Genomic DNA, 143,797 nt, shown 5'->3' on the forward strand with positions numbered 1-143,797 from the left:
TTTAACTTCTCAGTATTTCAGAATCTGGAACCCAACACAGTAAGCATTAACTGAAAACCAGCAGAAACTGAGAATGGGAAACAGGAAACAGGAATGTCTTACTTACTTTTTAATTGCTTAATAGATGTGGTTAATTAGATAGGGAATGACGTATCCCATTCAGAGAATTTTACCGTTGAGAAGGCTACTCGAAGGACAACTTGGTAAAAATGGTTAAGCCCTCAAGCGATTAATACAAGTGCACACAGTGTGCACAGTATATTCACTTAAGCACATTACATAGGTTGCTTTAGGGCTTAATGTTGACATGGCTGTCCTGTGCAATACCAAACATGTTTTTCAAAGTCGTTAACACCCAATACATCATATCTGTTTGTAAAGCTTTGAAATTCCAGCATCATTCATTAAGAGAAGCAGAATTAGTTGATTGGAGCCATTGAATACATGGGAACTCAAATCACCTGGTCCAGGTGCCAGCCAGCTTTTGCTTGGAAGGCCTTATCTAGTTCTTTGTTGGTTGTTTTCCAGTTGTTCTCGCCGAGTCGCTTGTCAAGAACGCAAAAAAAAAGGTGAAGAGCGCCCTTGTGTCGGTGGTGTCGGAGGAAGGTCGTCGCAGGTTCGAATCCAACCGGCAGTGGCACGGGGCTAGGGGGGGGAACTGGCTCCCCCCCCGAAGTTTCGGAGAGGCGGAAGCAGGGGGTTATGAAGCGGGCCCCGGCGTCTGGCTGGGGGTTTTGCTGGCTGCCACGGTGGTGGCACCACCCATAACAACAATTTCTCATATAAAAGGGAAATGTTGTCATGCTAATACAACACTCCACCTCACTTCATGCCAATAAACAAATATCTCCTAATTATTTGCTCAGGATCATATATTCAGGCATTAAGTATTAAACTTATGGTCTGTGTCCAGGTCCTGTTTATAAGAGGAAACTAACTGCCCTGAGCTGAGTTTATTCTTCCTTTGTATACTAAAGGTTATGTAATCAGCTGATGGTTACAAGCTCTGAAATGGTTCTGAACACAATAAAGTCCTTCATATAAACTGTCAATGTCTGTGCAATTACATGAGGAAACATAATTTAGAAGTATGGAAAATATAACCTGCAGGGTGCTTGATTGTAGAGGTCCCATCAAGATGTGGCCAGCAGAGGGCTCCAGAGACTCTTCAGAGCACAGTAATTTATATTATACACCACCATGCAATTTCTGTGCTTAGACACAATTATTTCCATTCTGACAAAAATAATTATGTTAAAGGGTAATGTCACTGAACAAGTTTATCCTATGGTTTAGTGTTTACTAATGTACAAAACAGGGAGTTGTTTCATAGCAGGGTAATCTCCATTTACTTCCTCAAGTATTGCATGCTCTTACATCAGCATGTGACAACCCCCTTACCAGTCCAGGAAAGATGAAAGGGCATTTGATTTATGACTCCCTTAAACAAGTTGTTTTTTATTTTCTTCATGTCATCCTTCAAAACATGCAGATGTAGGTAACCTGAATTATTTAAGCCTTTTTTAACTGTTGATGATTCTTGGTGCAGAGGGCTAAAGTACTTGTGCTGAATTTAGGTGCTTTTGGATTCAAGCCCCTGCTGTTTTCTCCTTTTTTGTTTGAGTGAAGTCTCTCCTTAAGTTGGCAGAAAGCTAAGTATGAAGGTGTCTGTGGCATTAGAGGATGATCCATGATTTTCAGGGATAGAAGGGAAGGGTTATGGAACCATTTTGCTACATGTATCAGTAGCGTACAAGGAAACATCAGGAATTAACTAGTGAAAAAAAAACTTCATTATCATCCTCCTTCTCCCACCCACCTCCTGTTACATCCTCAGCACTCTACTGCCCTCTACTGCATGTTTTGAAACCTGCCTTGCTCTACAAAAGTCGCTAAAGGATCCTGGGTGGACTTGAACATAGTACTTGTTGCTCTACAGTCCAGCATTCTACCTCTGTGTCATCTGAGAGTCACAGCTGCTGTTCCTCTCGTCTCCTCCTTCTACCTCAGCATCTACATTGTCAAGACGAAGTGTGGCACTTGAACTGGGAACATCCTAATTACAGCACATTGCATGTACCTCTGTGCCACTTGAACGTGGGAAGGCTAGAGGGCCCATTTTTGGTGTTTAATGGTCTTGTTTTTTGTGAGACTTGCAGTCTTAGGGGAGACAAAAGCACAGATGTTTTATGTAATAACCACTCACAAAGCTAGAGCCAACCATAATGAATCTGCCACCATTTCCCGGACTTGTGAACATTGCTTCATGGTGGTCGGATAACTCTTCGGTGAACGTCAATCACATTATTAGCATGAGATAAAGTTCAGTGAAGTTCATTCACGTTACTTGCTTGAGATTAGGATTTCAGGAACTTTAGCCACTTCTACAGTATGGATTGAACCTTCATTTAATGGAAACATGCCTCTTGAGTGGGTGAAAATGCTTTGGGGTTCATCAGAAGGTTTCTCTCTGGATTGATGGAGCTTGTACATGAAGACAGCAGTAAGTTCAGTCTGCATGTTGCTGTGTGCTTGAGAGCTGCTCACAGCTGTCATTGATGTAAGTGAGCCTCATAAGCTGTCGGTCTCTGCTATTAGTAGACCAGGGAGAGCATTATGCACCAGGAGACGGACAGACAGTCACAGACAGACAAAGCACTAGATCCAGTTCCTTATCCTGCTACCAGGACAGCTCTCTGTAGGTGGAGAGTCTGGATCTGACCGTAAATTCAAACAACCATCTTCATTGTCACTTTAGCTGTGATGTAACACTTAAATCTTTCCTTTTAATCAGTTACTTCAGCTCATTTGTCACAGGTTTCCCTTAACATATTCCACATTTCAATGGATGCCTGTATGCAAATAAATACCCAAGAGCATTATGGGTATTTTATCACTAAAACATCACCCATGATAATGATCCAGGTAACAGTTTCAGAGCGAGTTTTTTTAAATTATTATTTTAAAACAGAATTTTAACTCATAAAACAATTAGCATCATGACTATGATGCAAAGAAATTTTCTAACCATGACTAAAATGAAATTTAATTAAAAGATTATGTTAATTCATATAGAGTACATGTTTTAGAAGACATTATTTAGATAAATGTCAAAAATGGAAAGGGAATTAATTTCTTGAAATAAAAATAACTTCATTGATTTTTTACAGAAGATGCCATTGTTCTGGCTAATGATGTAGTACAGGAACAGCACACCTCAATGGTTCTTGGTTCAAATCTTCCTTTTACTTTTTCATATTCTGCTATGTTGTGAGGTCTCTGACCATTAAGTAGCAGAAGAATCAAGGTCCTGGTCTGCTCATGTTTGAGTGGCACAGTGATAAGGAGGTCGTGGACAGTAGAGAGCTGAGGAAACAGCAGGAGATAGAGGGCAGTAGATAGTTACTTTACCTTAAACATACTAGATGTAGACATGTATAAGAAGGCTAGCAGAACACTGCACTCCATGTGTCTCTCAGGTGGTGCAGAGACAGAATGCCAGACTGCAAAACAACAGGTCCTGGGTTCAAGCCCCGTAAGAGCCTTCTCGTTACTTTTGATAGCCAAAGGAGGCTCCCAAACAGGCAGCAGAGGGCAGCAGAGGGCTCAGGTTGTAACAGGAGCTAGAGGCCAATAGAGAGCAGTAGAGTGCTGAGGTTGTAAGAGGGGGTAGAGGGCAGTAGAGAGCTGAAGCCACAGCAGGAGGTAGAGCGCAGTAAAGCGCTGAGGCTGTAACAGGGGGCAGAGGGCAGCAGAGAGCTGAGGCCAGCGCAGGACTTAGAAGGTGGCAGAGAGTTGAGGGTGTAGCAAGACCACGTAAGAGGAAGCAGATGGATGGGATGACAGATGGGATGAAGACAGGGAAGGGTCTGACCCGGCCCAGTGAGGTGTCCAGAACGGGAGGCAGAGCAGAAGCGGTGTGGCATGGAGCAGGGTGAGGGTGAGGAAGGAGGAGATGGGGAGGGGGGAAGAGGCGAGGGTGAGGATGAGGAAGGAGAGAAATGACGAAGATGCAAAAAGCCACGCCCACTTTTTCGCTAGTTAGTTCCTCGTATTCAACTGTCTTAATAAGTTCCTCGTGCGTCGCAACGCGACGCTGCTGCAGCGCGCAGCAAAATTTCAGCCGGCTCTTGCGCCCGGCTGCATAACCCCCAGTTTCCATCGTCCGAAACCTCGGGGGGGTATGAGTTCCCCCCCTTTCCTCTCGCCCCGGGCCGCTGGTCGGATTCGAACCCACCACCTCACTAGTGCGAGGAGCAGATCTTCCTCCGACGCCACAGACACCTTGGCACTTATCTCCTTTTTTTTTTGCGCGCTTGACAAGCGACTTGGTGAGCGCACAGGGAAAACGGAGAACAACGGGGGCTTGAACCGCAAACCTTCTGCACTGCCCCCTGCTGCCCTTCTGGAGACCTCCTTTGGCCTTTAAAAGGTCAAAGACGGTCGGTTTTGAACCTGGCACCTCTCGCTTCATAGTCCAGAGTTATACCTCTGCGCCGCCAGAGACTAACGCTGCCTGCTCCCCAGGCCGATTCTTTCTACCGCAGCACCTACCATGACCGACAGAAAAGAAGCGCATAGCCTGGTGTCGGGATTAAACTGGGAATCTCCAGGTTACAAGGGAGTTGATTTACCACCACACCACCCAAACATGAATGGGTTGTGAGTGAGATTCTTCTGCTACTTTATTTAATTGCTTAGGGTTTTCCATGGTTAGAAAATGCATTTGCAGCGATCATCATACAAATTGTTTCATAAATTAATTGTTTCATTTAATAAAAAAATAAAAAAATAAATAAAAAATTTGCCGTGAAACTGTTACCTGGATCACTATGACGGTTTGATGTGCTGTGATAAATTACCCACAGTCCTCTCTGGGCCTGCGCATAATAATAAGTTCACCACCTCGTACTCTCCAGGTACTCTCCATGCACTTGGACACTGGATGCTGTTTAATACACCTCCCACCCCCCCCCCCCCCCCCCCTGCACTCCCTATCTGATTCTCAGATAGTGAATCAGAGACAGAGTGCAGGGGGTGCAGGGGGTGCAGGGGGTGGGGGGGGGTGGGGGGGGGTGCAGGAGGTGCGGGGGGGGTATTAAACAATATCAATATCCTCAGCAACAAAGATGGATATTATTCACTAGGTCACTGAATGATGTTTAATACAAACCCCCCCCCCCACCCCCAACCCCCCACACTCCCACACCCCCACACTCTGTATGATTCTCAGATAGTGAATCAGAGTGCAGGGGGTGGGGTGGGGGGGGCGGGTGCAGGGGGTGCGGGGGGGGGGGGGGGGGTGGGAGGAGGTGTATTAAACAGCATCCAGTGACCAAGTGCATGGAGAGTACCTGGAGAGTACGAGGTGGTGAACTTATTATTATGCGCAGGCCCAGAGAGGACTGTGGGTAATTTATCACAGCACATCAAACCGTCATAGTGATCCAGGTAACAGTTTCACGGCAAATTTTTTATTTATTTTTTTATTTTTTTATTAAATGAAACAATTAATTTATGAAACAATTTGTATGATGATCGCTGCAAATGCATTTTCTAACCATGGAAAACCCTAAGCAATTAAATGAAGTAGCAGAAGAATCTCACTCACAACCCATTCATGTTTGGGTGGTGTGGTGGTAAATCAACTCCCTTGTAACCTGGAGATTCCCAGTTTAATCCTGACACCAGGCTCCATGTTGCTTTTGTCTTGGTTGTGGTAGATGCTGAGTTAGAAGGAGGAGAAAAGATAAAGGGCACCCATGCGTCTCTCAGGTGGTGCAGAGACAGAATGCCAGACTGCAAAACAACAGGTCCTGGGTTCAAGCCCCGTAAGAGCCTTCTCGTTACTTTTGATAGCCAAAGGAGGCTCCCAAACAGGCAGCAGAGGGCAGCAGAGGGCTCAGGTTGTAACAGGAGCTAGAGGCCAATAGAGAGCAGTAGAGTGCTGAGGTTGTAAGAGGGGGTAGAGGGCAGTAGAGAGCTGAAGCCACAGCAGGAGGTCGAGCGCAGTAAAGCGCTGAGGCTGTAACAGGGGGCAGAGGGCAGCAGAGAGCTGAGGCCAGCGCAGGACTTAGAAGGTGGCAGAGAGTTGAGGGTGTAGCAAGACCATGTAAGAGGAAGCAGATGGATGGGATGACAGATGGGATGAAGACAGGGAAGGGTCTGACCCGGCCCAGTGAGGTGTCCAGAACGGGAGGCAGAGCAGAAGCGGTGTGGCATGGAGCAGGGTGAGGGTGAGGAAGGAGGAGATGGGGAGGGGGGAAGAGGCGAGGGTGAGGATGAGGAAGGAGAGAAATGACGAAGATGCAAAAAGCCACGCCCACTTTTTCGCTAGTTAGTTCCTCGTATTCAACTGTCTTAATAAGTTCCTCGTGCGTCGCAACGCGACGCTGCTGCAGCGCGCAGCAAAATTTCAGCCGGCTCTTGCGCCCGGCTGCATAACCCCCAGTTTCCATCGTCCGAAACCTCGGGGGGGTATGAGTTCCCCCCCTTTCCTCTCGCCCCGGGCCGCTGGTCGGATTCGAACCCACAACCTCACTAGTGCGAGGAGCAGATCTTCCTCCGACGCCACAGACACCTTGGCACTTTTCTCCTTTTTTTTTTGCGCACTTGACAAGCGACTTGGTGAGCGCACAGGGAAAACGGACAACAACGGGGGCTTGAACCGCAAACCTTCTGCACTGCCCCCTGCTGCCCTTCTGGAGACCTCCTTTGGCCTTTAAAAGGTCAAAGACGGTCGGTTTTGAACCTGGGCCCTCTCGCTTCATAGTCCAGAGTTATACCTCTGCGCCGCCAGAGACTAACGCTGCCTGCTCCCCAGGCCGATTCTTTCTACCGCAGCACCTACCATGACCGACAGAAAAGAAGCGCATAGCCTGGTGTCGGGATTAAACTGGGAATCTCCAGGTTACAAGGGAGTTGATTTACCACCACACCACCCAAACATGAATGGGTTGTGAGTGAGATTCTTCTGCTACTTTATTTAATTGCTTAGGGTTTTCCATGGTTAGAAAATGCATTTGCAGCGATCATCATACAAATTGTTTCATAAATTAATTGTTTCATTTAATAAAAAAATAAAAAAATAAATAAAAAATTTGCCGTGAAACTGTTACCTGGATCACTATGACGGTTTGATGTGCTGTGATAAATTACCCACAGTCCTCTCTGGGCCTGCGCATAATAATAAGTTCACCACCTCGTACTCTCCAGGTACTCTCCATGCACTTGGACACTGGATGCTGTTTAATACACCTCCCACCCCCCCCCCCCCCCCTGCACTCCCTATCTGATTCTCAGATAGTGAATCAGAGACAGAGTGCAGGGGGTGCAGGGGGTGCAGGGGGTGGGGGGGGTGGGGGGGGTGGGGGGGGGTGCAGGAGGTGCGGGGGGGGTATTAAACAATATCAATATCCTCAGCAACAAAGATGGATATTATTCACTAGGTCACTGAATGATGTTTAATACAAACCCCCCCCCCCCCCCAACCCCCCACACTCCCACACCCCCACACTCTGTATGATTCTCAGATAGTGAATCAGAGACAGAGTGCAGGGGGTGCAAGGGGTGCAGGGGGTGCAGGGGGTGCGGGGGGGGGTATTAAACAATATCAATATCCTCAGCAACAAAGATGGATATTATTCACTAGCTCACTGAATGATGTTTAATACAAACCCCCCCCCCCCCCCCAACCCCCCACACTCCCACACCCCCACACTCTGTATGATTCTCAGATAGTGAATCAGAGTGCAGGGGGTGCGGGGGGGGGGGGGCGGGTGCAGGGGGTGCGGGGGGGGGGGGGGGGGGGGGGGTGGGAGGAGGTGTATTAAACAGCATCCAGTGTCCAAGTGCATGGAGAGTACCTGGAGAGTACGAGGTGGTGAACTTATTATTATGCGCAGGCCCAGAGAGGACTGTGGGTAATTTATCACAGCACATCAAACCGTCATAGTGATCCAGGTAACAGTTTCACGGCAAATTTTTTATTTATTTTTTTATTTTTTTATTAAATGAAACAATTAATTTATGAAACAATTTGTATGATGATCGCTGCAAATGCATTTTCTAACCATGGAAAACCCTAAGCAATTAAATAAAGTAGCAGAAGAATCTCACTCACAACCCATTCATGTTTGGGTGGTGTGGTGGTAAATCAACTCCCTTGTAACCTGGAGATTCCCAGTTTAATCCCGACACCAGGCTATGCGCTTCTTTTCTGTCGGTCATGGTAGGTGCTGCGGTAGAAAGAATCGGCCTGGGGAGCAGGCAGCGTTAGTCTCTGGCGGCGCAGAGGTATAACTCTGGACTATGAAGCGAGAGGGCCCAGGTTCAAAACCGACCGTCTTTGACCTTTTAAAGGCCAAAGGAGGTCTCCAGAAGGGCAGCAGGGGGCAGTGCAGAAGGTTTGCGGTTCAAGCCCCCGTTGTTGTCCGTTTTCCCTGTGCGCTCACCAAGTCGCTTGTCAAGTGCGCAAAAAAAAAAGGAGAAAAGTGCCAAGGTGTCTGTGGCGTCGGAGGAAGATCTGCTCCTCGCACTAGTGAGGTTGTGGGTTCGAATCCGACCAGCGGCCCGGGGCGAGAGGAAAGGGGGGGAACTCATACCCCCCCGAGGTTTCGGACGATGGAAACTGGGGGTTATGCAGCCGGGCGCAAGAGCCGGCTGAAATTTTGCTGCGCGCTGCAGCAGCGTCGCGTTGCGACGCACGAGGAACTTATTAAGACAGTTGAATACGAGGAACTAACTAGCGAAAAAGTGGGCGTGGCTTTTTGCATCTTCGTCATTTCTCTCCTTCCTCATCCTCACCCTCGCCTCTTCCCCCCTCCCCATCTCCTCCTTCCTCACCCTCACCCTGCTCCATGCCACACCGCTTCTGCTCTGCCTCCCGTTCTGGACACCTCACTGGGCCGGGTCAGACCCTTCCCTGTCTTCATCCCATCTGTCATCCCATCCATCTGCTTCCTCTTACATGGTCTTGCTACACCCTCAACTCTCTGCCACCTTCTAAGTCCTGCGCTGGCCTCAGCTCTCTGCTGCCCTCTGCCCCCTGTTACAGCCTCAGCGCTTTACTGCGCTCGACCTCCTGCTGTGGCTTCAGCTCTCTACTGCCCTCTACCCCCTCTTACAACCTCAGCACTCTACTGCTCTCTATTGGCCTCTAGCTCCTGTTACAACCTGAGCCCTCTGCTGCCCTCTGCTGCCCTCTGCTGCCTGTTTGGGAGCCTCCTTTGGCTATCAAAAGTAACGAGAAGGCTCTTACGGGGCTTGAACCCAGGACCTGTTGTTTTGCAGTCTGGCATTCTGTCTCTGCACCACCTGAGAGACGCATGGGTGCCCTTTATCTTTTCTCCTCCTTCTAACTCAGCATCTACCACAACCAAGACAAAAGCAACATGGTGCCTGGTGTCAGGATTAAACTGGGAATCTCCAGGTTACAAGGGAGTTGATTTACCACCACACCACCCAAACATGAATGGGTTGTGAGTGAGATTCTTCTGCTACTTTATTTAATTGCTTAGGGTTTTCCATGGTTAGAAAATGCATTTGCAGCGATCATCATACAAATTGTTTCATAAGTTAATTGTTTCATTTAAAAAAAAAAATAATAAAATAATAAAAAAATTTGCCGTGAAACTGTTACCTGGATCACTATGACGGTTTGATGTGCTGTGATAAATTACCCACAGTCCTCTATGGGCCTGCGCATAATAATAAGTTCACCATCTCGTACTCTCCAGGTACTCTCCATGCACTTGGTCACTGGATGCTGTTTAATACACCTCCTCCCACCCCCCCCCCCCCCCCCCCCCGCACCCCCTGCACTCTGATTCACTATCTGAGAATCATACAGAGTGTGGGGGTGTGGGAGTGTGGGGGGTGGGGGGGGGGGGGGGTTTGTATTAAACATCATTCAGTGACCTAGTGAATAATATCCATCTTTGTTGCTGAGGATACTGATATTGTTTAATACCCCCCCCCCGCACCCCCTGCACCCCCTGCACCCCTTGCACCCCCTGCACTCTGTCTCTGATTCACTATCTGAGAATCATACAGAGTGTGGGGGTGTGGGAGTGTGGGGGGTTGGGGGTGGGGGGGGGGGGTTTGTATTAAACATCATTCAGTGACCTAGTGAATAATATCCATCTTTGTTGCTGAGGATATTGATATTGTTTAATACCCCCCCCCCCCCCCCCCCCGCACCCCCTGCACCCCCCCCCCACCCCCTGCACCCCCTGCACCCCCTACACTCTGTCTCTGATTCACTATCTGAGAATCAGATAGGGAGTGCAGGGGGGGGGGGGTGGGAGGTGTATTAAACAGCATCCAGTGTCCAAGTGCATGGAGAGTACCTGGAGAGTACGAGGTGGTGAACCCACCACCTGAGGTTGTGGGTTCGAATCCGACCAGCGGCCCGGGGCAAGAGGAATGGGGAGGAACTCATACCCCCCTGAGGTTTCGGACAATGGAAACTGGGGGTTATGCAGCCGGGCGCAAGAACTGGCTGAAATTTTGCTGCGAGGTCACAGACCTTCCTCCAGCCCCACATGCAATGCGTAGCGTGCCGCGCAGCAAAACCCCAGCCGGCCGGCGCGGCCCACTTCATAACCCCCTGCTTCCGCGTCTCCGAAACCTCGTCCCCCCCAAGGTCCCGTGCCGCTGCCGGCCAGATTTGAATCTGCGACCTCACGGGAGTGAGGCGCAGACCTTCCTCCAACGCCACCAACACAAGGGTGGCTTTACCTTTTTTTTGCGTGCTTGACAAGCGACTCGGCGAGAACAACTGGAAAACAAACGACGACCGGCAAAGAGCAAAGAATAGAGAGCAACGGGGGCTTGAACCGCAAACCTCACGCTCCAAACCCACGCGGCTTAGCCCTCCACCCCAACAACCAGGACACACTTCTTGTGCTTTGTTCATCAAACTTGAAGATGTCATGTCCAATAGCCAATAGCCAATCACCAATCATCACCAATCGCCAATCATCACCAATCGCTAATCGCCTGTGACTGGGTCAGCTCGCTTCAGAGCAGTGGTGAGCTGGAATGTATGTGGAAAATGAAATTTTGCAGGGTGCAAAATTTCTCTAAGTAATATATAAGGCATTTCTTTTATTCCAGGGGAGTGTGAAGTGCAATACTGCTCTGTGAAATTGTTTTACAGTTGTGACATTTTGCTTTTGACTTACTCTGGCCACCAGATGGCAGTAATTTCACAGAAAAAAATGTCTGCTGTGTACAATAAAACTGTTAATTACTTAACATTTCCACCATTTCATGTTGTATGGTGTATCAGATGGGAGCTAGTGGTTTAATAACACAAAGTATGTGCACTTTCTCTGCTGAGAAACTAATCAAAGGCATCTACGTCATCTACGTTCTCAAAGTGGTTCACGGATCACGAGCGGTTATTCCAGTGGACCACCAGCTGATATAGATTTTAAAAATAAAACCTGACAGGCCTATAAAATAATTTTACATGTAGATGGTAGCTACCCCGAGAAAATAAAAGTACATATATTATTGTCTTTACAGTCCTTTTGGATCATCAAAAGCACCTTGGAAGATGTAGCAGAAGCTACATCTTCCAAGGTGGTTTGTCACTTTGAGTAGAGAGAGCCGCATGAGCCTTAAGGTCTCCTGTTTGGAGCCAGTTTGGGTCCCTTTGCACATACCTCATCCAAAGCGGCACCATTCATTCCACTGGGGTGGAAACCGGGAGAAAATGGCCTGCGTGCAGTAGTGTTACATGGCCCACGGATATTCTTCCACCAGTTGAGTGGTCCGCCACCTCAGAAAGTGTGAGAATCACTCATCAAGAGCAGTGCATTGTGGAGCCATATTGTTATTGCCATATTGCCATATGATTTTTATTGAACAGTGCAAAAAGCAAAAAAAAAAAAAAAACGTCAGAGAAAAAAAAATGTTTCCTCTTATGGGGAATAAAATTTTGAATTTAACAATACAAAATAGCTTGTATAGAGGAAATGGTAATACCAATTATCATTTGCCAATAAAACAGAGATCTCTTGACATGTTACCAGCTGCCGGGCCACAGGGTTGCACTATATAGTGCCAGTAATTCCTGCAAATTTAGTCCTTTGAGTCCTTTGAGAAACCTTCACTGGTGCCTCATTAAAATGAAGGCTCTTTCAGCTCACATAAACCACAATATATAATAATGACAAACAGTTTTTTTGTCTTTTGGAAAAAGAATTATTTGGAAAAAAAATATATTCACAAAATATATTTACATATTCCAATAATATTAGTGGACCTTTACAGTATACATGTGAATGTAAACCAGTAAAAAAATAAAAGGCTTTATAAATGAAGGGGCTGGATACAGGATACAGTAAAAGCTCATTACTCTCTTCTGCTCATCTGATGCTAAGAATTAAAGTGAAACCAAAATCTTCAGCCAGTTTGTCGAAGAACGGGATCTCTGGAACCTATAGAGGCGCAATATCATCACGTGTGACATATGTAAGACAAGCGAAAAAAATGAACAAGAGAAAAGAGGAGAGCTGTGTGTGTTTGTCAAGGTGCAGGAAGTCTCTCAGAGCAGCCTAGATTCCTGCTTGCTGAACACTTCCAGAGGGTGCCTGTAGTGTGGTCCTCCTAACACTGGAGGGAGCTGCTCCTCATGCTGTGCCCTGCAATGTTGCAGGCCGTGCAATTGGGGAGGGTAACGGGTGTACTGCGCAGGTGTTATCTGAGCCCTCTGGAAGCTCTGTGACTTCAGTACACCACTCGGAGTCATAGAGGCGTCAGCCTCACGCCCACCCTCGCCAGCGCCACGCCCATCATAACAAGACAGCGCCTCAGGTGGGTACACTGAAGTGCCAATCAGCCTGGTGGGCAGTCTCCGGTAGCTGCTGTAGGGGCTGCTCATGAGGGCCTTTGGGGAGACGGGGACTGTGGGAAGGCGAGCCGTGGTGCTGCAGCCCTGTTCCTCCGGCCTGGGCTCCAGTGAGGTGCTGTAAGGGGGGCTCCCAGGGCGGTGCAGCTGCAGCGGGGTGTTGGGGAGCCCCATCGCTGTGCGGTCAGTGCTGACGGTCTGGCTCCGGACTCTCCCGCTCCCCCCTCCCTGCTGCAGTGCCCGGGTCCCGAAAAGCGCCTGGGCGGTGACGTGCAGGGCTCGGGCGTGCGGCTCCGCGACCCCGCGGTCCGGCACGGGCATGTTGTCGTACTGCGACACGTTGGAGCCCCTGTGGGAGAGCGGCCACCATCGAGGCTCCTCCGGGCTGGGGGGGAAGGCCACGCCCCACCTGCTCACATCCACCCTCACCTCCGGCAGCTTCAGCCAGTAGGATGGCACGTCCCGCCGGGAGCTGGAGGCGGCATTGGAGTTGTGATTGGCCGCAGCGTGGCTGTTTGGCTTGGCGCCATCCACAGCCACGGTCTCCGCCTCCTCAGAGTCCTGCCCAAGCCCCTCCCTCCTCTCGGCCCTGAGCGCCAGCGTCTCCAATGGAGCCCTCCTGGCCTGGCTCCCCTGGGCCTGTTCCAGTGACGTGCTGGGCAGTGCACTGGCCGTTTCCTGCGTGCCACTGTGGCTCTGACCGTTTGCAACGTGCTTAGCGGTGCCCAACGTTTCGGACGGAAGCTGGCCCAGGGGCATTGTGGGAAACTCCTCCTCTTTACCTGGTGAGACAGAGGCGGACAGGATGCTCTTTCAGTCTGACTGCAAAAGTTAGAAAATATAGGCATATATGACAACAGCAGGTACCCAAAGACAATAGCACATGTAGCTTTTATGCGTAAGTTTAACCTGGTATCTCTTTCCACATCTCTGACCATGTCACTCAAACCTGCCCTCTCTGGATATGACTTACACTGAACCTGTACAAAAACCTGTACAAAAATTGCAGACTACAAACAGCCCACATAAACAAAACTATTAAAGTACTCTATTCACAAATACAGTATTTACTGTAAAGAGAGAAGCAAATGTAATTTTATTCATGTACATCTATCCATATCAAAAAGCATTTCTTTCCAATTTCAATGAGCATTGGAGACCACAAAAAATGACCTGATGTGAAAAAAAGATAAAGATGACGGTGACAATGATGATGACATCTCTAAATATCCATGACAGGACAGTTGAGGGTGAGACATTCCACAATCAACACTTATTTATGCAGGGTGTTTAGAGCAGGTATAAACGTCACAGAATGGCCGACACAGTCATGGCTATGCTGTGAGAGTGTTGTATGGTGGCTGGGATGGACACCCTGACGCTGACAGACGGAAGGGACACAGGGACAGCACTCCAGCTTGCCCACCGTTTGCGGCCGTAGGAGGGGACATGTGCCCCGTGCACGGTCACAGTGCCAAAGGTTGCTCCAGGGACAGGGAGAGAGCAAGAGCGTTAATCACATACACCTTTAACAGCAGGAACAGGGTGGGACTGTGTACTGTATGTTTGTGGCTGTGTGTGTGTGTGTGTATGTGTGTGTATGTGTGTGTGAGAGAGAGAGAGAGAGTTTCAAATGTAGGGGATAATTGCTGTGATTGCAGAGTGGTGTGGAGCTGTTGACAGTGTTTGTGGAGGGGGTATACCTGGGGGCGGCAGCTCCAGTTTGGAGCGTTTCAGCTCTGACATTGAGCTCTGCAGCTGCTCGATGACAAAGTCGTCCTCATAGAAGAAGTCTTTGGACAAGGTGACCTGCAGGAACTCAACCAGCTCCTCCATGGAGAGCTTCATCAGGTGCTCTGCATACACACAGGTGTGAACAATGAGAGGGACAGAGAGATGAACACAGGTGATACAAAGGCAGGGGATGTACAGGGGAACATTCAGCCAGCAGACTATGGTACACACTGCTGCACAGAGTGTAATAGTAAAGTCACATCAACAGTCCTGCTGTCGAGGGCCCTGACCTCTGCTCTACTCTGCCACCTACAGGCAGAACTCTCCTCTACACTACCAGCGAGAGGCAGGGCTCTGCTTTGCACTGCCACCCAGCTTTGAAAAACAAGCAAATGTACCACATCTTTCCTTTATCAAAACTGAAAGGTCATTAAACCATGACATTCCATCACACACACTCTTTGTTAACAAGTTATAAAGCCTTTCATATTTTACAGTAGAGGTTCTGTCTGCATCATCAATGGATCCATTCCCAGTACCCTGTAAACAGCTGAATTAATCCCTGACCCGCACCCCAAAAACAGGGCAGGATCTTACTCTTGTGCAGTTTGAGGATGGTGTAGGACATGGCAATGAGGACCTTCTCTCCCTCCAGGATGTAGATGTCCCAGATCCTCAGAGTCAGAGTAAAAGGTGTCTGCAGGACAGAAACGCAGACGTACCACATCGTGCACTGCTACCCTTCATTATTTGCTTGTTTCACAGATGTTTCTAAACCCTGTCACACTGTCACAGGGCATCACTTAAGGAGCACACTACTATAGACACACTATCAAAGAACTCCAGGACAGATCTCAGACCTGGTGCATACAGTGGAATAATTTAAATGAATAAATAAATAAAATACCAATAAAAAAGACAGCAAAATGATAAAACATCACAGCATGATACTGCATGATAGAGTTATAGATAAAGACTTAAATATAAGTAAAAACTTGGGCATAAAGACAAGGAAGTTTGAAAAGAACAACATCAGTAAGCATTTTGTTTGTGTAAGATGAAAGGAGAGAGTGAAAAGCAAGGGGGGGGGGGGGACCCACTCTGTCAAGAAAGCACTGGAAGAACCACTTCATGGTGTACAGGGTGGTATAGACCTCCTGGGTGTCCTGGAAGAGACAGAATAGTGTTACTGAATAAGACAGTGTGGTCATAGAAAGCGTAACACATCTAGGTGTTCAGCATACGGTGCAGGGGCTTCACTGTGGACTTGTCTGGAGTTCAGTGTGGTCACGGCACCACACACACAACACCACCCTTTTATCGCCACTTTCCTGCACTTTCATCTGTCACTGCCTAGGCCTCTCCTTCCCAGCCAAGCCGAACTCTCTCAGTGTCAGCCCTAGAGTCACTGTGTAGTGGCCACTGAGATTTATCATCCGTTCTAAAAAAGAGAAGCATGTTTGTTTCCCCGCCAGTACGCCCACATGAGTAATGATTATATACTTATAACTAAGACTAAATGACACAAGACAGCGAGCACAGAGACAACCACTCTGTGTGTGTCTGTGTGTGTGTGGTTTAACAATATACGATATCTCTATGCCTCTCCTCAGTGCTCTGTTCGGTCTCCTTTGACTACTCCATTAACTGCGGTCACTTGCTGCCTTTCTGTCTCTGTTCAGTCTCCTATGACCACTCCACTGAGTGCAGTCACTGGGGTCCTGCCTGCCTCTGAACAATGCTTGATGATCACTCTGCTAACTGCAGTCACTACAGTCCTGCCTGCCCCTGTGCACCCTTCGGCTACCACTCCGCTCTGAGTGACCAGTGCAGTCTTTGGTATCTCTCACCAGGTGCTGCTTGAGTTTGGGCATCATTTTCTTCAGGATGCGGTCGTGGTGCTCCTGAAACCTCATCAGCTTGGGGAAGCCAGGAACGAAAAACCCTGCACGTGGGGAAGGGGGGGGGGGGGTCAAAGGTCACAGACTGTGAGATGGGGGGCAGTTTAGCGGCTGTGGACTGAATATGACCGAGGCACTGTATGTGAAATGAAGTTTATGTTGTGTGTTGTAAGACTCGTGGCCCGCTTGTGATGTAATGTTGCCATCCAGACCGTATAACGGGGGTCTGGTTCTCTGTATTGTCATGTTTATGCCACTGTGTGGCAGTGTGGTAATGTAGTCAGACTGTTCATTGATGTCAAGGAGTACTCATATTGACCACATATTCTATGGCACCGTCACAGTGTGATCCTCATGACCGTAAACACTGTAACAGTGTGGTCATGTTGGTCCTGAATGATGCGTCCATACGGTCGTGGTGACCGTTGCAGTGGCACAGCTCTGTGACGATGACCGTAAATGGCACGGCAGTGCGGTTGTGTTTACCGTGCATGGCGTGTTTCTGACCCGACAGCAGCTTGACCAGGGCCCAGAAGGCGTCCTCCTCGTTCATGTAGATTAGCAGCAGGGCGGTAATCTGGCTCATGCCCTGACAATACCCAACCTCCTGCAGGAGGAGACAAACAGGATAACACCTGCACCACCTGACTCCCTTTCACCTTACCTCTCACTCTCCCTCTCTCTGTTTCCCTCTCACCTTCCCTCTCACTCTCCCTCTCTCTCTGTTTCCCTCTCACCTTCCCTCTCACTCTCCCTCTCTCTCTGTTTCCCTCTCACTTTCCCTATCACTCTCTCCCTCTCTCTTTCTCTCTCTTCCCCAGGTGTCTGTCTCACAGTAATCCACCCCCTTCTCATACGCAGGACCACTCCACTTGAAAGGGGGCCGGTTCTGCACGCCTCTGCTCTGCAGATACAGATCCCTGCAGACCCTGTGAATCGAGTGAATCGTAAGCAATCTGACTCACCCTGTTGTACACGGAGTAGGCCGTGAGCACGTGGAACAGGGCTTGCTGCCTGGAAGAGAGCCAGACCAGAGTCACCACACACGTCCACAGCCCACTTTTAAAACCACAGCCACATCAGCAACCCCTACACCTTCGCTGTGGGCTAACGCATCCGCACTGCAGGAACCAGACACATTTCTCATTCAAAGTCAGCTGCCAAACCACCCTGTAGCTCCTTCCAGCCTGACGGCTGAAGCTAGGCGGGGCTGGGCTTGGTTGGTGCCTGGTACCTGCTGCTGTAAGTGACGCTGTTTGGGCGATAGATGACAATCTTACCTAGTATTACCTATACACCAACGCCCCTGTGCATCAATGGGGACACAGTGCACAGAAGGTGCTGTCTTTTCTCTCACCTGAGCACCTGAAACACTTCCCCCTATCTCCTACTAAACTATCAAAATAATGTAATGGTTTGGTTGTAATGGTTTAACACACTCATTAGCTTTACCTGCTAGTTTGTACCTTGTCTGGCCATCCTTTGGAACTTTGTCATGCAGTACTTCTAATATTTTTGACTATGTATGGTTTTTTGCTTGTGTTGTATTGTACCTCACTTGTAAGTCGCTTTGGATAAAAGCGTCTGCAAAATGAATAAATGTAAATGGAATAAATTCCGGTTTCTGAGTTCTTGACTCACTCTGGCCATTAAAGCTCCCATGGCACTTATCACAAAGAATAGAGGGTTGCCTAGTGTACTGTCCAAATTCCCTGCAGGCTCTTTCAGTTGGCTTTTTAATAATCCCCCAGTTTGAACAGATACAGATAGTAACATATTCTAAGTACCAATCCTGCTAGCCAACCGCTATTCCAGTTAGCTAAGTCCCATTCCAGTCACCTAACCATCATTCCAGTGAAATAACTCCAGTGATCTAACCCCCATTCCTTTAAGACATCTTAGAAATATTATATCTGATTTAATCCATTCACAACTCCACTAAACAGCTATAGCAATAATCTATCGGTAAATGTTATTTAGAATATATCAATTATAAATGGCTTAAAAGATGAGCACTCCACAGAACTACAGAAAAAAAACAGTAGCATAGCAAACCTCTCACAGCAGAACAAAATGCACTCCCACAGGAGATTGGGATCAACAGTATATCAGGCCTCACAAAAAACAGATACATGAAGTGAGTGAAATGTGTTTCAAACCAATTAAATCTGTGTGCAAGAGCTTCTGTGCCTCTGTAGTGTGCAATTAAGATATACTGATGTAATAAAGACTGTGTGTGTGTGTGTGTGTGTGTGTGTGTGTGTGTGTGTGAAAAACAGTTGTAATTAGGGCTTCTCTTTGGGAAAATCTGGTTATATAATCACTGAAAACTCAAAAGGTTTGTGCAACTCCTGTATAGTACACAGTACTGCTCTCCCAAAGCAACAGTTATAGTAAGTGCCAAGTGTGAGGGCAATAGAGTATCTGCTTGATACGGTGTTGGTAAAGTACTCACTTGGTGAGGTGTAAGTAGACCACTCCCCTAATGTCTTTACAGTACTCACTTAACGTCGTAACGATGCATGAACATGATGTGGTCGCGGTATGTGCGGTTCACATCCAGGTCAATCTGACGGACGTCTGGAGACATACCCCTCGCCCTCTGCTTTAGCTTCTGCCACAGGAAGCATGGGAGGGAGGGGGGAGAGACAGTAGGAGAGAGAGAGAGAGAGAGAGAGAGAGAGAGAGAGAGAGAGAGAGAGAGAGAGAGAGAGATTGTTAGAGAGAGAGAAGGAGAGGAGAGACAGGAATACAGAGAGGATAAGAGACAGAGGGAGAAAGTAAAAGAGAGGTAGAGTGTTATCAGACGACATTCAGTCAAAACAAATGTTAATCACTTTGAGAAACAAAAATCCTCATCACAACTGGGTGTGTGTGTGTCTGTGTGCATATGTGTGTGCATGCGTATGAGAGCCATAGGCAGAGCTAAAGCCTCTATGTTTCCTGTGTGTTAGGTACCTCGTAGAAGTCCTTCTTCTCCGCCTTTATTTTGGGGATATCCAAGAGGAGACCCCACACCTCTCCCCGCAGCTGCAGCGGGATACCTTTATAGATCCTCCTGACCAGCTGAAAGGAAAGACCCACAACATTCTCACATCCAGTGGCTTCTATACCTGCAGTCTGCAGGTATAGAAGCCACACACACGCACGTTTTCACTACAAATTCACTACTCTTCCGCAGGGTTAATGTTTTATTAGTAATTTTTGTCCACCATTTCTGTGGAGGTTTCCGGAGAAAGTAAGTTATAAGTATATTTCACAACCAATAGTGTTTGGTACTTTATTAGTCACCATTGTTCAGAATATGAACATGTATGCCTAATATGTTATATGTGAGTATGTAGGGAGTCTGCCAAAACATTATCTCAAGGTATCATTTTCGAAGTTAATACATTTTGCCCAATAACTTCTGCAGCACTTTGAGCATATTGATTGTAATTCCACTGCTTATTTAAGTGGAATAATAATATTTAAATAATTTTAGTGAATGGATTTTGGTATAATCCTTTGTAGCTCATTTTCTCACTGGGTGAAAAATACTCAGTTTGCAGTTTTAGAATAAGTGCCAGTGTCCTTCTCACTTAGGAACAAGAGGATGAATTGTCTGTTCGATCATTTATTCACAGGGAAGTATTTAATATCGCTTTCTAAATCCCCCTCAACACTCAGCGCTTTGATTAATTCATCAGCACCTGCGGAGGGTTACAACCCAAAGGAACATGATTGATTTTAGTAAGTCTACGAACTGTGCCCTTTATTGAAATCAATCACAGCGGATCTCTCTCCTTCCTGGAGTCATGAGAGTGAGGGAGGGAAACTACACACAGTGAGGAAGCCTCAGAATCCTCTGCATCAGTGAGGTTCAGTGTTCTAAAACTCTCAACTGAGAATTCCCACTGTAGTTAAACTAGTGCCGCTGACAACTCCCAGCTATGTGATTTACTCGCTGAAAAAGAAGGTGTCCAAACCCTTTCAGGTGAGTCATCCTCTCTAACTGTAAAGTGCTCTGAGATGCATGACAGGCAAATCAGAACTGCACTTCACAATCACCATCACCATTTCAATCCACTGGAACAGCAGTGACTGCCCCTTTAGAATGCCATCAAAATAAACTTAATTGCTGCTCACGTCTGTTTAAAATGGAATTAAGATCGACAGAATTGCTACAGTGATGTCTTTATGGCTGTGCTGCTGTACTGCTATACTTTACATTATATTATTGTCATTTAGCAGATGCTCTTATCCAGAGAAACTTACATAGGTTACCGTTTTTACACTCTATCCATTTACACAGATATTTACTGAGGCAATTCTGGGTTAAGTACCTTGCTCAAGGGTAGCAATGCCCAGGCTGGTAATCAAACCAACAACCTTTCGGTTACAAGCCCTGCTCCTTACCGCTATGCTACACTCCCACCCCGCTTTACCACTTTACCATCTCTCCTGCTTTCCCACTATGACGACTTGCTAAACAGTTGCTAAAATCCCTGAAACGATTACATTGTATTACAAGTATTACACTGAGTGGGCTGTTGAGGTTGCAGATAGAGCAAGTGTAGTTAATGACTTACACCTGCAGCTATCCATTTAGATTACAAACACTGAGAGTGCAATTTGCAGAGAACACAGTGCTGCTCCAGTCCAATTACATCCAACTCAGACAGAGCACTAAACATCCGCATTTTTCATTAGGCATCAATATTTAACGGACGCATTGAGCCGGTGTATTGATTCAAACCCAAGACAAAGTCCTGGAGTGGAGGAAAGATCTGGCGCCCTGTACAACCATTGATTATTAAAGGCTGAACCTAAAACCTATTCCCCTGGATCTCTGTCAGCATGCAGTGTATTCAAAACAAGCGAAGGTGGAGTCATGGGTAGCTGTGTGGAGTAGTAGGTAGAGAAGTAGAGTTGTGAGTAGGGAGGTAGAGTAGTAAGGCACAGTGTGGAGTAATGGTAGGGCCATGGATCATGAACAAATGGTTGCTGTGTGAATCCTGTGTGGTTGTGCACTTAAAGATATTTAATTGGTGTTACTGCAGAAACAGAACCTAAAGAACACATGCTCTACACATTGTCCTGATCAAGCAACAAATAAATGAACAGCTTTAAAAGTTGTCAGTTGAAACATTCCAGATGACAAATGCTCAGAGCCCACAGTCTCCGTGGTGACAACAGCTCTCCAATGAATGAGTGATGGGAAAGTTAATTCCTCCATCTGTTTTCATTAATCATACATCCATCAAGAGGGGCGCACCCCACAGACGGGCTGTCACACTCCTCCACTGACAAAATGGGCTTGACTTTAATGCTCACATGGGCTTAGAACCAAAAGGTTGTGGGTTTGATACCTAAGCCGAGCATTGCCATAGTATCCTTGAGCAAAGAACTCAGCATAAACTGCCTCAGGAAATATCCACCTGTATGAAAGTAAGTTATGCAAGTCTTGATTATTCTCATGATTACGATAATAATATAACAACTTTAATATAACATATAATATTAAATCAGTTTCTGCATTGCTGCTACATTAATGCCACTGTTTGTACGGTTTCTCATCCCAAGCCAAACTACAAAGGAAGTCTCAGGCTGTGAAATTTAATTGATGTTATGTAAGCACTGAACAGCATATCTGCATATAATCAGCACTGATAGCAGCAGGCTTAGCGTTTTGGTCTCTCCAAAACAGGAATAACAAAACCTCGAGAGTCAGGGTTTCCCCTCCCACCACAGGAGAGCAGGGGGGTGAGCGTGCGTAGGCGGTGCCAGGAAAGTTCAGCTCTGAAGCTGTTCTGGGGTCAGCGGCACTTGAGCGGCAGGGGAGACTCCATCAGCTGAAATGCCAGCAGCCACGCAGGCTGGCGAACACACAGCTGTGCTCTCCCGTCCTGGGCATCAGTCTGGCATAGCCAGTTAATTCAATCATTCTTTTTATATAAACATGTAAGAGTTATTTTTATAGAGTTTGGAGTTTTCTACAACCGAAATGGTGAAACAGGTTCCGTTAACACATTCAGTTCAATTCAATCACTCATTTCAACTCAGTTTAATTCCACTGCATTCAAGTCAGCTAAACATCATGTCCAGTAAATATGTGACTGCGTTGCTGAAGGACACAATCCTTTCCTTTTAAAATTCCTTTTAAAGAAACATGTTATTTCTTATAACGCACTTTTCGGCAGGGATGTAGGACGCATCAACCATAACAGTCACATGATTGGACATTTCCCTGTGTGCTCACCTTATCACTGTTCTTGTATTTGTCCCAGCTCTTCAACATCTTCAGCCATTTTGTGGTCCTTTCCACCTCCTGCTGTTTGTGCTGCAGGGAGAGAGAGGAAGAGGAGTGGCTGGGCCTGAATCATGATCATTAGAGCGCACTGACGGTCTTGCCATGGTCATTAGAACAGCTTACTGGTCTTTACACCATCACTGGAACACTCTTATGGATGTAGTTGTGCAGTCAATGGTACATGGTGGATGACACACTAACGTAAACCATTGTCAGGTACATTATCTAGAGAAAAATCATTCTTTAGCATGATTTTTTTTTCTGCTGTTGCAAGTGAAGGTGAGTTCCCTTGTCCTCTCAGGTCTGTTATTTCCAAACAGAAAAAAGATTAAAAGAAAAGCAAGTGAGTGACTTTAGATGAACTTCGGATGAAGCTATATTCACCTTCTCCTCCACAGAGCTGCAAAGAGGGAGCTCATTTTCACTGTTGGAGAAGAAGCGACACAAAAGGTTACATTTTTCCACCAACTTGTGAAGACTGCCAGAAATGTTCTGTTATTTTAACAAGAAATTAGTCAATTAAACAGGAACTCATTCAAACTTCTTTCTTTTGTGAGAGTGGGGTGTAATTTCTATTCATTTATCATTTAACATCCTTCATTTGACCAAAACTTTCCAATAAGATTAATTCTTCATGTAAAGAGACCTGCTCAAAAATGGTAGCAATACTTACCTGCAGGATACAACACTACAGGACAACAGCGTACAATACAAGGCTGATAACAGGCTGATTGGTCCTCGTCCCTGACCATCTGATACCAAAAAAGGGCGAAACCATGGCAGCTCACAGAACTGAAGATCATTATAGAGCTGATGATCATACACTGCATTGTAGTAAAGCTCACATCTCTAAGGAGATCTGTTCTACTCAAATGGTCAGCATCTCCCAGCTTGGGGCTCTTATAAAACTACATGCTCTCTGGCTGCCAGTAAACCAGCTTTAACCCTTTTGTACGTGACTTATTTTATGCTAGAAATGCAATATAATTTATGCTTTGCACTGCATTTTTATGTCTTCCACAGTCAGAGACAGGTGAATTTAATGTTAAGATGTGAAGGCAATGTGCTACACATTGTGAGTCTGAGACAGACACACACACACACACACACGCGCGCGCGCGCGCACGCACACACACACGAGGGGAGTCTTACTGCACGAAGCCGAATCGATCAATGACTTTGTACAGGTGGAAATTTGAGTCCTCCCAGGGCTCCACTGTCGCACCCTCTTTTCCCTGAAATACAGGAGGCTTTAATAACACTGCCATTACAGTAACAACTGCCATAGTACAATATTAACTCCATAATTATGCTACAATAATGCTGCCATATTGCTGTAATAATGCTGCCATAAGGTTTAACAATGTAAAATAAGATGAATGTCTGCAATAATGCAAATAACACAACATAGCTGAAGATTCAGAGGAATACTCTTGAAGCAAAAAGGTTGTCCACAGAGTAGAAAGCAAGGTGCTACAGTCATGGACATTATAACATCATGAAGGTCAGTATTACGCCATACCACAGTCATATTCAAATACATATGCTGTATTCATTAACAGTGGTCGCTATACAGTCCTATACAATACAGTACACAGTCCTTTTAGACTATGGAGTATACTATAGTCTATTGCCTGTTAGCCTATGGAATATACTACAGTATTATATGGAGTATACCAACAGTTTATCTGTGTAAATTATTATAAATAATATGGTGTTAATGCTGTCCAGGCTTTATATTGATAAAATGAACAGGATATCAAATGTTCCATACATATTTTAGTGGAAACACTAGTTTAATGGGATTCAGTGATTGCATTAGTATTTTTCATTTTTAACTGATTTTTCTGATACTGTTGCTGACTGGTGAAAGCTGTAGGGTTTGGACTACTGTAGTCTATAGTTCTGCAGTATATGAAGAGAGCCTACATTACCAGTTGCACGTCCCCAGTACCTCCAATGAAAATCCACCACCTTCTATCAGCTATACACATTTCCTCCTACCAGTTCCCTTATACGTAGATTTTTTCTAATTCCCAGTTTTTTGGGGGAAAATCTGTTCTGACTGCCATTAAGAGTTTAACTCAACTTTAACCTTCCAATATCTGTGACTTACTATAGCAGAGTAGCTCTGTCTCATCATAGCATCGATCAGTAGGACCTGCTGATTCTGATTATATAACACCCAAAAAATCTGCTGGTTATCACAGCACTGTGTAAGGAGCTGACCCATGCTGGGACGTAAGCAGTTGCATCCTGCATGTGTTCTCTCTCATGCAGCTTTGTACTTGTTTTTGTCAGTCTGGGTAAGAGCGTCTATGAACATGTAAAATGTCATCACCTTTATTGGGTTACATTTATTTTTCTCATTTCATCCAAAAATACACATAGGAGGAATAGTGTGTTTCAGGAAAAACACCTTACAACAATATATCAGGGTTTACTTGTGTATTCTCATTTTCAGAATAATATTTTGTTTATTACAGCTCACGACTGGCATGCTTTGCATGGGTACTGCTATGTATGTACCGCTGGGTCTTAAAGGGTTAACACATTTCACCCTTAGGGGCCTGAAATGAGGTGCAACAGCAGGACAGTGTAGCATTACACCGTCACTGACCATCTTAATTAGCCCTTTCAAAATCACGTCAGGCTGCCATGCTGACATCACAGCGGCCGTCAGTCAGGCCGGCAGAGCCTCATTTTCCTCACGCAATTAGAGCCAGACAAAGGGGAAATCAGGCGTGAAGAGGTGGCTAGTCTGCATGCCATAATTCAATATGACAGTGACACACTGCACTTCAGACTGGGCAATGATGGACGAATTTGAGGTTTTTTTTAGGCTTGGTGTGCGCCCTCTCAAAAAAGCCTGACATCTCCACCAACGCCAATATTCTGCTACTCCCCACATCCGTGGTCCCAAGCCACCGCCCTCTACCACTCAGGGGCCAAACCGGTAATCACATGGTTGCAAGTCTGAACCCCTGTTATGACAAAGCTTTAGTTACACGAAAAATGAGGCATTTTCATATCTAAGCAGATAAATAAAATTATGATTCACCAAAACCAGCAGACTCCCCCTGTCTCACCCAAGTCGAAGCTAACCGTGCACTCACCAAGGAGGAAAGTACTAGCCAAGGACCAGGGAGGCGTAACCCTCTGACTGACCATAGATATTTGCCATCTGCTTTGGTGATTGCAAGAGGGAGAACTTAATACCTGAATGCTTGCCAAAGTCAAGAATTACAGAATAAAAGAAAACCTTGATTTTGCTACACAATTACGACTCTGAATTCTCAAAAGTTTTATACCGCTGCATACAATTTTACAAGATCTAAATTCTTTTTCCGTAAGTCATTACTCTGTTTTCAGGCTGGAGTTTGGGCCACCTCCTTCTCATGAACACGGATCGCAAGAGACCTTAAGACTAGGGGGTGTGTCTTTTCTCACTCTCACAGCGGGCGTGCGAGGACTCAGGGGTATCTTTGGAACGCAGCTATTGTTGCCAGTGTGGTGGAACAGCAGGGGAAGGAAGGTGGGGCAACTTGTGTGAACTCTAGCATAAAATAAGTGTCACGTGCATCACACACCACCAACTCACCTTGTCATATTTGGCTACAATCTCCGCTCGTTCCTGTTCAAGCTTTACAGCTGAATCCTGCTCCACATCAGAGGCTGTGAGAGGGAGAAAGACGGAGAGAGATTTGACATTTATCTTTGCAGTAAATATGTGCAAATAACAAATGTGAAAAAAGAGATTCATTTTTACCATATTTCATATGGTAAATATACATTATTGGTCTTCATATTTCTAAATATTTTCAAGGTTTATGCTTATGCTTCTCATGCTTCACTGCCACTTACATTATCAGAAGTATACAGTATTATTTTTACACTTGAGAAAATTCAATTTTTGTTTTCTTTTGCACAAAATGTAAGGAGTTTTTGATACCATACTGGATTTCAAACCTTATCACTGGATTACAAATACAAGATTTCTGATACCAGTGGTCTACAGTGAGCAAAGTTTCAGGTTTCCCTCCAACAATGAACCTGGAAACGGAAAACAAATCTCTTGCGAAAAGGGAAGCCTGCCTTATAATCAAGGCTTCCTTATATCTGGGCCAGAACAGTATTACTGGGATAGCTATTGCTGAGTGCAATTGCTCAAGGGAAAAGAAGAGTTTACACCCCACACCCCTCTTGGTCACCAATATCCTCTACCGCCCTGCTGCCCTCAATTCACTGACACAGACTCTGCTCTCTGAAACAAGGCATAAACTTGCAACGCACTTCTGTTCTGACTTCCTGATCAATTACTGACCCCAATTACTGCTGTGCACCGCTGCTGTGCGCCTATTCCACCCATCCAATCATCTTGGCCCACACTCATTCCTATAGTAGAATCAACAAATACACTTCCACACATCTCCCTGCAGGCTGGAGGTTGCAGACTGAGTCTCAAATGAAAAGCTGACTGGAGGAAAGGCAGACTGGCTCATACAGGCTTGATCTCAGGGGGTCTCAGGCCTGGGAACAATGTAAAGCTGCTTTGTGACAGCTTGTGTTGTAAAAAGCACTATACAAATAAAATTGAATTGAACTGAATACACTGAACAATCTAATTCAATTTAAACTAACTTAAGACAAATACATACAGGGGGTCATTACAAGGTTAACAAATTAAGCAAGTTATTATAAAAGGCCTTTTTTCCTGAAAGAAGTTACATAAACCTTATTTACACTGCGGTCAGCTAGATCTGATTCTGGTCACACAGTGTATGTGTCTCCACTTGGAAGACAGAGAAGCAAGATACTTACCTGCTGGCTACTATTTCACATAACATTTTCCGCACCAGACACCCTAGCCCAGAATCCATTCCGCTGCGGTGGAGGCAGACATTTTCAGGCAATGTTTATTTTTAAAAGAGGTGGTATTTGGCCCCCGGAGCCAGATTTAAACAGCTTTGTAGAGATTAAAGCGCAGGCCAGGGAGAGGACTCATTAATGGCCCGCCCCCTCCCACTGCAGGCCGCCCTATTCGCCAGCATCGTGTTTCATTAGCCCAGCACAACAGACACTAATTAGAAACACAGATCACTCCAGCGTTCACCCCTCCCCGCATGGACATGTTCAAAAAACGAGAACATCAATATGCAGAAGATTTCTGTGCATCAATAACTGAACACACATACAAATAGATAACAAAATTTATATGCAAAAACTGTCGTGTTTCTGAATCCACACACCACAGCAAACTGTCTCGACTAGTAATGAAATTAAACTTTTCAACTGCCTGTCTGCTTTCCCTTGTTAAGGAGTGCAATTAAAGAAAACATTCACCCAAAGTGGGTTGATGACTGAGTCAGGTGCAGTGTTATTGGGTTAGTGGGGCATGGGAACCCTTTGGAAGACCAATGGGAATTTTTGTGGAAGGTGTTACAGCATGAATAGGAATTCTCTGAAAGGAGAGTGTAGGAGTGTGAAAAGGAATGATCTTGCTAACGCAGCAGGCAGGTGACAGGCATGTCACCTGTAGACTGTGGATGTGACACATGTCACTGCACAGCTACAATGCAGGTGTACTGTCCAATGTGCCCCACTGATGGGGCAGAGAGTTGTGGCAGTCAGGCCACAGGAAAGGGACACCCTGATGCAACACATGCTTCAGGGCTTTTATTCCACTCTGCAGACATTTGCGCTCCAATGATGCTCTTAATCTTACACACTTTCTAAAACTGTAACCAGAATCTCAGAGGACAAAAACATGAAAACAAGGCAGTCCAGCCAAATTCAAAAGTAAGACAGAGGCGCCATGTCATTCATCATAGTTTTAGTAGAACACTGAAAGTAAAAAGATATTTAAGATTAGAATATGAGTTGGCAATGAATGAACTCAACACACGTGCACATGCACAACATGTAATATTCAAACTAAACTGGTAAAATGTTTAACTTGAACGGTACGCTGCAATCTCTGCAGAAAACCGTGAGGACAGTGGAAACAGGCTGAGGGCTCAGGGGGTGAATGAGGACTGTGCCCTCTTTGGAGATTCAGCTGAGGTTTTACAGCCCCACAGCCTTGAGTTCAGCTCAGACTGAAAACCCCAGTTCTGCCCGCAGCACACAGCAGCTGCTGGGAAATACGAAAAATGAAATGTGCTAAAGCAGGTGCCCACACAGGTCAGCCTGACCCCGTGAAGCCGAATGCGGTTTTTCTCTCACTGTGAAAACTTTGGAGAGCCGCTCGGCCGCACTGCGTGGGCGATGTTTTTTTTTTTGGGGGGGGGGGGGGGGGGCTGGCATGATGAAAATAATAAACAAACAACAGAAAAATATCTCCTCCAAAAGCAGTTTGTAAGTAAGTCCAGGGCAGCCGCCTGGAACGGGTCTTTGTGGGTGTGTGAAGAGTCTTGGTGTCTGTTTTGTCTGAGAGAGGGGCACTAATCGATTGTCAGGGTAGATCTGTGCAGCAACTGTGGCTGTCTCAGTGGGAAAGCAAGGCAAGGCAGCACCATTTGCTTCAAATTAAAACATCTTTCCCTTTTTTCACTGCCTTGATTGGATTCGTGTCTCAGTAATTACAACATTATCAAACTGACAGTGTTTTCAACAGCTCTAATGACCCGTGACATGACTTGCGTTTAATAAATTATAATAATTTGGTCTCTGGACACAGAGAGGCACAGCAAGGTGACATCTATGGGGAGATGCTGCATCATCGAATAGTGCCACAGGGTGCTTTGGTCTCCACAAGATGTCTTGATAATAAGTCAAAGGGCTTGATGGGTAATGTAACGCTTCCCTGAGCAATGTGATGGTTTGGTGAGTAATGTAAGTGTTCAGTGAGCAATGTGACTGGTTGCTAAGCAATGTAACCTGTTGGACCTGGGGAGTCCAACCTGAATGCGGTCAGGTTTCACTCTGAAGCAGGGATGTCCAGCATATACAACAACAGGTGGCTGAATGACACTCCGAGGAGGTGAGTCAGTCCCACGCTCATTAGAATCTAGCAAGCAAAACATTTTGATCCACCTGCAGCTGTGACCAAACAGACATGGAATAAGGTAGTGCCCCTTATTCACTGACTGGCTCACTGAACAATTGACTGTGTGGCTCCTCCAAAGCAACAATACCCTAATTTAACCACTAGATGGCGCATAAAGCACAAATAAGGGGATAAAGCAAGTGGTGCCTGCTGCCTCTTTTCAGCACACCCCCTTTCGTACAATATGAACATCTGTAAACAATACAGTAAATACAACAACAATTCAGGATTGTATTTTTGTCATATTAACTTTCATACTTTACATGATCATGTAATTAATATACATTTACATCTTGCAATGACGAATAATAACTCAGTTGTTAAAGCACACAAGGAAGTTTCAAGTGACATGAAAAGTGTGGCATATATCAATCAAAGGGCCTTGAGGTGACCCCAGGTATGGCCAAAATATCATGAAAATGCCAATTATACCTGATCAATAATACCCCTAGATATGAAAGTCGTGGAAGAGCCTCCAATGTACCTTTCTATGTACTGAATTTCTGGAAAATCCAAAATGTCATAGACATTTTCATACAGAAAGATGCCGTACTTACTATTAAAAACAGAGAATCTCCTCAACTGCAAAGGACTGTAGTGGAAGCTATATTCTTAGACATGCTCTTAATGTTACGTACGCACGCACGCGCGCGCACACACACACACACACACACACACACACACACACACACACACACACTGTCCTTCTTGGATCTGCCCTGCTTTCTGTGTTACTGCAAAATGCAAATTACCTTGTTCGCTGAAGGTGGCCTTGGCATATCAATTCAAAACCTGGACAAACAGTTTCTCCTCCTGGTCAAAAAGTATAACCGAAAATCTGTTTGAATAATTTAAAAGCAGATTTCAAGATAACGTTGTTCAGAGGGACTGCCGAGGCTTAAACTTGGTAGCTCCTGCAATGCAATGGAGTCATTTGATAAGAACAAGGCCGTTAAATCAATTTGCAATACACAGAAAAAACACCATTTTAAAGTGAGCTCCACACCATGCAACACAAGTACTGATACCAGGTAATGCCTTATCGGAAAAAAGCCATGGACCATGAATAAGAATTATACTGTCAGAATGTCTGACTCAAAGCTTCAAAAGCAAGCTGTCATCTCTCCCTTTACATTCCGGTTATGTCCTTGAAATGCCCCTGCTTCTCAGAGTTGCCAGCATAAACAATGAGGAAACTTTCACACCAGTGCATCAGACCGGCATAACTCAAGCATACATTATGACGGGAGTCCTATTAACGCTGACATTCTGTGCTCTTGGCTCTCTCATTGTATCACTGCGCTTCATTTTACAGCCTTGTTAATGTTGAGCGTGCTTCCAAACAGCGACCAAGCTGAGGGCCTGACGAGTTATAGCCCTCAGACAGGAGGACATCACAGGGTGCTGTGGGTGTGAGGAAGAGGAGGGAGGTAAGCAGGAATAAAATAGGAGAACTGTCCAATAATCTATTCAGCAGACAATGAAGCCCAAAGATTTTTATTGCCTTGTCTTTGCCCACAAATATAAAAAGTACTGGATGTCCTGCCTAGGTCTAGGGTCTTTTTCTCTCAGTTCAACCAGCTTTATTTATCACAACAAAGCATGTGTTGAAAATATTAAATGGAATACTCAAATATTAAAAATACACCACATACACTAAAAATAATACTACTAATAACATTAAAATAACTGTGTTGTTTCAGTGTTTCTCTTTCTTTCTCTCTCTCTGTCTCTCTCTCTCTCTCTCTCTCTGTGACACACACACACACACACACAGGTATATCAAGTGCCCTTCTGCCATTTCAAAGGTCTCGTACACACACACAAGCATTCATGGAAACAAATGTATCACATCGCAGCATGGGTATTGTAACCTTCCTGAATGCTTTGTGAATGGGGATTACCCATGAATCACTGCAGCAACAGAATTATTATAGACATTATTTGGGATTGACCAAATGCATGATTCAGCTCTGTCAATGTTTCAAAATGAAACGAATGTCCTTTATCAATACTCACCACTGAAATCAAAAGTAAAAGCTCTCTGAAATCATCTGAAGCACTGAAATCATGCCAGTGTCAATATCATGTCCATTTCTTTGAAATCGTGTCAGTTTCTCCAGTGTCTGCTAGAAGTATAGCCACACGAGAGAGAGAGATATCAGACAGAACCAGACACCATTAAAGCAACAGACATGGATATTAGCACATTTCACTCTATTTGTCAACTTCTTAACTAATAAAGTTATTCTCAACATTCTACCTCACGCATCCATTTTAGAAACTAAATGCTGCTTTCAAGACAACTGCAATCTAAAGAAAGGAGCAAACCCATGCACTGTACAGGGAACATTTATTTAACTATTATTAAATATAACAGACACCACAAAAAAAACTAATATGGTGACTTAGCTCATACCTGCACTTGTCACTTGCCAGCAGACTCCTCTTTCACTTATTGGTCTTGTAATCAGGGGTAAATCTCAGCCATGTAAGAAGGCTGACTGCCTTAGTGTACTGTGCTGGCCAGGGCAGTTTAAAGCTCAGCACTGGACCCCACAACATCCCTCATTCACAATAAAGTGCATCTTTGTGTTCAGAACTATGTAAAACAGTAGATGCAGGCCTGGTAAGTGTGTCATTTCTCAGTTCATCTCAGCAGAGTGTGACAGGGTTTAGGGACAGCACAGCAGTCAGTCCCCCAGCTTTAGAAACACTCACCCAGTATAAAGCTACCATGACATGAAATGGAAATCTGTGCTCTGGCTGGGACTTAACTTCCCAGAATTCCATGCTGGGACCACTGAAAACCAATACACTACAGCAAGGCTACTCAACCCCTTACCAAAAGACCCACAGAAAAGATCGCCTCACACTAGATGAGGTCAAATGGGCAATTTGCAGCGGATTATACTCTCTGGAAATAAAGGGTATCTTTTGGCAAGATGAAGAGCTAAAATTGTGCATTGTTCTGCCTTTCTGTTAAAACTCCTTCAGCCTTTGTACACCCACTCCTCCTATCTGTCTCTGCACCTTCTGCAGAGGTGTGAAGACCAGCATCGTTAACACAGTGCTGGGTGAGCTCCACACACTCAGAGGCTGCTCACAGGCACTTCATAAGAGAGGGACCCACTCTCTGTGTACCAGTGTCACAGCCTTCTATAACACACCTGAAAAGACCCGGAGGACACCAGGCACATTAATGACAGTTTAGCAGTTCTGAAAGATACTCCTTCCGATTGATATCCTATCAAATACAAGCTACAGCTATCCAGGTAGTTTTTTGAAAATCTGCATTTGTGAGATCTCAGTTTTTACACTGCATGTTACATTGTTTCTTTGTGAAGCAGACTAGGGAACTTACATTTTTACATATACCTATGATATACATATGGATACGTGGACATATTCCTCATTTTCAAACCTGGATGTGTACTGATGTGATTCAGGTCAAGTACCTTGTTCAACAACATACAACAGCAGTGCCTCCCCCCAGGAACTGAGCCTGAAACCTTCAGACAATAGAAATCTTTTCTCTAATCAGAATCATGACCTTGCTGCTGCGGACACAAAGACACAGGCATTTTTCCTGCACAATGGCCGATACACTGTCAGTGGTGGTACAGAACACAGTGGCAGTATTACATTACATTCATTATGTTCGTCAGTATAGCCACTCGAATTCAAAAGTCAAGTGAGAGTGGGGCTCTCGAGTGACTCAGTCAGCAAGGCTCTCCTCTCGAGGGTGGAGTGAGTTCTGCAGCCCAGATTCAAACCCAGCCATGTTGTCAGCTGACCGTGACTGGGAGCCCACAGTGGCAGGACAACCTGGCTTACTCCTCATCTTCCCGCTCTTCGTCGGCCACCTGCGAGTTGCTTGGATACTGTCAGTGGAGTAGAACCTATGCTTCAACTGGTGTGCGCCGTGGGAAAAACAGCAACTGACTGTGTATGAGTGTATCAGAGGATTACATTCTCACTTCAGCACTCTTGCTGTGAAAATAGGAGGCTAATGTGCAACTGGTGAGTCTAAAAAGGGTTATATGAAGGGGAAAAAACATAAAAAATATTGAGTGAGAGAGAGAGAGAGAGAGAGAGAGAGAGAGAGAGAGCGAGACAGGGCAGTGAAACTGAGAATCCCATGCTGGCCACTGAGAGGTCAGAGTACAGACTGTTCCCTTGAATCACGAGTCCAGCCCAAACCGGCTCCTCTCCCGAGACTACGGAGTGCCCCTAAACCACTCGCCCCATATTCATTACATTCATTCATTCATCACACACCCAACAGCAGCCTCTACACACTTGCATTTAAAAGAAAATAAAAAAAGACTTCTACATACCTTAAATCTGTCGACACTTACAAGTGGTTCAAATTCAAATGTATTTAAACCAGTTAAAAGCATGAGCAGAAACCTTGACTTAGGCATATTTCAACAGCTGGGGCCCAATCGGAGAGTGGCCCCAGCAAGGCCCATCCTATCCCCGAACCCGAACGCCACACTGCTGACCGCTGAACAACAGGGCAACACAGAGCCCAAAGGGCACGCTCACGGAGCGGAGCACCCAGACAGACCCGATGAGTCAGAGACGCCGTTTCTCACCCCCACCCCCTGACGGCCCCCTCTGGAGCTGCCCTTTCTCCAGCTCCGGACACACGCCCTTTAAAACTCTCACACACGACTTCATTCAGCACTTTCAATGACAAACCCTTCAGTGATGCGTTTCAATCTGCCAGACTCAGCTAGACAGCAGAGCGTGAGGGTGGATCAGGCCATCTGATCAAATCAGAGATAGAAAGCAGAAATATGCACTGTGTGATCATTACAACACAACCACATACCATATACATACAGGCACACAACACAATATATATGCACTCACTCAGTATATATATATATACATACATATATATATATATATATATATATATATATATGTTCACTACTACATACTGAGAATCCCATGCTGGGTACTGAAAGATAAATGACGTGACTATGATAAATGACTTGTCCAAGAAAAATGACTTGATTATGACAATGATTTGACCCTCTCTCTCCCCCTCTTTCCTTTACATTTATGCAGATTGAGACTAACTTTAAAATACTGACTGTAAGGTATAGTTCGGTAAAACACACATCAAAGAGTCATTGCCTACAGCTGATTGCCTACGTTTTTAACAAATGACTGTGTTTAATCTGAGTGAGAGCTGATGCTTTGGCAGGTAAATACACACACACACACAAACACACGCACACACACGCACCTCCCCGCCCGCTCGCTGCCCTGCGTCGGGAGGGCGACACCAGCTCCCGGACGATCTGCAGCACCTGCATCTTCACTGGGGGGCCAGGTGGGGGCGCCCGGCGCACCTTCCTGCGGTCCCACCACTCGCATCCCCGTCGCCTCCTACCGCAAGACACATGCCAAACCCACTCCTCTTCTAAGCGGAGCCCTCACACACTCCTCTCCTGCGTCCAGCTTCAGATATGGCTCTGCTCCATTGCCCTCCCCTCTGCCCCCCCTTCACGCCAGCTGCAAGCCCCCCGCCAGCTCCCTTTAGTGTTACAAACCGGACATCACTGAGGGTAGTAATTATAGAGGTGTCTGCTTATGTAGCTCCCTTCCTCTCATTTGCTCTCGTCTCTCTTTCCCCCTCTCCCTCTTTCCTGTCCTCCCCGTCACCGTTTTTCCCCCTTTCCTCCGTCCACTTCCTCTCAGGTGTTCCTCTCCCTCGTCCCTTTCGGAGTTCCGCGCGCTGTTTGGAGAAGTGTTCCCAGAGACAGGAATCGGAGCCGCTGGCGTTACGACTGCCCCGATAAACCCATACACAGATTTCCTCTTCCTCTTCGTCCGTGTTTGGCTAACAGGGAAAAACGCGTCAGAGCAGCTGCTGTTTGAAGTCTCTGGACACGCAAGCGAAACTGTAGATGCAGCGGGACTCAGGGGTGGTGCAGGGAGAGGAGCTTGGATCCAGCTGCAACTCTGCAGACCAGAGGAGGTAAAGGGTCCGCTCTGGCTCCTGAGGGATGCCTGCAGGGTATCTAGCAGGAGAAAAGTTCAGGCGTCGTGCTTTTAAAGCCGGGAATGAGAGGGTCTGTTCAGTTGCCCTGTCCTCAGGTGCGCACCGGTGCAGCAGGCGGCGTGCGCTTCCAGGATTATCAGCAGTCGTAGTCTAGATCCACAGCAGCTCTCCTCAGAGAGCAGCTACTGCTGGGGTCTGATCACGCTGTCTGCCTGCCTCTCTCTCCTCCCTCCCTCTCTCTCGCTCTCTCTCTCCTGGTGCATCTCTCTCTCTCTCTTTCTCTCTCTGAATCTCGCTCTCCCTCCGCTTTAATTTCTTTACCCTCTCTATACTCTGTGTCTGTTGGCAGCTCTTCCCATCCCACTGTCTTGTTCCCTCCTTCTCTCTCTCTCTTCTTCACTCTCTGATGGTGACTACATGTATCCTGCTCCTCAGTGATTGTGAGGCAGCGTGTGAGTTTTCCAGCACGCTCTACCCTCTGTTCTGGAACACAGGCTGTTGGAGGTGGTAGGTTCCTAGCCAGTAGGAAATGAAGCAATGAATGATCAAACAGAGCTTCACAGATGTGGACATGTACGTTAACTTCAGAAAAAATTCATGTGCTTGCTATGGCTGCCATCAGTCACGCCCCTTTTGTGACAGGGTAATAACCCCATTCCTCATTACTGTCAGTCACGATAACTCCTCCCTCCTTGACTCCACCCTCCTCCATGACACCAACCTTTCCTCTTTCAGTCTGTCACTCTCCTGTGTACATGCTCTATGAACTAACTCTCTCAGACTCGTACCTGCGTTAACGATCTACCTCTTTGTATGGTTATCTCCTTCACCTCTATCCCTTTCCTCAGTCTCTCTCTACCCTGGCAGCCGGTCCATAACTCATTCGCTTACAGCCCCCAAGGGCATCCGAGACGGCCAAAATGTGTTTGCCAGTACCATTAATCTATCTGTAATTACAATTAATTACCATGCTAATAATGGACACAATTAGCATAATATAATCAGCTGCAAATGTGCTCTTTTCCAAATTGGTTTATAGCATTGTTCATGCCCAGGGTTCATCTCTGTGTGCGTACAGAGAGCCATTTCTTTATTCATTTATATAGGTGTGAATTAAGCATAGGTTTCTGCAGTGTACGCTGTAAATCAAGCAAATCTCAGATTAGACAGACAAGCAGTGACTCAGTGCAGACCAAGGGGGGTTTTAAGGAGCTGACCCCTGTGTTTTCCCCTCTATTTTATGAATGTCTCATTGCGAGTCCCTGCGACACACATACACACACACACACACACACACACACACACACACACACACACACACACACACACACACAGATCTCCTTAGAAATGCAGAAGCAATAAAAACTCACTGGTTCCTTCTGTGTACGCCTCTGAGTTACCACCATACAGGTCTGACGCCATCATCATTTACCCACAATCCTTTGCTCAGGAACGAAAGGAGCCACAACCATCTGCATTACAAAGCCATTCCCAGCAGCTCTGAGGAGGCATCATAATCCATTTTAATTCTTTTTATGAGTTTTGTCTTATTAAAATGTGAGCTCAGCGCTGTAACATCCAGCTACATCTCAAAGCTGCGGAGACAGACCAGTCTGATAATTCTGCCATCCCCACAGAGTGAGACACACACATTGGCCAACAATTCTCAAAGCACAGATTCCGGCTTCTGCTGCACTCCCTTTCTCCCTCTTTCCCTCCATACTGACCTTCAAACGGGTCTCTTAATGATTCCAAGGGACACTTTTCACCCCATCTCCCTCCCCTTCTCCCTCCCCCTCTCCCTCTCCCTCTCCCTCCCACTTCCATACATATACACACACACACACACACACACACACACCTGAAAAGTTTCACCGGCAAATAAACAGCACACCAGACCCCAGTGATCACATTAAATCAGAACAGTGAAGCCTGTCTCGGCTGCAAGCTGTAAAAGAGTTTTACACATTAGACCTAATCAGACTTTCCCCCTCTCCACCATACTATCACTGTTACGACGCAGAGGCAAAGCTGGCCCTGAAAGTAGCGCCTGCTGAACCACTGCTGAAATGTGAAACATCCCTCCTGCAGTGAAGCATACTATCACAGCAGCACAGACACCACTGACACTTACCATTATCACAGACACAGACAGCCACTGACACTACCATTATCACACATACAGACAGCTACCAGCACTGACACTTACCATTATCACACATACAGACAGCTATCAGCACTGACACTTACCATTATCACACATACAGACAGCTATCAGCACTGACACTTACCATTATCACACATACAGACAGCTATCAGCACTGGCACGACCATTATCACACATACAGACAGCTATCAGCACTGGCACGACCATTATCACACATACAGACAGCTATCAGCACTGACACTTACCATTATCACACATACAGACAGCTATCAGCACTGGCACGACCATTATCACACATACAGACAGCTATCAGCGCTGACACTTACCATTATCACACATACAGACAGCTATCAGCACTGGCACGACCATTATCACACATACAGACAGCTATCAGCGCTGACACGACCATTATCACACATACAGACAGCTATCAGCACTGACACGACCATTATCACACATACAGACAGCTATCAGCACTGACACGACCATTATCACACATACAGACAGCTATCAGCACTGATACTATCATTATCACACATACAGACAGCTAACAGCACTGACACTTACCATTATCACACATACAGACAGCTAACAGCACTGACACTTACCATTATCACACATACAGACAGCTACCAGCACTGACACTTACCATTATCACACATACAGACAGCTATCAGCACTGATACTATCATTATCACATATACAGACACACAAAAAGCTCTTTTCACTGCCCCTATCATCATCACAAACAGAAACATCTCTCAGCAGAGATGCTATCTTTCTGACAGATACAGACACACAGAAACTTTTCAGCACTGACACATCATTACAACAGAAACAGAGAAACAGAAAGCTCTCAGCACTGACTATCATTACCACAGAGAGAGACAGCTATCAGCACTGACAGCATCATTACAGGGACCCTGAAAGTTCACAGCATTGACACTGTCATTATAAAGACACAGAGACACTGAAAGTTCACAGCACTGACACATCATCATCACGCTGACACACTAGGCCAACTCATCTGCAGTTAGACATGTGTTTTGTGTGCCATGGTCTATACGCTGTTTTGCGTTAAATTAACCTGCCACAGGCCAAACTGGACGCCATGGAACAGCCGCATTAACACGGGGCAGATATCGTTGCTGCCAGAGCATAGCTTTCCCTATTATTCTGCCTTGGGACAGAGGTCTTCATTGGAATTGCATTCTCTTCTATGCTCTGTATCACTGCCTACATAAGCTCGATCTTCCAGCCCTAGGGAGACGATTCAACATTCCACTGCCCGAGTCTCTTTGATACACAGCCCCTCACACAAGCATTAACACCCCTCTGTGTGTGTGTGTGTGTATACGCCTTCATACAGGAAAGGTCAAGAGCAGACATAGCTGCAGAAGCTACACTAATAAGCAGCAACCAGATACGCTTTTTTTTGGAAGTAAACTGAACTATGTGTTTTGTTTGAGGTGAATAAACCTCTCCTTAAGAATTCCATTTTAGGCATTAGGTCCACCTGATTTGATCTCTTTCGCTGAGGGTTATCATACCTGAACTGCAAACCTGGGAACCTGAAACTGAATAAGAAAAATCATGCTTAACTCCAAATTCTCATGCACCAGGCCTTACAAATTCCATGCACTGTATTTCAACTTGTCTGTCCCTCTGTTGGGACAGCTGATGAAAAATAACGTTTTTGAAATGTTCCAGGCTCAGGCTCTGGGTTTCCCAGCCAACCAACAAACAAGAGAGAATATAAGAACATAATACCATAAGAAGTTTAATGATGAGAATAGCCTATTCAGCCCAGCTTAGCTTGTCATTCTCTCTACAGTGAAAAGAGTATTTAGCACTGCGTCAGGTCTGGTCATGAAGACTCTGAGGATCTCTGAGTCCACTAGACAGCCTGATAAGCTAGGCCATGCATTTATATCTCTCTATGTGAAAAACACTTCCTAATGTCAGCGTGAGATTTACCTCTAACTAATTTCCATCTATATCCATTTGTTCTGCTGACAGAACTAATCTTTAAAGAGCTTCTCTGGACCACTTTAATAATCCCTTTTAAAAATGTGAGATTTGCCTTTAACTAATTTCCATCCATGTCCTCTTGTTCTGCTGACAGAACTAATCTTTAAAAAGCTTGTGTAGTCCACTTTGTTTATCCCTTTTACAAATGTCAAAACTCAATCAAAACCCCAACCCCCAGATTCTCTGTTAAGAGTCTTGTGTCTCTCTTCATAACCTTTATGCTTGATACCTGGAACCAGTCTTGTTGCCCTTCTGGGTACTTTTTCAAGAGCTTCTATGCCCTCCTTAGAGTGTGATGTCCAGAACCGCATGTGTTCTGACAAAGGCACTGTATAGCATTAATCTGATATTTAATCAATTTCTGCACACATCCCAGCATTCTATTTATGTCTTCACTCTTTCATTTGCGTATTTCACTCTTTGTATAATATACTGAGATTTTTTAATTCACTTTAACACAACAGTAATTCCTTCCGATTTATGAGTTCCCTAAAAGAAGTTCATATTTATTAAGCCTGAACTCTTTCTCTGAAAACCATGACTATTTCTCATGATACATTTTTCCAACAATAATTTTACCTTCTTATGGATCTTATGATAATGACAGATTTACTCTTCACAGCATACAATTTAAGGCCTGTAGGCCCCTTCATCAGTCCTTTTTCTTATATATTGTCATTAAACAGCCTTTTTTCAAATCATCAGGAATTTCTCCAGTTCCAAATGATCGCTCTGATGGTATCTGCAAAATCTTTTTTTGTTATAAAGTAAAAAGTCTTCCATTTTCATGTATCAAACCTCCTCTTTAACTTTTTAAATACTACATTATTTAAAAAATGCTCAGGATTACTTTTTGCACTTTTTGCAATCTCCTTCTCAAAATACCCTCTGGCCCCTGGTATTTCTTTTTTAACATCAGCACATATTTTACAATATGCTAACTCATTACGCTCTGTGTTCTTTTTATACACATTGTCTATACTCTCTTCTCCTGTATTACACACTTCAGCAAGCATGTACATAACCACTCACTAAACTTCATTTTCCTTGCTTTCTGAAGTGAATTTGTAGAGCACAGCATTATAACCTGACCCCAGTGGCCAGTAACATATTCCTACAATTCCTCCTTCAAACCCCAGCAATTTATCCCACATACCTCTTGGCTATGACTTCGGGGGTGAGTTCCTGAAAATGTTTGTACATTCAGATATTCTTCAACTCACAGGGCTACCCCACCTCTGCATTTTGCTAGTTAATTTTTTTTTCCTAAACAGTTAATATCCAACAATGCCATATTACTCCCCACCTCCTGTACTGAGCCAGGTCTCTGTAATGCTATAAAACTAGATCACAGCCCCCATTTACCACAAGACAAGAATTCCAGAAATGTAATACTGCTAGTGTTCAAACAAAGGCACCTCAACCTGGACTACGTTTTTCTCCCCCTCCCCAATCTCTACTCCAGATTGGACTGAGCCTCCTCCAGCAACATTACGCACATCATTATAGATGCCCTAACTGCTATTATTAGGAGTGTCCCTGACACCTACCATCTGGACACTCTGTACAGCCCTTGTTTTAACCCTGTTTAACCACCCTCCCTGCAGTTCCCCAGCACACACATTCCTCAGCGACTCTAAGCACACACTGGCCCGGTGGATCTGTGCCGCTTGGGTGTCACCCATAGTGTTTGCACAGGTCCCATCTGTTCCAAAAGGAGCCCCAAGTTCAGACACCTCTTCCCTACACTGAGTTCGTAGCCAGTTCAGTATGGATTTTCACCCGAGGAGGAGGGGGGGGACGGTCTGGGAACAGCCTGGCATCGACAGACCCCGCAACCCACCTCGCCTCGTCTGTGACAGCGCAGTTTCAATACAGGCAGAAAGAAAACAAACAGGCGCGGATCAATGAGGAGGCAGAGAGAGTGCTGCAGGGCCGTCTGCTCACTCTAACCTGCCTCTAAATGAATGAAAGAGCTTCCCCCGAAGCGCTCGGTGTAAAAGCCCTCGCATTCTAATTTTAGAGGGGAACGCAGACGCTGGACATCGACGCTTACGGTCGGTCGGTGCCGTCGGTGCGCTCCCATATGTCCGCTGGCGGAGACGCGGAGAACGCGTCACAGGTGAGGGGGGCGCTGAGAGCGAGGTTTTTCAGAGTGGAGACAGTTTTCCAAAGAACCCCCCCCCCAGGCTCTCTGCTCTGAAGGACCTGATGGAGCGCAGAGCTTCACACTGCTAATGCTGTGCTGTCCATGCTGTGTTACTCAGGCCAGGCTGTTTTGTGTGTCTGCCTGTGCAGTGCGGTGTACACTCTGAAGCACTCTCTGACGCTGTGCCTCTACTGACCTGCTGTATCTGTGTCTGTGTCTGTGTGTGTGTGTGTGTGTGTGTGTGTGTGTGTGTGTCTAATAAGCCCCAATGTGGCAGACAGCCTTTCAGCTGATGGAGTCTCACCTAGTGCTCACGTGCTGCTGACCCCAGAACAGCTGTGGAGCTGAACCCCACAGACACCACTTACATACTGTATCTTGTATCTTGACTTGTAAATACATGAACAAAGTCAAGAAAAACTGATGCTTTTGTATTTCCTGCTTTTCATTTTATGTGAAGACGATGTGACCAAGACTGCAGTATGCAGTGCTTAAGATATTTTCTAAGTATTATATTTTACAGAGTAAATTCTAGTATTAGAGGACAAACACACCTGCTTCAGTGGGCTCTGGGCACTGTCTTATCTGCAGTTGGAAAACCTACTGTTTACCCAGATTAATTTGCTTTGGAAACACCTTCAACTCACCTCAGGTATACAACTGCTGACCTAGAAGGCACAGTTTCAGTGTCTGGTGTAGTCAGTCCAGTCCAGAGCTACCATATTCTCCCTGTATTTCACTGTCATAATTTCAGCCTTTCAGTCCCCCCCCCCCCCCCCCCCAAGTTTCTGTCCCTCCATCTCTCTGTCGCACTGAGAAGCAGACACACTGTTATTTCCCTCATTCAAATCGCTTTCCTGTCAGTTCCAATTTTAGACACAATCACAAATAGGAGGCTTTGATTCCACTCTCAATGAGAGACAATCCAGCAGGAGCAATTTTACCCACAAATCTTTCCCTTTCAACAAGCGCTCAGCAGGGGATGAGTACACAACACATAACAACATCCCATTTTATTGTAAAAATACGTAGTCCAAAAAGAAAAATGCTTTGTGATGTCTATTACAAGTTAAACTGTAAAGGACTAACAGTACATTTTATTCCTGCAAACACAAAATTCCTGTGTTCCCATTCCAAGGTTAACCACCGTTTTTTGTGAATTTCCTCACTGTGAAGCAGACTGCTGCCCATTTCGCTGTCCTCTTAGTTATTAAAACCTTCATCGTCACCCTGTCATGCACCTCTTGGAGCCAAACATCTCCTTTCCCCTGGCGTTTCCTCTCCTCCTTTGACACGGCTTAAAAAGCAAAGGCACACAACACGACCAGGGGCAAACCAGCCCCCTCGGAGTTTCCCTGTCACTTCCTGTCTGCCTCTGTCACTTCCTGTTATTATCATCCACAACTGTGCACAGACGAGAGCTGCCAGGCCCCAGGGATTCATCTCCTCAGTGGAGAGGGGTCACAGGGACGGGTAAACCATGCAGTGGGGGGGGAGTGGTATCCGGAAGGTTGTGGGTTCTAAACCAGCAGGACACCGCTGCTAAACCACTGAGAAAGCGCATTAAACTGGATTGTGGTACCAGACACAATGGCACACAGCAGCCATTTTAAGGCAGGACACTCACCACATGAGGTGGATTAGGGGGGGGCTTCTTTAGCCATTGAAACTATGAAATGATGAGATTCTGTGGTTAGAGTCACAGGATCTTTAATGAGACTATTGAGCCAGTCTGAATCATGAGATATGTGCCAGAGCCACGGAGCAGCTGAAAGAATGTTATGGTGGTCCATTGTGGTGCGACGTGGGATAGTCAGGGAGTAAATCTAATTGACTGCTATTGGTCACATGACCATCCCCCATTGTCTCATCATAGCTCTGTGTAATCTTCAGTCAGTGATGTATTTCAGCAGAGGGAAGATGATTCACTTCAGTATGTGACAGTGAAAGAAAAATAAACACACCACTGATGAAAGCAGGATGGGGACAACAGTAAAATGTGAAAGTGTTTATTGTGGGAATCCAAGGGGTGACTATGGTGGCTCTTTAGGGCCAAAATCCATCAGCTTTATCATGTCTTCAGTTCAATCAGATGAAACAAGGGTTCCGATGGAGCAGAACCTGGAACGCCAGCTTTGAAATTAAGCTCAGCGTCCAGTTTATGGAATAACCAATAAACAAAGGCCAAAGCTGTGATAGATGTGCTAAAAACTGGCAAAGCAGAAGAGACTGCTGTTCTGAGAGAGGGTGTTTCTCAATAGCCAGAATAAACCACCCCATCAGTGCTCTTTAGCAGCAGATGTGCACAGAACTGTGGCAGGAACAGACAGGGCCCCCCAGTACCCCCAGGGTGGCTGTTCCCAGGTTTATGGGTTGAAACTTACAATATGCTGGTGTTCCCTTCAGTCTGAATTGCTGAGATGCAGTCATCATGAACCTGACTTCATGACATTATTGTCACTTTGCAGACACTCTTATACAGAGCGATTTCCATAGGTTAGAGTGTTACATGTTTTCCGTTTATACAGCTAGATATTTATACAGCTCTGGAAAGAAGCGTCTGCTTGAATGCCAGTAATGTAATGTAACGTAAAGGGTATTTACTGAGGCGATTCTGGTACCCTTGCCCAAGGGTACAACAGCAGTGCCTCAGCGCGAAACTGAACCAGCAAGCTTTCGGTTACAAGCCCTGCTCCCTACCACTATGTTACACTGCTGCCCGCTGAATAGTGGAATATTAACTCTCCAGGCTGGACAGTATTATGTGACTTGAAATCAACTGAACACAGGGAATGAGAGCAACTCACCTCACTGTCTATTTCAGAACACATGCAGATTAAACAGCAGCCACAGGACTGCACTCCAACCAAACTGCCTGAGACAGAGTTCATGGTGAGACATTTGGGGGTATGGAAGCAGCCTGTCTCTGTCTCTCATTAAAATGGATTGTGAGGACTCTGCTGAGCGCTGCTGAATAATTGGAATGGCTTCAAAACAAAACTACTCAATGAACTCTCAGTAAGGACCATTTTGTGTTTTATTTCAGATTCTTGGCAACTGCTTCTGACAAAAAGTCAATACAAAAGGCGTGGTAAAACCTTAGCGCCTCCATAAGTCAGGGAAGGAAAAACACATTTGGATTGAAATTCCCAGGTGTTCAATAAAAAAGAACTTCAGTGTTACAGGGCGACCCTCATGCATTTCAAAATACTTCCACTGTGCCCATAACTCACTGCCGTTCAGAAAGCATTTCACCCTGATAATGTACTGCCATTACAAAATCATTGTTTTAATAACTGCAATCAGTTTTGATGAAGATGCTAAACACAGTGATGCTCCCATGTAGCATTCTAAGCCAAACGGCTGTAAGTCGACAGTGAGAAGACCATACACCCCCAGTAACCGTAAGCAGTTTGTAGTCTCAGCCATACTTCTGCAAGCACACAGTGTACAAACTGCATGCGGGAAAGCCCCAGAGACGGCGAGGGGTTTGTTTTTGTGAGAGGAGCAGTTCTAATAGAATGTGCAGGGTAGTGATGGATGTCTGCGGTCTAATCTCTGTGTGTGACCTTTCTCCCACCGGAGCATGTCTAGGGACAAGCAGCCTGCAGTACAACCCAGCGTCTTAGAGAATCACGCACACACACATACACCAACCAACATCACACACATCCATCTACACTCACACACAGACACACTCAAATGCACAGACAACCACACAAACACAGACACCCACAAACATCAGACACAACCCACTACCAGACGCACATATGTTCTACCACACAAACACACACTCATACAGACACACAAACACACAGACAGACAGACAGACAGACACAAACACACACTCATACAGACACACAAACACACACACAGACAGACAGACACAAACACACACTCATACAGACTCACAAACACAGACAGACAGACATACACACACACACACAGACACAGACAGACAGACAGACACACACACAGACAGACAGACACACACACACACACACACTCACACACACACTGCAGTAAAACAGAATCTCAAACAGTAGCATTGCTGCACGCTGTGTCTGCTTCCCTGTCAGTTCCACTCCTCCTTCCCTTTGTGCTGAAGACTTTGTAATATAAATATAGATGATTATTAGATAAAGATGGGGTGCAGCGGTTGCACTTATTTGCAAAGTGCTGAGTCTGAATCATTACAGTGAGCATGTAGCTGTAGATATGGAAAAGGTGTGCAGCACCCAGGGTAAGAGCATTCACTAGTCAAATAAACTAAACAGTAGTGGAAAAGAGGGAGCCCATAACACGCGCACGCCGCGCACACACACACACACACACACACACACACACGCATAAACACAGGCTAAACATCACAAGCAAACAGGTGGGTTCTTGATTATGAAGCATTACAATCCAGACATCAGGGCAAAAATGCTTTGACCTTGAACAATAAACCAATTCCCTGATCAGATTGCACCAGTGTGACTCCCATCATACACTACGACCTGAGACCCATTTCAAAGTGGACTGATCTGGTAGTTCTGTACTGCCCATGTCACCAGCTGTTTTTTCCTTTTTCCACTGTTTACTGGCAAATGGAAACAGTTTCCTTCCTCCGTGCAGCTGGACAGTGACGCATAGCCCATGTTGGTGACATCACTGCCTCAAACCTCACAGCAGAACGTTCCAGAAGTAAAGTATGGAACACGGATCTCTAAGCCTCAACATTCCAGAAGAGGGACAACAGACCATTCTGAGTTGAAACATTCTGGAACGAGAGCAGTGGAACTCTCCCTGGCTGCACTGCTGACCTCAGCCAGAATGGCAGGGCATGATGGGAAATGTCTGCTTGGGCATGTTTCATGCCATTCCTTGCTGGAGAGGTCCTGACAGTCCACTGCAGTCAGGATATAACACTGTGTGGGTGTGTGTGTGTGTGTGTGGGGGGGGGGGGGGGGGGGGGGGGGGGGGGGGGGGGGGGGGGGGGGGGGGGGGGGGGGGGGGGGGGGGGGGGGGGGGGGGGGGGGGGGGGGGGGGGGGTGTCTCTGAATGCAGGGAGGAACAGGAAGAGGTAGCCAGGCAGCAAGCACAATCAAAGGGGCGGGCCAGTTCCAAACACAGCCTCTGCCATGTGCAATGTGAATGGGGGGAAGTGAGACCATGGGGAAAATAAAGCCTTGCTCAGATCATCAATATTGTAGCCTTGCCTGTCCCACTGCTGCTACAAACTATTGTACTAACAACGGCTCTGGCCCTTCATTACAGTATAGTTGTCCAAGTACAGCAGTATGTATGCCATTGCAAACTTTTAGAAAAACATTCATCCTGTACTTCTAAACATACAAAATGGTGAATCAACAAGCTCTGATTAATATCCACACAAACTCTCTCACACACACTCAAGTTCTGCATAACAAGCTATAGTAAAAGTTCGCTGCAAATGGCATAAGTTTAGTATGGAGCACTGCTTGCTATGGGCTTACTGTCAGACCAGCTGCGTGTCTCGCTGCTGCAAATAGAAAATTCATGATGCTATTATGGGCCAAGGAAATCACTGGTACTCTGCTGTACGCCGCTGTACGAAATGCTATCTGTGACATACACAAAGCAAGATAGTGACTACATCTCCAAAATACAAAACTGGTGACAAATTTGACCTCAATTACTGCAGCATTGGTGTTTATTATTATTATTATTATTAATTATTATTATTATAGTAAACCAGGTTATTTTTTTCCAAGTTTGATGCTGTAAAGTATTGTCTCTTAATTGCTTTGGCAATGAAGTGCATCCCTAACCCCTGCTCACCCCTCCTGAGCCTGTAGAGTTCGCCTGAATCACCCCACCTGGTCCAGCCACACTACACCATTCATTCATGCATTATTCAGCCAACAGCAGCAGGATCTGCAGGCCTTCTGCTCTGGCCTCATATACACATGCATTTAAAAGAGTTATTAAAAGCAGCAAAATGAGCTCCTAAACTCAGTGTGTAGGGCATTTTCGTTGCAGACATATGAAGCAGCTGCCTACAGTGGCATTTTGATATAGATGTGATCGATTACCCTAGGAAGAAGACCTCATTTCTGTACACGGGCCCTAAAATGAGGCAAAGCAAGCTGGCCAGACAGCATCATTAGTATGGTTCTGACACACAGTAAGCGAGCACTGAAAGTGGCACATCTGGGCCCTAGCAGTAGATGTGTCCAGAGGGTAGACGTGACATTCTTAACCCTAACTCCAATCCCAACCATAACAATAACTTAATCAGTATAGACTGCAGTGTTAAATCATATAAGCCAAGTGCACGGCTCCAAGATGTTGTTGACATATCTGCCCGCTTTAATTCTGGGAACATTTGCTTTTTGGGAGACTGCTTTTTCAGACAGATCTTTCGCTGCTATCTGCTGTCAGCTTCTCTTTGTGAAACACGTGTGACACTGAGGCGGAGGCTGCTCGTTTCCGCTTCCCTGTGCCTGCATCCAGGAGGTTCTCGGTTCTCCCGTCCTGTGTGCCACGGACACAACTCGCCCACCTGTAATTAATGTCACCTCATTACTGTGCAAATCTCCCGCACCACAGGCAATCGGGTAATTAGGCCTATTAGCTCAAGATGTCAACAACTTGAAAATCACGGGGAGGGTGCATTTTTAAGACGGGAAGATGACAATGCAAGTTAGGACATCACAGACTCTGGGGTAACAGATCACAGTTGTGTCTGCAGCAAGCAGCTTCGGGCGCTGTTTTTCAACACAGCTTGTAGCCATTTGGCTCCAAAATCTCGACCAGTAGTGTTTTGCACAATACAATTTGACTGTATGCATAATCGAACACCATCGCCAGTCACATCCGTTTAAATAAGCACGCTGCTTGAAAGCAATAAAGCAATAAAATTTCCTTCAGGTTCTGATTCCTGCCACTCAGAACAATCCTCCCAGATGCATTCATCCTGGTGGTGGTCCCACTGTAGCTGCTGAACCTTTAATCAGTCAGGAAAGCACACAGATGTGCATTTCAGTTGGGTTTTGTTGAGGGTTGTGTTGTGTAATTCTGTGTCCTTCCAATGACACCCATTTCAGCCTGACGTCATGCATTTTTAAACACGTTTCATTTAAAAGTTAATGAGCACGTTCTTGAGAAACGGCTGCTTGCAATTACATCTCCTCAGTGACCACAGCCAAAGGCAGAGAAGTGAGGCAGAATTCTGCCATGATCTGGTTCACAAGAAATTTTGATTTACAGCTTGATCTGTCTTAAATAAGTCAGCAGTGATCTGTTATAAGTGATCTACAAGAATCTTCTGTGATCTGGTTTATATGAATCAACAGGTTGCTGCTGGAGAGTTACAGCTACTGGCTGAGTAGCCATGATACATAAATGCGACAAAAACCATCACGTTCTGAAATGTCAATTCATCAATGTATGCTAACCTTCTCAGTGTGTCTTCTCAGAGGGTCGGAAATTAAAGAAGAAAATACTCGCATTTATGCATGCAGCACAATCCTTATCTCTCCATGCTTTAAAATGCATTTCCAACAGCTCTGACACCATGCTGCCATCCTGACCAAAATAAGACCATGTAGTTAGTATTTCCTTCACCTGTCACTCCTCACGTGTTCCAGAGTCTTTGGCCGCCATGCTGAGAGGTGATCCTGGAGTGTAGGGTGTTACAGTTTACACTTCTGCTACAGCAAGGAGCCCCCCTTTACAGCACTGAGTCTTCTGCTGTAGTCGGCTAATGGAGCATGAGGCCACGCCATTCGTCACCTTTACAACGTGCTCCGCCCACTGGTGTGATGTGTGGACCACTTCCCCTTTGCTAGCATACAGTCACAGTCAAAAGTTTGGACACACTACTCATAGAAGGGTTTTTCTTTATTTTAACTATTTTCCACATTTTACAATAACAGTAAAGAAATTATGAACTATGAAGTCACACACATGGAACTATGCAATTGCCGTCTTTTTAGATTCTTCAAAGTAGCCAAAAAGTATTTTTTAAAAAGAAAACTTTTTTGGAAAAAAAAAAATCATACATAGGCATCACCTTCACTATTTATATTTGACTGAAAAATTTCAAGCATTTAAGCATAAGTGTTCATATGAAAATGTCTTTGAACGCATGATTCCCATTATCTTAATCAGGTTTGCCCAAACTTTTGACTGATACTGTACCTCACCAAGTTCATGGAAGGCTAGTGCTGCGGCCCAGAATTCTGTCCACTGCCAAGCAGGTAGGCCGCACTGAGACCACACCTGCTGCATGCCCCTGAGACAGCTCCACTACACCCACCACACAGGAGAGGGGAGTCAACTCCTCCCACCAAACACATGCAATGTATGAGCAGGTGAGAGCATGTAAAGACAGGTACTCACTCATGATGGGGTGCTGGGGGAGGTGTGGAGGCGGGGGACAGGTGAGGTTTCAGACAGGTGAGGTCAGTCTCCACAGGCCAGCTCCTAGTGGTACTCATGACCTGCGAATCACACAGCTTACATTAGACCACACCCCTTCACCAATCACACAGTTTACATTAAATCACACCCCCTCACCTCACAGTTGTACATTAAACCACACCCCCTCACAAATCACATAGATTACACAAAACCATAGCCCCACAAATCACACATAAACATATATACACATGACCTTAAAACAAACACACACTTGTTCAAAAACCTAAATGTTCTAACACATTTAAAACACGTGCACACACATAGGTGTAAATGGAACGACACCAGGGTAAGAAAGTGGAAATTTATCAGGGGATTTGTTGTGTTTTTTTGCTTTCTAAGGACACAGCAAAGTATAGGACTGAAATTCTGACACTTTCATTGCCACCAGAGATGAGTGGTCCAATCACAGAGCTCTCGGAAGAGCAGAATGGGTCAGAAAATTTTCCGCCCCGAGGTAAATGGCAGTCTTTTAATCACAGGTTTGGTGGGCATTGTGCAGCACTACATAATGACTGTAATTGGACGATTTCCGCACAGATGCACAGGCTGGAAACGATGGAAACGATGCATTCATGAGGCTGCGACTGAAGTCCAGCACTAAAACCGTGAGGACCACATGGTCACCTTAGTTGTCAACAAGGAGCATTTGTGCACCGATGCCCAAATGAAAGTTTATGTGCCGTTACACTAACATCTAAACATTTTCATAAATCAGTTTCATGATATGAGTTCCTCATCACTCTGGGGTGAGCCTCTGATTATATGGTCTTTTGTGCTGGAAGTCGCTCTAGATAAGAGCGTCTGCCAAATGAATGTGATGTAATGTGATGTAGTGTGTAACATCAGGCTCTGTGGTGGGTGTGGCACTGCTGGTCATGCGGGGTGTGATTCTGGCTGGGTGGTGAGTGCGTCTCTGAGGAGAGGGGAGGCCAGGCTGAGAGAGAGAGAGAGAGAGAGAGAGAGAGAGAGAGAGAGACTAAGGAGTCCTGTTTTGTAAAATTTAGCAGCGGTGTTTTGTGTTGTACATTACTGAAAATTCATCAGACTGTGTGCTTTTGAAGGTGCCACACACCACATCAACATGAGGCGAAGAACCAAAGCCAACATAAACACAGGGCAGAAGAGCCAGGCAGGCCCGGCCATTTCCGATGCCACCTCTCCGTCTCTGGAAGAGCTTTGTTTTTTTCCCCCCACCGTTTTTATTTTTTATGGCGGCGCTACTGTTCTTCTCTCCACATGAGCATGTGCTGGGTGACCCTCGTTACGGCAGGGTCAGTCCTTTTCCTCCGGGTGGCCCTGATTGCTGCAGGGTCAATCTGTTTCCTCCCTGCCAGAGACAAAGAGATCTCCCGCCCATGCATTGTGAGCGATCAGAAACCCCACCCGCCAGACTACAAAAACCATAAACTCCACCTCCCTTGAAATGGCTCTGTCCCCTCTAAAGTACAGACATGACCCACAACACAAACCTGACACTGCTCTTCACATGCATTCTACAAAAACCCCACACTGTACTACTATACAACCTTCTCCCCTTCTAAACTAGATCCCACCCAATCAAGAAGACCAGGTTCACACTACATACAAATGCTGCCCATTCAACCAGTCAGGGTCTACACATCAAAAGCGCAAAGTCAACTCTAGCTACACTGTCAGCTCCTTATTCATATCACTTCACTCTCCTCCAGAATCTCCCTTTTGCCTTTGTCAGAACAATATGTTCACCCCTACAACACGTAACCAGCAAACCTACAGGCCCATATCAGCTCCCATAAATACAGACTCATACTACCTCTGTAAACACAGACAGACCCATACCTCCCCCTTAAATACAGACAGAATCATATCTTCCCCCTTAAGCACAGACTTCTATCGCCCCTTAAATAGAGAATCACACATCAGTCCCTCAAACACATAACCGGAAAACGTCAAAACTCATCCCACATAAGCACTCAACCCACTCCCATGTTAATGCCTTTTCTCAGGGTTCTGTATTCATTATCATGCCTTTAAACGAGTGCCTGTGTGCAGGTTCAGTCCAAGACCTGAGGATGAGCCCTCTGACTGAGCTTCACTGGATTGGACATGCCACTGTGACATGCAGAGAACTGAACTTTGCTGACATGGACACAGCACTGTGTGCGCCCATTCATCGTCATTCAGAGAGGACTCCACACCACCATACACCTCCCAGCAGCCTCTGCAGTTACTCCAACAGTCCTACAGTGGTACAGTGCTGTGATTACTGACACCAGAAAGGCTCAAAGCCTTCTGACAAGTGAGCTTCCCCTCAGTGGATGTCTTTGCTAGGGGGTGTCTCCCTCATAGGAGTCTCTCCTTCAAAAGGATGTCTCTCCCCAAGAGGTCTCTCTCCTCAGTTCAGAATATTATATTGTCATTAAGATACTGACAAAACAGTGACACAGTAAGTCTGTGTCACGAGGTGCAACACTGTTAAATCATCAAAACAAATGTCTTATTTACTGCTCTAAATGTCAGCATTTAACAAATATTACTTGCCGTTATATATTTAATCAATAAGAAGCGCAACCTAACGTCTGAAAAACAGCTTTTCTTGCACGAGAGTGGTTATTACAGCGGCTGTGCTCTCAAGCGTAGTTACAGAAACGCAACACTCGGCGAAATTGTAACGCACACTCACATTTTGAAGACAGTGGAGGACACTGCGAATGCTGATATTCAAAAACACAACATACACTGTTGTCGCAGCTATAATAACAAGCTGGCCAAACACACCAAGAGAGCATTATATCAAACAACCAGGGGCGAGACTAGTGGAAAAAAACACATTTCCCCAGGCGACTGATAAACCTCGAGTTTTCAAACCCAACGGCCAAAGTATTCGATTCAGGGTTTACGAGTGGATCACCTGCTATCAATTAGAGTCAGAGTAATCAATCTCGTGTTGACGCAAATTGATTGGCAGGATCGCGTCACCAATCAGAACCGCTACACGGTGGTTTGTAGCCAATCGGCGGCCTCGGTATGATTTGCTGTAAATCTAATCTGCGGCTCTGCTGTCAGTAAGTAAACATGAGTAGACTTGACTTCAACGGGTTTTTGTAAATAGAAACAATAAAGTTCGGATCAGCCCTAGAATAATCACGAAGGTATACAAAACTTCTTATTAGTGATAATCTATTCACTAATATTTCACATATTTCCAGGGTCACTATCGGCACATTCAGAACGGACGTAGCTCATGGGTTTCTGTAGCTACTTTTGCTGGACCAGTGGCTGATATATATCTAGAAACTTAAGCGCGTCTAAAAACAATGAAGATAAAGCTGGTGGGTTTACCTTGTTTAAACGCGCCTTGTTCGTCTTGTTGGCATTGCAGCGTGTTCCCGGACGAGTTTGTTAGGAAACTGCACATTGTCGCGCACCAGGAAGTTGGCGCTCTCCGTACAGAACAGGAGCGCTTCTCAAACTTAACTCATGGAAACCCTGTAGGGCACAGTGAAATCGATCCAACTCAGGTAGAGATGCGCCGCTAGCCGGCGCTCACGTTGGATGTGAGACCAAGTCGCGTTGCTAGGTTTAGATTGCGTTACCGAAAATGACAGAAACGAATTTTAGACACCGATTAAATTTAAGGTTTTTAAATTTAGGTCAAGCTAGATTAACTTTTGACTGTAGTTTACAGTGTGAGCCACATATCCGGCAATCAGATACGGAAAAATAAAAGGAATTATTTCCTTATGCTGTGAATGATTATCACAGACGGGTTCCTGTAACTTCAGACATGTCAGCACAAAAAGAACACACGCAGGTTAAGAAACTGCTGCAACGTATACTGAAGAACGTCATCAGTAAAAGAAATATCATGCAAGTCTCCAATGCAGTGTGTTATTGTGAATGCGTTATGGTTGTTCCCCCCAACCCCCCCCCCCCCCCCCCCCCCCCCCCCAATTCTCCTAGCATAAAAGGCCTCCATAATAGACAAATTTAGGAATCGTTGCACCGTTTGTTTTTAGGAAAACGTCAGTCCATTCAGTTCTGTACATAAACAGCAACATTACACAATCTAAATAAATGTCGTCATACTTTCCCATTTCTTCGCACGTTCATCTGCTCCTGCTTTGGCAAGCTGCTTGTTAGCTAGTTATGTAACTCCCTCTCCCTCACATAACTGATTTTTATCAGCGGTGAAAGGTGTAGCTGAGAGCAGCTCAGTCGGAGTTTTATGGGAACGCGCACCGATGTTATTCTCATGTTTTGGCATTATTTCGTGCATCGTTCCGCGATAAGACAATAATCAAATGCTGAGGCAGTCAGTGGAGGAAGTAATCATTTACAGATCCTGTCATGCCTTTTGAGAGGACAGAAGGAGCCAGAAGGGGAGGACAATAGGAAGTGACATATTCCAGCAGCCCTGAAAGAAGCCAGCAGAGCCACATACTAATTACTTCAGCTTTCTCATATCAGCCTGTCTGCTGCCTCCTGATGTACTGTTTCACGTTTGACTTGCGAGTGCAAACAGGGCTTAAGACAGAGGGCGTTCAGCCACAGTAGGCTACAGCGCCATCTGCAGGATTTCAATGTGTTTTTATTGCAGTGTCTTCTTGCCACTCATTTTGTCCCTCTGAGAACACCTGACATTTTCCTGTATAATTGCAGAACTGAAACAAAAGAAGAACTATAACAGGGCAAAACTAGATATTTGAAACGTGCTTGCATGTGAAATATATGTACTGCAGTATGACTGAGAGGCACTGTGTGTCCCAACAGCACCGCTTGCTTCATTTGTACTACACAGCCCAAGTAAGGGCATCACCCCCACTTGAAGAGGTACACTTTTCTCACTTTGAGAAGCATATCAGTGCCCACTGATATTATGATGTCAGGTTATTATTTGGCGCTATTTTTATGCATTTTCCCAAATAAGTGGAACATTAACCCCGCAATGTATTTAACAGGATTTACCCAAGCTACACAAATAACATAACAGATCAAAGTGTTTCATTTTAACTGGAGTCCATTTTCAGTGGTGTGGAAAAAAAAACAGCAGGTTTCACTATGTAGAGGCAATATGTTGCCAAAAAGAGGTCTGCAAAGGTTGTCACATGAGCTGATTCCTCTTCCCCCTTTCCCAACTGGGGGTAAAGAAGGGCAGATAATGGTGCCCGGGAGCAGAATATCAAACCATGGAAATGTCTCTTATGCCTGAACTTTGCTTACCCCCACAGTGTCAACGACCGCACTAAAGACAGTAGTTTATCAACAGAATGTCACTGAATGGAACCTAATGAACCAGCAGAAGTGCCTCAGCAATAGATTATTTATTCATGAAATCACACATACAAAAGTGGGAATAATTTCAGTTTTATGCTTATAGTCTGACATTTTAACATTTAATTTTTGTCTATGATACAGAGCTCAACACTTACCATTTCCCTCAAGGGAACCCAGGAAAGGACCACAAAATAGCATCGAAATGCTTCAAAACACGCAGCTTAATTATATATTTGCATTACCTCTCTCAAATTTCAAAATCTGACTTTTAGGATTCATGTTAAAAACATTATAATACTCCAGCGACGGTTGAAGGATCCCATTGCTTTTATGTCCGAACCCAATAGGAATATGTTCAGTTCCAAGCATACACCACTAGATGGCAAATACACATAACTTTTGAGCTGTCTGACGGCGTTGGTGCTGAATGGAGCTCAATAAAAAACAAACCACCAACACCAGAGAATTACATTAATGGACGTTACTATAAAGGGTTGTGATAGTTGGGCAGGATACCTATAAGGTCTGTACCTATACCTATATGCTGCATTCGGAAATGCATTATAATGTCCATGCTGTTCATCTACGAAAAATACTGTGTGGGTTCGGCAAAAATGATTTAAATAGGCAACAAAGCAGAAATTATTGCAATAAGTCAGAAACAAATGCGCATATCATTCATCAGTGCCATCCCCTCTTATTTATAGGAATAAATTGTTTTCCGTTATGAATAATTCATTAGGTTTATCGACAGATTGCATTACAGGGATTCTAGTGATACAGTATTAGATAAATGCTGATACGGTGCTGTGTTCGAAAAGTGAAAATCTAAAGCAACAGTATTCGTAAATGATATATAAATGGAGAATAAGAGGGATACCACGTTAAACCTTTTCTCTATGTTTTTCTAAAACAGCTACATAACACTGCTTTGAAGCATTTGCTTGTTCGAGAGCAATTATTTGGCGCAGGTGTACTGCGAATATGCATTTACTTAATCACCTGTATCCACCATCAGCCTATCCAGACATAGTTAAGAGCAGAGCTATGCACTCACCTTATAATATGCGATAAATCAAGATATATCTACCTTGCAATCTACGTATCCGTAGAAGACATACTTGTGTTGATTTTCTTTGCAGTGCTTGACAAACAAAGTCATGGTGTGATCTTCAGTAATATTTCACACACCTGGAATAAAAAGGATATTTATCCGTCAGAGACAGAAGCGGTTACATTCTAAATAATGGAAATACTGATTTTAAGCATTCTTAATAGCTTGAAACATCTCAGCAATCAGAAAAGGATAATGCTTTACAACTATACAGTAAAAATATGCGTGAAACTCTCAGAGTACTAATGCTAAAACCTAGCTAAATCTAGCGAATGAATCCTTCATTACACCATTTTTATTATTTTTTGTCATATGTAAGAAAAGTATGTGACAAACCAAGTTTTATAATAAAGCAATTTGGACAGAGGTGTTTTGAGCGAGGTCCATGCATGCTATTGGAATAAACCTAGGTAAGTCACACGATGTCTACACGTTGGCTGACATTAAATTTCTTTTAAACCTGTTTTTCCCCTGCAGCACGTGGTATAAATGCCCCCACATTCACATGGTGCAATAATTCATCTTCCTCGTGGTAAGGACAGATATTATGCCTTGTTTATACATCTTCATAAACAGGGGGCTGTAAAGATCTTTCGTCGATGCAATCCGTCTTTACACGTCGGGAAAAAGGGGTTCGATGAGCTCGAGGGTCTAAATCCCCAGTTAGGCGAGGGAGTAGACGCAACTCTGCGCTTGCGTTGAAGAAACGAAGTAAGATGTTTTGCTTCCCTCCGAGTGGCACTCACTCTCAGATGAGGAATGGAATTCAAACACCGGTACAGTGTTACAGCGATCGGGCGGTGTAAATCAGTTTAGCTCCAAGTGTCATTTGTTTCCTACTTTTGTATGGAATGTAGTTATTTATAATAAATAAAATGCATTTGTGGAATTGGAACCTTTTGCAACTGGTCTACATAACAGGTAAATTAATTTTATTATATTTTGTTATTGTTGTTTTAACGTTTGTAGATAACTATTTTGCTTTTTTTCCGCTCATGTTGGATCACGTAATCACAATAAGTAAATAAGCCCGAACAGGAAAATGTTGCTTTTATTGGATGGTTTGTTCATGGCACAGATCTTTGCATAAACAACTTTAATAGCAATGTATCTTTATAGCTGAAGAAGTCGCATTGACTCAAAGATGCACACTAGTTTGTTAAAGTTACAGCGATGATTGCCCCAACAAGGAAGAATTTGCTAACATATCTGAGCCAGTATAACTCGTCTGTCGGGGCTTAGACAGGGGTTTTTGGAGAGATAGCGTGCCAATCCCTTCAGAGTCAGAGAAGAATGCGAAAACCAACGCACCTCCGTAACAATGATAAATGACAGCCATAGTAGGCTACAAGCTGAGTCTCTGCGATGCTAATTTGCGTAATTTAAGTAACTTGGCGTAAGAAAATCAGACAGACAGACAGACACACACGTGTTTTGACGATGTGGGGGTGTTGTCTTAATCAGATCCGGTTGTTTGGTCAACAGCATAACTAGCTCAGTCACACATCTGAAAACGCAGGTCTTCAGAGTCTTCTCAACAGCTGCGGATGAAATAAAGGCTGATAATATGCGCAAGATAACGACCTTTTATTCTATTAATGTAAATGTATTTCGCTCCATTCCGTTCTGTGTGCTATTGACAATTGAGAAGAATTTTGAATAGCTTTCTTCACAAAGTCATCGACGAACTGAACAACTTTATGCAGAAGGATATTAATTAATGTCTCCTTTTCAGTCCTGCGTTTTGGAGAACATATGAAATGAGGCTATGCTATGAAAACGCAGAAGCCCGTCTCGGGAAGCACGGATTCTCAGAGCTGAAATTCTCACAACCCCCTGCTTCCTCCGCTCACTGATGATGGATTTCCAAGTGCCGCCCGAGCCAGGGCTCCATTATGGTGCTAATGGCAGTCAGGAAGGCTCGAGAAGAAACTCACAAAACCTCAACAGGCCCTCAGTAAGTAGTGTTCAGTGAATTATTAGTTTATTACCTGTATACAAAATGTCCTTTGGCCAGCTGAAGCCTAGTTGTCCATCAGACTTTTCCTCCACAAGAATTACTGACTTACATTCATACACACTGTATTATAAGTATGCTGGTACAGAGACGTAGTTGCATCTGAAGTGTATACTTGGAGCAGGTGTTACAGTTCAGTGTTATTGAAAAGATATAGTAGCTTTGGAAGTGTCCCAGAGGCAAAGTAAAGGAAAAGGAAAACTTTGAGTCCGTGATCACTGTAATCTTTTCACAGTGATTTAGAATGTCACTTGAAGGTAGCCAGATTGATTAAGAGAAAATGAATGGTTTGTGTTACAGGCAGAGGCATGAAGCTGTGTGTGTGTGTGTGTGTGTGTGTGTGTGTGTGTGTACAGTATTTCATGAAGTCAAACCGGCTTAGCCTCCAGATCCTGTGACATGGCTCAGAGTCCCAGAGGAGAAATACTCAGAGGAAGGGGGTGTCTGTCAAGCTTTCCCTGTACTATCAGCATAATCAGGAGTTTGAAAGAGGACATCCGAGACAGCATCTCCCACTGAACAGATGCTTGGTGTCTGAAATTAATAGCCAGCTTTTCAGTTGAGCACTTATTATGTTTCAAGGAATGTTCTAAAAACTAAGATGGAATGTTCTCTCGCTGTTGCTGTGACATATGTCTTTTTTGCTGGGTTGGTCTGACAGCAAAGGGTTAGAATTAAAGATAAGAGAGACAGTTAAAGGTTAAAGAATTCTGGAAGATGCCACAGGGCAGGGACATTTTATTCAAGAGAGGGACCTTCTCTGGAAGAAGAAGAAAAAAAAAAACTAAAGAATTATGTTTGGTTGAACATCCGATGTCAGACTCTACATGGGTGTTATTGTGTAAACACTTTCTCTGGAGTTGATTTTCAAACTGCTGATTTTCCCAGGCAATATGAAACCAGTTTCAACTGCCAGTTGACATACATGTTAAATGACAATCAGGTATCAAGAAAGCAAAGTACTATTCATTTCAATGAGAGCAACACAGATTGCATTACATTATTGGCATTTAGCAGACACTCTTATCCAGAGTGACTTAAATAGGTTACAAATTTTCCATGTTATCCATTTATACAGCTGGATATTTACTGAGGCAACTGTGGGTTAAGTACCTTGCCCAAGCGTATAGCAGCAGTACCCCAGTGGGGAATCAAACCAGCAACCTTTCGGTTACAAGCCCTGCTCCTCACCACTATGCTACACCACTGCCCCGCGCTAATTACACTTGACATATAAATAGAACAGAATTTACCTGCCCATCACCAGCGCCTGACCTCTGACCCATGCGGCACGTGCGGTGTCGCCCCCTGCAGGAGGACGAGGCGCTGCGGTTCTTGAGCCGGGAGGAGATGGAGTGCATCCTGTTCTTCGACGAGACCATCGAGTCCCTGGACGACAACGCGGAGGATCTGGATCAGACGCTGTCCTCCGCGAGCAGCACCCCGGTGGAGGACTCCCCTGCCACGCCCAGCCCCGTCCCCACACCCCACAGAACCCCCAGCCCCAAGGAGCAGGACATCATCGACCTGGTCCGAACGCAGCCTGTCCCGGTCGAGCCCAGAGAAGTTCAGTTCAACCCAACCATGCCGGGTATGGAAGCAAAACGCCTGCAGCACGGGAGACTGGGCAGTGCTGAGGAATATCTATTAATAACATGCTAATATACTAGTAATAATTATACACAATTCAGTTAATGTGATGATTCACTTGCTATACTTCCCTGAATTGTATTTTAGGATTAGCAGTCTAGTCGTCTATGGATTCATTCACTTCACAACAGATTGGATATTGTTCATTGAATTAGTTTGAATTTCCTTGAATTCAGTGATTTGTACAGTAGCTTTGGTATTCATGACCATCATGTTCACATTGAAGGTTATTTTTATGTAACCGGTTGACTTAAATCTTTTTTGTTCAGATTTTCGGAGCATGGCTGTGAACCCAGAGACACATTTTGAGATGAAGGCGAGACGTGACCCGATGGAGAACTTCCCCTCCGAATATCACTTCCCCTCCCCTCCCAACCCCAGTGTCCTCAACGAGGAGGGCCCCTCCCCGAGCCACGCCCAGTACCACCCTGCTGGCTCTGTCCCCACCCCTGTCCTCATCGCCCAAAAAATCGCCGAGCACCAGGGGGGTGGGTGTCCCCTATTGCCCTCCGCCCTCTTACTGGGTCGGAGAAGGAGCCTAGAAATAAGCACACCCCCTCCTGATTATCCAATCAAACAAGGCCCTCCCACTATGGCAAAGCCCACCCGTTACCCTGACAACATCAGCCTCATGATGGCTCAGAGAGACCACAGCCACGCCGGTGCCAAAGTGTCCACCGACACTCACGACCGCAAAGCCTGGGTGCTGGCCAACCTGGCAGCTGGGCCTCGCTCTCCAGAGTCCAAGAGGGCACCCGCGCGAAACATCCCCACCCGCAGCGTGTCATTCCGCGACCCGGCGCCGGAGAAGTCCAGGATGGAGGCGCTGTCCAAATTGGGTCTGACCCGGGACCGAACCTTTTCCAGCAACTTCGGGTCCCGCTCCAGAGTGATCAATCCGTCGCTGCTGTCCAGAACCAAGACAGAGCCCCTAAACCGCCCTGCCCATCTGGGAAGCAAGGAAGTCCTGTCCACCATCCAGGCAGAGGGCTCTGCCAGTGAATTCAACAGCTATGGAGGAAAGAGCAAAGTAGTGACCCCCTCCTGTCTTACAGCTGCAAAGACAGACACAAGCACTCGACGTGCAAGCAATGAGGACACTGCCTCCAGCATTGCACCACCTGCCTCACACACTGATAGCACCTCAAGCAACTTCAACAACAATGCAGAAAGGAGCAAAGTAGAGACCACCTCACCGACCACAGCAGCAAAGGTGGACACAAGCACTCACCATATGAGCAATGATCACTTGGCACCCAGCGCACCACCAAATCTCTCACACACTGATAGCGCCTCAAACGACTTCAACAGCTACGGAGGCAAGACAAAAACCATGACAACTTCGCCAGCAGAGAAATACGAGCCGTCCTCTCACCTCACCAGTATCTGTGAAGGCAGGACCAGCACTGTGCCGCCAGCCATAGGGAGCGCAGCAACACAGATGGAGGTTGACACCAGTGAATTCAACAGCTACGGAGGAAAATCCAAAGTGGTGACCCCCGCGCGAGCACTCACGGCCCAGACGGAGCCCACCGCTGACAGCTCCATCTCCCATGACAACGCATCCAAAGCGGCGACGGCCTCACCATCACCAGGACCTAAGGCTGACGCTGCTCCAAAGGATGTCAACAACCATAGCAACAACACCACAGCGGTGACATCATCGCTGTCAAAGCCCGGGGTCTCTGTGACCGGAGGGTCAGCCAGGCTGACTGCTACCACGCCCCGCCCGTCCCACCCAGAAGGGTCCCTGGGCTCCCAGGTGGCCACCACGGTCCCTGCCTTCCTGGAGGTGCGTCGGAGGTCCGTCTCCAAACCGGCGTTCTTCCACCAGGGGATCACAGTGCAGTTCTCAGGCCGAGGGGCCACCGATGAATCCCGCAGGGAGGCCCTGCGGAAACTGGGCCTTCTGAGGGACACGCCCTGACCCCACCCCTCAACTGCCTGTCCCGTTGGCTCGAAAACATCCTGAAACATCCTGCCTCCCCACCTCCTGAAGGATGCATCCAGACCCCATCCTCTCTCCCACTGCCCTCAAAACGTCCTCACCCTGCCTCTTAATTTTGTCGCTTCTGTTGGTTTAACTCTTTCAGTAACAAACGAGAAAGACTATTCACTCCAGGAGGTCTGTCCGTTTGTCTGGAGAGATGCTTCTGGGAACACGAGGGGAGAAACCTGCTGATCTGCATGCTTGTCACCATGGTGATTGCTGACAAGCGTCAACCCCTGTACCTGTAAAAACTTTAAACATAGCTATCCTTGCCATCATAACTATTCCTTTCTGAAGTGGTCAATTCATACCATGCCGGCAAAAGGGGTAGTTCAACCTCAGGAGACCTGGCTAGTTTGTCGACCAAACAACTTGGTTGTATGTACAAAATAGAAGTGACCTCATCAGGTAATGCAAAGCTTGATGGGTAAGAGACACATCTTTGATGAGAAGACCTGGAGTTTGATTCCTGTCTTTGCAATGCTCTGTGCTGTAGGGCATGTGCTCTCTCTACTTCCTCGAAAGATTACTGTGATTACAGGAACAAATTACAAGCCGCTGCTGTTTGCTATTGTAAATGGGAATTGCAGTAAGCAAATACTGATAACTGAGCAGAGACACATCAAGCTGTGAACTGACTGTTTTGTCTCATGGCCAGTGACTTGTCTAATATTCCGTCCCCCCCCTCCTGTGGGCAGAACCACCTTTTGGTGGACGATGTTCTAAATAAGCACGGGTTCTGTCTGATCTATCATATAAGGGCTCTCAGAACTTGCAGGGCAGTTTTTACTCTTATAGTAACTGTGGGATTCAATGTTTACAATCTGTGTGTATGTTACAGTTTATATTGTTACATATATTTGCATATCAGCACACGTAATCTATCCCTGAACATAAAAGGGAACATTGAATGTTCTTTATTCAAGTATTCAGTAGGTGAAAGTGTCATTCAGTAAGGCAGACAGTAACCCAAATTTAGATCTGTTACTCAGGTGCTTAAGATGTGTTTAGATGACCTAAATGTCAAAAAACACCACTCAAGATTCAGCATTTAAACCCTTTTTTGTGTAGCCTCTTTTTAGTGAAGGCTACTGGATCATTTAAGAAAAGAATTTAGGTATTTCATATTAATTCACTTGAGGAAACATCTTAATGATTGTAGGTTAAAGAAAGCCATTATTTACAAGTTGAATCTGGTTCTGATCGACCAGGGGAATGTCATTTCGGGCCAGCTACGCAACTGACAAAATGGTATTTTTAACTTCACTTTCAAGGAATCACCTCCCACACAAAACCATAAACTAGAGTCTGGTTTCTACAAAGAGAATGATGTGCTTTACGCTGATTCAGGGCAGAGGCAAGCATGTGTTCTCCTAAACGTGATGATGACTGTTATTGTGAATGGCTACAATAACGTTAATACACAATAATGTACATACATGCGTAACAAAGCGTAAAATTTGAGCCTGACAGAACCTCATGGTCCTTTGGTGGTTGTTATTTCCTTTTACATACATGTTGTACCCCTGTTTCATCCAGCAAACTTTACTGATCTTTACCATTATAGCCTGTCCCATTCTCAACAGTACTGGTGTGGAGCCCCTGTCTGTGTGGGTGAGTGTGTGAGTGCGAGTGTGTTTGTGGTTGCGTGTGAATGTATGTGTGCGTAAAAACGTGTAGTGTGTATCCGTTTTATGTTTTATGCTTTATTTTATGAAGCAGGACTCCGGTAGAGCGTAGTTAATCTACAGCAACTCTTGAAGTATACAAAACCCATACACGGCAGAGGTAGTTCTCCACGGACCAGAAAAGAGTGGGAACATTCAGTGTTCAGTGCTGAACATCTGTGCCTTCACCTCCTGCAAGCTCTGCTGAACACCACACACCATAACATCTTTGTAACATCTTTAATCTGCCGGAGTGTGAGTGCAAAGCATGTTGGGAAGATCAACTGTGAAAGCTGTTTACATTCACCTTATATACCATGTAATGTTCACACAGCATTGCGGTAGGCAACGGAAGCACTGCAATAGCGTCTTGACAATATGTTCAGGTAGGATTCAGAATGTGAACTGTTTTACTGTGTCTCACATTATGTGGAAATGACATTTTATACTCTGTCAGTTTAAACAAGACAATAAATATTTGTTATATTCAATTTCTTTTGTCTTTGCTTCACTGAAATTGATGGTTGAGGGCATATACAATAATTAGGGCCATTTTGGTTAAATAATTGACAGGGTCTTTGATTATGTGAAAAAAACAAATGAATGAAAAAACCCCTGGATAGACCTACAAATATCCAATATCAGTACGCAGTAAGATAGTTTGGGTTTAGAGGTTCCATTTCAGAATGAAACCAACACTCTCTGTTAACTATGATTATAGCTATCTATTCCTATAGCTAGTCAGCTTGTTAACTAAATGCTTGGCATTGTTTTGACCATATAAAGTTCATAACAGTGTGTTAGCTAGTGTAACACTGCTCACTGTTCTATCAAGCCATGCAGCATAAATCACAGAACAAAATGTGGTTCTGCCCCAAACATACTGCACACATGCAGGGCCTCAGAGAACCTGAAGGACCTGGGCGGCCTGAGAAAGGGTGGAGCTGTGTCTTTATTCCTGTGTGTTTGATTGGAGGTTTAGGGTTGTAAAGTCAAAGGAGCCTCCTGCCCACCTCATCTCTCCACTGAGAGAAACAGGTGTCTTTTTTTTTTGCAACACAGGTGTTTCTTTTCACATCCCATTTCTTGTGCTGGACCAATGGCAGGGGTTCAAAGCCTTGGCCCCTCCCACTCTCACCCGTACTCAGAGGTGACTTGTGCGTAAACACAACTGCGTGTCAGCAGTGACAGGTTCTGCTGAAAAGGAAAAATGTTATCTAAAGATCAAATGACCCGTTTGTGACACCCAGAGGACAATGTTGTACAGTCTGACGAAATATTAAGAATCACGCCGATGGTGTGTATTGTGCAAACACATTGTTGGAGCCACCAATACTTGGGTAAGAGGTCAAAATGAAATTCTGCCTCTTCTGCCCATTTCAGATCACAGGGCTCTAAGTGGGTGTGTTCAGCCTCCTTCATCTGACACTCCTCAGTAGATTGACCATGAAGGAGTTCGGATATATTGGATTGTATGCTGAGCCAAAACAGTGGCGTTTTCAGTTGCTCTGGATCTCATGGAAAAGTGTTGTAAGAGCCATAGGCTACATGTCCAATGCTGAAAGTGAAAGGGCGCTCATTAACACGTTTACCAATATTAGCAGAACATGTTCAGAAGTGTCTCAGTAGCAGATGATTACCCGTCATATTGACCAGCTCGGGTAGCAGCAAGCTGCTGCTTACTGGCACACAAAGCTGATTAGAACCTGCTCTGTTGAGGTGTCTCCCAGGAGTAACAAAGCCAGTGTGACCAGTCGAGTGCCACGGCGCAGGTAATGTATCCAGGGAGACACCTGCAGCTCAGCTTACCTGTAACCTGACACCTGTCACTATCTTCACGTTGTTGCCATAGCAGCACCACACATATTATCTTTTTTCCCCAGACCCTTTGGCTCTGTGTACAGTCTAATACAAATGACACAAGTCCCAAGACATCAAGACCTAAGGGCTGAACAGAACATATATTCAATACATTCAATCAAGTTTAATATCTCTGCTGTTTCGGAATTAATGTGAACAGTTGATGAGGTACAATTTTTCCTAACATTTTCAAAACAAAAAAAGTTTTGAAAAAAAAGTGTTTTTGTTTCTACTTAAAAGATACCGCTGACAAAAATGAATGTGTTTTTGTGTCCAGGGACTTTTTGCTGTATTAGGTTTACGCATGGAGAGGATTTTATTGCTTCTAGATTTTAGTACCACTGTACAGAATCCCTAAGGTGACAAGGAGAAAAAAAAATATCTTGTGGCCACAAAATAACTCGTAGGAACAAGATCCATAAGCTGCCAGTCAGACAGCAGCAGTGGTGTGACAGTCAGTGAGCATTCTGACAGAGCTGCGTACAGCATCTCGCCTGATAGAATTCACACTAATGGGTCTGAGAGCAGTCGGCCACCCTGGTTTGCATTTCCCACTCTCACTTTCCAGGAACACTTGCCATTCTTGCTCTGCTTTGGCTGTGAGAAGAGGTTAAAGTCCCTCCTGAAAACACTGTGCCGTATTCACTGCACACCACCTCGCTCCGCAAACACAGAGAATTCCCCGGCTGCAGTGCATTCTGGGTAGCTGCACACCGTGGAATGCTGAGCAGCAGCGCATTTAGAAATGTGGGGGAGGGAGGGACAGACGGAGAAAGGGAGAGGAAACGGGGGAGTTTGGGCCTTGTAATTACAGCCAGACAAACAGAACCGCCCAGGCCAAAGATGGCCTCACCCCAGTGGCACAGAATCCTCCCAGAGCAGCGCTGTCAGCTCACTGCCTGGCCATTTACTCACAAACTGACCAACCACAAAGTGCTTAAACAACAGCCATGTGACCATAATTAGTAGTTCTCCGATGAAAAACTAAAACAATCACAGCCAAGAACAATAAGATTATGGTTCACGCCAACCTGGCTTAATAACAAGAGGCGAAAACAGGTTAAAGTTATACACAGAAAAACTGCATAGTACAGAGAAGCATGAATCAGTTCCATCACTCAAATCTGTCATCACACATTGGGGCTGTAACACTTTGCGGTCCACCACAATGAAAGATTAGTGTTCTTAACCAGTCAGTAAGTGGATCGGCTCATTACCAAGCCGGCAGAGTAGAGTATTTCTGTTCATTCCCCGAACTGACCGAACTGAGATGGAACAGATCTGCTAGCTATGTCTTAATGACAGCACTTCATGGATTTCAGAAAACAGTTACAAATCTGAGGTACGAGGCCCTGAAATGAAGACACGCCTGAGTACGCAGATCCACATTTTATTGCAGACTGGGCAGAGACATGTACAGAGCTGCTGCTGTAAGGCCATGCAAACATAGGTTTTTAGCAATCAGTCACAAAGGAATAATCTAACCAAAATATTTTAATGAATCAGCACAAACGTCAAAGGTGCCATCAATCACAGGTGACTTCCACAGTGCACTGTCTTCCTCAAACTAAAGCACTGCAAACACACTCTCACCCACACAAAGCAAGTATGGCGTGGCCAAGCCAATGTAAAACCTTCCAAAAGAGAAAGCCACCCTGTTAGGAATTTAAACTAAAAACTGCATATATATTTATTCATAAACATATTTTTTCTCTGTCTGTTGAAGAACTGGTCAGTCCGTCTGTCCGTCCATACGTCCCTGCACCTCTCTGCTCTTGGGAGTTCCATTTCCCAGAACCACCCCAGTCAGGGTCATGACCGTGGTAACAAGCAGCTTTAGCTGGAGGGGCGAGGAGCAAACTCCACCCAAACGCACACCTCCCACACACTGTAGGCCCTTCTTCTCAAACCCCCCGGCTGTGGTGTCGTCTCCCTCATCATCTCGGTGTCCTCCAGAACATTCCCTCTGAAGGGCATCAGGTAAAGATCCAGAAAAACCAAAGAAGACATTCCTGGGTGGAATTTGGCCTTCTGCCCCACCCCCCCACCCCCCTCTCTCTATCTCACGTTGTCTCATTTTGTTTGGTTGAGCCGGCTCAGCTGGGTGTGGATTCCCCAGGATTAAAAGGCGGACACGCCGCAGTCCGTGCCCCGGTGTGTGTGTGGGGTGGGTTGGCCGTTCGGTGCTGCTGGTGGTCTCACGCGGGCGTGTTCGCTGTTGGCGCCCCCCCTGCTGCAGACAGCTGCTCCTCCTGCAGCCGTGGGGGAGGCGGGGTCTCTGCTGCTGTTAGTCAGCCGGAGGTGGAGTCACTCCCCAAGCTCCGCCTCTCGTCAGCGTCTCCTGCAGCACAGGGTTGGACCGTTGCTGAAGGACCCGCCCCAAAGCCTGCCCACTGAAATACCTAAGACTCTCTGTACAAATATGCACTACAAAAAACCTTCTCGCCAAAGTGCCCTCCTCTGTTATCTGTACCCCCAATTAAACAGGAAAATGCATCGTAAACAAAAAATAGGTATTTAACAGGCTAATATAGCCATATTGAAGAAAACTGTAATTTAGTGGGAACCCTACAATATTTACAACTTTATAAAGATCTCAAAAATATTTGTCTTTCTCCAGGCAGACCTTTGCTTCCTTAGTCTGTTACAAAAAATCCCAGTTGCGTGTGCATTCTCTTTCACTGAGACTTTCAGAGTTCAGTCTCTTCAGTACAGATGTTCTGCAGAGAGACGTTCTGCAGAGAGTGTACAGCAGGGGTGTCCAACCCTCTCCTGGAGGACCCCTTGTCCTGCATGTTTTAGATCTCTCCCTGCTCCAATACAGCGGATTCAAATGATCAGTTTGCTATACAGCAGCTTCAGGAGTTCATAACGAGTTGATCAACTGAATCAGCTGTGTTGGAGCAGGGAGAGATCTAAAACATGCAGGACAAGTGGCCCTCCAGGAGAGGTTTGGACACCCCTGGTGTGCAGTCTCTTCAGTGCAGACGTTCTGCAGAGAGAGTGTACAGTCTGTTCAGTGCAGCCTTTCTGCAGAGAGAGTGTACAGTCTGTTCAGTGCAGCCTTTCTGCAGAGAGAGTGTACAGTCTGTTCAGTGCAGACTTTCTGCAGAGACAGTGTACAGTCTGTTCAGTTCAGTGCAGACTTTCTGCAGGGACGTTCTGCAGAGAGACGTTCTGCAGAGAGAGTGTACAGTCTGTTCAGTGCAGACTTTCTGCAGAGAGAGTGTACAGTCTGTTCAGTGCAGACTTTCTGCAGAGAGAGTGTACAGTCTGTTCAGTGCAGACTTTCTGCAGAGAGAGTGTACAGTCTGTTCAGTTCAGTGCAGACTTTCTGCAGGGACGTTCTGCAGAGAGACGTTCTGCAGAGAGAGTGTACAGTCTGTTCAGTGCAGACTTTCTGCAGAGAGAGTGTACAGTCTGTTCAGTTCAGTGCAGACTTTCTGCAGGGACGTTCTGCAGAGAGACGTTCTGCAGAGAGAGTGTACAGTCTGTTCAGTGCAGACTTTCTGCAGAGAGAGTGTACAGTCTGTTCAGTGCAGACGTTCTGCAGAGAGACGTTCTGCAGAGAGTGTACAGTCTGTTCAGTGCAGACGTTCTGCAGAGAGACGTTCTGCAGAGAGTGTACAGTCTGTTCAGTGCAGATGTTCTGCAGAGAGTGTACAGTCTGTTCAGTGCAGATGTTCTGCAGACACTGCGGTCTCTGTAGGACAGACGTGCAGAGCACTGTCACAGGCTTTACCTTCCTCCAGTCTTGAAGATGAGGTCGGCGTTGGGCGCTCCTTTGGGGTGCTGGTATCGGGGTCGCCTCTCGCGGTTGGTGTTGGCAGGGGCGGGGCGCTGCGCCAGGGACTGCATCATCTCTGTAGGATGACCGAAAAGCAAAAGCGCAGAGTTATGCATCCATCACCTCCCACACTGACACTATGCTATCCTTTAAAGGGTATGGGTTCATGTGTGTGCGTGTGCGTATGCGCGTGTGTACCCTGGTAGTCCTCCTGCTCCTGCCGCTCGTTGATATCCAGGGTGAGCTTCTTCATGCGCAGCCGCTCCTCCTGCTCTGCCTGCTGCTGGTTGAAGTGATTGGCGGCCAGGTGAGAGGACAGCGGCACGTTCAGGATCTTAAACTGCAGAGAGAGCATGGAACACAGGCAGCTTTAAACACACTGAGCAGAGGGAGCTTTATCCACACTGAGGACAGGGAGCTTTAACCACACTGAGCACAGAGTGCATTAGACACACTGAACACAGAGTGCATTAGACACACTGAGCACAGGCAGCTTTAACCACACTGAGCACAGGCAGCTTTAGACACACTGAACACAGAGTGCATTAGACACACTGAGCACAGAGTGCATTAAACACACTGAACACAGAGTGCATTAGACACACTGAGCACAGACTGCATTAGACACACTGAACACAGAGTGCATTAGACACACTGAACACAGAGTGCATTAGACACACTGAACACAGAGTGCATTAGACACACTGAGCACAGAGTGCATTAGACACACTGAGCACAGGCAGCTTTAACCACACTGAGCACAGGCAGCTTTAGACACACTGAACACAGAGTGCATTAGACACACTGAGCACAGAGTGCATTAAACACACTGAACACAGAGTGCATTAGACACACTGAGCACAGACTGCATTAGACACACTGAACACAGAGTGCATTAGACACACTGAACACAGAGTGCATTAGACACACTGAGCACAGAGTGCATTAGACACACTGAGCACAGAGTGCATTAGACACACTGAACACAGGCAGCTTTAACCACACTGAGCACAGGCAGCTTTAGACACACTGAACACAGAGTGCATTAGACACACTGAGCACAGAGTGCATTAAACACACTGAACACAGAGTGCATTAGACACACTGAGCACAGACTGCATTAGACACACTGAACACAGAGTGCATTAGACACACTGAACACAGAGTGCATTAGACACACTGAGCACAGAGTGCATTAGACACACTGAGCACAGAGTGCATTAGACACACTGAACACAGAGTGCATTAGACACACTGAGCACAGACTGCATTAGACACACTGAACACAGAGTGCATTAGACACACTGAACACAGACTGCATTAGACACACTGAACACAGACTGCATTAGACACACTGAACAGGTGCGCTACACCCGCTCCCTCTCTGCTTCACCTGCTGCTTGTTGCCCTTCCTGGTGAGCATGACGAACTGCATGGTGTCGCTGATGTCGGCCTCGGGCTCGGCGCTGGAGGCCGGCGGCGGGCCCTTCTTCAGCTGGCTCTTCAGCTGCAGCGGGATCGCCACGTCCAGCTGGTGCACCTTCACCGACTCGCCGCTACGCTGCTGCAGAGAGACCGCGGCGACACCCGTTACAGCATACAATTACATCACACGCGGCCACACTCACCATGGCACGCTATTACACACAGTAACACTCACTACAGTTCACAATTACACGCAGTCACATTCATTACAGCACACATTTAGACAAAACACTGACAAATAGAAAGCAGGTGGTGCAATTTCACTGCACACACAGCACAGCCCACAGAAACATACACCACCCAGGACCATTCAAACACATGTCATCTCTCCTCTAATAACACTGAACAGCAGGTTACACATCCTGAAACACACGGCAGTCACAAGATCAGGAAACTGGAGGCACCTGGAGGTTCTCCAGCATCATCTTGTCCAGGGCCTGGATGAAGTCTTCATCCTCCGCACACGCCACGTGCTTCAGCCCCCCGCCCTTTATGGTCACGTCCTGAGGAAGCAGAGACAAGTCTCATTCTGACCACAACCGTTTACGGTCAGCTCCCGATGAAGGAGCAAAGAAGAGTCAAGAGTCAACTCTGCAGCCGCCAGTGAGGAAGCAGACAGTGCCGTATGCCTAACACAGGTTAAAGCAGGTGGACACAGCATGAGGAGACCACTCACATTCTCTTCATCCGTTTCGTTCTCCTTGTTGGAGTCCGTCAGGTAGTCTGTGTTCTCCTCCTCCTCTTCCTCCCTCTCCTCTTCCTCGTTCTCAGACCCCTCCTGAAGCACAGAGGCCACCACTCAAAAAGAGACCCTTTCATCCCTTTCATACGAGTGGGCTGAAAGGTGTACCTGTATGTGCCTATAATCTTACTGCCCCTACTGCTTCAGAAGATCAGACGTTTCAACTCATCTGAGTTGAGGGCTGGAATTGACTCTGGAGAACACATTCAGTCTGAACGGTGGGACCACCAGTGGTTCAGCTCTGACAGTAGTGGCGTAACCGTCAGCCGGAGCTGTGAACTCTCCATGACCGTGGACACAGTTCACACGCTCCGTTTCTCCCACAGCGAAGCGCTTATCTCCGTTCCACCCTGTTCACCTCGCATGCCACGCTGTTTGACAGCTGCGGCACCATGGGAAACGGTGCACGATGCATGACGATCCAAGTCACGTCGCCGTCATTCCTCTGGGTGAAAACTCCCCTGCAAACCCCAGCCATTTGTTCTCAACCCTACCGTTTAAAGAGGATGCTTTGTTGCACAGTTAAAAAGAATAATTACAACAACAGATGAGGGGAGAATGAGGAAGAACCATTGGGCATGCCATAGACTGATTTCCATAAACTGGGTTTAAATACCTATGCTAAACAGAGTCATGAAGAAATATGTGTTTGGCAACCACACAGGAATGTAAGGGTATACCGTAATGCTATAAGCCCTTAAACAATGGATTAACTATGAAGGGTTCAGTCACACGCTGGCCTTTGTGGAATACTGATTTGCTCATAACTGTGAGAGAATGTGTTTGAGGTTGATGAGAGTGATACACTGTAACCCATCCCCACTCACATGCCGCTTGTGACTGAAAGACTGACTGACTGGCTTTTTGTCTCTCTGACTTCATTTCTCACTTACTTCTTCCTCTACGTCGTTCATCTCACTCTCGTTCCCTGACTGCTCCTCGATGTCGGCTCCACCCTCCTCTTCGTCGTCGTCATCTTCCTCGTCTAAAGCCCCGCCCTCTCCCATGGCGCTGGAGCACTTGCCGTCCTTCTCCATGGCCAGACCTGGAGGCCGGGTCAAAGGTCATTAAAGGTCAAAATGGAGGTCAACCCTGTGTAACAGCCAGCCTGGGTGCATTAGGGTGTCTGTTTTCAACAGCCATTCATGAAACACACTTTGGGCCACAGAGCCACTCTTTGCCTGGAATTCAGCATTCTGAAAGACTTTCAATGAGCATTCTCAAAATAATCACATTATCCACACAACACAAACACACACACTGAAACCCAGGATTACATTAAACCATCTAAAATATGTCCAATGGTTCTGCCTTAATCCTGCACATAACCTACTTAAACACTGAAAAATAGCTGAGTGGAGGGAGACCATGCTCAGCCTAGGGTTTAAAGGAGACCTTCATTTTGCCAGTAGGCAAGGAGTGCGAAAGAGACAGTGCAAGAATGTGACTCCCGGGCGGAGATGTAGCAACACGTGACAGCGGACAAGGTACGGGGAAAACAATTAGCTCATAAATCCTTCTTACAGGCAGGGCAGACAATGCATTCTGAACTCTCTGTTCAACTCCACACTAATGAATACTGACAATCTGCTCAGAGATCTCCGCAGGTCAAACCGCAGGACAGTGATGGCACCACTGAGCTGCTCGGTGCTCTGGCGAGGACCATCACACACACCTCTGACACGCATTTCTCTAACACACAGACACACTCCAAGCATGCTTCTCTTAATGACATGCACTCCTCAGACTCATACTTCCTGATACACTGACTGAGAGGCTTTATTAAATGCATCCTTTTTCACATTCCAGCATGACACCATGAGAAACTGTTACTGTTTGCTGTGGCGGGACTAAGAGCTTCTCAACATCTGCTGCTGGAATGCTGCTCTCTATCGCCCTCTCTTGCCACGCCACCAGCACTGCAACGGCTCCACAGCGTGTGCATCCACAAAGAACACAGCAACCCAAGACTTCTACCCCCATGCTAAGCCCATCCTGTCCGTGTTCGGTACAACAAGTGCAACTGAACACTTCTACATATCATGAAAGCAGATGAGAGTTCAATTAGAGTGTAATCTATGGTCATTTTGCAAATGGTACTGTATAGTAAATCATAGAGCACACAACACATTGCAGGCAAGGAAGTACGTCAGAAATCTTACAAACGCATTAATAGTAAATATATGTCAGCATAACCATTTTCCATGGATGACCTCTTGATGTCCACAAACACACAAGAAGTATCCTCTGCACTGTACTTTTCAGTGCTTTTATGTAATTGGAAATGTAATGCTGATGTCAGCACTGCTGTAAAAAAAACATTCCAGCGCTGTAACTCGTTAAACACATATTACACCAGAAATTGTTGAATGGATTAACCTTCAAACAGATTAAACTTCAAGTTACCCATAAACAATGCAATACTGAATAATGTTATTTAAAAGCAGCTGCACAGTGGCTGGAGAAATCCCACAATGCACTGCAGAGCTCAGATGCTGTCAGACAGGAAGGGCAGATGAAACCTGTCAGACAGAGACTCCCCGAGCCGTCAGGAATGTGGCCGATCGGGGCGGAAGAAATGCGATGTGGGAAAACCGGAGAGGCGGGCGCAGCTCGGCACACACGGCCCCCGCTCTGGCCGCGGCGGAGGGAACCGCTCACACGCCTCCCGGGACGAGGCCACCCCCGCACACACAGCGGGGAATTTTGGGTTGACTGGAACGCGGTCGGTCTGATGCAGGTTCCTTGAGTGAAGCTGACTCATTGGAGTCAAAGGAACTGACATTTCCATTATGACATATTCACATTTTTAAATGCTCCACTTCCTTTGACTACTTTGACTACTAGTTTCATACTGTCACAGTGTCGCTCTATTCCCAGTGGGGGGGGGGGGGGGGGGGGGGGCAGTTTCAGCCCAGGAGCCTGAGCCCAGTACTTTAACAGTTAAAAACCTTGCAAAACAAAAAAGCAGCTTTGCTGACCTCTGTCACACAGATGTCTCTATGTTCACCTATGCCTCAGTGTGTGAAGACATGCGAGTACCTGGCACTCCCTTTGCATTGTGGGCGAAGGTGTGAGCAGAAGCAGACAGAGACAGGGGAAGAGCTGGTGACAGCCCCACTCTGATGAGCAGCCATCAGACACACAGATGCTCTGTAGGCTCTATAGGCGTCCTTCATTGTCCTGCTGGCAGACTGATTCACTCTGTTTCATACAGGCTTGGTAGTTTCCTATACCAGGAAATGCAGCTGCTCAACACTGAAAGCACTACTACTGAACACTACATCCAATGGGAAACGGGTCACAAACAAAAATTTGAGATCTGCAGGACTGAACTGAGAATTACTGACTGGTTCAGAGAAACAAGTGCATTACACATGAAGTATTATGCCACAAAGCAGGGCAGATGTTCAAGCTTCAAGCACATGAACAGAAACCCACAAAATCAACGCAAACAGATGGGATCTCCCACTGTGTAGTGAGGATGAGCAGTTCAGCATGTGTTTCTGTGTGCAGAGTGCAGACTATGTGCTGTACACTGTGTGTGGTTCTGCATTCTGCAGTGTATGTACAGTGTGCGATTTTATGTGTTTCTCTGTGTGTAGGGTTTACACTGTGTACCGTGTAGAGTGTGGTTCAGCATGTTTCCCCGTGTGTAGAGTACAGAGAGGGTACTGCACAGACAGCGTGGTCCGGCACGCTTCTCTCACCCAGCTTGACGAGCACCTCCCTCTCCAGATGGCAGACGAGCTGCACGGCCTCGTCCAGCGAGGCGCTCAGCCTCATCTTGGGCCTCAGCAGCTCCAGCGTGTCGCTGATCATGTAGTCGATGTCGATGGGGAACGGGTGCTCCTTCGTCCACACGTCCACGCTCTTCTTCCACCAGATGTAGCGCTGCAGGCACACACACACCGTCACTCACATTGTATTTAAACTACACCCTTACGAAGAGGAAGCTGATGTCTCTTTATAGGCCTTCTCTAAAATGTAGCCCTGTATTTTCATTGCATTGCATTATGGTCATTTAGCACACGCTCTTATCCACTCTTATCCAGGGCAACCATTTATAGAGCTGGATATTTTTTTACAGGGGCACTTGTATGTTGAGTACTGAAAGTATTGCAACCTTTCAGTTACAAGCCCTGCTCCTTACCACTGTGCCACACTGTTGCCCTTTCCCTCTAGTGTTCAGGTTTTACAATTCAAAGATTCCTCCCTCTTTGCAAAAATTAAACCCAGACCTGCTCTGAAAATGACATATATTTGAACACATTTATTCCATTGATTAAACTGCATGATGAGAAGTCAGATCATATGGAGCTCTGGGCTCATGTGACGGCACTCGGACGAACCTGGAAGTAGATGAGGAAGCAGTCGAGCTTCCTCTTGCTGGAGCCGCGGTCAAAGTACTGGCCGCAGGTATCCAGCAGAGTGCAGACCAGGCGGATGCGGAAGAGGTGCTCGGCGGGGTCCAGCGGGCTGGCCGTCCCGTCTGGGTTCACCCCAAAGGAGATGAAGGAGAAGAGGGTGCGGAAGATGACGGCCGACTCCACCATGCGATAGTTATACAGCTCCCCCAGGAACTTGGCGCTGCTGATGCGCCGCTGGTTGAACTTGGGCTGGTTCACCTGCAGAGAGCAGAGGTGAAAGAGTGTAAACACCTCTAACACTGCTGCTGTTACCTCTACTGAAATAACCTGCAGAGAACACCTTTAACACTGCTACTGTTACCTCTACTGAAATAACCTCCAGAGGACACCTTTAATACTGCTGCTGTTACCTCTACTGAAATAACTTCCAGAGGACACCTTTAACACTGCTACTGTTACCTCTACTGAAATGACCTTCAAAATGCAGAGGTGAAATGGAGCTGGCAATATATCAGCAGTCTTAATGTGTTGATTGTAGCTTTCCTGAGGGCACTGATGTAAATGATATTATTTTACTATCTCCTTACTGTTAATTCTTTCATATACAGACAAAAAGTGCAATCTCTCCAGCTCTCTGCAACCAGACTGCATGTCCAGCAACAGTTTGCCCCAAGATCTGCTCCTGTGGCTACAATCACTTCAGTTTCTACTGTCACATCCAACATCTGCCCCAAACTCCATCTACAACCCATCACCTCCATGTCTGCCCACCACCCCCCCGTCTCTTCACCTGTACTTCTGCCCCCACCCCCCACCCCCCCATATCTGATCCCCCTCAGTGTCCTCACTTCCATGCCCAGCCGGATGTCCTCCAGCACCCCGTCCACCACGTGGATGCCCACGTCCTCCTGGTAGGCCACCAGCCCCGCCAGCAGGTTGGCCACGCAGTGGATGCTGTTGTACTTGACGTTCCAGATGTTGACCATGCAGCAGATCAGGTAGTTCTTCACCTCCACGTCCTGCCACGGCAGCTTCCGCATCTGCCTGAGTACCTACAGAGAGAGACACACCTGTCAATCACTCATTCAGCCACAGACCACAGTGTGGCTCAGTAAAGAGGTGTGAGAGTGATGAAACAGTCATGTGATTCAGCAGGGAGATGTGAGCATGATTATGAGGTCATGCGGTACAGTGGAAAGGTGTGAGTGTGTTCATATGGTTGTTTGGTTCAGGAGAGTGGTGTGAGTGCATGAATGTGGTTGTATACCACGTTATTTGGAAGTCACTCTGGGTAAGAGCATCTGTTAAATAATGCAATGTAATGTAATGTATACAGTACAAGCTAAAAGTCTGGACACACCTGATTAAGATAATGGCAAAACTCGCATTCAAAGACATTTTGATCTAAAGACGTATGCTTAAATGCTTGAAATTTGTTTGTTAGATAATTATAAATAGTGAAGTTGATGCCTACGTATGAATCTCTTTCCAAGAAATTTTCATTTTAAAAAATATTTTTGGGCCATTTTGAAGAATCTTAAATATAAGATAGTTTTGACTTGTTTATACCACTTTCTTGGTCACTAATTCTATTTGAGTTGTTTCATAGTCTTGATGTCCTTCCCATTATTCTAAAATGTAGAAAATATTAAAAATATTATTAAAAAACAAAAATGTGTCCAAACTTTTGACTGCTACTGTAGCTCAGTAGAGAAGTGAGAACACGACAGTGTGCTTGTGTGGTTTGGAGGAAAGGTTTGAGTGCACCAGTGTAGCTCAGTAAAGATGAGCAAGCCTGATATGGGTTTGCGTTTGGTTGCTGCTGCGGTACCTTCTCGGTGGTGACCTTGGACAGGTCCTTGTAGAGGAGCTTTCGGATGTACTCCTGCATGGGCGGCCTCTTCTTCCTCACGGCTTTCTCCACGGGCGGCGGGTTGCAGTAGTAGTAGGCGTTCTCCACCATGGTGACGTAGCGCGCGTCCAGGTGCATGGCCTGCTTCTTCCGCATCATCTGCTCCTGTAGGGACAGACACCCAATCAGCATGCAACAGTACAGAGTGTTTACAAGGTGGATGTCTTTTACATTGTACAGAGCGTTACCTAATCAGTGTAAAAAGAAACTTATCGCATATATTTTATCAGTGTAGTTACGAAAACTCTTCTGACTAGCTCTTTAATTTTTACAGAACTTACAGACTTAAAAAAAGAGCACAATAACCTTCAAATAAAAATGTGCAGTGAACAAGGACAGCATATTCTACCGGGCAAAGAAGCCAGTAAGTATAAAATGGTCAACAACAGTTAGGGATTGGTTTGGGGTTGTTTAGGGACTGGTTGTGGACTGGTTTGGGAGTGGTTAGGGACTGGCTTGACCCTGCAGAGGTGTATGAGACAGAACTGACCAGGAGCACGCTGGTGCGCAGGTGGGAGTCTGGGGACCTGAAGAGGAACCTGCCGCAGGTCTCCAGCAGAGTGCAGGCCATCTCGATGTGGTGGTGGGAGAAGTCGGACAGCAGCATCTACAGGAGAGAGAACAGAGACGCTCAGGTGTCACTATACTCTACCGCACTGCAGAACCAAGGGGAAAGACAGTCAGTTATTACTACATCACACTGCAGAACGAAGGTTAATACAGGTAATAAATTGCATAATTGGGGCACCTCAGAACACACATGAAATAATAACAGAGAAAAAGCAGAGAATACAAAGTCTCTTACTTTATTCATATTAATCTTTAATGTCTTTATTCAGAAACTCAGAAACTTCAGAATCTGATGGTAGACAAAAAACATACCTTCAGGCAATACAGAGTGTCCGTTTTAGAGAACATCTTGAACTTGGCGAGCTCGCCGATGAACCTCACAGTTTTGTTTTTGGTTTCAATATTAATCTGGTCCTTCTTTCTTATCTGAGATGAAAGAGAAACAGATTCATCGTTACAACACATTCTGGGGATGTGGAATCTGTGGCCTGTAATATGGGGCAACGTGTCTTCCAAACCAACATTTACCGGCATTGTGATCATGAAGTTTGAGCCCTGGGTTCATAATAAAGGTGATCAACACCAGACTCGTGTAACACGGAATTTTTGGGGGTTGATCTATGAGTAGAAACCTCCGATCAGAAATCAGATCATGTGTGCTGGTCACAAAGTAGGCAGAGAGTCGTGTGTTGATGTGGCAGATGACAACGCCGCTGACTGTAACTGAATGTAGCTGCTTGTTAAACCCTGCTGGTGTGGGAAAAGGCCAGTTCGTGAGGGATCCCTGCGAAACAGCACTGATGCCAGCTGCCCCCGGCCCCGGTGACGCACGTGAAAGCGGAAGTCCCCCTTGAGCATGGAGCACAGGTCCTCCGCCACGTCACTCATGCAGGGGTGCAGGGTGGCCACCAGCCGCGAGTAGAACGGCAGCAGGTCCAGCCTGAGAGCACACAACAGAGGGCACAGAGTGTGTTACACAAGGCCTGTGACACAGAGCACAAAGTGTGTTACACAAGGCCTGTGACACAGAGCACAGAGAATCTTATACAGGGCCTGTGACACAGAGCACAGAGCGTGTTACACAAGGCCTGTGACACAGAGCACAGAGTGTGTTACACAAGGCCTGTGACACAGAGCACAGAGCATGTTGCACAAGGCCTGTGACACAGAGCGCAGAGAATCTTATACAGGGCCTGTGACAGAGGGCACAGGCTTGTCATACTTTATAAAGCAATATAAATGAATGTAACGTAATAAGGCATCATACTGGATCAGTTTATGAATGCTCCCGGGTTTGAATGGTAGCGAGTCAGAGCTCACGAATGCGTTCGAGTTTGGGAATAGGCATGAGGTTGGAGGTGGAGAACAGGTAGAATGACTGTGACTGCGTTTGCTACCTTTGGCGCGGGACAGTGAAGAGAGCTCGCACCAGCTTCCTCCTGTTGGCCTTGGTGTTCATATTCATGCAGAAATCCATCGCAGCCTGTCAATAAACAAGACCCCATGATATAAGACATCACTGTACACATACTAAACTGAGAGTGTGCTAATGTACCATTACACAAGTGTAAGATCACAGCTTGTAGCATTAGTCATTACTATAACAGTGCCTCTGCGGTCTCTGTATAACCAGAGCACATGCATTCAGCAATAGCCATGACTGTAACAACCCCTTTTCTGTATGCCGATTACCCCTGTGTGTGGTATAAACAAAGCTCAGAGTGCTCATTCTCAGTCCTGTAAGTCTGACGAAGCGCAGTCCTCACTGTGTCCTCAGTATTTCAGTTCTTACCTTGTCTATCAGCTCTCTGTTCACACAGTTGGGCAGCTGCTGGATGAAGGCGTCCACGATGAGCTTCAGGTGGGATCCTGTGCTAGCCTCCTCGTCGTCCTGTTCTACAGACACACAGACAAACACAAACGCACACACACATAAGGCCCCTTAACTTATATCATTTATCAGTCCATGGAAATTCAACCACAGAAAAGCTGCAAGAACATGGATCCTGAATTTGTTTATCAGTTTTGCTCAATGACCACATCATGTGGTTTAAGTGACCCTAGGTTACCCTGAGTGTGTATGCCAGGCTCTCCCATACAGACCTGCTCAGCTACACCCCCATTAAAATTTAACAGATCTCAGAGGTTGCGGCTAATGGCGGCGCTAATGTAAACAGACAGTGTGATGCTGTTCTCCCTCCTCTCGCTCTTCGCCATGCGGCACATCGTAAGGCTCCTCCTCACCTTGTTCATCCAGCAGCTCCTCGCCCTCCACCTCCTCCCCCGCCTCCATCTCCAGGGCGTCGTCAGCGATGTCCAGCGTCTCCAGCTCCATCTCCAGCTCCTCCGTGGTGGGCACCTCCTTACTGTCCTTCCCCTCTTTGGCATCTGAAGCAGTGGGGGTCACATGACACAGGGTAGAGGCAGAGCTCTAACTATAATACATTATGACATCATTTATACCTGGCCAATAAACAGCAGTAGGGTATGGAAACTGAACTTACAAACAGAGGGATGGGAGTTTGCAGCAGAGCACCGCTGTCAGCAGATCTTTCCAGCAAGCACACATAAAAATACATCTACATCTGTCATGAGCTGCATTAAAGTGAAAAACGAGCATTCCATTTGGCTGAGGGCAAAACACAGCTGGTATGCGGTATGTCATTAGCAAACCAAACTCTTTGCTCCACAGACAGACAGAGGAAGGGACGGACATTGCTCCATTGACGGAGGGACAGAGAAAGAGGAGGAGTTCTGCACCTTTGCCGTCCTCTCTGTCTCGGCCGGCGTTGTCTTTGAAGAGGATGGCGGGGACGAAGGCCTTCAGGTCCACCAGGTTCTCGTAGAAGTTGCGCGCGTCCTCGTCCTCCCAGATGCCCCCCTCCAGGTCATACTCCCCAGGCTTGCCTGGCGTGAAGATGTCGATGCCTGGGCCGTGCTCTGCCACACAGAAGAACGACCGTCACACCCAATGACTGCACCTCGCCACTGGGACCCAATGACTGCACCACACCACTGTCACACTGGGACCCAATGACTGCACCACACCACTGTCACACTGGGACCATGCACCATGCCACCATCACTGTGGGACCCATTGACCAAACCGCATCAAACACACTATGGGACTGAATGATTGAAACGCACCACCATCCCCATCGGACCAAATGACTGACCTACACTGGGGGCACAACAGGACCCAATGACACCTGTAAGTGGTGCGGTCCATGCTAAATTGACACTTGCAAAACGTAAATATTATATTAATGTTAATGGCAACAGTAATCAGAAAAAATCACTGAAAGAACAATCCAACTTATGAATCAAGAGTGGTGACAAACACATAGATTATTAGATAGACTATTAAAGTCAGGTTATAAGCCAGTGCATGATACCTCGGTGGACCATGGGAACGGTCACCATGTGGGCATTCCCCTGCCGGTGCGAGCAGGTGCTTACCTTCCTGCGCGGTCTTGTCCTGGGGCAGCTCGGGCATGTTCTCGTCCAGCAGGTCGGCCAGCGTCTGCGTGTTGGCCAGCAGCTTCTGGTAGGAGGTGGCCAGCTCCTCGTACTGCTTGTGGCGGTCCTCGCTCAGCTCGCCCTTAGAGTGCAGGATGCGCCTGGGGGAGGCAGAGCACAGGGGCGTGAAGCAAAGCTGCACGTGGAAAAACACGTGTCCTAAGCGTGTGTTTAATGAGCTGCCAGACTCCCAGACCTGATGACGAACCACACAAAAGGCGTGGGTTCTTCAGCACACCGGGTTGAGCGCTCTCACTGGAAACTGTGTGCTCTGGGTGACAACTGCATCACCTCAAGAACTGATCAAACCTGGTATGTGACAAACTCCTTATTCAAATATCTGCAGCAAGAAAGTGTAACTACCGTAGTTTCAGGGTTTTTACAAATTTCCATTGGTATTCAGAATGAGAACAGGCACTGTTCCGGAATGTTACTGTGGCTGCTTGCTAATGGCGTTATCCTCATGTGAGGACTTTAGCTACTGCATGAAGAGCTTGTAAATGATGATACAGATGCAAGAAAAAAGCCTGGGTTTTCTTCTCATTGCCTGAAGGGCACATGAATGAACAATGAATCAATGAACTATGAATCAAGAGCCCAAACAAACCTCTAGCCTCCGTTACCTGTTCTGCCTCTCGATGTTCTGGAGCTCACGGTGGTCCTTCTTCAGGTGCTTGGTGAGGGAGGTGAAGTACTCCCTCAGAAGGTTCTGGAAGGGCTGCTGCTTCTCGGCGCTGAGGATCTCGCTGGGCGGGAACGCCAGGCCGAACTTGTCGGCGGCGGCCCGCACGCGCCGCGGCACCAGGCCTGCCACGTCGTCGCCGCAGTGCTTGCAGAAGCTGATCACCACGGAGACGTGCGTGTGCGCCTCGCGGTCGGCGCCGATGATGGCCTTCAGCTGCTCGTAGATGAGCGACAGGCCCTCCTTGTCGGTGAAGAGGCCGGCCATGGTGAGCTCGGCCACCAGGCGCAGGTCGGTGCGCAGCTTGCTGACGTTGGGCGCCCGCTCCTCCTTGCGCGCCTCGAAGTGGCGCCGCCAGGCCTGCAGCAGCAGCGGCGCGAAGTCGGCGTAGCGCCGGTGGAAGAGCGAGCACAGTTGCACGGCGCAGCCCACGTCCGAGATCTTCAGCTTGGCCTCCACCACGGCCGCCACCGCCTCGGCGATGTACTTGCTGAGGTTGAGCGCGGCGAAGTCGGCCGACAGCGCCTCGCGCTGCTGCTCGGTCAGCGTGCGCAGCCGCCGCACGAACGCCGTGTTCTTCTTCAGGCTGGAGTCCAGCCGGCTGAAGAAGGCCTCCTCGGGCCGCGCCTCCTGCGCGCTCTGGTTGCGCGCCCGCAGCTCCACGCGGCACTGGTGCCGCTCCCACGCCTCCTGGTGCAGCTGCTGCCCCTCCTCACGCTCCCTGAAAGGCAGCGTTTTAATCAGCGGACGAGTCAGTGGCACATCCATGGGCCGCATTATGGTGCATCTATTAGCCCCGAAGCTCAGCAGTTGTACACACAGTGATTTCACCATCAAGTTCAAACAACAGCATGTAGAATAAGAATGGAAGCACGTGGGAAAACATGTAGGCTATGCATTATGAAGACTTTAAATCATTTACTCATTTACATTTTTGCTATACATTACATCATATTATTGTCATTTAACAGATGCTCTTATCCAGAGCGATCTACATAAGTTACAAATTTATCCATTTATACAGCTGGATATTTACTGAGGCAATTGTGGGTAAAGTACCTTGCCCGTGGGTAAAGTACCTTGCCCAAGGGTAGAGCAGCAGTGTCCCAGTGTGGAACTGAACCAGCCTAACCTTTTGGTTATGACACCTGCTCCTTACCACTATACCACACTGCTGCATGCATGCGATCATAACCAAAACCTAAAATGCAACATCTGGCCATTGAGAATTGCCACTGGTGGCAGGAAACATCTCTGGCTTCAGACCAGGCAAAGAGCTCAAGTCTTACTTCAGTTGAGCCGCCTCCTCCTCGCTCTTCCTTTTTTCTTCCTCCTCCTGCTGCCTCCTCTCCTCCTCCTCCTGCCGCCTCCTCTCCTCTTCCTCCTGCTGTCTCTTCTCCTCCTCCTCCTTCTGCTTCTCCTCCTCTTTCTTCTTGCGCTCCTTCTCCTCCTTCTTCCTCTTCTCCTCCTCCAGGCGCCTCTTCTTCTCCTCCGAAGACTTGCCGCCCTCCTTCTTTCCGCTCACCTTGGCCTCATCCTTCCCTCTCTCGCGCCGGTCTCCCTCTCGCTCTCTCTCCTTCTCCTTCTCCTTCTCCTTCTCCTTGCTCAGGGAAGACGTCTCCTTCTCATCCATGTTTACGGACTTCTTTCGCTCAGCGGGCATACTGTGAGATAACGGACCGCAGCATTATTAACAAAACCAACCTAACATTATGCCAACCAATGCCCAAATTCAAACAACCAAGCTTTTGTCTCAGAAATGAAGACTCAGTCTATTTATATGCCAGCCAAAACAGTATATATTGAAGAATTTCTACCTTTCCACCTTACTCCAGCTACCCAGCTGTGTGCATCTTTGTGCATGCTGCATGTATTCGTATAGCATGCTACTGCAGCTGGCTGCACTTCAATTAAATCCAACTATACAGTAATTAGCGACATTGCACTAAACTAAATTAGCTAAAGGAGCAACCACCTTAACATATTTCCTTATTCACTACTTTACACCACACTTCAGGTATCCTGTCATTCTGAATACTCACTGTACGCATCTAATGCACATTAGGCCAAACGTCAGTCGGCGCTGCAGACAACATAAGGTACCGAAGCGTTAAGGTGTCAAACAACGCACAACGAGAAGCTAGCTAACGGTTACTTAATACCGACACAGCCACTTTTAAAACCACCAAAATTACCCTAAAGAGGCAGATAACAATAACCATGGCTGGAGAATTTGATTCAGACAACTCCGTTGTGTCGATCAAGTTGCTAACGTTAGCTTTGACGAGCACTGGTTATCTGAGGTTAGCTAAGGTAGAAAGTGAAAGCTGACTAGCGTTACGTTACATTCACGGTTGACTGGAGGAGATTCCTACAGGTATCTAGTTAGCCACAGTTTGCACACGTTTCCCGAAGCGAATACAACGTTTCTGAACAGGAAAATTGCGTTGTAGACACACATAATTAGGTCGTTAGGCAATTATTCAAATTCAAGTAACGCTACGAAAGTACAGCGAATCACTAACGTTAGTCTAGCTAAGAAACGTTAGCTAAATTAACCCTAGGAAGCTAGCTTTAGTCAAAACGTTACCTAGTTATCGTTAACCAGCTATTTCTATTATCCAAAATCATTTTACTTTATTCTTGGAGCGACGAAAATGCAAAGCAAGTCAGCTAGGCCTGTTTGCTTGCTGAAACGCAACGATGCTGTGGAAGTGCCACAAACACACAACTCTGCATAAATGCGATGTGTGTGTAGTGGTGGTAAATTAAAGCAACTCGGAATGCTTACACATTTTAATTCTGTTGAAATAATAATGTGCTACACCCGAACTATCTGATTTAATGTATTATTACCTTGAATTTCTGTGAACGTAAACATCGGGTTTGTTTGGTGCACGCAGCTTCCCTGTTGCAGAAGGACCGCCTCGTCTCTTTGCTCCACGGAGCGCCTGAACTAAATGTCACAAACGAGTCCGAAATCGCAGTCAATTCGATGTATCTGTGTAAATATTCATTATTTTACATACTATGTGTTGCAATATACTTGTAATATTCCATTCGGCAAGTAAAAAGAGCACCCCCTGTTTTGCACTCGAACAGACAGGCACTGCGCGAGTTGACCCAACGCAGTGCGTCAGTGGACTGAATTAAAACTCGCTGCTATTAACCAGCGTAAATATGTCTGCATGTCTGCGCAAGCTTCTCACACGTCCGAAATACTTATTCACTGTAAGTCAACAAAAAGATTCGCAAAAATAGTAAAACTGTTCTTAAGCAAACCTATCCAATGTTTCCTGAATTCTTTCATGTAATTTGGTGATGTGTTTTTCCATCTTGCCATCTAAAATGAATGTGGTTTTCTGAACTTTGTGTCACATCCAAGTGTAAGACGCATGAAAGAGTTAACAAAACGCTAAATAACAGCTAAAGGAGGACAGATGCATGAACTGAGACCGGGTTGTTCACGCTACAAATAAGTGTCCCCCTAAATCTCTTTCAGATCCAGAGGAAGAACATCGAAGAGTCAGAGCACACAAAAAAGTAACAGCCATATGACACGGGAGCAGCACACAGAAGAGTGGGGTTTATCATAATTTATTGGGATTCCAGGGTGTCGTGCAGAGTGAAAGCTTTGAGCACATCCTGCTTCTTGGCGAGCTGTTTGGCCATCGTCCCCGAGGCATCCTCCGTGTCCCGGAGCCCGAGCTGCAGGAGGGCCCTGACAGTGTCCGCATGCTGGCCCGTACTCGCCATGTGGAGAGCTGGAGACGCGCAAACAGAGGGACAACTGTAAAATCCTCTGATACACTTGCAGGTACCTGCTGTTTTTCTACACTACAGGTCACACAGCACAATACAGTGAAGAGGCGGCAGTGGGAGGACAGGCAGTACTCTGCTGATGTCATCCAAATTGCAGGGTGCCTAAGAGCGGTGAGACAAGGATAACCTGGCCTAATGAAGTCGATTTGTTCTGCCTCTGTAGCCTCCTGGTCATTGCTGGCAGACGACACAGCTGATTCAGTACTGGGCCATGGGGCTCAGATTGTACTCAAGACAAGTGACTTGCCAACTGAGTCACTCGGGAGCCCTGCTGAATTATTAATACTTAAGAATGTAGGCTGTCTATATTGCCCTGGATCATGGTGATGATGTAGTAGTCATCTACATTAAGATAGTGATGAGTAGTCATCAATATCTAAGGTTAGATTACATCAAACTGTAAAATCATTCATTGGTACAAAAATGTACCCTGCGGTTTGTTCCATTGCTTCCTTTTCGTAATCAGTAGAACTGAAGCAGAAAGCTCCATTCTACTGTACCAATTCAGGCATACTTCCCTGCAACTGTCTTTAAGGAAACCCACAACCTGCTGTAAACTAACAACATCTCCACACCGCTGCCCAGGTAAGGATTTAAAGAAACACGGCCCATTTCAGCTTCCACACACCATCTTTTTAACTAAGGGCATTGGTTAGCACATTAAAACACAATAAAATAAAATCAACTGTTTGAAGTAACAGCAGAGCACCTCTATCCTTTTATTTCTGCTCTGATGTTTAAGGAAGAGCTAACAGTCACTGCTTGGAATTTACACAGTCTGTACCAACCTGTTCTCCCTTTCTGATCCTTTGCTTGAAGATCAGCCCCTAATTCCAGTAAGGTTTTTATTGTACTTGTGTGGCCTTCCTACAAAAACAGGTCACACATTGGAAGTCATTGTGAACTGCAGAACCTGGATATTGATTGCAATGATTTTTAAAACACTTACATCTAATTGCAAGATGCTGTTGACAATATGAGCATCACTTACATTTCCTCATGGCCTGCAATGTTTTAAGAAATGACGTAGCTACTATTTGCTTTAGCAGTCTAAATACAGAATGTCGCCTTCTGGAATGTTTAGATTGGCAGCTAATCAAACAAGGCACTCATAATGACTGTATTACATTTCATCAGTTAGCTTGCTGTGTGCACATGGGCCTGTGGCTTGAAGTGTGTGGTACCATTGCACTAGCCTGCTCTGGGCCTGTTATCTTTGGGATATCCTGATGTGCTCTTCAATTCTCTGTCTGGCCCTGAGGGGACAGTAAAGTTCACCCCCCCCCTTTCCATTTAGGAGGATCAGTGCTTCTCAAGTGTTAACAGGTATTTACTAAACATTAGTGTTGTGGATTTAATACCGTACAGAGAGTACAGCAGTATAACAGAGGAAGATATTGCTTATGGAAATGAGAGGTTCACAGACCTTGGCAGCATAGTGCAGAGCAGTCAGCTGCATATCAGTGGCTCTCTCATTCACATCCACTCCCAGGTCCTTCACAATGAAGTACAGCGCCCCCTCCTCGGCAGTGAGGGAGGCCTGGTGCAGAGGCTGAGCTCCAAGACAGTCAGCTGCTGTGGCTGAGGCCTACGCACGCACACACACGCGCACACACACACCCAAAAACACAAACACATGTACATACACACACACACACACACCCAAAAACACAAACACATGTACACACACACACACACACCCAAAAACACAAACACATGTACACACACACACACACACACCCACCCAAAAACACAAACACATGTACACACACACACACACACCCAAAAACACAAACATGTACGCACACACACACACCCAAAAACACAAACATGTACGCACATACACGCACACACACACACCCAAAAACACAAACACATGTACACACACACACACACACCCAAAAACACAAACATGTACGCACACACACACACCCAAAAACACAAACATGTACGCACATACACGCACACACACACACCCAAAAACACAAACACATGTATGCGCACACACACACACACACAGATCTACATTAATTATGCAGATAAATAATGTTATGACCACTGACCATCTGAATCATTGCTAACCAAAGGACTGACAGGTGACGTTTTAGTGTTAGATTACATTACAGAGCGCTTAACATAGGTTACAATTATACATGTTATCCATTTGTACAGCTGGATATCCACTGAGGCAATTAAGTACCTTTCCCAAGGCTACAACAGCAGTGCCCCAGCAAGGACTTGAACCAGCAAGCTTTTTTTATGAGTCCTGCTCCTTACCACTATTCTGCATTGCCATGTTATGTTTAATAGAGTGAACAAAACAGAAACAGCCACATTTGGCCAAAATGGTAAAATACGTTCAATGATCAATATGTTGTGGATGAGAACGATCACTGACAGTGCCAGTGTGGGCAGAATGAATGTGCCTGATTGCACAGAGTCACCTGTGTACCTGATGCCTCTCCAGTAGCATTTTGGCCACAGAGATGTGACCGTTCCTCACAGCATCCATAAACGGCGTGACCCCACAGCTGTCTCTGCAGTTTGGCTGGTAACCACACCTGAAACCAAGGGAACCAGTGACGATCCTCAACTGCAATACCAACATCACATGTGGCACCTCAACCTGGTGTCTAGAGGTGCAGTGTTACTTCATAATCATCACCTTTTAAATGTGCACTTCAAGCTAGGCTTGATCTAATGGCCGAAGGACAGGTCAACATTCTCTCTGCAGTTCTCCACTCTGCCAACTGATCAAAGGGTCCTTAAGGTGTCGGTGCATCTTTCACTTTTTTTGTTTCTAAAATGTTTGATGAAAGAGGCTCCAAAGACCGGAGGGAAACAAGGGAAATGGTATTGTCCTGTTGAATAAACAGATTCTGCTGTTTTTGGCAACAGACGTGTTCCTTCTTTTTCTCAATACTGGCAGACGCCTGTACCAGCTTTAAAAGCTGGTAAAAGCTTCACATCTCCACCTTCACCTTCACATCCTCTTAATCTAGTCCAGCAGATTCAGGCATTCCGTAAGAATGCCTAAAACAGCTTCCTGTCTCCCTGCCTGATTCCTTTTAACATCAATACTGTAACTATGCAGCATCAATACCGTAACTCTTCTGCCACCTTGTATATTTACCTGTCCAATAGAATGCTGACAACATCTTCACAGCCATGCATAGCTAGGAAAACAGAGCAACACAACAAAATGATATGGTGAATACACAGTTAAAGGCTGAATGTAGTGTGACTGAATTAATATTCAAAACACAAGGGATATTTTTGCATCTATGCTAAGCAGGTAACAGATGAAACAGACAGGTATAACAGCTGCAATAAATGTAGGTAAATGTAGCAAAGGTATAGCAACAAATGTAACAAAGGTACAATCCAGGTAACTGCAGGATTATTGTGAGACACAGTCCTTACTTACACAGTAACTGGACACATAATCATGGCAAAAAATATATTATTTCAGAACTTTCATGCTAGGGATCACTACCCAACCAAACCACCCATGTCTGAAAGCTATCTTTATAAGCCAAGCGCCATGACTCTAAGCTACACTTTCCTGCCTTTTGAGCCTGTGAACCTGCCTCCAAGTTTCTTCTGCCTCAGGTACCTCTTTCAGCATGAGATTACCAGCTCCTACTTGTAACCCACCCAACAATGTGTAAAATACAGATACTGACCTAGGGATCGGTGCTTGGCAGCTTCTTAAAGTATTGCCCCTTTTTGTACCTGCTGTGTGCAGTGGAGTTCTGAGTATCTTGCTCTCAGTGTTCCACACTCCTGGGCTGGCCACTAGGAGGTACTGTACCACTGCAGGGTCACCCTCTCTGCAGGCGATATGGAAGCTGTTCCATCCGTCCTTGTTCTTGAGTGCTGGGTCGGCCCCATTCTCCAGCAGCTCTCTGATGATCTCCACATTTCTCCTTGTGCACGCCATCATAAGAGGCGTCCTGGAAGGCAGGATCGCACAGCACAACCTCAAAAGTGCACTGATATCCCAAAAAGAAGTACCCCTCAGCATTCAGACTGGGTGCACTGCATTTTCAACCTAAGCACTGTGGAGGTATTACATTCTAAATGTTCCAGATTTGCACCGAGAATGCTGAACTGTGGTTCATATTGTAGATGTGTCAAACTATTAAACAAAGAGGATAAAATGTGATAAACAGAACAGTGTTCATCTAACTGTGATCATATCCTCAGTCATTTATGTCACAATTTATGAGACAGTTTTTTGCATTTACCATGTAAAGGCACAGATATAATGTCTATGAGACTTACAATTTTTTTTGCAATAATGTAACTATATTAATACAAGTTTATTTCATTCAACAACACAAATACCAACTCTGACTCAGTTCAGACATCCAGTTAATAACTCTAACACACCAACTACTGCAACTCCCAACAGTCTTTTAGCTTAATGACCACCACACTCCCATTTGCATGCTTATGGACACTTCTTTAAGATGTTTAGAGAACTTGAACCGCCATGATTTTAACAGGTAAAATGTGCCAAACTGACTGAGACATGTATTTGCATCCACCGCTCCTCCAGAACATTATTTTACGTTTCAAAACGAGTCCTTCGAGCCGGATTCGAACCAGCGACCTAAGGATTTCAACTGACCCTCTACAGTCCTCCGCTCTACCAACTGAGCTATCGAAGGCTCATTACATCGCACTCCCCTGCGACACTAAGCGAGGTTATACGTGCCATCTACTATTTTATGTAGAAAAATATTTTCCATACAATGTCTGAATCGGGTAAACGTAGCACGCCCATCGCGCATGCAATTTGCACGTCGGTAAAATAACTGTCGCCGCGTCAACTGTTGGCGATGCCCAATGTATTTGTTTAATGCGAATATAATACGAGAACTAATGCGCTGATGGTGTTATTGTAGACGTAGCTATTGCATATTCACATAACACCCTTTAACATATTACCGAGCTAAAAACACGTCCTTCGAGCCGGATTCGAACCAGCGACCTAAGGATTTCAACTGAACCTCTACAGTCCTCCGCTCTACCAACTGAGCTATCGAAGGCTCGTTAGGCTATTCTCATGCGACACTCAGAGAGGTTACACCTATCATCTACGATTTTTATATTAAAAAATAGTTTCCATATAATGTCTGAATCAGGTAAATGTGACACGCTCATCGCGCATTCTGTTTGCACGTGGGTAAAATAACCACCAGCGCATCACCTCTTGACGATGTCCAATATGTGGCAAATTGTTTAATGCAAATATAACAAGAGGGTTAATCGCCTGATGGTGCTACCGTAGGTTTACCTATTGTATATTGATATATTACCTTTTAATATATTACATTTCATATTAACAAGTTAAAAACACGTCCTTCGAGCCGGATTCGAACCAGCGACCTAAGGATTTCAACTGAACCTCTACAGTCCTCCGCTCTACCAACTGAGCTATCGAAGGGACACATACTGCAAACCTGAGATAATTGCTAGATTGTGTAAAAGCCTAACTGTTCTACAAATAGAATTTAAAGGCGATTTCTCCGTAAGTACAGTTTTTATGAAACTGGCTAGAGTGCTTACCAATCTGCCTTTTTCAAACAGTCTACTTTGGCACCTTTGGTGATGAGGTAAGTCACGCATTCCCCCTGTCCCATGGACGCAGCTTCGTGTAAAGCTCTCTTGTAATCGTTGTTGTACAGTTCCACGTCCATCTCCATCTCCTCGACCAAATATCTAAGGACACTTAAATGTCCATGCCGGGCTGCGTAGTGAAGCAGTGTATCGCCGGATTTTCCGAAATGTTTTTTGGTTATCGCGCTACGAATATTTTCATTCTGGCAGAGTTCCTCCTTGATCAAGCTCAGCTGTCCGTCTTGAGTTAGTTTTGCCAAACGTTTCAATGCACTTTCTTCACCCATTTCACTTAATCCACTTCCACAAAAATGACAAGGTATTCACTATGATGATAAAGCTGGTTTCACAAATGCCTCACCACAACGATAACTAGCACATGACAAATCAAACTGCTTCATTTGTTTCGCACATCCAATCAATTTAGATAATTCTGATATACAATAATGATATTAACACATAGCAAAATGCATATGAAAATGTAAGCTTGCAAACTCGCCAACACGCTGCAGATTTAGCCGCTGTTGTCTCGTGTTGACAACATCGCAGCTGTTCAGCAAACGGATGGTGGCCGACCAAAACGTAACCATGAATTTAAATGACTGTCTGTCAGAATGACTTTAAATAAATAGCTCTTTGATTGTTTGGATTTACTAAGCCTGATGAAGTAAACAATCTTCGTTTTCTGTCAGCTTCAGCCTTCTGTAGCCGACAATTTCTTGAACGCGCTTTCGAATAAACGCAGTGAGGAATATTGGTCGTCCCGTTCTGAATTTCGCTCATAAAGGCCAACTGTAGGCGAGAGTTGCGGTTTTGGCTGGTAAATTGGACACGAAGTGCAGTTTTGTTTCGCTTTTAGGCTGAAGATCTCAAAATTAAGGATAAAAGTCTGTATTTTACAGGTAGCTAGTAACCGATTTCACCCTTTGCATCATCGATGTAGCCATAAAAAACAAGTAGTTAAAAGTCATTTTTGCAGATTGCAAATGCGTAGACTGTGCTGAATTGGTCAAAACATTCAATTACATGACGGAAACATTACATGAAAACGTGTTCTTTTATTGTACCTTTTGATGGCTACAGTTCTCTTAAAAGGCGTACGATTTACTAATAGTATTTATAGTAGTAGTAGTATTATAGTATAGTATAGTTATAGTAGTAGTATTTATATTTATATTTATTTAAGCTGTCTTGCAGCTGCTTAGATAAACTGGCTAGGAAGTGTTTTTGTGTGCTTGCGATATTGACTTACATTCAGTGTTTGCTAATGTTATATCTGTCTTGGAACATGTGTCAGGGAGACGGCCCTAATGTTCCCGTCACCAGCGAAGGTGCTGAAATTGACGCCAGTGCCTGTGAGTCCACAGCAATGGAAACGGCAATTAGAGGTAACCTCACCAAGATAGCTAGGTCTCTTCGTTTTTTTGGAAGTGTGAAACTGCTGTGCTTCTGTACTTTTTAATCTGCCTTTTGGTGGTGTAGTTTACTGTTCCACGTTTGCATTCTGATTTAGGAAAAGCCAAGCGGAGGCACCTGAGCGCCTGCGAATGCGCCCTTCTGGGGCGGAGCGACCAAAGTCCCCTCTCCCAGCCTTCCTTTACGACCACTGGCAGGCCAAACCCCAACCGCGGCCTGTTCCCCAGAACCCCTCCAAAGAGGCACAAGAGAGGTAACAACATACGTGGGTGCCACATTACAGAGAGATGAGGACTAAGATTTTGTTGTAGATGGCAGGTATACAGGTAAACATTAATATTAAATATACCTAAGTTGCCAGTATTAGGTCATTCTTGCTGAATGAGAAATGATATGATTTATGACACACTATATGATATGTATGAACTCAGAGGTATCTCATGACAAGGAATGGTCACAGGAATTTTTTCACTTATATTAAGTCTTTACCATACAAAGCAGAAACACGAACCCTAACATCTCCATAATAGTCTTACCTTTACACTACTCTTGCAAAGTGGTTACTGAGAAGAGTCTATTTTGACATATTGCCAGACCACTGAACAGCAGCTTGTCTAACATGGTAGCACTGTGGCAGTGAGTGTGTCACAAGAGGCCAATAGTAGCCCTAGATTAACAGACAATATACCAGTTTATGGAAAACATGCCAGTATGTTTGACCCAGAATTGTCCATGGGTGGATTTTTGTAGGGGACAGCCCTCAAAATGATTTAATCCGTAAAGCTTCATTATCCCTCTCTCCTGTCCTGCTCTCACTGGTACAGACTCAGATGTGGATGGCAGCATTCATCAGAAGCCCATCACAAAGTTCTTCCCTGTGACCAGTATCCTCCGGACCAGTCCCCAGAAAGCGCCCTCCGCAGCCGTGAAAATGGAGGGGAGCCCCCACAGTGGGGTAACCCCCAAGGATGAGGAAGACATACACTACCTGCTGGAGGGCCTCACAGACAGCATGTTCATGGACGACGACGAGTTTGCTCCCTCCTTCTCTGTGAAGGAGGAAGAGTTTGCCCGTCCCGTTTCTGTGAAGGAGGGGGAGTTTGCCCGTCCTGTTTCTGTGAAGGAAGAAGAGTTTGCCCGTCCTGTCTCTGTGAAGGTGGAACAGGAATGGACTGCAGGGTGCAGCAGTTGGGCGTCCCAGCGCCCCCTGGGGACCAGTGGTGTGGAGCCCCCAGGTGCAGTTCGTGTGAAGCTGGAAGAGGACGAGGATGAGGAGTACTCTGTGGAGCCTCTCCCTGATGCTCACTATGGCCTCCTTGGCAGCAGTGAGGGCCAGGTACTGCCCCAGGGGCACTTGGGAGATCTGCCAGACGAGATCCTGTTGGTCGTGTTCGGCCACCTGCCCGCAGAAGACCTGTACCGGCACATCAGCCTTGTCTGCCGGCGTTGGAGGGCCATCATCAGTGACCCGCAGGTGAGCTGAAGCCCCCCTCACACACTGTCTGGGGCACGAAACACTTTTCCGTAGGATGGCTACAGGAGAATAATGACTCACCCAGCAGCTAAGAGGTGGAGCGGCCCTGGCACGGACTCTGTTGTGGTAATTATTCTGTGAGAAGAGAATTGTTAGTACAGTGATCAGCAGTGAACAGGGAGTAGAATTGGTCCTGAACCTACTGTGGCCATGAAAAAAATTGGTTTCTTTGGTAGCTGGAGTTGCTGGAGTCCTGAGGGACTTTGGGGAGGAGTTTGTTTTTTACTACTGATTTCTTGGATACAAATCACTGAAGCAACCAAAGCGAGGTTTCCCTTTCTGTTATTTTCCTAGCATACTAATGGATTTTTATTTACACACTGAGCCAGGCCTGTGGGCCATTGTCTTTCCTCTTGTGATAAGGTGCTATGTAGCAGCAGATTATTAAATGATGTCTGATGACTCTTTTTCCCCAGTTTGTGCCGTGGAAGAAGCTGTATTACCAGTATCAAAAGGGAGAGGAAGAGGCAGTGAGACAAGTCACATCCATCCTTACAGACAATCACATCAGCGACAAGGAGGACCTGTGTGTACTGAACATGGTGAAGTGAGTCTCTGCACATGTACACGGAGGGGTAGTCTGACTTGCCAACTGGATATGGCTTCTCTGTGCATCTGCAGAGCATTTCCTGTGCCCTTCATGCCTTGTTGCCACGGTTTCGGTTTCCAGGTACATGTCGCGGTTCAAGCACAGCCGCAGGGTGCAGCCGGAGCAGGTGCTACGCTGCGTCAGCGCCCACAGACTCTTCCCCCAGGCTGCCGCCTGCATTCGGAGCAGGATCCCGGACCTGCAGGGGACCCAGGGGGTACGTACTCCCTGTAGATGGGGCTGCTAAAACAGAATTGTGTGGATGGAGAATCTCGGGAGGTACACCCGTGTTCTTTTATCCCAGCAAAACTGGAGCAAAGAGGAAGCACCAGCTTATTGCAGAGAAGCCTGCAGAGGCTGCCTTTAACAGTGTTTATTTATTAGCACTGATTAAGTCGGTCTTTATTTATCATTACTTAATAACACAAATACAGTAGTGATCGCCAGTTCATGGCGGTATTTGCAATTGGCAGCACTGCAGGTGTTGGATTTACAGTTGTTGCAATTGACAGACAGAAAATATGGGCCTAGACTGACAAAGTCCAATTCATTAACTGGGTCTGATTGGGCCGCAGGATCCAAACCCGTGGTCTGCGATGGCTCTGATGTTGGTTCTGGCTGACGGGGTGAAGGATGTTCTGGACCTGGTGACCCGGCTGAAGAGGTCCGGTTGCCTGCTGTCCCCTGGGGGGGTCTCCGAGTACTTGTGCTGCGTAGCCCTCCTGCTGCTAGCCATGAGGAAGAACAGCATCAATATCAGCAGCAGGTGAGGCCTGAGGCGGGGGGGGGGGGGGGGGGGGGTTTGAGACTCAGGGGCGGGGCCTGAGCCTCAAGAAGTGTGAATGAGAAATTTTTTTTCCCCCATGCCTGGAATGAATTGAGAGATGGTATATGGTATATTGTCATTGTGAACAGCTGTAGTTGTACCATTATATTTGTTCTCCAGATCAGCCATTGTGCTTATTCTTCAGACAGCAATGCGTTCATGATGCGTTCACTCCCCAGGGTACACTACAACATCTTCTATGTCCTGCACTTGATGGAGAATTCCCCTCCTCCCACCAGAGTACCACAGAGCGGGTGAGGACCCCAGGACACACAGCCAATGAGACGTCTCGATGACAGACTCTCATTCATTCCCAGACAGACAGTACCAGTCAAGTTTGGTCACGTATACTCATAAAAGGGTTTTTCTTTATTTCTACTAATCTCCACATTTTAGAATAATAGTAAAGACATCAAAGCTATGAAATAACACAAATGGAATTAAGCAGTGAGCAAAAAAGTGTTATACAAATCAAAACTATCTTTTATTTTAGATTCTTTGAAGCAGCCAAATATATTTTTTAAAAATTTGGAAAGTAATTCATATATAGGCATCAACTTCACTATTTATATTTGTCTAAGGAACAAATTTCAAGCATTTAAGCATTTAAGCATAATTCTTTTGAGCAAAATGTCTTTAAATGAATGTCTCCCATTATGTTAATCAGGTATGACCAAACATTTGACAGGTACTGTATGTAGACAGAAACGCATGAATATAGCCCCAGTGTTTTGGTCCAGCATTCCAGAATCCAGAATGGGTGCCGTGCATCACCTAGCTGATTACCACATGCCAAAACTGGTAGAGGTGACGTGCCGTCTTAGCAAAATGCTTGGAGGGTGGTAACGGCACCAATCCCCTAATCTTGATTCTTTATAGCCCTTTGAAAATGGGCTGATTCGTGTCATGTGTCACACACTCATATTACCTGGTCCACTTTGATTTTCAGGCTGAATCACAGGGTGGATTTCCAGGTAACCCACGAGCAGCAACAGATCCTCAATCATGACATCCAGCCAGGTCACATGGTCAAAATCATGGCTTTTGCAGGTAAGCCTCTCCAACTTTGTGTCCTTAAAAGAAGCTCAGTGTTCCCACTTGATATGGCTGTTACTGCGGTCCTCTGCAAGAATCTCCTAATGCCATATGAAATAGATGGCAGCGTGGGTAGTGGATAGTCTGTAATCGTACGCTGGACACTGCTTGTTATAACCTTGTTGTTGCTGTGAATATTCAGATGAGTGGTTATAAAGGGTAATCAGAAATGTAAAGGTGAGCTGTTGATCTCAGGCAAAGAAATATGAATAAAATTCTTGCAGGTGTGTCAGGCCAAGCAAGTAGAAAACAAGTTGAGGTTTGCACACCGCCACCAAACCCAGAGTACCCAGAGTTCCTGTGCAGCGTGTAAACGCTCTCCTTCTCTGTGTTTTGCAGGCACAGGGAAGACGTCCACGCTGGTGAGGTACGCCCAGCAGAGGCCACACCTCCGATTCCTGTATGTGGCCTTCAACAAGTCCACGGCTGAAGAGGCCCAGCACAGGTTCCCTGAAAACGCGGTCTGCAAGACTGTCCACTCGATGGCGTTCAAAGCCCTGGGATGGAGGTGCTGGAGCCCTGCCCGGACCTAACTTATCCAAAACCCTGTAGATACTCCACCTTGAACCCTTCCTCCTTGTCTGTACCCCCGTTTTACCCCCACGTCTGTATATTGCCCTACACCCCACCTCTGCTCTGACTCTTTATACTGTTACCCTGAATCCCTGTACCCCAATTCTGTTCTGAGACTTTGCCATGGCTCTTCACAGCCAGCAACACTGTGAAGTTCATTTTCTCAGAACTCAACAGAAAATGAATATTTCTGAATATTTCCTCAGTTTTAATGAAATGAAAGGGAAGGTGGGATAAATACAACAGGTGTCTATGTTTATGCAAGACTAATATTGTCGGATGGTGGAAGGTTATTGAATGTAGCAGCATAAGCTATGGCTTGGAAAGCCATGGCATGTTTCTGAAATCAGATATTCTATACTCGAATAGTGAGAGATGCCGTTGTGACGTCATTTGTTCAGGTGTCCTGCTTTGCATTTCTTTGAATGGCAACTAGAGGACAGTGTGACTATTTAGTGAAGGTGCCCCAGAGCACACTGGTTAGGTCTGTTAAGGTCTCATCTTTCACAGGTACCAGAGGATGAAGAAGCTTTTCAGCAACGTGAAGCCGTTCTCGGTGGCCTGGGTGCTCCCGCAAGGCAGGGGTGGCTTTGTCAACGCCAAGGTCGTGACCCAAACGATCAACGCCTTCTTCGCTTCTGCCGACCAGCGCATCAGCATCGACCATGTACCACGCGAGTTCAAGAACACGAACGGACAGTTCAAACGGCCAAGCCACCAAGAGATGATGGTACAGAGCTAACCCTAACCCTAGAAACGACACTGCCTTTTACTGTCCAACTGAAGTGCAGGTGGAAAGTCCCACAGGCCATCTAGTGAAGAAAAACTCCAGGCCCTGGTTATGACGAATGGAATATTCCTGAGCAAGCTATTTAAGCTTGGATCCTGGGATATTATAGTAAAATGTTCAGCTGTGTACAAGTGTGTAGTGTTTCATGTACGATATGCAAATGATCCTAAGTAAGGGTGTGTGTTAAGACAATCAATCATTTAAAAAAACACCCCTCTCTTTGCCACAGATGTTTGTGAAGGATGCTCAGAACATATGGGATAAAATGATGGAACTGAGACCAACGAAGCAGGCAGGATACAACATGACCCATGACGGTAAACAAAAAAACACAATCCTCAACAACCCCCTCGGTGCCCCTCCAAGGTACCTCAAACTGTGCCCAGCTGCAGCTGTGTCTGTCTTTCAAGCGTGCCGCAAACCCTGCCCTACCCACCCCTAAGAAAGTGATCTCCATATCTATCACAATTGTGAATTCTAGCTATCGGTTGATTTATCAGGTTGGTGGTGCATACCCCATACCTGTACTGCTCTGAGAATTAGGCTGTGAGTATTTGTTTGTCTGCATGTAAAGATGTTATTTAATCACTGAAGAAAGAAAACTGATATTATGCTACTGGTTGAACCGTGAGACCCTGCAGTAGTCAGTGATCCCAGGAGAGGAGGATCCCAATGCACTTACAGTAACAGTCAAAAGTTTGGACACACCTGATTAAGATAATGGGAAACATTTGTTTGTTAGACAAATATTAATCATGAAGATTATGCCTGTGTATGAATTTTTTTCTAATAAAAAATTTAATTTAAAAAGTAGCTACTTTGAAGAATCAAAAAATATAATTAATAATATAACACTTTCCTAGTCCATAACTCCATAACTTCATAATTTTCAGAACTCCATTTGTGTTATTTCATTGTTCTGATGTCTGTTCTATTATTCTAAAATGTGAAGAATTGTAAAAATAAAGGAAAACCTTTTTATGAGTAGGTGAGTCTAAACCTTTGACTGGTACTGTATGTGGTACCAGAATGCTCTTAGATTCTTAGATAATCAAATTTTTCCTGGCACCAAGGCTTGCTAGTAAGTATAGCAGGGAATGTGTGTCTATCCTTTGTGAGATGGATGGGCTGGAACTGTTCAAGACTGTACAGGTGAAGGTAAAAGGCCAGAGGGTGAGTGTGACTCCACAGTGTGTGATTGGCCCATCTAGTATGTAGCAGCAGACATCAAAAGCAGAGATTAAAGTTAATGCGTTTGTCAGTTGTCCATTTTCCAGCACAAAAAAACAAAATGTCATTAAAAACACATTTTTGAGATTTACTGTTCGTAGTTGTATTTATAATCTATACATGTAGAAATTGATTGGGTAATGGCCCCTGTGTCTGTCTCTCCAGGGTACCTCAAACTGTGGCAGATGCAGAAACCACGCCTGGAGAATTATGATGTCATTTTCATTGACGAAGCACAGGACTGCACCCCAGGTACCATAAAGTTCACCGGCCACTCCTCCTAAGAGAGCTCTCACCTCTGCGTCAGGACAGACCGTCCACAGAATGTAATCAGAACTTTCAGGGAGCAAAGTAAAAGAAATGACCAGCCTTTGTGAGCAAAATAGTGCTTTGCTGATGAATGTGCCTCTCAGATGTCATGTTTGCTCTTGGTTTTAAAGTCTAATTTGTATTTATCAGGACCTGAAATGAATCTTGGCTCCGAGAATGGTGTCAGAACATACCCACTGATTAAGTGATTAAAAACTTGATACTGATGCGTGATATGAAGTGCACTCCCACTGTCACCATGGGCGTGCACAGATGGCAAATGCAAAAAGGTTGAGCACCGGATCCAGGCCAACAGGAAGCAGAGTTTCTGTTTAGCCTTAAGTGAGGGAAGTGGGAGGCCCTACGCTAATGCCCCATCTGTGGAACTGTCCACCCAGCGGTCATGGACATCCTGCTCTCCCAGGAATGTGGGAAGGTCCTTGTGGGTGACCCTCACCAGCAGATCTACACTTTCAGAGGGGCCATCAACGCCCTGCAAGCGGTACCTCACACTCACCTGTACTACCTCACCCAGGTACAGTACCACACTCACCGTTACTGCCTCACCCAGGTACAATACTTCACACTCATCTGCACTGCCTCACCCAGGTAGAGCAGCACAATACCAATACCACCACATGTATTTTTCCTTACAATTTATAGTTCAGCAACAACATGAAACATGTCAAACTCCAGGAATAGGCTGACTTGTAATACATACTTGAATATAATGCTTACTAACACCATTGTTCTTTTCCAGAGCTTCAGATTTGGTCCTGAAATTGCTTATGTTGGAGCTACTGTTTTGGATGTTTGTAAAAAAGTGGAGAAGATTCTGGTTGGTGGGAGTCAGGAAGGTAAATCCATTTACAGAAAAGTACACTATATGGACAAAAGTATTTGGCCACCGCTGTTTTTCAGGGTTTGGGCTAGGCCCCTTATCTCCAATGAAGAGCAACCTTAATGCTTCAGCATACCAAGACATTTTGGACAATGCTATGCTTCCAACTTTGTGGCAGCAGTTTGGGGAAGGCCCTTTTGTATTCCAACATGACTGTGCCCCAGTGCACAAAGCAAGGACTATAAAGACATGGTTTGATGAGTTTGGTGTGGAAGAACTTGACTGGTCCGCACAGAGCCCTGACCTCAACCCCATCGAGCACCTTTGGGATGAACTGGAACGGAGATTGCGAGCCAGGCCTTCTCGTCCAACATCAGTGCCTGACCTCATAAATGCTCTACAGAATGACTCCCACAGAAACACTCCAAAATCTTGTGGAAAGCCTTCCAAGAAGAGTGGAAGCTGTTATCGCTGCAAAAGGGGGACCAACTCCATATTAAAGTATATGTATTTGAATACAATGTCATTACAATGTAATGGTCCGGTGTCCAAATACTTTTGTCCATATAGTGTATCTAGAAAAAAACCTTCACCAGGTTACTTTTCACACAAATGACTTGGTAATTATCAGGGTCCAATTTATTTAAAATTTGTGGTTATAAGTTCTTCACTCCAGATGTAAGGAAAATAGCAGCAGATGTTTAACCAACCTGAGCACTTAAAAAACGGCTGTTTTATACACAGCCTTTTCTGTTATGTTAACGGTATAGACCCAGGCTGTGAAAGAGCTGCAATAGCCATTTGCCATTTTTATCTTTTTGGGTTTCAGGGCTGTTCAGATGTTTTGGCTTCCTTCTGTGTTTGTGAAGGCAGCCTGACAAGGCATTTAAACCTCCACAGCAGACCACATTCTCTGGGACTTGGGAATGACATATTATGCCCATGAGAATATGGGGATTCTGTGGGAAGGATATTTGTAGCACACAAAAACATATACACAAAAGGGTTTATTCTGTGAAGAAATTTATACTATAAGCCTTTAAAATGAATGAAGGATGCAAATATTTTTCCTTTCTGTCAGTGAACTTATTTACTTGTAAACCGTTCAGTGCATAAGTGAAATAAATAATTAAAGTGATTGAACTCTAATAATGGCTCTTTCTCTCTCTGGGACAGGGAGTGTGACAGGACATGGCGTAGGGGAGTACGTTGACGCGCTGCTTGGATCGGGCTGCGTGAGGGGACGCGGGGGGGAAGGGACAGTGGCCTTCCTCTCCCGCTGCAACGTCACCGTGTTTGACCAGGCCGTCAGACTAACCGAGGGAAACGGCCCCCCTCGAATCCACATTGTGGGAGTGAGTGTTTTAACATTCCAGATCCCTCTACACCACCCTGCACTTATGAGTGTGGAGACATTTAGTGTGTTGCCTAAGTGCTTTCTCTCTTATCTAACTTATTCATCGCTCTGAATGAGTTATTTCTGGAATGTTAACCCCAAACTGTTAATTATTACAAGGAAAGTAAGCAACCACCCACCCCCCCGCCTCCCTCCAAACCCCCCACCCCTGCCCCCCGGCAGGATGCCAGTCTATCCCAGCTATTTCCCACAATCCATCAAGGCAGACAGGCAATGGTTTCCATTTTTTAGTATTTGAAAGAGCAGGGACTGAACCCGCAATCCTCTGACGATTTGGGTATTTACACATCGGGCTGCCAGAGCTCCCCACCTCTTCCACTGAACGGTCTGCACCTGCATTTTTCAGGGTAGCGACAACTTCGGACTAAAGAAAATCTTGGACATCTGGGTCCTGATGCAGCCAGAGAACGAACGGAAACAGAGTAGGAGTCACTCTTTTTTTTACGTTTACGTTTTACTGCTGAAAACGGGGGTCTGTGGGTATCAGTGTAGAGACATGAAACAGGGTATGTACACAAAGTAAGAACAGCCCAAGCTGGCCTCCATTACATTGCATTGCATTCATTTAGCAGATGCTCTCATACAGAGCGACTTCCAGCACAAAAGAACAGAAGTGTATCCATTCAAGCTGAATGAGCAACAGTGTCAGACCAGATTAACAACACTCCCAGACCACTGAGTGTGAGCATAACACTATCCAAGCCCTACCACAAGCTAACTTGTGATAACCTGACTAGGCAACGTCAGGTTATCACAAACCAAGTCTTTATGTTCAGCAAACAGCCATGGATAAGAGTTTAGTTTGTATACTTTTTAGTATACTTTTAGTTTGTAGGCTCTTTTTGTGTTTAATCCTTTCCCCTGGAACAGAAAACCTGGTGATTGAGGACAAGTTCATCAGCTCCTTCTGCAGACAGAAGCAGGGGGGCTACGCGGGACTGAAGGTCTACATTAAGCACACAGAGGACCGCGAGCTGGAGGCGAAGCTGGCCGTGGTGGAGAAATACAACCACCGCATCCCAGAGCTGATCGAACGCCTATACAACTGCTCTGTGAGCAGCCCACACTCCGCAGGTGGGACACAGAGATAGTTTATATACTCACACTACGCTGATTATAAAAAGGAGATTGCAGATATAACTGCACTGCATCAGAGAGAGGAGATACACTCACACTGTGCTGGTCACAGACGGGATATACACCAGCATTGCACTTGTCAGAGACAGGACATATACAGTACCTACATTGTGCAGGTTAGCAACAGACAGGATATATTCCCACACTTCACCGATTAAAAAAGTGATGGCAAATGCACTTGCACTGTGCTGGTCAGAGACAGCGTATAGACCCGCAGACAGCATACACAACTGCACTGTGCTGGTTAGAAACAGAGATTGGATATATATCCGCACTGTGCTGGTTAGAAACAGAGATGGGATATATATCCGCACTGTGCTGGTTAGAAACAGAGATGGGATATATATCCGCACTGTGCTGGTTAGAAACAGAGATGGGATATATATCCGCACTGTGCTGGTTAGAAACAGAGATAGGATACACCCACAATGTACAAGATAGTGGCAGAGCTTGGTGATTGACAGGTGGGATGAATGTGTAGAGCGGGAGAGAAGCAGGTAAATAGTAAAGGTAGGATATAGGGATGGAATGTGGAGAAAGAAGGCCCTTGTTCCTGGGTACCTACACCTGTCCATTTGCTACTTTTCTTTAGAAACATAACAGCACACCAATAATAAAATGTTCCATGTTTGCTGCTACAGCCTTTTTGTATTTGTTTGACCGTTGCCGTTTATCCCTCTCAGATTTCATCCTTGGCACAGTCCACAAGTCCAAAGGGCTGGAGTTCGACACGGTTGTGATCACCGACGACTTCATCAAAATTCCATGCGCCCGACATAATCTACAGAGGCTCACCAGATGTGTCACGTGTAAGAGATGGATTTAGCATTGATTTTGTATGGCAAGAGTCACACAGGCATGTGTGAGGGCTGCACAGAAGAATCACTTTGACGCTGGCTATTAGCTCGCAGTATTTGTTTTAAATTCCTATAGACCAATTTTCTGCTACACACAAAGTTCTACTCAAACCTAGCCACAGTATACATTGATGAGTGCTTAACATGACTGAACTGCTATACAGATTAAACTATTGAACAATGTGCCTTGTACAACTGTTGTTTGAGCTAGTAAGTGCTAGTACATCAGAAGTGTGGTGGTATTTCAAAGGAAATTGTGTTTCAAAGTCAACAACTGTGGCCGGCTTTAAAAGAAAGGCCAATGGGGCAATCAGCATCTTGCAGCTTTCCTGGCAACAATGGCAAACACATTAGAGTCTGAATTTGTTCCAGGTCTGTATTTGCTCACATCTTACAGTGCCTTTATGAAAATATTCCCCTGGGGCAACTTTTCAAGGCTTAGAAGTCACAGATCGTTTTGAGTTTGGCCTGTGATCATTCAGCAGTCTGAGGATCTTAGAGCACTGCATGCTGCATGAATCACCTCTGCGGGCATAAACAGCAGCCCTTCTACACTGCAGTTCTGTTCATCTCTTAGTGGAGGTACATCAGCTCGAGACCAAGGCCCATGTTTTATTACCCATTTTACCACTCTGAACACTCCCTCCCATTGCTGTGAGGAAGCCACGGCACCGCTTGCATGAGGCGCTTCTCCCTGATCTGCAACGCTGTGCTTTCAGCAAACATCCCGGAAGACGAGTGGAACCTGCTTTACGTAGCCGTGACGCGGGCCAAGAAGACTCTGATCATCACCAAAACCATCCAGAACATTCTGACTCTGGCTGGGGTGAGTCAGCTTTTCCCCCTTTCTCTTGTCATGATACATGGTTGCCACAAGTAAAAACATAGCAGGGCGCTTACAGGCCACCCTGGTTAAGGACAGCTCCCAGTAAAAGGTACATTTTTATAAACTCTGCTTTGGTCAGCGGGAGGACCACCCGATAACCCTCTTGGTTCCTGCTGGTGGGTAACCCACAGGGCAGTGCATAACAAGGAGCCCCTTACTGTTAAAATGATGACTTTTTGCAGAGCATGTTGTTTTCTACTTCCTGTTTAGAACTCTCTCTCTCCTTCCCACCCCATCTCTCTCCCTCCCTCTCTCTCTCTCTCTCTCTCTCCACCTCTCTCCCTCTCTCTCTCTCTCTCTTTCCCTCTCTCTCTCTCTCTCCCTCTCTCCCTCTCCCTCTCCCTCTCCCTCTCTCTCTCCCTCTCCCTCTCCCTCTCCCTCTCTCCCTCTCCCTCTCCCTCTCCCTCTCCCTCTCCCTCTCCCTCTCTCCCTCTCCCTCTCCCTCTCCCTCTCCCTCTCTCTCTCCCTCCCCCTCTCTCTCTCTCTCTCTCTCTCTCTCCCCCCCTCTCCCTCCCTCCTTCTTTGTGTACATGCACTGCAGGAGTATTTCCTGCGGTCAGAGCTCACCAGCACCCTGGTCAGAGACGGACAGCCGCCCTGCTGCTCAATTAAGGACTGCCAGAACCGCATCAGGGAGGACACTGCTCTCAGTATGCACAAGATCCCCATAAAATATGTACGTTTTTTTACACTCATAACACAGGTGAAGTATTGGATTACTGCAACACAGCAGCAGTTTGCTCTCACAATGTTGTGTAATGCATGCAGGGTACGTTCAACCCAATGTTTCCTCTCAGCTAAAGTAAATCTACTTAGTTTTTTCGGCTTTTCAGTTGAGATGAGATGTAAGAAAGAGCAGTCATGCATTCATTTCAGTAGTGTTTATGGTGAAAGGCCATTGTCAGTAAAGTGTTTATGCTGAGAGCGTGTGAAGAGTGTGGTGGGGCGGTGTGTACAGTGATTATTTCCATGCTGTGCGCGTTGCAGATTGAAGGTGCGGATTCGGGCGGCCCCCTTTGCTTGACTTGCGTGGAGCAGCGTATGGGGCACGTGGCCTACCTAATGGCCCCAGCAGAGGAGGTGAAGGCTATGCCCTACACAGAGGAGGAGGTGGAACTGCCAGTCAACATTGGCATGCTTGTGGCACTGCTCTGAGTCTACCTGAACAGACAGACTGCTCTCTTGGACCTACCAGTAAAAATTGCTGGGGTAATGGCTTTATATGTACATATGTATTTTTCCTAATTTTTCTAATATGTAACTAGTCTGTAATTTTGAAATTTCCCCCACTGACATGAAAAACCATTGAAACTAAAAACAAACAACAGTTTTCTGGGTGAAACTTACCACTGGCTTTCTACATTTGTCTCACTGAATGTGCGAGAGTTTTTCATGAAGTTGGTGGGGGAAACAAACTTATTTTTTTTTTTTTATAAAAGAGGACTTTTTTCATCCAGATGTCAGTAGCATTACTGAACCTATATCTCATGTAAATGTCAGATAAAGAACAAAAGCCTTCATGTCAACATGTGGTCTGTATCTGTTTGCTGTGTTGTCCGTTGGTCCTTCCCTTTAAAAGCCAGCTGTACAATCCAGTCTTATGGTCATCTCTTTAAGCATGTACATGTGTCACAGCATCAACAGAACCCTCCCTCCCTCGGATGGTAACTGTTCATCAGTGATCTGGATCACCAAAAAGCAGCCCTGTCTCCCCAGGCTTGGGAGATGAGCCACCTGGACCCTCTCCAGTGCAAGTCTCCATGTGCCCGACCAAATTATAGAACCTTATTGGCCTTATGTGGTCAGAGCCCCACCCTTCACATCAGGACAGACAGTAACACCACCTAAATCCTACAAAGCCTCCAACATGCATTCAGAGCCTGGTGGCTATCCTGACAGCAGTGAGGAAGCTTCCTTCCCAGTGACTCTACATCACTGGTGGCAGGGTCCCAAAACAGCTAGTACCCATTCAGTACCCAGTGGCTAAAATCTATTCACAATGCACCGATAATCCACTTGAGAAGAGTATGGTACCAATTAGAAATTCACATCTCTGCAAAGAAAATAGGAAATTGATTTTATGCTTCTGACAACCTTGGAAAAAGCAATTATCGTGGAGTTGTTTTCAGCCACAGTGAAATATAACTGCCATGGCTGTATTTTTCAAACAATAATTACAGGCCTTTAACATTGGTCTTATGACCTGACTGTCTAATGCAGTGTTTCTCAATCCTACTCCTGGAGGCCTACTGTCCTGCATATCTTCTATCTAGCCTTGCTCCAAACACACCTGATTAGTGTAATTAACATGCTCTTGATTAAATCAGGTGTGCTCAGTCAATCAAAAGTGCCACTGATGAGTTCAGTCAGAAAGATGGAAAATGTGCGGAGCAGGGGGGCCCCAGGAGCAGAATTAGTTAAAGTGCACTTTTGGCCAGATTTCATGGACTGTTAATGTTGGCTGGCGGGTCAGATTACTCAAATAACAGGCAGCAAAAGGAGTACATGCCGCTTTTCAAAACCCAGTCAGCTCCATATGTTTACTTTAAGAGTTGCATTGTTTTTTTGCTGCCACTTTGCTGATCAAGAACTCGCACTTAGCAACACAGTACTTAGCTATGGTATTAGAATAAAACAGAGCTCCCAGATTACAGATATTTGACAAAGCCATAATTCCTCTCCGATTTTCCATACTTTAGAAGACGCGAACCCTGTTCCGATCAAACACCCACCATTCCCTCACTTCCTCAGGGGGTTTCCTTACCTAGCCAATTTCAGTGCCTTAACCCCCACTGTATAATAATGAAACCTTTGTTTAAATCAAATTCCAACTAAGATTTCATATTTGTACTGCACAGCAGAGGGGATATTCAGTAGGTCACACAGTACCTTCTAATATGAAAAATCGCAATGTAGTGTGAACACATTTTAACACTTTCTCAAATCTAGCATATAAAGAACCAGGTCTTATTCTCTGTTGTTCAGACACTGTTATTGGTGCTTGTTACACTGGTGGTATCACAAGGGATAATATGATTTTTTCAATTTTCTGGCCTGTTGTGGCGTTGTTGCATGTGGTTGTGAGACAGAGGGGATGGCCCAGTATGACCTTGTAGATGGCTGTGGGGTCACAGATCTTTTGGCCTCCGCTAGTATAGGACTTATGGCAACCCATCCTCAGTCTATGACTAATGCAGAAGTTGTGCATTTCTATGTTAGTGTCCTAACTAACAGTACACATACATGCATATCAGCTAACGTTAGTTTATTTAGGAAAATTACTCGCTAGACAGGCATTTTCCAACCACGCTGCACGCCAAACCAGAAATTTCCCACTAACCCCTTCTTACGCGGTGGTGGCCAGCTGCGTTATTCTGTTTTTTTAAAAAACCCTTATTTAAAATATAAATCAAGGGTCTCGTCGCTAAACTGGTTTGCTAACCTGCGTCCTCATCCTTTCCACCACCGCTTAAAAAATATAGGAACTACAAAAAACATTATGCATTTGTTCTTAGAATCACATTTGGTGGATCTATGATGATTTTAAGTTTATAAAATGCAATGGGCATGACAGTGGCACAGGAAGTGTTCTTTTGATTTTGTGTTACTTGCAAAAGCGGTTTCCTTAATTTATGAATGGGACACCTAGCTAATTTGCCTCATCAGCTAGTGAGAAGTGCCAAATAGAGTATGTGTGCGGTTAAGACTCTTTTCAAAGAGTTGAATATTTACTTACTGGTACAGGTGTGTTGCGCTGCATCATTTACCATGGTTTTCGCTAAATACACGAAGATTTCACGGTTCACAGCTCAGCTACCAAAGCATGCCAGACGAAGGTCGACGTCTTCGATATCACGTTTGTGGGCGGGATGTTTGATTGACAGATTTGTGCACGTCAAATGATAAAAATCAGACTTGATAAAGCAAAAGCGGGTGCCCATTGAATTGCAATGAAATGAGATTCAAAAGGCAAGGATAGAGTATATCAACAGACTTGAATGGGAATTTGATACAATGAAACTCGACTTGATAAAATGAAAAGTCGAACCGATCAACAGCCTTAAATTTGAGATAAATCATGCATCTTGCATGGTTAAAGTGATAAAAATAAAACTTGTCTCTGACAAATCATGTTTGTCTATTTATATAATTTCGATATGTATGCCTCTGCTTCAAAGAAGTATCATATCCATGCGTTTTCCGTATCCGTTTATACTCTGCACTAAATTTCATCAACTGCTTCAGTAAATATCCATCTGTAAAAATGGATAGCATCTTAAAATTATAACGGAAGCAAGTCGCTCTGGATAAGAGCGTCTACTAAATGTAGCGTCTACTAGTACTGTAGCCTGATGTAATAGCCTATAATTAGGATGCGACTGCGAGAGGATGGGGTAAATGAAGTGATCATTGTATAACCGCTTTTTAAAGAAACAATTGCATAACTTTACGATAGGATGTGAGCTGAAACCAACAAAATTGCTTCATCAGAAATTTAGTCTATTTTATATGCTCAAGCTTTATTATTACTCATAATGTGGTTAGCTAAGTGTTTGGCTCAACGCGGCGACGAATACTACTAAATTATCAGCGATTATCGGGCTGTATAGAAGTAATTAAGTGACAAGCTGTTTACTGTATAAAGCAAGTGTACCATGGTTACCAAGTAAGCATCTCTTCCCATTTGTGGTTTCCTCTTCATCTAGCTACTGTATTTTAGCCCTGGCTTGTGCACAACAGTTGACTTTTTTTGTAAATGTACAGCTGAAAATATCTGGGTTATCGCTTCAGAGTTTTTCCTCTATGTGACCTGCAGCCTCTCAACCTGTATTTCAATCATTATCCTTCAGTCAACCCTGTATAGTAATCTTGGAGCAACCAGCACAGATGCTTGGCGAATTCTTCAAATATCACTTGTAAGGAGTTCACCCATGTAAAACAATAAATTGATGCACCCAGGGATAAGGAGGAGGAAAAGAAACATGGACGCAGGAGCACTGTCAAAAAGCATGTCTTTGAGTGAGAGACAGCAACAATATCTGCCCGATACACTGCATACTGATTTTGCGTAACAATATATTATTAAACCGCACAAAAAAGATAACAATAGAATAGCCTGAGATAGACGATTCCGCCTCACCCATGTCAGTCCAAAAAAAAAACGCAGGGGGAAAAAGGGGGGAGTGGTGACCGAATTTCATTCATGACGGCGTTTGTCTGCGCAAATACGACCAGACGACAGACAACAAAAACCCATCACTGTTTTAAATCATCAGTTCAATCAATCAATCAATTTTAAATCAATCAGTTTATTGGTGACGCAGGACTGACGTACATTCATTAAAAGAAGCAGAGAAAAACTGCGAGCCCTAGTTATGATAACTGTATTCACATCCTGCATTTTTACCTATGGCCACCACTACATACCACCGGAGCCAGAGGAGTATTTTGGGCTCATTACGCACATGCATGCAGGTCATATGTTCAGTTTTCACAAACGTTTTTTAGTTTTGTTTATCCTCATCCACTTCATATGTATGCACCCTAATTTTGGAATCCCCAATTTCATGCATTTAGGCTTGTCACTGCCAGACCAACCACTAAACTTGAACAGGAGCCCTGAAGTCCAGGTGTGGGGATCCACCTGCACCGAGCCAGTCCTGAGCCACTCAGGAGACCTCGTTTATAAGCCCTGAAATGGGCCTATACCCTGCGTACACTCGAGAGTGAAACAAAACCCATCACTGCTAATTTCGCACATCTCTTGAATTTAATCAACAATCACACGGATGTTTTTTACTCTCATTTTTACAATCTGAGCATTGGAATAAGAAGTCATGCAAGGAAACATGATGGTAGCTTAATTCTGTCAATTACGTTCCGGTATTTTGTATTTTAATGTCACACAGCATTTAAAGGTAGCTCTAGCAGCATGTCACCCTGTTGTTATGTAGAAGTCGACTTCTATCCGTTGTTTTGGCAATAGCATTTAGCAGGACAGCCCAGACATCGATAGGTCTCCAGCGGGACCATTTCATCCCAGCCAGGTGTGCTCACGTCGGCCAGGGTTCTTCTCCTCACTGGTGTCTCAGCATCCACTAGCCTGTAAATTCCCATGTTTTCATTGGTTAAAGACATGCCAATCCTCCAGTTTGCATTGGCTCTCTTGTAAAGCTCCTTATTCCGGTCAGGAAGGAGTCTGATTCCATTTGTGAAAGTGTGCAGCCAGGCCAGAGCTGACTCTCTGAGCCAGGGAGTAATGCCAAACCCTTGTTTTCCACTCTTAATGTGTTGTTGGAGCTGGAATCACTGCAAAATTGGTTTTGCTCAGACTCCTATCAGATCCAGCCGCGGAGTTCTCTCTAATCCTCCTCGGAACAAGGAAATTCCAAGATAATCAGGGAGCTCCATGTGCAGGCACCAAAGAGAGCTTTCTAATCTAAGCAACACCACATTAACCAGCATCCTCCACTGTGTAAATGAGGTATTCCAGTACTTCAGATTCCACCCAAAAGACATGTCAGACGCAACAATGCCACGCAGCTGGGGAGCTTTTACTCGATTGGCATTAATGCTTTAGTTTATTTGCACTGGCAGTTCATTTGCCATTTGGCTTCAATGGTCGTATTGTGCAATAGGGATGTATCTCTCTACGTCTTGGGGTTGATGTCCTTCCCTGGAGGACATAGGCAGCTGTTCCTCTTGTTCTACATGTAGAACTGCAGCCCCCCTACAGTTGAGAAAGAGACACAGAGGGAGCCTGAATCTGAGGCTTACCAGTCCTTGTTTTTTCCCTCTCTGTTATATCATGCAAATACTTAAGACCCTGATGGTATATACCCCAGCAAATTTAAAAGACTTACCAAAGGTTATTTGTAAATCATTTACTGTCATAGAAGCAATTGTTAACTGTTGCTCAATTGCTTGACTCAAGTTTAAAATCTTTATTTCTCAACACACGCTAATAAACAAAAAACATCTGTAGCACCTTTACAATTATGTTAAAATTATCTTACAGTTTCAGCTGTAAAATAAAAAAATTCTTACCGTCGTCTTTTTAGCATTACTGCCGCAGCTAGTAAGAGGGCAATGAGGAGAAAGACTCCTGTACTGCTCACACCTGCAGAACAGCAGGGAAGAACGCCCAGAAACAGGGTTTACTTCACAGGCATACTGTCAGAGCAACTGACTCACTCAGTCCAACACACACTGACTCCACTCACACAGTCCAACTCACTCACCCAGTACAACACACACTGACTCCACTCACATAGTCCAACTCACCCACCCAGTACAAGACACACTGACTCCACTCACGCAGTCCAATGCACTCGCTCAGTTCAACTAACTCACACAGTCCAACACACTCACTCAGGCCAAAACATATACACTCACTCACTCAGTCACTCACTCCAAGCATCTCACTAGGTCCACCACACAAACTCAATCAGTTAGAGCAACACAGTCAGTCACACACAGATATTATCTAACTGCAGTACCTACCAATACTTATGGTCCTGCTTTGTCTTTTTGCTCCCACTTTATCATTGTCATCTGCAGGAGCAGAAGAAACACACCAGATCTTAGGAACGCACACAGAGGCATGCACACACATTGCCATTATGCCCTAGCTGAATGAATGCAAAACCTCACCAGGGCCCAATGGCACAACCCAATACTAAACCGCCACAGACGTTTTCAGCTCGCAACTGCTCACTGTGTAAACACTTAATGGATCAGTGCCAAGTAGTTAAAACCAGCTGCGTGGCACAGCCAACCAACCCACAAGTCTCTGAGGTAAATCAGCAGCCCTGGGAGTAGAGATTGTTATTTGGCAGGGAAAATGAGGTAATTCCACCGCTAAAGTAGGTGATGGAGCAGCCCTGTGTTCCTGTCCTGTACCTCACCCCTCTGCCTCCTACAACACCTGTTTTTTCTTCGGTTGCAAAGGCTAAGTTCCCATCCCTCCAGCTGAAACAACAACACGTCATTAAAACACCTGCAGCCTTGCATGATTTTTGCTGACTGACCTCAGAACACGTCCCCTAGTTAAGCGACACGGAAGAACCCTTTCAGCATTCTAAGAAGTGAAGCTGGGACATGAGGCCTCCCAGTTTTCTGTTTGCAGACAGAAAATTAACACAGGGCTGACAAGTGATTATTGAGATCACTTAGGCAGATGAATGGAGAGGACCAATGGAAATGAGGACCGAGGATAAGACCTCAGAGGAGGCGGTTTTGGAGAACTGTTAGCACTGAGGTGTTAGATAACAGACACAGTAATGTTATAGAGAACCAGTTAAGTGTTAGGGTTGGTGACACAGGAGAAGTGAAGAACTCAGGATTGTGGGTTTAAATCACAGTTGGCATTTTTCAGTTGACTTCTGGTGAGCAGGTTATTACAAAATAGCATAAAAACACTGACCAATAGCGGGGAATGAAGGCAACATTATTCATCCTCTTGACTCTGAGGCATAATGCATTACATATTTGCTTAGCAGATAGCCTTATCCAATTACACTTACATGCATGCATTGGAAACCTGTAAATCCATTTACAGAGCTGTTATTCTACACTTAAAAGCATACAGACCTATGACCCTCAGATTCAGTACTCTATCCATAGTGCTACACTTGCAGCAGTGAGCTGAATTCCTTTCTTTCCTGCATCTCTGGCTCTTAGACTCGTTTTAGTGGTTCCTTCTCCTCCTCTCATCCTGCTTAGGTTGGTGTTCGTGACGGCGCCTGATCACTTACACCAGAATGAAGCATTCAGCAAGTGCTCGAGAGGAATCAGAGAAACAGCTGTTGTCAGTTGCAGTGAGACTGAATGAGTTTTAAAGTCATAATACCACTCCCAATCACTGCAAACATGTAGTCATTTATGATCGGTAGTTCACTGGATCCTGTAAAAATGCATAGGTGTTGGCATTGTGGACATATATGGTCCCAGAGCACATGCAGTGCTCCATGGCTATGGAGAGAGGGCAGCACCTGGATAGGGCATGTGAGGAGAAAGAGGAGGAGGAGGAGGAAAGAGGAAGCCCTCTCTCACTAACAGGAAGCAGTGCTCTCTGAAGCTGAGATTCTGCCCCAGACTCCTGATGACAAGGCTTTTTTACCATCAGCTGTGGCCGATGAGGACAGCTTCACTGCCAAAGTAGGTGGTCTGAAGAAAGTCTTCCCCTGGGAGGTGGTCAGTTTGGACAGAGTGCGCGACGCTGTGGTGGTCAGTCTGAAGGGGCTGTGCGATGCCGTGATGGACAGTTTGCTGGGAGAATGTGACGTCGTGGTGAGGTTTTTTGGAGTCTGTAATGTTGTGTCAGTCTTGTTGGGAGTGTGTGATGTAACAGTGGTCACTTTGGGTGGCGTGTGTGATGTCATGGTGGTCTTGTTGGGAGTGGGTGATGTCATAGTGGTTACTTTGGGTGGCGAGTGTGATGTCATGGTGGTCTTGTTGGGAGTGGGTGATGTCATATTGTCTAACATGGGTGGCACGTGTGATGTCATGGTGGTCTTGTTGGGAGTGTATGATGTCATAGAGGTCACTTCGGGTGGGGCATGTGATATTGCAGCGGTCAGTATGTCTGAAGCGTGTGATGTCACACTGGTGAATTTGGGGGTCGTATGTGATGCAGCGGTGGTCAGTTCGGGGGGAGCGCCCTCCACAGGTGACGTGAGGGTGTTGGCTGTTGTGAAAGGGGTCGTCCCGGGTGTTGACTCCTCCCGTGTAGCTGTCGTCGCTGTTGTCATTTGTGTTGTTTTGGGCTCTACCACGGCTGACGTAGCTCGGCCCTCCGGTCCTCTCTCTTTCCGTGAAATAAGACACACATAAGTGAGGAGAAACAAGAGAACAGGAGAGAAACACTTAAGAGAGCCTACTTCCACACAGCGCCACAGTGCATTTTACACTTACCATCAGAAAAACTCAAAACTCATCCACCTTCAGACTTTATCAACTGTTCAGTAAACTGCAGTAAGAACAGCACCTATAGGCTTAATGTGCTTTTCAACATCTTGTTTTGCGTCCTACCAGGTCCCGAAAAGGCGGTAATGACCTCATGTTCACGCACAGATTTTTCTCTAGGTCTGTTTTGCAGAGCTGCTCTGCCCTCACGCTGCTTCCCTGCACTGGCAGGAAAAAAAATCTGAAGCCTCTTCCAATCTGAACAGCTCTTCCATGCTCACCTGATCACCTGAAACACTACCACCTAAAGCAACGTCTTATGTCTTAAACTCTGTTTCGTTTTCTAAAAATTCAACTCTAATGGTTTAATGCACTCGTGTCTCTAGCAGCTACCTTGTACCTTGTCCGGCCAGCTATTGAAACCTGGTCATGCAACGCTTCTAATATTGTTGAAGGAAGACGAAACCTGGCATAGCCGCTCCGGCACCTTGATGCATAGATGTGTCTCAAACAGTGATCCACATTCCCGCCTTGTAAATTTAACACCTGCAACACTCTGAAGTTTCTTAGTTTCTTGGCTAGAAGAGGCCCAGCATACCACAGAGTGTTTTCCCACTTCCTGTGCAGCTTTGTAGCAATCGACATGCAGAAGAATGATGTGTGAACACAGAGAAACACTCCCAAGCTCTCAATGTTAAAGGCATTCACTATAGGATGAGATTGGCTTTTATGTGATGCATGGTATGGATGCACTCTCTACCAGCTAGCTTGTACCTTGTCTGGCTAACTATTAAAACTTGGTCATGCAGCACTTCTAATATTGTTAACTCCTTATATGGCTCGTAATCGAAAGGTTGCCAGTTCGATTCCCCACTGGGGCACTGCTGCTGTACCCTTGGTCAAGGTATTTAACCCAGAATTGCCTTAGTAAATATCCAGCCATATAAATGGATAACATTGTAAAAAAAAAAAAAAAACTACAACTGATGTAAGTCACTCTGGATAAGAGCGTCTGCTAAATGCCAGTAATGTAATGTGAAACGCAAGGAGGTCAAACCAGGTTTTAATACACGCCTCTAACATTAATGCAATGTTAAATAAACCGACTCAGCCTCAGGGGCTCAATCCTGCTCTACAAAATCCTAAAGAATGTGCGGCACTCACTGCGGTGTCACTTCTTTGATTTACTGAAGATGTGTGCAATCAGTGTGACAAAGGGCTTGATTGTTTTTCATACAATCAGATATGGCAGGGTTTCCCAATCACAGGTTGTGGGAACCTTCCTGGGAGACTGATCAAGATAAATGCGTAGTTGCGACTGAGTAGGAAGTTGATTGGCTGTATTACATCCCACAGGAGCATGGCTTTGGGTGTGCTGCACGCTCAGATAGGGTCGTTTCCGCTCCAGGGAGTGTTCTCAGTATGTGCAGCCAGTCACAGCAGGCAGTTGCTGGAGTCAAAGCACTTCAGTCGGCTGAAAAGTGCTTCACTTCCGCATAGACTATTGTGTCCCTGTCACTACCTTGGCTCTGGACCTGTGCTGTGCATGGTCGTCGCATCTATTGTTTACAAAGTGGGAAGTAAGTGTGAAGTTTGACCTTTACTTTTTACTTGTTGCCATTAATTGCAACAAAAGAAGGGCCTCTGCTTATCAGTGTGTTTAAATTTGTTTTCTCTGAGAAGACTCAGAAAAGGACTGCTGGTCCTGTATACCCTGATGTTCCATAGCATAAAAGAATGGTGTTTCATCCCCAAGAACAAGGGCTGTCCATTTGATATGTAGAGGGCTTTAGTTCTCTTTCCTCCCATACTACCATAGTTATAGGTATCCCTCCCACTGCCCCGTCCCTGACTATCTCAACCATCAGAGCTGGCAGTCTGCCAGGAATGAGAAGTATCCCCTCTGTCAGTAGGTCGGCGGATTACAGGGAGTCTCAGACACACCTCATCAACTGTTTGATGCCTGCCACGCCTGCATCATCTCAGGTTCAAACTTTCCTCCTGTACTCTGAAGAACCGGCAACACTGGCTATTACACGAAATGCTGAGGAGCTGGGGGGAGGGGGTGCCCTGAAGTGTCTGGGGATCTGGCAGTTAATTAGTTAGCGTTACATTACATTACATTCATTTAGCAAACAGTCTTATCCAGAACAACTTCCAGCACAAAAGAACAGAAGTGTATCCATTCAAGGGTCAACAGTATCAGACCAGGCTAACAACACTCCCAGTGCACTGAGTGTGAGAATAACAATATACAAGCCCTACCACAAGCTAACTTGTGCAGCCTGACTAGACAAGGGAAGCCAAGTATACTACCATACATCAGTCACTAGATCATCCACATGGATGAACCACATAGATATCCCTCTGTTTCAGAGTATGTGAGATAAAAATATAAACACTATGAACAACCTTTGATCTGCCAAGAAAAGAGAAATCTTTTAATCTGATGATGAATATCATGAAAAAAAAATCCCCAACTGATAAGCAATGGACCAAATTCCTCAAATGAGTAACAAATTAGCTCCAGTGGGGGAAATCCAAACCTCACAATGTGTTTGGACCAAAACAAAGCTCTATCACCATGGGTCTGCCATTCTGAGCTTCGACACAGGCTTGCTGTCAGATGTGGTGAAACTTTCAGACAGTAACAGAGAGCCTCTAGGTGACACAGTTCTTTAGATTTCTAACAGGAAGTATAACCTTTTACTCAGAAAGCACAGCATTTCCCGGTGTGCATAGCCATTTCTTGTTGTTCAGAGGACATTCAAAATACCTCTTCAGTACAGATAGAACAGGCTCTTCCTGTATGAGGTGAAACAGATGCAGTGCCTATTTGGACATTTGGACCAATCTAATTATTTGTCCCTCACAGGTCAGCTAAACACAAAGGAAGATGATACATCATAATTTCACATCACAAATCTGGTGTGTTCTAACCTTATTACAGCAATGTTTTTTAAAAAAGCATTTCGTGCCTACAGGGCAATTTTCACTCCAGTTCCACTGGTAGTCCCTCCTCCTGGCTGAGAGACTGCCGTAAAACCGCAGACAAAGACAATTCTCGGGGGCCATCTTCAACAGCTGAGGCAGTAGTGTGATGTCATAGCTACTCTCAATAAACTGGATTTGCAGGCACAATTTCCAAGTGTATCTTCAGTAAAACTGCAGCTGCAGAGATGGATGGTGTGTAAACTGTAACCTGCATAAATCACCCTGGATTAGGCTGTCCGCTAAGCAAACATTGAATATCAATAAGTGGATGAGATAGTCCCTTTATCTGTAAACACACAGAGGAAAACAGCAAGGAAAAGCCCAAGCGAACTTTAAAGGAGCATTAGTAGTGAGATAAAGCTGAGATGCCTTCAAGATACCATGTCTTTGTGAGCTTTAACCATATCATAAGAATCTGTCATCTCTTATGTTTCCATCTGTGTAGTTAAGAATAGTTAAACAACCTGCTCTTTTTGCAAGCCCACCGAAGGCAACCATGAATTGTGAGTGCCTGAGACAGAGATGTGTGGGTGTTTGAGACAGAGGTATGTGTGAGTGATAGAGAGAAGCGTGTGTGGGTGGAAGAGAGAGACAGAAGGATGTGATTTACCTTCAGGTGTCTTCTTTGGATCAGCTGTACGAGAAGAGAATGAAAATGAGTCACCAACACCAAACCTTCTTTCACTATACAGTAAACTATTATTACTACTCAAGACACTAACTCAGAACAGCTGTCTAATATCTATATGTGTGTGTCAGGGTGTGTGTGTGCACATGTGACTATAGATTTGAGGATATGAGTGCACATTCTATGAGCATATGCTTGTGCATGTTAGTATGGGTGTGTGCATTCTACTTGTAAATGCATTTAATAAAAAACATACAGATACAGAAAACATGAAACTTATTCCTGATCCCTCACTGAGGAAGAAGCACATGATATTTGACTGCAGTATTCAACAGTATCCATACATACAGTATTTCTGTGTATTTAAATAGAGAGTTGGCTTACGTATGCATATGAGTGAAGTTTGCTCGTCAATATTGTCCCACATTACTTTCCCTTTATCATTCTTCCTGCAGCGGATTAGGCTGGAAGTCCCAGCTTTCCGCACATAACCCTCCATGCAGGTGTAGTAAAATTTGTGGTCCTCTTCATAAGACTGTATTTGTTCAAAGGGCTTGGTTTTGTCTTTCAGAGGTGGTGGAGGGCAGGATTCTGCAACAGGTCAGAGAACAGTATTTTTCAGATTTCCACTCACCCACCACAGACACCTCGCTAAATGTCCTCCACCATTAACTGCCTAAACAACTGACTCCCTCTACCCCTTTCTCTCTCACTCTCTCTACCCACACTCCTTTTCTCTCTCAGTTAACTTTTCTTCAATTCAGTGGTGCTGTCAGCCATTTTTCCACCCTCTTCCATTTTTCCATTCCGATAATAAAAGAAATTCTATGGCTGCATTCACAGATTCAGGTCTTTCAGCATCAGCAATGGCAGACAATCAATCCATCAGCAAGGAAGCTAAAAGATTCCTTAGACAGGATGCAAACGCATCATCTCATCCTCTTTCATTGCAGGTGAAATGATGTTTCCACACTGTATAAGTGTGAGACATAGAGGGGTCCCGAGTGGCTCAGTCAGTAAAGGTGCTAGCACCAAGCGCAGGCCGACTCCTGCATCCCAAAACATTAAAAGTCTGGGCTGTCAATAGCTGATAATAACAGGGAGTCAATGACAATGAGAGGGAGCGGCAGAACATAACTGGCTTTGTTCCACCAGGGTTGATAGAGTTTCATAAGCCAGGGTCCCCTGGTCACATCACTCATTAGCACCATCTAATGACTCGTTAGCTGCCTATTGCAGCGCCCAGATGACATTGTGTTGGAATGTGTCTATCCTCCATTTGGTGTTTGCTCTCCTGTGGTGCATTTTGGGAATGTGAGTGTATCAGAGGACTGTGTTTGCTGTACCACAGTGCTCTTGCTCAGGTGAAAAGGATATGCTGGTGAGGTGAACTTGATGTCCTGAATGGCAGTCCCCAAGATGTCGTGAAAAAGTGAAAAGTGGGAAACATAGTACAGTGAGTCCTGGCTTAACTTTATATGCATTCTTAAAAGGTATTATGCAAATTAATTTCAATTAATTTTTCCTATTAAAAAATTAATGAATGGCTTCAGTTGTACAGATATTTCGAGGTTTGGTCAACCTTTTTTACAGAATTTTTTGTCCCCCCAACTATATTCCTACTGAGTAGCTGCAGTGCAAACCCTGTCTTGTTAACAGATTCTACACAAAGACAAATACCACTTGCTGAAGCTCATGGCCACAGTGTCTGACTCTACAGAGGACCTTTGGGACCAGAGAAAGGAGTGGAAAGTGCTTATGTAAAGTGACTGGGGGAAGTAGGCTGCTTCCTTTGAGACAACTGAGTAGCCCCTTCCTTTTCCAAAGTGAGCACACAACTAAAACACTATCTCTGGATGACGCCGCTGCTCCTTTGAGTGTATTTATCGTCTTGGGGAAGGAGATGCTGGGAGGGAGGAAAGACAAGCGAGCACCCATGTGGGAAACTCTCAAACCACCCTCAGGGACTGAGGGGTCCCCATGCCTCCACTGTACGGAGGTGTTGTCCATCCATACCAGGATATATCTAGCCTGTAGACATGGGAAAAAGGTTATCATGGATAGATGTGTGGCCCTAAGTTCCAGGTCTCCCTGGCCATTCTTCGTGGACTGCTCCCCAGCCAGTGAGGGATGGGTGTATGCTGAGCACCTACAGGAATTCCCTGCAAAAAGAGGTGCTTTTTCCTCCATAGGTGTAGAGCCATTCAAGCAGTCACTCATCACCTGAACCTTGAGTCTCCCACCCCATTTTCTCATATCAAGCCATTGTAATACTAAAGTACTGCTGTGTCTCCCCGCTGGTTTTCTAATCTCATCTTCAGTCTGTTACCAATTTCTTTCCAAACCAGCTGTTCAAAGCATCCCCCCCCCCCCATCACCCCCCCATTTTTTCCCTGTTTATGAATTCAAAATGGGGGGGGGGGGGGGGGTCATAAACCTTGGCCTGTTGCCAGGTGTGATCCCTCCACTGGACTCCAAGTGAAGGATAACTACCACTATGTCCACATGAACGGCAACATTCCCGCTTTGATTATATGGAGATTCATAATTACCGAGGTACATCCTTGGGGAAGGAAGGGAAGCAATACAAATGGCAGAGGCAATGGTCTAAGAACATCATATTAGAATCATAAGGCTCACAATGCTGATAACCATAAAACAGAAATATGAATGTGGGCTTTAATGCTACACCTTGAAAAAAAATTGTGTCCTCTCTCGTACTGATCTTTCCCTTTGAAACTGAGGGGGCAGTTTCACCCGTACTAGGTTCAGGCTACTTTGCTATCACAGTGGGGTGTCGGTCAGGACACAGGAGTCAGGTTCCGGGTTCAGGTGTTTATTGGGGATTTTGAACGGATGGATACAAGGGTTTGTGGTGCATGGGTGTGTGTGGTTCCTTAGGCACAGACGCACACAACAACAGCACACTGTTTGGTCCCCAAAGGCTTGGTCTCCCCCGTTCTTCACCTCCCAAATATTGTTCCGGTACTGAGGTGGGGGAGGTCACTGCCACCTTTATCTTGTCCCGTATCCCCGGCCCTATTGAGGCCCTGATTGGTGGCCAAAGGATACGGGCAGGTCCGAGGGCAAATGGTGACCTGGGGGCCGTCCTTGGGGGTGCGCCTGTGACTCGAGTTACCGGTGGGGGTCCTGCTGATAAGGGGAGCAGCAGGACCGGTTTGGCCAGGTTTCAACTGAGTCGTAAACAAGTGCCTGTGAGAGGTGGGGGTGGTGCGCAAACAAAGACTAAGACAAAGACAGAGACAGAAACATGTGGCCCTTTTCTACAGCCGCCCCCAAATTTCTTGTGGAAATTTGCTCATTACAAAGGGCCACGTCATACTTTCGAAGGGTGCTCGGTTGTGTCATCGGGTATGGCTGGGAGCACAACCAGCCGAGCAACTGGGCGGGTGTAGGTCCGGTCCTTGACCTGCACCTCTGCGGTTCGGACCCGTCCATCTCTGCCAGCTCTCACGGCGACGACACGTCCAATGGGCCAATGTGCTCTGGGTAATTGGGGGTCCACGATCATAACCACAGTGTCCACTTCAAGGGTCTTGGTGTCCTTCTGCCATTTCTGCCGCGTTTGTAGGCTTGGCAGATAGAACTTAATGAAGTGGGCCCAGAAATGGTCGGCTAGCACTTGGCTGTGCCGCCACCGTCTACGCCCCAGGAGCTCAGCATCCGAGTATATTACCTGCGGCAGGGAGGCGTCCCGCCGCCCCATGAGGAGGAGGTTAGGGGTGACTGGGTCTGGGTCTGCCACGTCTGAGGAGACGTACCCCAATGGTTTTGCATTGAGGATGCCTTCCACCTCCACCAGCACCGTTTGCAGGACTTCTTCGGATACGGTCTGGGCCCCGAGGGCGGTCCTCAGGGCGTTCTTCAGTGAACGAACCTCTCGTTCCCAGATTCCACCGAAGTGGGGAGCGTTTGGTGGGTTGAGCTGGAAATGAATTTTCTGTTTTGCCAGCTGGGTTGGAGTGCTCTGACAAGGCCAGGTGGTCAGCGGTGAATGCATTTCGTATCCAGTACGTCCTCTTCGGTCCGGACGCAGGGGAGATCTTGAATGACACGGCCGCCCCGTGGAGGATATTGACCTCCTGCCGTATGGTGCGAAGGGCCAGATCTTCGGCTTTGCCCTGCAGGTGGAGCTGTTTGGCTGCGGCTGGGAGGAGGATTGTCCGCTCAGAACCATCGTCCAGTACCGCGTAGGTCTCTGTGGACCAGCCCTTGTGATGCAGGGAGACTGGGATAACTTTGAGCATCACAGGGTTGTGGCCACTCGGCCGGTCCAGGTACAGAGTCTGGACGGCTGGGCGTGTCCTCTCCCCGGACCTCTCATTCACATCGTGCAGTACCTGCAGGTGCTTGCCGTTGCAGGTACTGCAGGGCCGCTTCAGGGTGCACTGCGCAGCCTGATGAGCGCGAGCACACCGCCAGCACCTCTGGTTCTCTTTGATCCAGGCCACCTTCTCGTCCCTGGAGAACCGCTGGAAGGCGGTGCACTGGCTGAGGTAGTGCTCGGCGTTGTCGCAGTAGGGGCAGTATGCGTCTTTCCTCCCCCTGAGGTTCCCAGCAGGTGGCGCTGCTGGGGATGACTTCGGGGCTGCGGTGCTGGTGGCCTGGTTGGTTCCGTGCAGGATGTTGGCCCTCCGCCTGGTGGGCTCTGGTGCAGGCCACTGCTCCTTCTGTCCAGCGGGGGGGCGCTCTCTCCTTGGCTGGCAGCGGGCCTCTAGCTGGAGCCAGGTTGCAAAGTCCAGCAGGGTGTACATCATGGACTCGGGCCTGAGTCGGCTGATGTACCTTTTGAACCTGCTGAACTGCTCAGAGGGGAGCTTCTCCAGGAGGCGCTCCACGTGCGAGCCGCAGGCTAGCTCAGCTTGGCCCTGCCCCCCCATAGTCTGAAGGAGTCCCACCAGGGCGTGGATGCGGAGGGCGAAGTCGTCGAAGGCCTGCCCATCCCCTGGCCGGATTGGAGGTAAGGCCATGATAGCCTTAATCTCCCGGGATGCCAGCTGGCGTGGTTGCCCGTATCGGTCATCCAACGCCTTCACTGCTCTCGTGAAGGGGTTTGGGGCCTTGGAGAAGGCGAGTGCCAGCCGCCGGGCCTGGTCAACCTTCAGGTGGTCCAGGAGGATGTGGTACTTGTACTGCTCGGTCTCTTCTGGATCGAGCAGGTTGTCAAGGGCCATCCGGAGCATGGTGTACTCGGTCTCATCCTCCTTGGTCAGGTCCGGGAAGGTCGGACCTTCTACCCTCCTGTAGGACCGTCTTCGCACAGCAGGGGGCGCTGTTCCTGCTGTCTGTGGTGGAGACGTCGTCACTGCTCCAGGGTGCTGCGTTGGCCAGTGGCAGGGCAGGGTGGCAACCGGTTGTGGGTAGGGCGTCAGGTATGAGGGCACGCCCATTACTGGTCCCTGCGGCAGATACTGAGTGGGCTGCAGGAGGACTGGGTTCTGGTCTGCCGTTACAGCCTGCATGGCCGGGGGAAAACTCGGCTGAGGCTGAGACAGGCTGCAGGGCAGCTGAGGGAGCTGGCCCTGTGGGTGCTCCCCCTGGTGGGTTGGGTGCAGTGGCAGCAGGGAATGCTGCTGTGGAGGGGCTGGTTGCCGTGGCAACACTTGGCTGGGCGTGGCACTGTCTGTCAGGGTGCCCTCCTGCCCCGGTGGCAGGTGGTACAGGGCACTGGAGATGGACGCCGAGGAGCGGCTGACTGGCGGCGGCGTCGGGGGCGATGATGACAGCTGCATCCGATGGAGGTGATCTGTCAGCTCCTGGACAAGGGCTGGGTGTGTTCCTGACTGCACCGGCTGGGTGCGGGCCGTCTGGGGTGATGGCTGCCTTGAGCTCCGGCGTGAGGACCTGGCGCTGAAGGGAGTGGAGGTGGCAGAGCGCTGCAGCATGCGCTCCATGAGCTCGCTCTGTCGCCTCACGGTGTCCACGAGCTGCTGCACCAGTTTGTCTTGACTGTGTGGGGCTGTGGGTGATTGACCCTGCCGGACTGGGGAACTCCTCTCTGGCGTCCTGAGGGGGGTCATCTCGGCCTGTCCCTCCTGCTCACTGGCGTGGACGTCCGCAGGTCTGTGGGTGCTTTTCCCCACATACTGGACCTCGTAGCTCTCGTGGTGGACCGGGCGACGGGTCTCACGGCGAGAGCGGCTTGCGGATGGAGGAGCTGAACCCGGTGTGCCTGACATTTCCACTGCAACAGCACCAATCCGGCTCGAAGGACCACTGAAACTGAGGGGGCAGTTTCACCCGTACTAGGTTCAGGCTACTTTGCTATCACAGTGGGGTGTCGGTCAGGACACAGGAGTCAGGTTCCGGGTTCAGGTGTTTATTGGGGATGTTGAACGGATGGATACAAGGGTTTGTGGTGCATGGGTGTGTGTGGTTCCTTAGGCACAGACGCACACAACAACAGCACACTGTTTGGTCCCCAAAGGCTTGGTCTCCCCCGTTCTTCACCTCCCAAATATTGTTCCGGTACTGAGGTGGGGGAGGTCACTGCCACCTTTATCTTGTCCCGTATCCCCGGCCCTATTGAGGCCCTGATTGGTGGCCAAAGGATACGGGCAGGTCCGAGGGCAAATGGTGACCTGGGGGCCGTCCTTGGGGGTGCGCCTGTGACTCGAGTTACCGGTGGGGGTCCTGCTGATAAGGGGAGCAGCAGGACCGGTTTGGCCAGGTTTCAACTGAGTCGTAAACAAGTGCCTGTGAGAGGTGGGGGTGGTGCGCAAACAAAGACTAAGACAAAGACAGAGACAGAAACATGTGGCCCTTTTCTACACCCTTCACTGACAAGCACTTTAGAAATTGAGGAGCTGCATAGAGGCAATCTTAAATGAATTATGAATGTGCAAGAAGTAATATTAGATGTGAAAAAAAAACAGATCAGTACTTTTGAAGTTGCCAAACAGTGCTTTACTATGAAATTCCCACTCCCATAACTCATAATTCTTCCAGTTTCAGCAATGCCACAATTTTTCATGGAATGAATTACAGGATGACGTGAGCGGTGCAATGATGGAACCCTGGCCAACCTAGCCACCCCTAGCCCAGTGGAACAAAACCAATTTGTTCCATTGCTGTGGGGTTCTGGTCACTGCCAGACCATAGGGTCCAGCCTGCACTTGGAACAAGTGATTGAACTGTCTGAGCCAATCAGGAGCCACTGTCTCTCAAATAATACCAATAATATTTTGTCAGAAAGTCACCTTTGGCTGCAGTATCCTGTGACAGATCCATCCCTACAAACACAACAAGAAAAAAGGAGAAGATCTTGAATTAAAGACACTGAGAAATTCTTCCAAAACGTTCCTGCTAAATACACTTACATTTATTCATTTGGCAAATGCTTTTATCCAAAGCAACTTACAAGTGAGGCATAGTACAATACAAGTGAAAGCTATGCACGGAGTCACAATGTTAGAAGTGCTGCATGACCACGTTTCAATAGTTGGCCAGATAAGGTACTAGCTAATATGTGAATTGCTTCCACAGAGACTGGATCTTAGTTCCTTTAGCAGTGTAGGAGTAATGATGAATCTGCTTTCAGTGTGACAGGCATTTTTGGGAGGACATTTCGAAATTCATATATCTCATCTAAACGTTAAAGCCAGAAATCCTAGCTGAGATAAGTGCAGTATGAGGCGGTCACTTTTGCTGCAGAATAAGTAGATAATGTTGCCAATACATATCCTCCCGGCTATTTGCAGTTACACAGATAATGCACAAGGATAGGACATAAGAGGTAGACCCACTGCAATATAGACCATTGTTCACTGGTCTTAGTTATACTGCCTGTAATATCTTGTGGGCACAATATCACTGATGAAAAGAGAAGTCTGTGTTGATTTTTAAGGACTTGCCACTTTTAAATGGCATTGCTATAGGTGAGAGTGGAATTAGATTTTTTACATTTTACAATACCATGATGAGGGCACTTATGCTTTTAATGATTGTCTATCACTGGAATGAATGCAGCTTATCAATTGTTGATAAACAAAAAAGTTTGTCTTTTGGCTCCATTCACCCCCACTGTGGGATAAGTTGGGCATTTTTTTGGGGTAAATTGTACCATACGGGGTAATATTGCCATTATTTCTGCTCTAGTAATAACAAAAAAACAGTATCAAGTAAATGATATTTCAACATTTTAACGTCATTCTGACTCAAAGGTTTTTAGCCAAATCCCGAAAATACTGAACCATATAAAACACCCCATATCTCTACATACAGTACCAGTCAAAAGCTTGGAAACACCTACTCATAGAAGGGTTGTCTTTATTTTTACTATTTTCCACATTTTAGAATAATAGCAAAGACAGCAAAACTATTAAATAACACAAATGGAATTATGCAGTGACCAAAAAAGTGTGAAACAAATTAAAACTCTTGTATTTTAGTAGCCAATTTTTTTTTTTTTGTCTAAGAAACAAATTTCAAGCATTTAAGCACAAGTCTTTAGACCTAAATGTCTTTGAATGCATATTTCCCATTATCTTAATCAGGTGTGTCCAAACTTTTGACTGGTACTATATCAACATACAATGCACTGACAGTTTACACTCTGTAACCACACCCAGTGGCACATCTTACCCCCAGCTACCATTTTAGGAAAACTACTGTACATGGTGGCACAGGCTAACTGCCATGATCTACCTATGGCCTCATTCTAACACATCGCTAACACAGGCACCACTTGACATGTAATGCATTTACATTTACATATGACATGTAATACAGCATCACACCTCTCTGCTCTCCCTCAGATACACAAAACATTCGGCTAAACCACAAACTCAAAAAGTTACACTGTATAGCTAAAATCACATGTGCACTTAGTTCATTGACAATGGACTCCATGTGGTCCACGCTCTTACATGACTAATGTAGTGATTGGCTACTCCTGTAAGATCAAAGCATTACATTACATTACTGTCATTTAGCAGGCACACTTATCCAGAGCAACTTCCGTAGGTTACAGTTTTTACATGTTATCCATTTATACAGCTGGATATTTGCTGCGGCATTGCTTGGGTTAAGTACCTTGCCCAAGGACACAGCAGCAGTGCTCCAGCGGGGATTGGAACCAGCAGCTTTTCGATTACAAGTTCTGCTCCTTATCACTATGCTACACTGCCACCCCCAGCAGGTGCCCTTAAGTGCAGATCTAGGACCAGACTCACCAAACACAATTCTAAATGCATCTATATGATACTTTATATGAGATATAAGGTTAATATGGTTCTACATCAGCACTTATGGGCAATTTTCACTTGGAGCTTCCTGTAACTGGCATCACGCCATTATTTATGTACACTGCCTCGCCAAAAAAAAAAAAAGGTGCACATTCTAATATTTTGTTGGACTGCCTTTAGCTTTGATTACGGTGCGCATTTGCCGTGGCATTGTTTCGGCAACCTTATCCAACGTCACAACATTTATTTCCAGAGTTGCATTAATTTTTGGCCGAGATCTTGTACCGACAACGAGAGAGTCGAACCACTCCATCAAGTCTTCTCCAGGACATCCCAAAGACTTTCAATGGGGTTAAGGTCAGGACTCTGTGGTGGCCAGTTTGTGTGTGAAAATGATTCCTCATGCTCCCTGAACCACTCTTTCACAATTTGAGCCCAATGAATCTTGGCATTGTTGTCCTGGAATATGCCCATGCCATCAGGGAAGAAAAAAATCCATTGATGGGATAACCTGGTCATTCAGTACATTCAGGTATTCAGCTGACTTCATTTTATTGCCACATAACATTGCTGAGCCTAGACCTGACCAGTTGAAGCAGCCCCAGATCATTTGCTTATTTAAATCCAAACTAACTTTTTTTTGGCCAGGCGGTGTATTTGGCTGCCTTAAAACAAGGGGTGGTTCATCTTACTGCTGGCTCACCTTTCTCCACTCTCAACTAAATGTAATTTTCTTTCTTTTTCCCTTTTCTTTGTTGTATGTACGCCATGCACCACACTCTACCCTGTGAAATAGGGTCAGGTTTGTGCAGAGAAACTGTCTATAAGGAAGGGCCTTGACCTTTAAACTGCCGCCACGCAAACGATGGCCACGCATTATTTTTTGTTTTGATTTTGTTTTTGTACGTTAGGCAGTGAAAGAGGAAGCTATGCGTTCTTTAGAAAAAAAAAGAAGTATTCCTTGAGATTCATGACTGGACATGCGGCGCTTTAAACGCATTTAAATGACCGCGTCCGCAGTTTCTGGTGGCGGATTTCTGTCCCCTCGTGCCCTACACGTCCCATACATCCCTGACCGAGGCTGTGAAATGTCACTGTAACACTACAACTGACAACATTTGCTTTGCTGTCATGGACCACTCAGACCCTATGTCTGTGTAGCCAAAAGCACACTGCGAACGCACGGCAGTGGAATATGGGTGCATACACTTTCACTTTCAGTAAGCAGAATATAGCCGGTCTATTCATGAACTAACTCCTACAACAACACTGTTTATTTCAGCCTAAAATGAAATCAACATGTATGCTATAATGTAACAATTATCGATTTTGTGAGATACAAAGCGTAAAATTAAAATTCAAGCGTTAAATAACCCCAATTTCTCGTCCGGCTTGCCAGCTGCGTGCGTGTTTTCGTTCCCACATAAGCAACTGGAGTCGCAACTTGTATCAATGTTGACACTCGGGAAAACTGAACGATTTTACCAGGCATTGGCCGTCAACAGTGACAATAAAGTAAAAAAGTATGGTTCACATTTTTTTTTCAATGCATCAACATTAATTAATAACATTCAAATTAATTAACATTCAGTAAATACTCCAACCCCCAAAACTGTTTAATATGACATTCAAAGATAACTCAAAGATAAAAACTAGAACGCCTTTTAACTATTTACTGAGCACCAACTAGTCACTCACCCTTCGCAGATATTATGCCGTGAGGGAGGTTCTTCGTCTGAGGTAGCAGCAGAAACAATATTACAGTAACATGGCCGGACATCATACGAATATAGTCATTAGGTCAGGACACGTGCATATGGCGACTGAACAGTAAGGACATTATCCGTGACAGCACCATTTAAAGCGTCCGTAATTCGTCGCGTTTCCGTCTTTCTGCTTGCAAACCCTACCGTCACCAACGTTCAAACACTTTCACTTTCAAATTGATAGTGTGCAGTTCCAAACGAAGATTCGAGAGGAGAATTTTCAGATAACCCCTGCGCAATGAACAGACTCTTGACAAACAGGTCCCATTAACGACTATAAAAATATTGGCCCGTGGCCGGCTCCCATCTCTTCAATGGACTCCAAGCCAAATAAAAGTTCCCATATAAGTCGCAGCCTTGATCGTTATACTGTAATGTCACCTTTCTCCATGCAGCGTTGGAACAAGTCTCACCATCCCTGCCAAACACTCAGCTGCGTTTGGCGATTCTCCAGCCTACTTCTGTCAGTACTGTTGGCAGTATTTATGGGGGCCAGGTTCTACGATTCTACCATATATTTTTGTATAGAGGCCCAGTACATTAACCTTTCAGGGGGCTCAAATTTCCTTCCGGCGCCCCTGATATTGGCGATGTTTATATTAAGGTCAAGTATGGTATATAGTCAAAGTATATCATCAGGTTCACATATCATTACCCAAATGTTATGTAAATGTTATGTAAATTGTTATTCAGTGCTGTCACTGTGGTGTTTAACTTTATATTTTTGTCAATTTTTCAAGCTGAAGTCAAATTTCCACTCTTGATTACAAAGGTGGACAATACAGCTGTTTTCAAAACATAAACTTGCAACCCCCCGGGCACAGGATTATTAATATTTTCCCAACACTGCCACCTTCTGGCGAATACATTAACGACAGACGCAATATAACGGTTTGAAGTACAAGTAGCTTGACGCTGATGGCTTAGTGAACCTGTCTAAGTTGTTGGGTATGAAGGTTACGTTGGCGAAGAACGAGAAATGACTATCTTGGCTAGCGTTGATGCCAAGCTGTAGGTTGAAGTGTTGAGGGTTGTCTTTTACAGCCTTAGCAAAAGTTAAACCAAGAAGGTTTTATTAAGGCCATTGGTTGTTAACACTGAACATTTTATTTCTGTACTTGGACTTTACATAAAAGCTCTTTCTCTCTAGTAATGTGATTTGCTTGTCTCTCACAGAGATATCAGTCATTGATGTTGGAGTCATTTTATTCATTCATTAATATTCTTCTTCTCCAGTCACGCTCCTGTTTACAGGAACAGAGCTGTATCCTTCCAATCCTCCCATGTAACTTAACTCCCTAAAACTGTCTTTGTTTCAGTTTCTTAGCAGTCGATCATATGAACAGTTCACTTGCAGTCCTTCAAACACAATATAGGGGCTTTGGAAAGTATTCAAATTCCTTCACTTTTTCCACCCTTTGTTGTCTTGTAGACTTTATCTGAGATGGATTAAACACATTACTTTGGCTGTCAATCTACACACAATAACCCATAATGACAAAGCAAACACTTTTTTTTGCGTCTTCGCTTTCCGTCCTTAGAGCCGCCCCCTCTCCCTTTCACATGAGTGCACGGGCTGTGGGGATAAAACTGGCTTTATTCTGTGCCCAAACCATCCCCTCCCCCCTTTACCAGAGGGCCCATCAGTGTGAATATGACTGAACTAAGTATGCCTCATAGATAATCTGAATTTGCCCTGTTTCATTCCATGAAGATACATTTTCCATTTTTTTAAGCAGAAAAAAAAAATCACACGTTTCATTTCTATCACAGTTTTTGTTTCTGTTTTGATTTGATTTAATTTGCATGTTACATTTGCATCTCATGCAAATAACTAAAACCTACCATGTAAAATATTTTGAGTAAATTGTGCCTAAGTACCTTGATGTGTTTTGTTCAGTGATATTCAAATAATTGAAGTGCACCCTGTTGTTATTGTCATTCTTTTTAATAAAGGCTGGTATTAAAACAATGGAAATTTAAGTATGGTTTGAAGCATTCAGCTAGCATTTCTCAATTACATATGAGGAAAATGCATGGACATTAATTTTATCCATTCATCTGGAATACCTTTAAGAATCAGTTGCTCATGAGAATAAAATCACCTGGGATGAATATGATTCCCATAAGCATAGTGCACTGTAATATGTTATTCCAATAAGCAAAGTACACTGTAACATGTGATACATATATTGCAGTCTACTCTGCTTATAGGTATTATTCCTATAAGTAAAATCCACTGTAACATGGACAGGGTTCTTGAGAAGTCTGACACAATCACAAAGAAGTCAAATTAAAAAATAAATATTAAATCTTAATTTTTTTTTTACAAGATTCTGAAAAGTTTCCCCCAATCCCTGGCAATTTGACTAACACGCAAGTCATATTTAGGAGGCCGCTGAACCTTGGCGGCATGCAGCCCGTTTTCGGCAGTAGAGGCGAGTGTAGAGAGGGTGGATGAAGGTCAGCAGGGTCAGAAAAGTCAGGGCGATATTCACCTGCAGGGAGAAACGCAATGAGTCATCATGTTTAACCTACAGTTAAAACACTTATAGTTTAACAGACATTTGTCATTTAAACTACAACATATCATGAAATTGTAGCCCTTAATATTAAAAATAAAATTAAACAATTTACAAACATTTACATTGTTTGTTCTACCTAAAACAATCAAAGGAATATGACTTTGCAGTTTGATTGAATAGACTCCTGAAGGATTGGATGACTGGAGTGAATTCCGTCACTGGTATGGATTTGTAGTTTATTGCTTAAATGAGGGAGATGAAGGCTGTATATACCAGAATGATAGCCCTTACATGATTCAGTTACATCTAGTTACGTTGCAGCTATTCGATCTTGTGCCTATAAAATGCTTTGCTACTTCCGATTAATACGACATTTACGAGTTTGATTCTTATTACTTTTTGTAGTAATCATTTACTTCTGGAACATATTTCATAAAATCTTAACAGTTTAATTTGAAATATATTTCATGAGTTCACAATTTACAAAATTCTGAGGATGACACCCCTTTAAAATTGATATATTTACTTTTTATATTTAATATATAGGATCATTTCTTTTGTAATTTATATCTTTTCTTGGTCTAGTAGCTGTTTTAAGAGAAATGATTCTGCTGTTGAGAACATATAATTCACACAAAGATTAGATTTCTCTTATATCTTCTATTTTTCTCTGATCAATCTTTCTTCCTTCTTGTTATTTCTAATTTCTGAAGTTTAATTTCTGTCTCACACACATCTCATTTATTTATTCATGAAATCCTCAGTTGTCTCGCAGGCATTCTCATGTGTTTCACTGTATGGATTTGAGGAGAACCAGGTCAGAAACAAAAGATGCTTGTGTGATTCATAAATGAGAATTTTTTTTTTTCTTGAGAAATAAATGCTATAAATCTGAACAACAAATCTTGCTTGTGATGTAACACTTAGGTGTGAAAAAAAGATATGAGAAATAGTTTTGATTTCAGATCAGTGAGTTTGTTATTTGTTTGCTCTCCTTGGGATGCGTGACATCATCTCTTTGGTGAAAGAAAGAAGTAGACCTCCCAGCATGTCAGGTGGCACACAGGCTGTTGGTGTGGAGTTTACACTCACATAGAGAGGGTCCCCCTCCAGGAAGGCATTGATAATAATGAGCAGAGGGGACTGCAGCATCAGGACCACAGCTGTGAGGGCAGCTATCAGTCCATACAGCATCCCATAATGGCAGGATGGGAAACTGGAAGGGGGGGGGGGGGGGGGGGGCAGAGGGAGGGGGCAGAAAGAGAAAGAGAGGCTTTGTGTGAGTTGAGTATCAGCAGAGAAGCAAGCAGAGAGAGCTGTGCTTTCTATTTACATTACATTTACATTTTTCCACTTCACGCCGTCTTCTCTTCACTCACTAACACCACAGTGATACCCCAACCACTAACACCACACTGATTCCCCTTCACCCAACTGACAACACACTGATACTCCACTCTCACCACCACAAACACCACACTAACTCCACACTGACACTCCACCATCACCCCCACTAACACCACACTGATAGTCCACTCTTACCCCCACAAACGCCACACTGATACCCCCCACAAACACTGCACCGATGCCCCCCACAAACACCGCACTAATACCCCTCTCCCCCACAAACACCACACCGGTACCCCCCACAAACACCGCACCGATACCCCCCACAAACACCGCACTGATACCCCTCCCCTTTCTTACGCCACGGTGAGGAAGGTGGAATGGCTGCCGCTCAGGAAGGAGAAACACAGGACATTTAGGAGGAAGGAGAGGTACTGCAGCGGGAGGACGGGAATGCTAACGCATATGGAGAAGAGGACGCAGATGATGGTGGTGAGGAAGAGGGAGAGAATAGAGGAACGCAGGTCTGCCTCCTTCTCTGTCTCTCCTAAGAAAGAGGGAGAGAGGGAGAGAAGGAGACGTTTAATATTTTAGTTTATACAATGAGGCGTTTAATATATTTGTTTGAGAAATGTTATAAAATTAATGCAAACAGTAGTTACTTATCATTACCCCCCTCTTTCTGTTTCATACTGTACGTACAACTGTTCACCAGTAATGCCTGTACTTTCCCGGGGACCATTCACTTTAATGACATATACCTGAGACTCTCTTCTTCCCTTTAATCCGGTCAATAAGCATTCCATTAATGGGAGAGAGGAAAACGGGCAGCAGCTGGGCCAAGCCGAAGGCGCTAGTGTAGTTATTCACTGGGAGAGTGACACACACGGGGTCAGTGTAGCACAGTACACATACAAGCAACGACTGGACAGGACAAGCATATTAACATTTTACTGAGGCGGTTAATGTAGTAAAGCACACTGTGGCACACCCCTGTAGCAAAAAAAATCCAAAGTATAAACACAAGAGCACATGGTGCACCCTGAACCTTATTGCCTGGACACTAAACTACATCAGAAGTGGCCGATAATATAGAGTATAGATACACTGTAGTACAGTGACATTACACTGTGATTGAGGATAGTACTTGAGTCTAGTGTAGATACAGAGACTGCCAGATACAGTGTAGTACATTACCAGTGCTGTAAGAATTAGAGGATTATGCTGTAGAGTATGATAGAGTGTAGTACTTTTCTATGACTCTGCGATAAAGGGATGATACTCTAGAGTTTGATACAGGGTAGTACATTAACATTGCTTATAAGAGTGAGAGGGTTGATGCTGTAGAGTGTAATTCAGTGTAGCACTGCTCTGTGAGAGGCAGAGCATGAATTGGGGGAGGGGTACCGAGGGTGGAGTCTCCATCGGCCAGTCGGCTGAGCATGGGGTTCAGGGTGCCGATGAAGAAGCAGAGGTTCAGCTGCATGAGGGAGTACCACAGCAGGTGGAACAGGAAGAACCAGGACAGGACACAGCTCCTAAGACTGGCCTCTGAGACAAAGGAGGCAAGAGGAGAAGCTTGAGTCCCAATGCCACTTGACTTGACTTTTATTGCACGATTTTGTTCTGTTCAGGTGTTATGAGCTTTGCTTGGAGTGATATTTGTTGATATTGTAATAGTTATTACACTACTTTTCAACCTCCGTGCTGTCCTCTGTACTTCTGAGTGGTTCAATACTGTCATCATATACAGAACTGCATCATATGTTCAGTGCCTGCATGTCTGTAGTAGTGAAGATGATGTCTTTTGATTTTACAAAGTGAGCTGTTCACCTTGGGAGGAAATGAGCAGGATATTTGATCAACAGCGAGGGCGAAATGTACATACTGTTCACCGGAGGGTTTTCAGATGGCTGCGTGTCCTCCTTCAGAGAGGGGGCGCTCTGAACATGTACATCACTCTGAGTTGTCCCTGTGTTATCCATTCTCCCCGCCTCCTGCTGTTCCGGGCTGTTGGATTGGCCACAGCTAGTCCATCTGTCAGAGTGTAGCCAATGATAGCTGAGATGAATTACACGTTTGGCGTTGCCCTCCCCGCCGCAGTGATGCAAGTAGGATGAAAGAGTGAGGGTGGAGTTTGTGTCTGTCTGTAGCATGATACAGTGTGGTCATAGGAAGATTAGTAAGATGTTCTGTGTCTAATTCATATGTACATCATAACCATTGACCTCCTGCTACAATTCATTATGTTCCAAACTGAAAAAAAAAAAAAATTTTTTTCCTTTGGGACCCCTGTTAATGTGAACGTCTAGGCCCAGAAAATGTTGCTGTAGACTGTCACATCACTGAAAATAGGCCTTTTTCATCTAACGCTCACCACCTGTACTCGAAGCTGTGGGACCCTAGTAAACAGTGACAAACCTACAAACCTCTTAGATCTTAATACTACTTTTAGTACAACAGTCAGCAATAAACAGTGGAGCCATGATGGGTTGTGTACAACAGGGCATTGTGGGATTGTAGTCCATACCTGTACATGTAGTTTTCAGGCAATGGGTAGGGGATGTGAGTCTTAGGCATGAGGAAGAAAGTTCGGAGGAGAAGGATCACACTGGAGGCAGCCAAGAAGAGGAAAGAGGAGCGAAGAGAGACCCCTACTCCATTCAGAACCTGAAATGAGACACTCCTCCCATTCCATTTTCTGCCATTTTGGATTTGCAAAAATCACTTAATTTGTCTGACAACGACAGGATCCAGGAAGCATGGGTTTATTTAGATTCAGCATCCAAATCAGACCAAAGTGGATATCCAATGGGCCTACATCCATGAAATTTAGAAAATATTTCCTTTCCAGCATCAAGGTTTTATAACAAGTTTGAAACAACAGTCAAGATTTCATATTCTTTTGTTTAAAATTACAATGAAAAGGACATTGTCTACAACTTTGTAGAAGCAAATGAAGTCAACTCACAACATATGTTCTAAGCTTGTTTTATGTTGTACTAGTAGGGCGTTATATGCATATGAAGGGGCAGAGCAGTAGAGAAGAGCTGAGAAATGTGTGAGAAATGTGTGTGCGTGTCTGAGGGGTGCAAGAGACGCATATATTGTCACTCCTTATCCGAGAGGAGGTCTTACCTCAATGATGAGGAAAATGACAGGGGAGGAGTTGCTGGCTCCAGCATTGAGCGATATGACAGTGGAGCGATGGGAGCCGAAGAGGTTCCCCACCTGATTGGGGGGGGGAGACACACACGACATAGGGCATGAACAGTATACATAGGGCATGAATTGTATGGCTGTTTAAAATGATGCTGGGGCTTTCCACTTTGGACCTCTCTCAGACAACATTTGACTTATAGTGTGCTAGCCAGTGTAGAATAGTGTACCCACCTGCACGTTCGTGACATAGAGCATCGAGCCCACAACAGCAATGGTGAACATCGCTGGGTAGAGTAGGACTGACAGCTCTGTATGAAAGAAAGAGGGACAGAGTGATGAACTGCAACCTGTGCAGCAATAAATACTCACAAATTAGGTGTACTTTCTTTTAAATGTGAATCTGAGACCTGGGACATATGTCAGCACAGAACACTCAGTGGCAATCTGAATTTCAGCATAGTCTACAGTGGGATTTGATCAGGAGGCTTTTGTGGTACTAAGGCAGTGTGTTACCCTTACCTATAACTTAGCAGTTTTGGATACTACAGCATAATAGTTAACACAGCAAAAAGTTCATTTCTGCACTGTCATAAAGGATTGTATGCTTTTTACAATGACCTTACACAGGTGTCTATTCCAAGAAAACTCATAAGCATGCTCATGTCAGGGCGTTTTGATAATGAACACAAGTACATCAAGCACTTTTTAATACACAACATAAAATGAAAGCCAAAAGGAGGTGTGTGTAATTTAGTCTGTGCATTGCGTGCTTGGCTGGTAGAGTAATGTGTACTACAAGTCTGCATGTTTCAGTCTGTGTTCTCAGCATAAGTGTTCACCTTCTTGTTTGTAACAACGGCCTGAAGGGAGCTGAAGGGAGCATAATCCCCAAATTTTTATTTGTATCAGCAAAAAATAAGCAACTTCACTGGCAGTCAGTAGACCATGGTAACCAAATTTTTTATATTCAGGTGTAAATATAAAACTTGCTCAAGCATTTTAGGAATGACAAAATGCATAAGGGGTGCAGCTGCCATCAAAGATCAGCACTTCTCACATGGTCACATACAAATGAACATATGGTAACGTTGACAATGAGCATGGGACAAAATACCTGCAGTTGAAAAGGCAACCATCAGTGTAGAAATGGTGTAGAGTAACCTGGAAGTTGAAAAGTAAAAATACTTCAAATAAAATCTTTGCATCAATCCTCTCTCTGTCATTTCAGTGATACTCTGCCATAGTGTCCAGCCAGGCACCGCATCCATACTGTAGTATTCTGCTACATGTTGACAAACTCACACAGCCAGAAGTCTTGTTGCCATGGTGCCAAAGCGGTCAAAGATGAAACCAATTGGAAGCGTGAACAGTTTGCACCCAGTGGAGGCAATGGAGAAGATCAGGGAGAGCTGCACATCCTGTCCACTGCAGTCTGGGAATAGGGGAGTAAGAGTTATGGATATTATTCATTTATATCAAATATATAAACAGTGCCCTCTATATTTATTCATTATGACCATTACCATACTATTCCTGCATGTGGTGGTAGGGAGCAGGGCTTGTAATCAAGAGGTTGCTGGTTTGAATCTTTTCTGGGGCAGCAGTGTGGCTCAGTGAATAGCAGCAGCAGAAGGGGTTCAGTTTCCCTCCTGGGACACTGCTGCTGTACCCTTGGGCAAGGTACTTAACCCACAATTGCTTCAGTGCATTTTTCCAGGTAATTTTTTTTTTCCCAGTTCTTTAAAAAAAAAAAACCCAGTTCAGACAACTCGGGGGCACAGAACTCAGTGCACCCCTAAGTGCCCGCTTAGTGCCGGGCCTGTCTGCAGTGAACACAGCAGAATCACTCTCACCTGTGTAGACGGAGCCGTTAGCTGCGGTGGCGTTCGTGCAGAAGTCGCCGAAGTAGCCATCTCTTTTCAGCACTATGACGAGGGAGGGCCAGCCGTTGATCAATGCGGTGAAGCACAGGCTTTCCAAAATCCCAGTCAGCAGAGACAACCAGCGAAGAGCGTCTCCGACCTGACACCTCAGCATCCTCTCTGCCCGCGCGGCAGTGTGTGTGTCTCTTCCGGTCCGCCTGCCCTTTCTTGGTGCTCTCTGTCTTTCTGTTAGTCTCCGCTCATCTCTTGTTCCTTGTTCTGCGTCCACCTCTCCACACCAAGGTTCCCTTCAGGACAGCTCTATCCAAATGTTATTTTATGATGGGAAGGGAGGAGGGGGGCGGTGGTTTAGGTTCTGGGGATGACAGTGGTCAAACTGGTTGGAATTGCACTAGGATGGGAGGAGGGATGCGGACAGGGGGCTCATTGGGATGTCTGTACCTGTTGCTATGGGCCGTGGATGCAGTCAAAAATAACTCTTTATCCTTGAATTGTCATAACAGCCATTTCTCAACAAAACTTCACGAAGACCAGAGTGTGTCATCTTGAAATATATGCGTGCTTCTTCCTCAGGAGCCAGGGTCACCGATGGCTGACTTTGTGGGAGCAGATCACACACCTATATATGCAAAATGCAGAGTTTGAATAATTTGTGCCTGTTTGCATGTGTGGCAGCGCTTCAAGAAAACGGCTGATATCTCTTTATGCACAGCAAATTTGAGATGACATCTTGGTGAAAACCTGTTGTATGTTCAATGATATGTAATTCAGCATCTTATAGCATACCGTGGAATGCTTAATTCTCATGACATAGGACAGACATATTCAATAACCTTTAACTAACATTTCAATGGCTTGCAGATTCGAGATGTGATTGCTCTTTTTTCTCCCTCTCCACCAGCGTATCCATGCAATTTCAGGGTGCAAATCGTGGAAAAACCTCTCTGTTCAGCATTACATACATTTCCACTGTTGAACCTGGGACCTGGGAGGAGTTACTGCTTAGGGAAAGGATGCTGGAAAAGTGCCTCTCTACCATTACATTTGCATTTACATTTATTCGCTTGGCAGTTGCTTTTACCCAAAGCAGCTTACAAGTGAGGCAGAGTACAACACAAGCAAAACAACACCTCCCATCCTCTCCATGACGGGCTTGTGAAGATGAAGAGCACCTTCAGTGGCAGGCTGATCTCCCCAAAATGTTCCACTGAGAGGCACAGAAGGCCTTTTCTGCCTGCATCCATCAAACTATACAACTCTTCCCCTCTCTGCCGCAACATGGGATTGACTGGCACCTGATGCCCTGTGCTGTCCCCCCCACACACATAATCTTTGCACATGGGACAATAACTGTTCTCTAGCCATCTGGTCAGGATTTGCACTATACAGTTATCATTGTTTTGCATATTGTACAACAATAACTGTTTTTCTACTGCACTTCATACTGTATAATAGCAATAACCTTACCCTTGTTTATTCTTGTTTCATAATTCATTTTATACTATGTATATAATCATAGCATAAGCAAATTTACAAGGCAAGAATGTGGATCGCCATCTGAGACACATCTATGCATCAAAGTGCTGGAGTGGTTATGCCAGGTTTTGTCTTCTTTCACACAATTTTATATCTTTCTATTACTGGGAGGAATTTACAACCACAAGATACATTTGATTGTGTGCGACATCATTAAACTGTACCTGCTACAGAGTACACCATGGTCTTTATGAAAGAGCTTCAGAGGAGTTACAGGGCCAGAAATTTCATGGTTTATTCTTGCTTAGCAGGACCACCTGACAGTTGAGACACATGCAAAATAAGTCTTCAGAATTTCTGCTGCTGGACAAAGAATATTTGTGAACAAGTCCCCCTGATATAACAGCCCTGCTTATCTATAGAAAATGTAAGGACAGAAACCATGGAGACTCCATTGTTATTTAGTGACTCAAAAAGACCTAAGAATACTGAATGAATTCTGAACAAATGCACATGGATAATGCAAATGACACCACACAACACAGACTACTGTTAACACAACTCAACACAGCAATTAAATGTTTAATATAAAAAGAAACTACAGAAATATGTCTGTTGCAAATTATCATGTTAAGCAAGCCGACTATGCATGCCACAAAATTTGCATGAAAACATTTACTTTGCGCTACATTTACTGAGGAAACTAACTTACACTGGTATTTATGTCATTAATCTAGCATACACATACACGTGCACATGCACGCACTGTTTCACATAATATATAATAAATGTAATATATAATAATAAACAGAAAATACTATATGGCCAAAAATATGTGGACACCCCTCCTAATTATTGAGTTCAGGTGTTTCAGCCACAATGGTTGTTAACAGGTGCATAAAAGAAATATACAAACCTTTGAAGTAGAATGGGTCATAGTGGAGAGCTCAGTGACTTTAAACGAGGCACTGTCATAGGATGCCATCTTTGCCACAAGTCAGTTCGTGAAATATTTGCCCTGCTTGAGCATGCTAGAGCATACAAAGACATTTTAGACAATTGTATGCTTCCAACTTTGTGGCAACAGTTTGGGGAAGGCCCTTTCCTGTTCCAACATGACTGTGCCCCTGTGCACAAAGCAATGTCCATAAAGACATGGTTTGACGAGTTTGGTGTGGAGGAACTCCAGTGGCCTTCACAGAGCCCTGACCTCAACCCCATTGAACACCTTTGGAATGAATTAGCATGCCAATTGTGAGCCAGGCCTTCTCGTCCAACATGTTTGCATTCAGTTGGGGAGGGGGGTGGGGGGTGCTATTGAACAGTACTTGGAAAGAACAATGTGTGTGGTGTAGAAATTTACATATGCTAATGTAAAGACCGTTGAGGCTGGTCTCATTCAGCCTCTCTCCCTTCATCACCCCCTCCCCTCAGGTATGGGCGGTACTGTGATGTCGTGCTGACATCACTGGTGGGGAAGGAGAGAGAACAGAAGCAGTGCAGGGGTAGTTGTACTGTGCAAGGATCACCACTAGATGGCACTGCTGACTGAACTTGAGTTTGTGCCTCACAGCAGACAGGTCATGTTAGTTACTTGCAGGATACCAATTTTAGCAAAGCTGACTGTTTACAGATGTCATGCATTTGAGATAAAGACTATACACCAATATGTTGTTATACCATGTTTGAATATCATATGAACTTTATGGTACTCTGTATGTCTGTCTGTCTGTCATTCCTGGGTATGAGGTTGACCTGGAGTCTCTTCACGGGAATTAGTGATCTTCCCACCCCACCCCATGACTTCCTTTGAAAAACTACAGCGTTCACACAACAGCTCACACAAGTAATGTCATTTATAACAGTATGCATATGTGTAATCATTACATGCATTATACCTCAGTTGTAAGGGAATAAAGCATTATAGCACTCGCACACTAGGGCATCCCTTCAAGGCTTCTGAAACGTTATCTCTTGTGCAGACAGACAGAATTTTCTCATAAGCATATCAGCGGTTTCTGGGCTTGCTGTTATTCTCACAGCCTCTCTTTAAACAAGCGATAACAGCAATAAACACACACACACACACACACACACACACACACACACCACAAAGTACGTCACTTCTTTCAGGGTTAATTAGGACAAACCCTGTACATATTTTATTCACAGCGGTTTGGTGGAGAATATATTTAATTTTATTTGATGCTTGGTTTTCAATCACCTCCTCTACCCTCATTGGCTAACTTGCCCTGCCTGGAAGCACACTACCCCATGTAGTGATTGGTATCCCAGTACTGTAGGAAGCAAATCCAAATTAGGGGAGGTGTGTATCGTGTCCCAAACTGCCTACTGAAAATAACTATTTATAAAATATGCAGTATCATAATAACTAACATGACATAAGAAAATAGTTTATATGATGGCCTAAAATAACTTTCTGGCTGCCACTACATAACTATAATAACTAACTAGGTATCTAGCCATTTTGTTTTGCATGTGGGTATCCTCAGAATTAAAACTTTGCTGTTAAGGATAGGTGTTAACTATGTGTTGCCTTGCAGGTAGAGAATTGTCAGTTCTTTATTCCTTAGTTTAATATTTTTCTCTCGTAATACAGTATGTTTGCAGGGACCAATAACCAGACACATAACTGTGTACAGCTGCACTTAATACACA

At 45.5% G+C, this 143,797-nt stretch overlaps 6 protein-coding genes and 3 non-coding genes across 11 annotated transcripts; 2 read left to right on the forward strand and 7 right to left on the reverse strand.

The window, feature by feature from the left end:
* Window positions 1-12,556: 12,556 nt before the first annotated feature.
* LOC118771668 (USP6 N-terminal-like protein) lies at window positions 12,557-54,100 on the reverse strand. The gene is made up of 15 exons (XM_036519675.1): window positions 53,976-54,100; window positions 50,574-50,674; window positions 26,388-26,461; window positions 23,939-24,021; window positions 23,171-23,210; window positions 22,736-22,816; window positions 19,453-19,560; window positions 18,999-19,108; window positions 17,460-17,508; window positions 16,981-17,101; window positions 16,444-16,538; window positions 15,694-15,759; window positions 15,191-15,290; window positions 14,563-14,715; window positions 12,557-13,641 (listed from the first exon to the last, which is right to left on the reverse strand). Exons 2-15 carry the CDS (start codon window positions 50,575-50,577, stop codon window positions 12,557-12,559), a joined length of 2,169 nt encoding a protein of 722 aa, XP_036375568.1. The 5' UTR covers window positions 50,578-50,674; window positions 53,976-54,100.
* Window positions 54,101-57,632: 3,532 nt separating this feature from the next.
* LOC118771756 (proline and serine-rich protein 2-like) lies at window positions 57,633-64,811 on the forward strand. 2 transcript variants are annotated; one of them, XM_036519773.1, is made up of 4 exons: window positions 57,633-57,945; window positions 58,760-58,981; window positions 60,356-60,632; window positions 60,961-64,811. In XM_036519773.1, exons 2-4 carry the CDS (start codon window positions 58,880-58,882, stop codon window positions 62,616-62,618), a joined length of 2,037 nt encoding a protein of 678 aa, XP_036375666.1. In that variant the 5' UTR covers window positions 57,633-57,945; window positions 58,760-58,879; the 3' UTR covers window positions 62,619-64,811. The 2 variants fall into 2 exon arrangements, with proteins under 2 accessions (XP_036375666.1, XP_036375667.1); XM_036519774.1 differs by lacking the exon at window positions 57,633-57,945 and adding an exon at window positions 58,343-58,624.
* Window positions 64,812-68,265: 3,454 nt separating this feature from the next.
* Window positions 68,266-86,198, reverse strand: LOC118772023 (regulator of nonsense transcripts 2-like). Of its 2 annotated transcripts, XM_036520259.1 has the most exons (22): window positions 86,132-86,198; window positions 84,565-84,939; window positions 83,217-83,996; window positions 82,534-82,694; window positions 81,835-82,014; window positions 81,319-81,462; window positions 80,867-80,970; window positions 80,472-80,557; window positions 79,906-80,014; window positions 79,387-79,500; window positions 78,995-79,111; window positions 78,424-78,609; window positions 77,441-77,644; window positions 76,575-76,850; window positions 75,933-76,116; window positions 73,116-73,267; window positions 72,157-72,258; window positions 71,885-71,983; window positions 71,389-71,559; window positions 70,194-70,335; window positions 69,951-70,071; window positions 68,266-68,549 (listed from the first exon to the last, which is right to left on the reverse strand). In XM_036520259.1, exons 2-22 carry the CDS (start codon window positions 84,936-84,938, stop codon window positions 68,540-68,542), a joined length of 3,816 nt encoding a protein of 1,271 aa, XP_036376152.1. In that variant the 5' UTR covers window position 84,939; window positions 86,132-86,198; the 3' UTR covers window positions 68,266-68,539. The 2 variants fall into 2 exon arrangements, with proteins under 2 accessions (XP_036376152.1, XP_036376153.1); XM_036520260.1 differs by lacking the exon at window positions 68,266-68,549 and having other exon boundaries at window positions 69,947-70,071.
* Window positions 86,199-86,862: 664 nt separating this feature from the next.
* ankrd16 (ankyrin repeat domain 16) lies at window positions 86,863-93,234 on the reverse strand. Its single transcript, XM_036520384.1, has 7 exons — window positions 92,675-93,234; window positions 90,833-91,053; window positions 90,231-90,273; window positions 89,550-89,658; window positions 88,524-88,685; window positions 87,886-87,964; window positions 86,863-87,039 (listed from the first exon to the last, which is right to left on the reverse strand). The coding sequence occupies exons 1-7, from the start codon at window positions 93,010-93,012 to the stop codon at window positions 86,873-86,875; spliced, it is 1,119 nt and encodes a 372-aa protein (XP_036376277.1). The 5' UTR covers window positions 93,013-93,234; the 3' UTR covers window positions 86,863-86,872.
* trnay-gua lies at window positions 91,688-91,773 on the reverse strand. Its single transcript is given in 2 exon segments — window positions 91,688-91,723; window positions 91,737-91,773. It is a non-coding gene; the product is annotated as a tRNA-Tyr (tRNA).
* Window positions 92,069-92,154, reverse strand: trnay-gua. The gene is given in 2 exon segments: window positions 92,069-92,104; window positions 92,118-92,154. It is a non-coding gene; the product is annotated as a tRNA-Tyr (tRNA).
* Window positions 92,467-92,552, reverse strand: trnay-gua. Its single transcript is given in 2 exon segments — window positions 92,467-92,502; window positions 92,516-92,552. It is a non-coding gene; the product is annotated as a tRNA-Tyr (tRNA).
* Window positions 93,235-93,528: 294 nt separating the features above from the next.
* fbxo18 (F-box DNA helicase 1) lies at window positions 93,529-107,801 on the forward strand. Its single transcript, XM_036520102.1, has 22 exons — window positions 93,529-93,627; window positions 94,023-94,113; window positions 94,239-94,394; window positions 94,966-95,615; window positions 96,092-96,222; window positions 96,346-96,481; window positions 96,840-97,030; window positions 97,270-97,344; window positions 98,040-98,140; window positions 98,525-98,693; window positions 99,269-99,488; window positions 99,778-99,865; window positions 100,944-101,030; window positions 101,486-101,622; window positions 101,848-101,944; window positions 103,105-103,283; window positions 103,692-103,767; window positions 104,216-104,419; window positions 105,166-105,291; window positions 106,059-106,165; window positions 106,767-106,901; window positions 107,213-107,801. The coding sequence occupies exons 2-22, from the start codon at window positions 94,095-94,097 to the stop codon at window positions 107,378-107,380; spliced, it is 3,252 nt and encodes a 1,083-aa protein (XP_036375995.1). The 5' UTR covers window positions 93,529-93,627; window positions 94,023-94,094; the 3' UTR covers window positions 107,381-107,801.
* A 25,311-nt stretch (window positions 107,802-133,112) lies between these two features.
* LOC118771669 (solute carrier family 43 member 3-like) lies at window positions 133,113-139,796 on the reverse strand. The gene is made up of 12 exons (XM_036519676.1): window positions 139,613-139,796; window positions 139,062-139,191; window positions 138,874-138,920; window positions 137,991-138,067; window positions 137,736-137,828; window positions 137,128-137,267; window positions 136,486-136,634; window positions 136,005-136,202; window positions 135,359-135,466; window positions 134,958-135,144; window positions 134,343-134,466; window positions 133,113-133,223 (listed from the first exon to the last, which is right to left on the reverse strand). Exons 1-12 carry the CDS (start codon window positions 139,794-139,796, stop codon window positions 133,113-133,115), a joined length of 1,548 nt encoding a protein of 515 aa, XP_036375569.1.
* Between the last annotated feature and the right edge of the window lie 4,001 nt (window positions 139,797-143,797).

The sequence above is a fragment of the Megalops cyprinoides genome, chromosome 25 (genome assembly GCF_013368585.1).
Source record: "Megalops cyprinoides isolate fMegCyp1 chromosome 25, fMegCyp1.pri, whole genome shotgun sequence".
NCBI classification, from domain to species: Eukaryota; Metazoa; Chordata; class Actinopteri; order Elopiformes; family Megalopidae; genus Megalops; species Megalops cyprinoides.

Bases quoted from the DNA above. Each gene is read 5' to 3' on its own strand.
- LOC118771668 (XM_036519675.1), bottom strand. The intron at 23,211-23,938 runs GTAAGACTCCCC...CTTCTCCAACAG, and splicing joins GATCGATTCGGCTTCGTGCA to TGAAAATGAGCTCCCTCTTT. The intron at 22,817-23,170 runs GTGAATATAGCT...CTCTCCCTGCAG, and splicing joins GCAGCTCTGTGGAGGAGAAG to CACAAACAGCAGGAGGTGGA.
- LOC118771756 (XM_036519773.1), top strand. From the start codon at position 58,880: ATGATGGATTTCCAAGTGCCGCCCGAGCCAGGGCTCCATTATGGTGCT. The intron at 58,982-60,355 runs GTAAGTAGTGTT...CGCCCCCTGCAG, and splicing joins AAAACCTCAACAGGCCCTCA to GAGGACGAGGCGCTGCGGTT. The intron at 60,633-60,960 runs GTATGGAAGCAA...TTTTTTGTTCAG, and splicing joins GTTCAACCCAACCATGCCGG to ATTTTCGGAGCATGGCTGTG.
- fbxo18 (XM_036520102.1), top strand. The intron at 98,694-99,268 runs GTGCTGGAGCCC...CATCTTTCACAG, and splicing joins TTCAAAGCCCTGGGATGGAG to GTACCAGAGGATGAAGAAGC. The intron at 103,768-104,215 runs GTAGGAGTCACT...CCCCTGGAACAG, and splicing joins AGAGAACGAACGGAAACAGA to AAAACCTGGTGATTGAGGAC.
- LOC118772023 (XM_036520259.1), bottom strand. From the start codon at position 84,938: ATGCCCGCTGAGCGAAAGAAGTCCGTAAACATGGATGAGAAGGAGACG. The intron at 78,610-78,994 runs GTCAGTTCTGTC...CTGTCCCTACAG, and splicing joins TGCGCACCAGCGTGCTCCTG to GAGCAGATGATGCGGAAGAA. The intron at 72,259-73,115 runs GTAAGTGAGAAA...TCTGTGCTTCAG, and splicing joins TGAACGACGTAGAGGAAGAA to GAGGGGTCTGAGAACGAGGA.
- ankrd16 (XM_036520384.1), bottom strand. From the start codon at position 93,012: ATGGGTGAAGAAAGTGCATTGAAACGTTTGGCAAAACTAACTCAAGAC. The intron at 91,054-92,674 runs GTAAGCACTCTA...CCTGCCTTCCAG, and splicing joins TGTTTGAAAAAGGCAGATTG to GACGCCTCTTATGATGGCGT. The intron at 90,274-90,832 runs GTACAAAAAGGG...CTGTTTTCCTAG, and splicing joins AACTCCACTGCACACAGCAG to CTATGCATGGCTGTGAAGAT.
- LOC118771669 (XM_036519676.1), bottom strand. From the start codon at position 139,796: ATGCTGAGGTGTCAGGTCGGAGACGCTCTTCGCTGGTTGTCTCTGCTG. The intron at 137,829-137,990 runs GTGGGTACACTA...CCCCCCAATCAG, and splicing joins TCTATGTCACGAACGTGCAG to GTGGGGAACCTCTTCGGCTC. The intron at 136,635-137,127 runs GTATGGACTACA...ACACTCTGACAG, and splicing joins CCTGAAAACTACATGTACAG to ATGGACTAGCTGTGGCCAAT.